The following is a 121,896-nucleotide window of genomic DNA, read 5'->3' on the forward strand; positions in this document are numbered from 1 at the left end:
GCTTGGCATGCCTGCTGACACCTTGATTTCAGCCCAGTGAAACCCATTTTCGACTTCTGGCCTTGAGAACTCTCAGTTTGTGTTGTTTCAAGCCACTCCGTTTGTGGTCATTTGCTTCAGCAGCAATAGGAAACCAAGACAGTGTGAACCTGTGCGTTTGCGCAGGGCCCCATGCTTAGAAGAGCTCCAAGCTTGGTTTAATGTTCTGCCGGAACTGTCTTGAAATTCTTGGTAATTTTTGTAAAGGAAGCTCTTTTATTTTCATTTTGCTCGAGGTTCTGCACTAGCTGGTTTATTCCCACCATGCCGTCTAACACATCACCTGGAGCCTCAGGGTTACTCCACACTTGGGGCAGAAAGCCCTTATTTTTATATTAAAACAAATCTACATGTTACATAAGAGAGTGCAAAATTCACATCAATTTAAAAGGTAAAACACGAGACTCCCGAGCTTGTTTTCTTGACATCAGCAAGGTAGCGCCACCCACGAAGAGTTGCACTGTGTCTTCCTTGCTGTGAGGGGTGCAGTGGTGGCCACTCTGGAGCAGCCATAGTATTTCTTTCTCAATCTAATGCACTCTACCATGCCACCACCTCCAGGAAGCTTCCGAGGATTGATCTCAGTGGATCAGCGGCTCCATCCTCCCTGGACAGAAAGCTCCCTGAACTCTCCTGTCTCATTGACTGCTTCTGTCCCTAATGCCCACTTCTTCCTCAGCATATTTGTGCCACAGGGTCTTGTGTGTCAGCAAGACCTGGGCTCTTGGGTCAAGTCTGTCGCTTCTTCAGCTGATGTTTGAATGGGGCTCCATGAGCTTTAGAGGCAGACGGTTGAGGGTTCCAATCTTCACCCAGTCAAGGACCAAGGACATAGTTTTTCGGTCATTCAACTACTTCTTAAGGATCTGCTATGTGCAAGTACCAGTCTAGATGCTGGTGACACAGCACCTTGCCGGATTGGGTATTTTCAGTTCACCATCACTACCACCTCCTTCTCTCATCTCCTCTGCGGAGAGAAAGCCGAGGATCACATTTCCCAGAACCTCCTTCCCAGTATGGCACAGGGCCAGAGGCTGTCAACGAAAGGCATTCAAATGAGGTTTGGAAGACAAAAGAGGAGAAGCCATTTTTCCCTGGAGTCCTAGCAGTGGCAGGCCCATTCACCAGCAGATGGTGGGCCCACAAATTACCACTTGAATTTTATAGGCAAGGGAGCTATCTGGCAGTGGTTTCCTGGAAATTCTTTAAGATTCGCAGCAGCTTCTGGGCAGGCTCTTGAGAATTTCTTTTCTTGTTGCTAGAGACTGAGAGTTGACAACAAATTCCAGAGTTTCTCTAAATTCACAGTAACCTCCAGGTGAGCCTTTGAAAACCACTTGCTTCATTGTGGCAGGCTGCGACCACCAATGGCTCCCCTGAGCTCACTCCCCGAGCCCTTCCAACCATCGTGTAAGCCTCTGATTCCATGGATTAAAGCCCTTGATACTTGGAGTCCATAGAGAGGTTTCTGTTTTCTTGACCAAACAATGACTGGAACCATCAGGGCACCAAGCAAAGTCCCTGTCCTCCTAGAGCTTATCTTTCTGGTGGGCAAGTAGATAATAAACAGTTAAGTGACTAAATAAAGGCCACTTTGACTAGGGTGGTGAGAGGGGGCTCTCCCTGACTGCTGGATGTTTCTGTTTGATGAATGAACCAACAAATGAATAGAGTGTGATAAATACTACGGTGGAAGTCTACACAAGGGGTAATGGAAACTCAAAGGAGGGCCATTAGCGAGGCAGCCTGGGAAGGGTTTTCTCAGGAATGGTGTTCATGGGCTACTCATAAGAGAGAAGAAGCACCAGAGTCTTTGCTTTGCACTTCCAGTGCTTTGCACTTCCAGCTGTGTTTATCCAAGGACCCTGCTCAATTTGGCTCAGTCTGATGCAGTCACTCTCCTGGGCATTAGGTGGGAAAGGAGTTTGGGGACCTAATTATTGCTTGTGATCCATCACATAACATATTCCTCCTCTGGATAGAAACCAGCTAAGCTTCAAAATCAGAAATGCCATAGGGTATGCAGGGAGGAGTTTGATGGGAAGACATTTGTATGTGCATCGACACATTCGGCATGGATGGCAGTTGATGGATAGATTCATGTTGTTTTTTTCAAACCTGAAACATTTGGCCAGGGATTGCCATGATGACACCACCATCCAGGATGGGACCAAAAGATGTAGCTGCTGAAACAGGCCACAGTCAGGGTGCTAAGGTCTCATCTTCCATCACGGTCCTGCCCTTGTCCCCACCCCCCAACCTTGGTTCCCCATAATAGAGAAGCGGGGAGAAGAGGACATGGTTGGCAGCCAAAGTGACCTTTTCTTTTTTTTTTAAAAGATTATTTATTTATTTATTTAATTTCCCCCCCTCCCCTGGTTGTCTGTTCTTGGTGTCTATTTGCTGCGTCTTGTTTCTTTGTCCGCTTCTGTTGTCGTCAGCGGCACGGGAAGTGTGGGCGGTGCCATTCCTGGGCAGGCTGCTCTTTCTTTTCACGCTGGGCGGCTTTCCTCAAGGGCGCACTCCTTGCGCGTGGGGCTCCCCCACGCCGGGGACACCCTTGTGTGGCACGGCACTCCTTGCGCGCATCAGCGCTGCGCATGGCCAGCTCCACACGGGTCAAGGAGGCCCGGGGTTTGAACCGCGGACCTCCCATATGGTAGACGGACGCCCTAACCACTGGGCCAAAGTCCGTTTCCCCAAAGTGACCTTTTCAAAACAAATCTGATCACCTCCTACCCCTGCTCTAAACCATGCAGGGATTTCTCCACTTTCCACTTAAAATAAAATCCAAACTCCTTATTGTGGCCTGCTAGACCCCTGCTGACCACAACAACTCATCGTCCTCTGGCCTCTGTCAGATGCTTTAACAAACCAAGACCTTGTCCTCCTCAGGACCTTGGCCCTTGCTGTTTGCCAGATGCCTGGCTACTCTTAGGGATCCTGATTTGTCATCTCCTAAGCTAATGTATCACCTTCTAAGAGAGGCCCCCCTGACCACCTTCCGGAAGTACAGCACCCTGTGATACTCCCTCTAGCACTCAGTTATTTTCCTTTCTAACACTGCAGTGTATAATTATGTACATTTGTTTGTTCACCTTCTGCCTTTCCCATTTAGCTGAAAACTCCATAAGGACAAAAGTTGTGTCTGTTTGTTCACTCTGATAACCCATGACCTAGCACATTGCCTGGCAAATATTTGTTAGGGAATTAATTGGCACCCCCACTTTGGGGGATTGAATCATGTCCCCCACAAAAGACACATTCAAGTCCTAACCCCAGGTACGGTGAATCCTAATTTGTAAATAGGACCTGTGCAGATGTTATCAGTTAAGTTGTGGCCAAACTGAATGAAGGAAAGTGTCTTAATCCAATATGGCTGAAGTTCTTATAAGCAAAGGAAATCGGACACAGAAGTAGGAACCAGAGGTGGAGATGGGAAACGGCAGATTGCCACGTGGCAGAGGATTGCTGGAAAGCCATCTCCAGAATGTGGCAGACTCCAGGAGAAAGCATGGCCCTGGCGAGACCTTGATTTTGGACTTCTAGCCTCCAGAATTGTGAGACAATAAATTCCTGTTGCTTAAGCCAACTAGTGGGTGGTATTTGTCATAGAAGTCCTGGCAAATCGACACCTACCTCCACTGTAAAGGAGAGGAAGGGATCAAGTAGCATTACCTGCTAATTGGAACGTGGAGGGAGGGGACAGTTGAGGTGGGGGTACTCAAGGACCTGTAGAGAGACCAGTTCAAGCCAGCAATATTCCCAGCACAGAGCCCCAGCCCCTTGGGAGGTCCTGCTATCAATTTGTGGAGGAGACCTCTCCATGTTGGCTGGTCTCTAGAACTGGGGAACTGCTGCCCATAGTCAGAAATAAAGCAGAACTCACTCTCAGATAAAATGCCCTGGTGCTTGGGGAGCCTGGACGTTCCCCAAGGCATCTTTTTCATCTTACTAATAATAACTAACATTTACCAACACATCCTCTATGCCAGAAATTGTGCTAAGTACTTTACAAGTCTCATCTTGTTTAATTCTCAAAACAGCCCTGTGAAGTTGGGACTATTATAATCCCCATTTTTCAGATGAGGTTACTAAGGCTTGGAGAGGTTGAGAAGTTGCCCCCAAATCACAGTTTCTAAATTTGAAGACCTTGAGCTCTTAACCACTAAATTATACTGCCTCTCCTTAAATATAACTTATTCCCTCTTCTGACCAGCCTCTTGAAAGGCTTGACCTCTTGCATCTCAAGCAGAGAAACGCCTGAGGACCCATCACCAGACACAGGAATTAGTAGGGGTGAAGGGTGGGGCACAGAATGGAAGAAGTTGGTGTTTGACCTCACTGAAAGGAAGTTGCTAATTTCATGGGAGAGTATGAGGATGAATTAGGAAGATTAGAAGAATATTTAAGCAAGCTAGCAAACAATATTTAAAATGTTGAAAGTAGTAAGCGATTAACACTAGATAAACTTGAAATCTCAGTGGCTTAGCTCAAGAAAGATTTAAATCTCATCCACATCACAGGCTGATGCTGGTTGGCAGCTCTCCTCCAAGTGGTGACTCAGGGACCCAGGGTGCTTCCATCTTGCAACTCCACCATCCCAGAGTCCTTTACTCCTTCCCCTAGGTGGGAGAGGCAACGTATGAAGAAGGACTTGGAATGAAAAGTGTCCTATCACTTCCACTTATGTTTCCATTGGCCGGAACTCAGTCACATGCTCCCACCTAAACTGCAAAAAAGGCTGGGAAATGTAGTTTTCCTCTGTGCCCAGGAATAGAAAACAGTGGGGGTGAACACATAACATTGTTCCTACCGTATTATAAAATAAATGAAATATAATCATAGTAGCTGAACGAATGTATGTTAATACTACAAAATGTTACTATCAGACATACACTAAAAAACAGCATGCTGGGTGGCGGACTTGGCCCAGTGGTTAGGGCGTCCGTCTACCACATGGGAGGTCCGTGGTTCAAACCCCGGGCCTCCTTGACCCTTGTGCTGACCCATGCGCAGTGCTGATGCGCGCAAGGAGTGCCCTGCCACTAAGGGGTATCCCTGCGTAGGGGAGCCCCACGCGCAAGGAGTGCGCCCCGTAAGGAGACAGCCCAGTGCGAAAAAAAGTGCAGCCTGCCCAGGAATGGTGCTGCCCACACGTAGAAATGATACAACAAGATGAAGCAGCAAAAAGAAACACAGATTCCCGTGCCGCTGACAACAACAGAAGCGGACAAAAGAAGACACAGCAAATAGACACAGAGAACAGACAACTGGGGTGGGGGGGGAAGGGGAGAGAAATAAATAAATAAATCTTTTTTTTAAAAAATCAACATGCTAAGTGAAAGAAACCAGACACAAAGTACTACATATTGTATGATTCCATTTATATAAAATGTAAATATAAATCAATTTATAAAGATGAAATTAGATTAGTGGTTATGTAGGGCTGGGGAAGGAATGCTAAGGGATGTGGAGTTGGTCTTTTTGGAGCAATGAAATTGTTCTAAAAATTTTTGTGGTGATAAATGCACAACATTGTGATTATCCTAAAAGCCATTGACTATGCACTTTGGATAGATTGTATGGTCTATGAAAATCTCTCAATAAAACTGCTTAATAAATAAATAAATAAGAATAGCCAGAAATAGCAGTTATGTGCAGCAGGGGAAACAGAGAGATTGAGAGGTGAATAATTTTCTTGTTTGTTTTTTGTTTATTATTATTATTATTGAAATAATGAAAATGCTCTAATAATGGCTGAAGTGATAAATGTGCAACTATGTGATTATACCAAATACCATAGATTATACACTTTGGATAATTTTATGCTTTAGTAATATGTATGAATAAAATTGATTTGTTTAAAATACATATATATATATAAAATCATAGCATACCATGTGATTCAGCCATGAACAATATTTACATAGTCAAAATAACATAAACATGGATATTGAATACAATGGAGATGAGAAAGGATTGCCAGGGTTGGGGTAAGAGAGTTAAATCTTTCTTAATAGGTGGTCGGTAAATAATGCTGAAAAGATTTAAATAAAAAAATAGCAGGATAAGCAGGTTATTTAGAAACATGGTGGAAAATGCCTGAAGGACATTTTAAAAGAGTTCAAGGTGGGAAGCAGATATGGCTCAAGCAACTGAGCTCCCGCCTACCACATGGGAGGTACCTGGTTCAGTTCCTAGTTCCTCTTAGAGAAGACAGCAAGCTGGCCTGACAGGCAGGTGTAGCAAGCTGACGCAATAAGAGACACAAGAAAAAAAAACATAATAAGAGACACAGCAAAGCAGGTAGCAGAGGTTCCCAGTGCCTCCTAAAGAAGACAATGAGCTGACGCTACAGACAGGTACAGCAAGCTGACGCAACGAGAGACACAGGGAGGAAAAACATAATGAGAGACACAGCCAAGCAGGGAATGGAGGTGTGGCTCAAGCAATTAGGTGCCTCCATTCCACATCAGAGGTCCTGGATTAGGCTCCTGGTGCTCCTAAAGAAACAAGGAAGATGAACAGACACAGCAAGTACAAACAATGAGGGGGTGGGAAGAAATAAATAAAATAAAATGAATCTAAAAAAAAAGTTTAAGGTGTCCAACTCTGGGGAGTTGGAAACAGAAGTGGGATATAGTACTATACGCTTCTAATTTTTGAACCATGTACTTTTTTTTTTTTTTTAAAGATTTATTTTTATTTATTTAATTCCCCTCCCCTCCCCCGGTTGTCTGTTTTCTGTGTCTTTTTGCGGCGTCTTGTTTCTTTGTCCGCTTCTGTTGTCGTCAGCGGCACGGGAAGTGTGGGCGGCGCCATTCCTCGGCAGGCTGCTCCCTCCTTCACGCTGGGTGGCTCTCCTTATGGGTGCACTCCTTGCGCGTGGGGCTCCCCTACGCGGGGGACACCCCTGTGTGGCAGGGCACTCCTTGCACGCATCAGCACTGCGCATGGGCCAGCTCCACACGGGTCAAGGAGGCCCGGGGCTTGAACCGCGGACCTCCCATGTGGTAGACCGACACCCTAACCACTGGGCCAAAGTCGGTTTCCCCCATGTACTTTTTAAAAAGGGGAAAATAAAGAAAGATAACTTTATTGCTTCCCTATCGAGCAAAGGGCAAGGACCAACACCAGATAGGACACACAGTAGAGGCCCGAAGTGCAGATCTAGCAATGTGCACACGGTACCTCTGACTCTTGCCACCCCTTGGAGAGGCAAGCTTGGACGAGCACAGCTGGACACACCTTGGGTTGTGTTCCAGCTGAGGGGTCCTGTATTGCTTAGGAGAGACCGAGTTATGCTGTGGAAGCAACCCTCAAATCTTAGTGGCATAATGTAACACAAGTTTCTTTCCCACTCTTTTCTTTAAGATTTATTTATTTATTTCTCCTCCCCAACCCCTGTTGTCTGCTCTCTGTGTCCATTCGCTGTGAGTTCTTCTGTGTCTGCTTGTCTTCTCATTAGGTGGCTCCCAGAACTGATCCTGGGTCCTTCTGGAGTGGGGCAGGAATAAGAGTGAGCAAGCGAATGATGGCCTCTTTCTCACTCTTATTTTTGCTACAGGAGGGCTGAGAGTGGCCCGCTCTGCCCCACCCAGGCCCTCAGGGACAGGCTGAAGGAGGCCACACCCTCACAGAGCGGCAGAGCCCCTAACACAGTCTCCTCAGTTGCTCCTGCTGGAGAAGAGGCAGCTGGAGGACTGTGCCCCAACTCTGGTATGCTTCAGCCCAGAGTGACACACACCACTTCTTCTTATAGCCCACCGGCCAGAACCACACGGCCTCATCCAACTGGGTGTCCAGAAGGGAGGAACCCTGGACTTTGGTGCATACTTGTCTATACAGATCCCGATGTCTTGCCACTAGGGGGATTTTAGAGGAGGTGGGTGAAGACAGGGACCCCCTGACTGGATTGGAAGCCTCAAGGCTTTGCAATCAGGGTCCCAGCCATACCATCAGGGTCAACCACTGGACACACTGATGTGTCTGAGTTTGTAACCTGCCATCTGATCCCATCATAACACGGAAAGGGTGATTACTTCAAAGCTTGAGAAAATGGAGGAGAAAGAGCACAGAGATCAAGCATCTGATCCATTCTCCTGCCTCCAAGTAGGACCTCATCAAACGAACTGTGAAGAACACAAGCCAAGGGGTAAGTGAAAATTTGGCAAGCTTTTTAAACCACAGGGCTCCCTCTCAAGACCCACCAGGTCCTTTCAAGGCCAATTTCCCCTCATTTCTTCCAGAGATGATATGCCACTTATGTGACCCAATCACACCTCAGAAAACATTTCGTCACCTTTGAGCTGCTCCGAAGTCATCACTGGCCCAGAGAAACAGTCTCCACTGTCCAGTTTGGAGATTTTATTCTAGATATTTCTCCATGTTCGGATATGCAAAGACTGCTGTTATCAAACTGACCCAAAACTTCTAAGACAAGGAAGCATTCGGTCCTGGGTTGCTTTCCATCAGTGTAAAGATTAGCCCGATGGCCATGTAGAGAGTTAGTCATGTCCTCTAGAGTCATCTTAGAAAGTAGTGATGATGGTGATGATGATGGTGATAGCTCTTATTCATTGAGCCAGGCACGCAGTGTGTTACTTGTTTTAGCCCCCTTTGGTCCTCACAGCAGTCCAGAGAGGCAAGATCATCACCTGCATTTTACCCAGGATGAAAGAAAATCACCAAGAGATTTAGGAACTTCACAAAGTACCTACAGCCAGTAAGTGGAGGAGCCAGGGTACGAACGCAAGCCGTCGGGTGCTGGAGTGCTGGAGCCCAGGGGTGGGAGTCTTACAAAACTTAAGTTCAATCCCGGCTCTGCCACTTCAAGACCTTGGGAAAATCATTTCACCTTTTGAGCCTTAGTTTGTCCCTTTCTAAAATGGGGATAGTAATACCTCCTTCTTTGTGGGTTGTTGAGGATTAAATAGAATTCTTTCTGAAAATTCCTCCTGACTGACCCTGACACTTTTTCCTGTGTGGAGATAGGAAGTGAAGATAGATGGCCAGGGAAGGGGAGGTAGCAGGCTAGGGAAGCTCCCGGAACCTTGGAGGGGACCTCTGCTGTTTGCAAAAGATACGTGCACTTTACAAAGTATTGGTATGCGCACCAAGACTGTGATGCTACTGTGCTGTTCAGTTGGGTTCGCGGGTTGGTTGGTGGGTTTTCAATCCTCATGAGTGTTGTGCCCTGCCAAGCTGGAGGGCATGGGTGGGCCGAAACCCCAACAGCAGGCGAGTCCCCTTCCGGTAAACGTTCTAGCCAAAGCCACCCCGGAACAAGAGTGTTTGGTCTCCTTTGGGACAGGCCCCCTCCCTTGTTCTCCATGGATAAAACCTGCAGGGCTGCAGTGTGATGGCACTAGATAAACTGCAGCAGGACGGAGCCCAGCGTGGGGCGCGGAGCGGTGCAGACGGCTCGTGCCTCCTGTCTCCCCTCTGACCGTGGGCCTTTGGCGCCTTTCCAGTTTCTCACTGTCAGAAGCACTTGGCCGCGCACGTTCTGCCCGGGCCTGTGCCTGGCTCTGCCTCTGGCATTTCTCCCCACTTTCTGAGTCAGACTGGGGTGGGGAAAAACTCCTTCCGTGGCGCCCGAGCGTGACTGGCGGAGAAGCCCCTCCCGGCGCAGCCCTGGCCCTGGAGCTGGGAGGGGCAGAGAAGACCCAGCTGTCCCCCGCCGCCCAGCGCCGGCCCGGGCCCGGGGCCGCCTGTGCCTGCACAACATCACCCTGCCCTGGAAGCTGCCTGGCAAAAAGCGTTCCAAGCAAAGTTCCCTTTTACTTACCCACGTCCACTTGAATATTAGTCACCGCCCGGCCTCCGCGCCCCTCCCCGCCCGCTATCGGAGTGGACCCCGGCCAGCCCCCTCCCGAGCCAAGGGCCGGAGCCAGAGCGCGCCGCCTTCGGATGCTGAAGCACGTCACCCCGCCTTTATGGCTTTTAACTTACTCAGTATTTATGAAGAACCGGAGACTCCCACGGCCAAGGACTCAAACTGACACGTGAACCCCCAATGAGAAAGAACAAAGCTGAATTTCTGAACCCTGAAATGAAAATTCTAAGATTTTTTTTTTCCCAAAACATGAATCAAAACAGAGTGTTCCCAGGAAAGACCCCGTGGACTATTTTGACCTGGATTGTAGAAGTCAGAGTCAGTCAAACTGAGCCTCAGTTCCCCCATCCGTAGCGTAGTGACCGAGTCCCTACCGTTCTAGCATAACTATAGTTACCTCATCAGTGGCTGTGAAAGTTAAAATGAAACGAACGGCTTCTGGACCGTCCCCAGCGGGTCCCTGACACAGACTTAGTTATGGAGTTCTCCTCCTCCAGAGCACTCCTGTTTTACATGGGTCCTTCAGAAAGAGGAGGGCATGGCTTTGGGTTTAAGGAGACTCCCCTCCCTGCTGAGCCGCTTCCCTCGCCTGAACTCGGTTCTCGCGCCTGTCAGAGAATCATAAATACTTCCTCGACGCGCGCCGTCAGGGTCTGGGTGGTGGCCGAGGGTCTGGGCCCGCGCTCCTGCTCCAGGGGCCCCCTCGCAGCGCCCCCCTCCGCTGCCGCAGCCCGCCCAGCCCTGCGCCCCTGGCAGACCACGCGCCCGTCCCTTCCAGGGATGCTCTGCTACAGGGCTTGTGCCCCAGCATCATCAAGAGTTTGGGTAGTTTTCACTCAAAATGGGCCTCAGCCAGGAGACAGTCAGAGTGACGGTAACACACTCTTCTCAGGATCACCCCTCCTTCCGGGCACCAAGAGGCGTGGCGACCGATCAAGCTGTCGAGGCTCGTCCCGTCTCCCTCTGTGAGTCCTCTGCCCGGAGGCCTCTCCGCCAGTTCACCAGACGCACCCGAGCCCCATCCAGGGGCAAGGGGGGACCAGAGCTACCAGCGCTGCCCCCACCACCAATGGCGAAAATCCCAGGCCGAGTGAACGGATGAAAAATGGGACACCTAAATGTCCTTAAGCTGAACTTGAAGTGGTCTCTACACGGGCATGACGATTTGGGGAGATGAAAGAAACTTTGTAAAATCACTAAAATTATGAGCCAATTAAAAAGTCTGGCTCTGCCCCAGAATCTTCTGCTTCCAACAAAACCACTTCTTCAAAGTGACTCATATTCCATTGGCAAGAGCAAACGCACAACATTTGGGTGCAAGGAGGAAGCGTCACCCCTGGCTTCTCCCTATGGAACGGGTGCCCACATTTCTTGCGGACAATCGGCCATCTCTGCCATCCCTGAGCTGAACCCTGCCCAGCCCCCCAGCCCAGGCATCCCTCCCTTCTCTGGGTTCCTGCTGTGCTTCATTTGTTCTTAGACTGTAGCACGTGCCATTCATCTCTGCATCTCTCCCAGCACGTGGGAGGGTGTGTGACACACGTGTGGCGCATCATTGGTGCTTGTTGCATTAAATTATTCTTTCTACATTCCAGGGTTGTTTCTCTCTAGGTAGTCAGTACTAATCATTGTTATCTAGTTGCCTCTGCCTTGCACAGGGCTGGAAGCACTGGTCAATTCACCTTGCCCTGTACCTTGTAACAGGACGGGGGACGGGACTTTTCCTGCTGTCTTGGATTCTCAGTTAAAAGACTCAAAGCTGAAAATGAGAGGTAACATATATTCCCGCCTTTTAAAGAATGGTGCTGAACATATCCATGCAGAACTTGCTAAAAGACACCAAAACCAATCAAGCCACCATCCTTCAACAGCTGTATCAGTAGAAGACTAGAAATGTGAGGCCATTCACTGAAAGGAAGGAAAACAAAGAAGTAAACTACCAACGGGAAGGAAGGCGGTACTACATGCCAAGTGTGAATTTTTAATATTTGAAAGAGAATCACAATTCCCAAAAAGTAGAGGCCATTAATAAACTAAAAATAACCAAGAAGCAAAAACATTAGTACACAAATGCAAAGAAAAAGAAAGCAGAAATTGAGATCATAATATCAAAAAGTTTGGATTTAGGATAAAATAAATAAATGAATGAGTAAAGGGAGGGCATTTTATAGTGACAAAGAGTACAATCACAAAAAGATATTTATGCACCAAATAACAAATCATGCACATCATGAATATGAGTAAAAAACTCATGGAAATACAGGGAGAATGTAGCAGTTTGATATAGTTATGAATTATAAAAATAGATACTGGATTATGTTTATAATCTGGTCTGTTACTGGGCATGACTGAGTTATGATTAGGGCTTTGATTGGGCCACATCATTAGGGCGTTGAGTCCCCACCCATCACAGATAAAAGGCATGACAAAGGACAGAGCTGGAGCTTTTGATGGAAGGGTTTTTGATATTGGAGTTTGATGCTGAAGCCTTAAGCTGGAGCCCTGAGAAGTAAGCACACAGAGAAAAAAGAAGCAAGCCTGGGAAGAAAGGAACATTGAACCCAGAGAGAAGCAAGACCATGGAAGGGAGGAACCCAGGACACTAGAACCCTTGCAGACATTGGCAGCCATCTTGCTCCTACATGTGAAAATAGACTTTGATGAGGGAAGTAACTTATGCTTTATGGCCTGGTATCTGTAAGCTCCTACCCCAAATAAATACACTTTATAAAAACCAACCAATTTCTGGTATTTTGCATCAGCACCCCTTTGGCTGACTAATACAGAGAAAAACAGAAACACATTTATGTTGAAATTTAACTGACCTCTCTCAATACATGACACAGCAAGTAGATAAAAAGTAAGTAAAGGGAAGCGGACTTGGCTCAATGGATAGGGTGTCTATGGGAGGTCCATGTTCAAAACCCGGGCCTCCTTGACCCGTGTGGAGCTGGCCCATGCGCATCAGGGAGTACCGTGCCACGTAGGGGTGTCCCCCGCATAGGGGAGCCTGACGCACAAGGAGTGTGCCCTGTAAGGAGAACCACCCAGCGCGAAAGAAAGTGCAGCCTGCCCAAGAATGGTGCCACACACACACAGAGCTGACACAACAAGGTGACACAACAAAAAGAAACACAGATTCCCGGTGCCACTGATAAGAATGGAAGTGGTCACAGAAGAACACGCAGCGAAAGGACACAGAGAGCAGACAACTGAGGGGGGCGCGGAGAAGGGGAGAAAAATAAATAAAAAATAAATCTTAAAAAAAAAAAAGTAAGGACAGAGAAGAGTCAAACAACATAAGTAATAAAGAGTATCTGATATGCTTCAAACCCCATATTCTAAAATGAAAACATACTTTTTAAAATTCAGATCTCAAAAGGTGACCACATATTAGGCCTCAAATTATACCTTTTAAAATCTCAAAAAGTTGAAATAGAATAGACAACATTCTGTAGTCACAATGCAACAATAATAAAATTAAAATTAAAAAGAGAAAACAAAAGGATGTTGTCGTGTTGGAATTTGAAAACACTTTCTTAAATAATTTCTAGATTAAAAAAAAAATGAAACAGGACTTTTACGTCCAGTCAAGATGGAATAATAGAGACCAGATTTATACTCCCACTGAAAAACAGATAAAATATCTGAAACATGAGTTTTCAAAAACACTGGACATCAATTAATAAAGGGCAATGATCCCTGGGTGTTGGGAAACCAACAAGGTGAACCCCACGATCGCCCCCTCTTACTGCTGGAGAGACTTCCCTGCAGTCCAGGGAGGTGGGACCAGGCAGAGCCAGGACAACCCCCGAGTTGAGGAGACAGAGCTGAGAATCGGGGAGACCAAGGCAGCGGGATGTCACAAGACAGAGTACCAGAGAGGAGAGAGCTGTATAGGAAGAGAACTCTGGAGATCCTATCTCTTCACTGCACCTGCTTCTCTCCACCCCCATTGCTACTGCCAGAGCTCAGGCTACCATAATCTCTCGCGAGGATCCCTGCAACATGCTTCAGTCTAATCGCATTGCACCAATGCACACAGGTCTGATAGGCATCCCCCTCCTTCAAAACCCTTCAGTCGCTCCCCACTGCCATTCAGGATACAGACTCCTTAACTCAGCTAAGGCCTCTTATGATCTGTCCATTTTTTCAGCTTCTCTTTTTTATCCCTTCCCCATATCACATTTTAAACTTCAGCAAGTGTGAATCTCAAGGATTCCCTGAATAGCCCCTACTCACTCTTGCCTCCAGGCCTTTGCACTTGCCCCTGTTTCTACCTCTTTCCTCCACCTGTTTGCCAAGCCAGTTCTTTCAGATCTTTCCTTAGAGGTCGTTTCCTCTGGGAAACTCCCCCTAAGCCTACAAGACTGCACTAGGCACCCTCCTGTGGGCTGCCCTGGCCACCCTTAGCACTGCCTTAAAAATGTGCATCCATCCTTCTGCCCTGCTGGCAAGGAGCTCGCTGAGAGCAAGGGCTTGACCATATTCACTGCTGGGTTTCCAGAATCTAGCACATAGTAGGCATTCAATAAATACTTGTTGAATTATCAACCACCCGAACGAATGAACACTGGCCACACAGCTGTCTTACAGCCGAGGCAGCACCCGGGCCTAGACCTGTCTCCCTCCAGGGCCCGCATTCATTCATTCCTCCAGAACCCTCGGGAAGGGCTAGAGCAGTTCAGATGGACTGGCAGCGTGAGGAAGGTACCTTCAGTGCTGTGCTAATTCTTGCTGTTGTTGTTATCTTAGGAGATTTCTACTACCATTCCCCTAATACATGGTCTCCAACACTGGCTGCACTTTGGAATCACCTGAGGAGTTTTAAAAAATACCAGTGCCTGGGCCTCACCCCTAGAGGTTCTCATTTAATGTGGGGCATGGCCTAGCCTCCCCCCCCCCCCCCAAGGGAATGCTAATGAGCCAGCAAGGCTGAGAAACACTGCCCTTAAGATCATGCACATTCATACTTCCATGCCATGATGAGCAGCCCCCTCATCCTTTTTCAGCCAGGCTCCTATTCACCCTTCAAAACCCAGGGCAAATGTCACTTCCATACAGAAAGCTTTCCAAGTTACCCTTCCTTCTGGAATTAATTGCTTACTTCTCAGTTCTCCTTTAGGTGTTTTGCACGTATCTCTAAAGTGGCATTTGTCACACTTGACCTCCAACCGCAGGTACAGTGCCTAGCATACAGACAGGGCCCAACAGAACTTCATTGAATGAACAAATGCATGAATGAATGGACTCTCAAGTCTGACGTTCTGGCTGAGGTCCCAAGACCCAGGTAGAGGCTGGACATTAGCATGCAGTAAGCAACAGCCCCAGAGAGAGGAAAAGGGAGAATGATGTTCCTTCTAAACCAACTGGAAGGATGGTGCACTCCGAGGAAGAACATGGAGATACAAGGTAATTGTTGTCCTTCCTGAAATTATAGGAACAAAGCCAAAGTTATACACGATCATTAAACAGAGTTTTCTCCTTGGCACTTTTACAGTTGGGCTGATGGATCAGTTATGGAAATACTGAATAAGTAATGAAATGATGGTCTAGAGAGAGCCTCTGCCCAGGAGGGCTCATGCAGCCATTTTTAAAAGCAGAAGCACGGATTTATTGAGCCTGGCAGGTGTGCTAAATTCTGGCTCTTAGAACAGGGATGGTGCAAAATGCAATTCTTCCACATGTCACTGGAGGTTTGTGAATAGATAAAACCTCACGCCTGGCTACTTACTAGAAACACCTAGGAAGCTTTTTAAAAATAATGTAGTGGGGGAGGGGAAGTACATTTTTGATGTTTATTTATGTAATCTAAAGCGCCTTTAAAAATAAAGAAAAAATACATATATAAATAATGTGGCCCAGGCTCTTCACTCCCCATCCCCGTGTGGGCACTGCCTTAATTGACCTGGGCAGGGACTTAGGTCCTAGGAGTTTCAAAAGGTCCCCCAGATGACTCTAATGTACGGCGAGGTTTGAGAGCCACTGACCCACATATGTGACTTCAGGGGATCTGAAAATTCCACCTGGGATAAAAAATTAAAAAAAAAAAAAAAAACTAGTAGCCAGAGAAGCCACAATCAGAGGACCTCACAGTGGTTCTCTGCCCAAAGTACATACCTGAATTATCTGCAGAGCTTCTAAAAAGACTTCTACAGAGGCCCCATCCCCCGGCCATTTTGAAGCTCCTCAGGCAGTTCTAATGAGCAGCCAGCATTAGGACCACTGGGCTAAAAGCAATGTGTCCCCCAACTTGCCTGATGGTGAGCCTCATCTGGGGAGCTGGTTAAACATAAAAGACCTGCCCCTAGGTGGGGCTCAGGAATGTGTATGTTTAATAGCATCCTAGGTAGTTCTTACTTTCCTGTTAATTGCAGTCTCCCAACCTTACTTGATCTTACTTGATCATAACGATCTCCTTAGGACACTTGTTAAGCACAGAGATTCTGGGTGCCACCTAGACCCACTGAATCTGAATTTCTAGGAGAGAGACCCAAGAACCTCATGTGTAACAACAGTCGTTTAAAATTAACCAAGAGGTAAATTAATCCACTAGGGTTCCCCACCCTCAGAGAGCTCTGAGTTCATTCATTCAGTCACTCAGTCGTCAAACCTGTGCTGCACAAACTGTACCGCAGCATGATTGCTAATGTCTGCCACACAGGTTGATGAGACACAAGCCCTGCCTTTTCTCCAACCATCTGGGCTGCTCCACCTCACCCTCATTTATAGTCTGTCATGGAAGAAAGTAAAGAGATGCACAGAGCAAGAAGTGCAATAATAAACAACAACAACAAAAGAAGTGCAATAATAGAGGTAAACATTCACAAAGAAATTACAGGCATCAGGGCCAGATACTGGCTTGACCCTGGAGGAGAGGAGAGAGAATAAAGCTCAGTCCCATGCCCAGAAGTCCCCACATCTAGGAAAGGTGGAGAGCAACAGCCATTATACAAGGCCAAGGGCAGACACTATGTCCTTAATCAGGGAACCTAGGAGATAGAACATTTCAACTTGACCTTAAAGGGAGGACTTACATATTTGAATGAGCAGACACGGGATGTGAAGCCATCCCAGGAAGAAAGAACGCTGTGAGAAGGTATGGAAGTAGGAAAAAGAAGGCCTCTTTTGGGGATTGTCTTCATTCCCCAAGGCTACTGTAGCTCCAGGTCTGAAATGAAGGTGTCATCAGGGCCATAAGCTCTGAAGACTCTAGGAGAGAATCCTTCCCAGCCTCCTCCTGGCCTCTTACGGGCAATCCTTAACTATTCTTTGGCTTGTGGCAATGTCACTCCAATCTGCTTCTGTCATCACCAGGCCATTTTCCCTCTATGTCTGTCTGTCTCCATGTCCAAATTTCCCTCTTCTAAGGACACTAGTCATATTGGATTAGGGTCCATCCTAATCCATTATGACCTCATCTTAACTAATTACATCTGCAGAGACCCTATTTCCAAATAAGGCCACAGGTACCAGGGTTAGGACTGCAATATATCATTTTGGGAGACACAATTCAACCCACAACAGGAGACTCTAGAGGAGAGAGAGAGCATGGTCCAGGACCTAAGAGCAAAGAGTCTATGAGCTAGAAAATCGCAGGTGGGAATCTAAAGGATTCATCTTCATGGCTCCCCAGAATGGCCACCAGAAGAGTTTGGAATTCCTTTGCCTATTTCCACATTTTCTAGATGCATTTTTAATTCTATTTTCTCAATTCACACATTACCAGTATTTGTAACCTTCCCCCCAGGCTACAGAAATTTATCATACGTAAGTTGAGTTATCTGTGTTAAACATCCACTTGTCAGAGCTATAGACGCATGGTCAAGAGGAGGATAAATAGAATCTAGTTGGGAAGCTGGATCCCACATCTGTTTGTTTATGGGATTAGTTCAAAATAGATCCTAGGTTCCTTCAAGGAAAGAGGCTTCTTATCCTGGTTTTCTCTCCCAATCACAAGGGTTGTGGGCAACGTCTTATATCCTAAATAGACCTCAGTGAGCACCAGGCGAGCTGGGTCCAGACCCCAGGGACTGGGCAAAGTCCAGTGGAGACAGAGGGGCAGGGCCAGGGGTGTGTTGTGCAGCCCTGGGCCTGGGGAGAAGGAATCAGAAGTCTCTTCTTTAGAATCCCCAAGTCAAGAGACAAGAGCCAGACCATGGAAATGGAATGGGTTTCAGAGCTCTGAGAGTAGCTAATGGTTACAGCAATGAGAAAGGTCAAAACTACAAACAGGCAAGGGCAGAGGTCGGGAGCTGTCATTAGATGAGGACAAGGTACAAGTGGGTGAGAGCTGGGCATTTCAGAGTATCCCTTCAACAGGGTGTGGAGACTTAGTTGCCCATTAAGAGCAAGGACAAGTCTTACCTCTACGCCATGCCTGAGCATATTGTGACTCCTGTGAAACACAGGAGAGCTGGCCAGTAGCTGGGCGACTGGGTCGATGCACTCTTTATAGCAGCACCATGCAACAGAAATACATTGTGAGCCACCTATGTAATCTTAATTTTCCCAGTAATCACATTAAAAAAGCACAAACTTTAATTTAACTTTAAAGATAAATTTCATTTAACCCAATACATTCAAAATATTATATTATCATTTCCATGTGTAATCGACATAAGTTATTAATATGATTTTTCTTCATCTGTCTTTAAGTCTGCTGTATATTTTATATAATAAATCTCAACTTGGACAACCACATTTCAAGTGCTCAGTTGCCCCCTATGGCTAGAGGCTACCATATTGGGCAATCCAGCATTAGAGTGTCTGACTTGTGATGTGTCTTGCAAATGTAAAAGAGAGAAATGTGTTTTACCCATATCTGGTCAGCTCCAATGGCGTCCCCTTCTATTTTCGCCATCCCTTCATGTCCTCCTGAAGCTACACATTTGATGAAGATGCCTTCCTCAGAGAGAGAATAGGCACTGAGGTAGCCGTGCTCCCTTTTAGACTCTCCCAACAGGTCCTCAAGGCCTATTCACAGGAGAGCATATGGCAGGTCGGTCCCAAGGCTTACACAGTATTTGACCAGGGAAAGACTTCTTGCAAAGGCTGCTGAAGGGGAGGGGAAGCATGGGACACCGAGATTAAACATGAACTAAAAATTCTTCCCAAGATCCTTGAAACCTCCAGGAAAGGCAGAAGCTGGGAGTGGGAGGGAGCCTGTATTTTCAAAGCTTCGAGTAGGTCTCCATTTTACAAAAGAGTTTAATTCACCACCAGGAGAAGATAGCCTTTCACTTTAGGAGAAATCCGCTCGGTGTGTCACTAGTTGTAAAGATGTAAAGCGAATGCTCCTGTAGCTGTGGAGATAATGGAGATGGCCATGGTTCCCAGGACCCAAAGGGGTCCAGGAGATGCCGGGGAAGGTTATCCGTGTAAACAGAGCAGTTCTCTGCAGACCGCATAGCCTTTCGAGAAATGTTTCTTTGGCTAATCATGGACATGGGTGTCCTGTGCCAGAAAAGCCTTTTCTCATGTTTGGGAAGACGCCTGGTCTTCTGCAGGCACCACTCACAGGAGGGGAGAACTGAGGCTCTGAAGGCAGGAGGACTGGTCTTCAACTACAGCCAGAGAAGGGGCTCTGAAAAAGAACCAGGGCTGGACTTCGGTGGAGTGCTTCTGCAGCAGACTGTGAATGTGCCACCTGGGGTCTTTTCGAGACTGAGGGTGCTTGGGGCTGAGGCTGGGGTACTGGGTTTTGAGGAGTCTCCAGGCTGTGCTCTTGATGCAGAACACACCGAGGAGTTGGGGGGAGGGGCTGCTCCCTTTCCGGAAGGAGACATTTTCACTGTCAGACATCCTGGCAAGAGGTCATCCTGCAAAAGGAAATAAAGACAGACCAGGTCTGCAGGGTCCACCTAAAAGCTAAAGAAACTCATTCTCCTGCATGAATCTGCAGGAGCAGGGGACGGGTCAGCTGGGTGGAAGTCCACCGGGCTCTGACATGCCCACTGCTCAGTGTTCTGTCCAGGATGGCTGGGGTGGCAAGTGACAACCAGCACAGAACTATTGAACATGCAGAGAGGAAAGCTGAGGCAGGAGGGTGATTAGGCCTCCATAGTCAGAATGGATCCCTGGGAATTCTGGATGATGTTTTCTTTCTGGACCTCCTGAAAGAGAGAGGCAGACTGCTCCCATCCTCAGATATGCTTCTCAACAGAATTTGCTTCCAAGAGAAACAATATAGAAAAACAGTAGAAATTTTTAACAGAAAATGAAGGGGGGCAAGTGGATGTGGCTCAATTGATAGAGCGTCCACCTACCATATGGAGGGCCCAGGGTTCAAACCCAGGGCCTCCTGACCCATGTGGAGCTGGCCCACGTGCAGTGCTGCTGTGCACAGGGAGTGCCCTGCCACGCAGGGGCGTCCCCCGTGCAGAGGTGCCCCATGCACAAGGAATGCATCCCGCAAGGAGAGCCACCCCACGTGAAAAAAGCACAGCTCACCCAGGAGTGGTCCCGCACACACGGAGAACTGGCATAGCAAGATGACGCAATCAAAAAGAGTTTCCCAGTGCCACCGGATAATGCAAGCAGATGCAGAAGAACACACAGTGAGCAGACAATGGGGGGAAGGGCAGAGAAATAAATAAAATAAATCTTTAAAAAAGAGAGAGAGAGAGAATGTTCTTTAAAAAAAAAAAAGAAAGAAAGGAAATGAAAGAGTGATTAGCAGTAAGTCTCTGTGGCCAGGCAAACATTCTGTGAATGAAAAAGAAAAATAGTCAGGAGAAAAGCCCTAGACAGGGCCAGACCTCCAGGGTCTCCCTTTCCTGACAGGACCTGACAATTGCATCCCAGAGACCTCCCTGCCTGGATTGAAGTCAGGGAGACTGTGAGGAAAGAAGAGCTGGGTCCACTCAGACACGAGAAGGGAGATCAAGAATGAGGTAGCTCTGCCAAAAGAATTCAAAAGCAAGGGAAATCGGGGAAACCTCGGTCTCCCCATTCCCTGCAGGGCTTCTGATGAAAAGGACTAGCGTGGTTTTAGCGCTGGTTGGTGTAAGCAAATAAGAAATAAATTCAGTAAATGAATGTATTTATGCAGACTTGAGACAAAACGTCTAGAAGTACCGTAACACCAAAAACCATGGTCTGATAAGGAAACCGCCAGCAATGACAAGCTCTAAATGCCAAAAACCCAACCTTATTGCGTTCGCTACTACACCCAGCAGTGCTTTCACTGTTATGTCAGGACTTGACCTTGCTGCTACTCAGAGCCGCCACCACTGTGGCCGCCGCCACCAAAAAGCTAGATGCTTCTGCTGCCATACACACCAGCAGACATGGTCGCGTCACCCAGAACCTGTTTCTTTGTGTGGCTCCCACTCTCTTGTGCAGATGCAATGATTGATGGAACCAAGGTCACAGGCCTGTGCCCAAACATGGTGGTGGTGGGGGGGGGCGAGGGGCCCAGGAATTTGAGTTCTGACTTCCTCATTTGGAAAGACATAGGAGGAATTTCCCCAGATACCAAAAAACAATTTGAAAGACATTGAGAAGCTATGAATATGACAAAGGGCCACCACAAATCTGAATGTTTGATGGATATGTAAATAAAGGTATTAGGTGGGGAGGCTAGATGCCCAGACATACAGTAGTGGTGACCAGTAACCGATTAGAATTTCAGTTTACCAGCATTCTCAATGTACTTTGTACTTCCTGCCATCATAGCTCCTACTGCACAGGATGACTGTTACTTGTTTATGTAATTAAAGCTAATTTGTAGACATATTTACAATGTGTCTGGTACTTACACACATTATCTCAATTACTCTTCACAATAACTTATGAGCTAGTGTTGGGTGATGGTATTGCTCAGAAGGGGCAATTTATTATACTGGAGGAGGGGAGGGTATCAGAATACATCAGCAGAAATAAAAAAAGTTTGTGGAGTGGCTGTGGCTCAAGCAGTTGGGTGCCTGCCTACCACACAGGAGGTCCCAGATTCAGTTCCCGGTGCTTTCTAAAGATGAGTAAGACAATGAATTGACACGATGGGCTGGCACAGCGAGATGACATAATGAGGAGACACAACAAGCAAGGAGTGGATGTGGCTCAAGCGATTGGGCGCTTCCCTCCCACATGGGAGGTCCCAGGTTTGGTTTCCAGTGCCTCCTAAAAGGAATAAGAGGAGACACAAAGAGCAGACAGTGAGCGCAAACAATGAAGGGGGGCATAAATAAATAAATAAATCTTTGAAAAAAGAAAAGAAAAGAAAAGTTTGTGAATTCAGAGCAAGGTAAAGACCAAGAAGACCTGTTGGAGAAACAGAGAAAACAAAAAGAGGGAAACTTCAGCATGTTTGTTTCTGTGACCCCAAAAGTGAGGTGAGCCCAGAACAGCCTGGAACATAGGGCAAGTGGAACTAAGTAGAGTCAGGATGCAGTAAAAGTGAAAGCGGCCTATGTCCCACATGCAGTAGTCCTGGCAACAACCTCCCTCCTTACGGTATGATGTTATAATGAGAAAAACCACATGCAAATAAATACTCATTGGAGACTGGGCCACAGAGAGTCCAGTTAGGACTACCTTAGGGAAAGTTCTGGGGAGGAGTCTGAGGGATGTTTGTGCCACAATGTAAACTGAGGTCATGAGAAGAGTTCTCTGAATTAGGTCTGATAAAGTATTTACTTGAACCTGCTCACTCAGGGAAACACCTGGGTTCAGCCCCTACCTGCTGCTTCTCCCACCGAGGTTGATCAAAGTCTGTGTGACTAGTTAGTCCTGGAGCTGTGCATCCAGATTGTCTCACCTGTTCTCCCATCTGCCTTGTCGGCCTGAAGTTGACCCCGGACTGGAAAAGGGTGGAAGTTCTCTCTCCTGCCTTGGAATCGGAAGTTCTCTCTCCTGCCTTGGAATCAGGCAGTCACTGCTCCCAGCGCTCCCCGACACCTGCCAGTGCCCATCAGGAGCCAGTCCAAAAGAAGGGAGCAGAACAGAGCCTGAACAGCAGGCACTGCTGAGCCCAGTTTATAACTAAGGAAAATGACCATCGGAAAGACTAAGTACCTCGCCCAAGATTACCCAGCTGGTGCAAGGTGGGGCCAGGACTTGGACCTAAGCCTCCCAGTTCCAAGGCCACCCCCTTAAACACCAAGTGCAGCTGCAGAGCTCTGTTCAGTTACCAGGCGTGTGACTGTCAGGTTCCTTTAGATCACTGAGTCTGTTTCCCTGTCCATAAAGAGGCACCAAAAAGGTCTCCCTAGTAGGGTTGTCGGGAGATTAGAAATGATAAATGTTAAGTCTTTAGCACAGTGCCAAGCTGGCATTTAAAGGAAGGCCAATGAATAGAAGTACTATTCCCATTTTCAGATGGAGAAACTCAGCCTCGTAAGAGTTAAGGAACAGAACTGGATTCGACGGCTGTTTGCTATCAAAGACAGATCTTGGGAAGCAGATGTGGCTCACATGATAAGACCTCTGCCTACCATATGAGAGGACCCAGGTCCAATCCCTGGGGCCTCCTGGTGAAAAATAAGAGAAAGCATGCCTACTCAGCGAGCCACTGCCCAGGCGGTGAGCCAAGTGCCCGTGCAGCAAGCCCAGTGCTCATGTGGGTGCCTGTGTGGCGAGCTGAGTGACCGCGTGGTGAGCCGAGTGCCCATGTGAGTCCCCATGTGGTGAGCCAGTGCCCACATGGCAACCCAGTCCCCGCACGGCAAGCCAGTGCCTGTGCAAGTGAGTCACGCACCAAGATGATGAAGCAACCAAAGAGAGACAAGGGAAGAGTCAAGGTGGAGTGCGGCAGAGACCAGGAACTGAGGTGACGCAATTGACGGGGAACCTCTCTCTACATCAGAGGTTTCCAGGATCGAATCCTGGTGAATCCTAGAGGAGAAAGACGAGAAGAGAAGACAAAAAGAGAAACAGATGCAGAAGATCACAAGCAAATGGGCACAGGCAGCAAAAACAGCAGGCCGGGGAAGGGGGACGGGGAGGAGGTGGGGGAGGGGTACAGTGCAATACAATACAGATACAATAAAGCTGTAATCTAATCTTAAAAAAAAAAAAAGACAGATCTTGATCCTGGGCCTTTGATCCCAACTTCCATGCTCCTGGCTCATTTGAGGGTTTGGGTATGAACGTAGGGAGGGCTGAATCTAAGGGCCCTACATAAGAAGTTGAATTCTATTTTATTTAAAACAATACCATGTGCATCTGTGATGTATAAAGAATTATGGCAGGTGCTGCAGAGTAGGGCAAGATGCGGATGACCCACGGCTATCCCCAAGGGCACTGGTGGAGCCAGTACAACGGGCCTGATGCAAAGAGCTCCTTTCCTTTCTCCTTCCCTCGGGAATGGGATTTGGCTGAGCCAGTGACTCGCAGCCTTGGCTGGCTAACATGATCCCCCAGCAGCTTTGAAAACACCAGTGCTCAGGGATTCAGCGATAAGGCGGGTAGCGCAGCTTGAGCATTAGTCATGGGCAGCCAGGGTTGCGATGAAGTTCTAGGGCCACCTGGGATGCGGGATGAGGAGGGAGTGTGCTTGGGATGTTGTGTGTCAGGGAAGTTTATGAACCAGTGAGGCGAAGTCTCGGGACGGTGGTCTCAGTGGCCCGGACACTCACGGCCAGAGCAGCTGGAGCTCCTGCCTCCCGGTGGGCAGCTGCTTAGGCAGGACCTCAGCCCCGCAGGCTGCTGTCAGGATGAAAACACTCCCCTCAATCTCTGCACCGTCCTTCCTGCTAGCACTGCTCAGAGGGCTACCTGGAAAGGAGGACTCCGGCGGCCCACACACCTGAGAACAGCTGCAGGTGGGCACTGACTGTGGGACGGGAGGTGCATGGCCACCTGGACATGGTAAGTTGCATTTTCAAACATGAGGCCAGATACTTAAAATGCTTTATCATGTTTTAGCAACACTTAAAAGCTCCTGCAGTGGTGTAAGTTACAGCACACCCAACTAGCTGCATATATTTATTTTATGTGTTTAGCACTTAATTCACACTAGCTTGCATTGCAAGACACTCAGCTATAACACACTTTTACTATGTTATGTTCTCCCACATTAATCAGATTTCATTAATTACTTAAAACCGGTACTTCTAGAGAGCAGTCATCTTGTTACCAATAAATCTCCCTTTTCAACGTCCTCGGTCCATTTTTGTCATCGCAGAGTTTGGTTCCCAATTTGCATTCTCTTTCATCTCCAGTCTTTAGTGTGTCTTCTATGGTTTCTCTAGTTCCTACATACTATTCTACCATTTTTGCACTTCTTAAAACATTTTGCACTTTTGATTAAGTAAATAAACCCTCAAGAAACATAAAATTATTTGATTACATAAAATACTATAAAAGCACAGAATTCTTAGAAACACTTTTATGTTCTGTATAAAGTTCAAAATCGGTATTTGGCATTACCTGATGTCAAAATTCTAACCTTAACTTTTCAAAGATTAAATGAACACTCAGAAATATGCTCTACCTATGTCATTTTGGGGCCTCCAGGAAACAGATGCTGAGATGAGTTAGAAGTGAAAGATTTATTGGGGTGGGGACATGGTAACTGTGAAAGATAAAGGGGGAGGAAGCAGGGCCAGGCGGGGAAAGCCTTCACAGCGAGATGCAGCTCTGAAAAGAAAAGAGGGGAGGACAAAAAATAGGGCAGGAAACTTCTCAGACCACAGTGCAGATCTTTCAAAGTCTCGGTCAACCAACAGAGTGAAGATTGCCCATTAGAAGGATCCCGTACTGGGCAGAGACAGCAGGACCACATGCCTCCACCATGCCCCGTCACCAGCTTGGGAGCTGCCTGGGAAGGGTACGCCCTCAGCACAAATGCTGCCAAGGTTCCCAAAGGCCCTGCAGCTGCAGGCTACTGGCCAACTGCAAGTTTTTTCTTGAAGGGAGATCTGAGCAAAGCTCCTCCAGGCTGCCATGCTCCCGCCTATCTCCTGCCCATGTGAACCTTTCTAAATTCAAAGGCACGGGTCTGTAAGGCTACCGATTGCTAGTCTGTTCCCGGCCTGGAGGGATCAAACACACGCCTTACCCAGCTGAACTGTGGGGAGATGCACCTAACATTTTATAGAGAGATGTAATTGTTTGGCAGTGAGTGGCAGAACCATGGGTAACTTATTTTCATTCTACTCTTCTCTATATTTCAAATTTTAGACAATGATCATTTATTTTCTTCTTGATTAGAAAAATATATCATGAATATAGTAGAACTCAATCTCCATAGTCATACCTTTTTGACCCAATGTAGCTTTGAGTTCAGATGGACCTGAGTTTGAATCCTCGCCTTGTTACTACCGCTCTGCACACTGGATAGGCCTTCGGCCCTCTCAGCCTCAGTTCCCTGGTCTAGAAAGACACGTGTCCTCACGTCTCAGCATTGCTCAAGCACCGTAATGACACATAGTCAGAAACCCATTGATTTTGCCCCTTCCTCTCATCCCCTAAAAAACATGGTTGGAAGTTTCTAAAACTCAAATCCACATTCAAAGGATAGAGAGTGGCCATAGCTAAGGAAATCCAAAGATTTGTCCTGAGCAAGTCAAAAAAAAACAAGTTCTAAAAACCTCCTTGACTATGTGGTATTACTGTTTGAAACTCTGCTTTGCAAAAAGTAAAACTGAACCACCACCAGCTGTTTCTCACACAGAGAAGCAACACACAGCTGATGCACTTCTTTGCATTTTTCATAAATTTTAGTTACAAAAATAAGAAAGCCACATTAGAGAAAATGTTGAAAATAAAGGGGAAGGACTCTCAATCCTATTTTTTTCTCTTTTTTTTAACAAATATTTTTTCTTCAACCCAGTTGTAACTATAGTATATGAATACTATGTATGGGTTCTGAAGACAAGTCCAAAAAAGTGTTCCAGAAACCTCCTTGGCAATGCACAGGAGCAGGGTGGGCACTATGATTTTGCTCCTGACATTCTAGAATTTCTGGCATGGGGTACATGCTCACTAAATAGAGGTTTTATCAGACACAGCTCTCCTAAGACCCTGAAAGCAACTTCACTGATGCAACCAAAGAAATAGTGGACACATTTCCACTGTGGACCTGGTTGTAAAGCCATGTGAAGAATTCAAAAAAAGTACTTTTAGCATTAGGAAGAGACACTGGAAATATTTAGTAAAAGGTTTACATAAGTATTTTCACAAACCGGATTGGCATTTCATTCCTTAACAAATAAAGCGAACTGGTCAGTACAACAGATTCTGGAAATTGCTTCAGATGACTTGAAAAATTTATTGATCAAAAATCATATATATAATTCTGATTAGAAATTTGTTTTTAGTTTCCACCCTCTCAAAGAACGTATCATAGTTAAGAGAACACTAGTTGCTTTAATGTCTAAATAAGAGAATGTCACTGACTTAACACGATAGAAATGTATTTCTGGCTCACACCTAACTTGAGTGCTCCTAGTGGACCAGCAGCTCTTCTCTACATGGTGACTCGGGGACCCAGACTCCCTCCGCCTGTGGTTCCAGCATTCCCGAGGGCCTCTTTACAGTTAGCGGGAAAATAGTGAAAAAGTAGAGAAGACTCACTCATTACTTCTTAAAAGTTGCCCCACAACTGACACATATCACTTCCATTCACATGTCATTTATAAGAACTAATCACAGGTCCACAGCAGAGGAAAACTTGGGAGGAAATATCTGCAAATATATATATTAGACAAAGTCTTTGTGTCTAAATTACATAAAGAACTCTTATGACTCAATAACAAGACAAACAACTGTATTTTAAAATGGGCAAGAGATCTGAACAGAAACTTCACCAAAAAAGATACACAGATGGTAAATCAGCACATGAAAAGGTGTTTAATCTTATGAGCATTGGTCATTAGGAAATTCAAATTAAAAATACAAAAAAAAAAACAAAAAAAAACCCTACATTGAGATACCACTACACACCCACTGGAATGGTTAAAATTTAAAAATTAAAATTAAGGGAAACGGACTTTGGCCCAGTGGTTAGGGCGTCCGTCTACCATATGGGAGGTCCGCGGTTCAAACCCCGGGCCTCCTTGACCCGTGTGGAGCTGGCCATGCGCAGTGCTGATGCGCGCAAGGAGTGCCGTGCCACGCAAGGGTGTCCCCCGCGTAGGGGAGCCCCATGCGCAAGGAGTGCGCCCGTGAGGAAAGCCGCCCAGCATGAAAAGAAAGAGCAGCCTGCCCAGGAATGGCGCCGCCCACACTTCCCGTGCCGCTGACGACAACAGAAGCGGACAAAGAAACAAGACGCAGCAAATAGACACCAAGAACAGACAACCGGGGGGGGGGGGATTAAATAAATAAATAAATCTTAAAAAAAAAATTAAAATTAAAAAGAATGATGAAGGATATGAAGCAACTGGAACTCTCATTCAATGCTGGTGGGAATCCAAGAAACTTTAACCTCTTTTGAAGACAGTTTGGCAGTTCCTTAGAAAGTTAACATACTTCTAAAATACAACCTAGCCATTCTACACATATGTATTCATTCAAGAGAAAAGAAAGTATATGTCCATACAAAGAATCTATACAAATATTAATAGCAGATTTCTTTGTAATAACCCAAAACTGGAAATAACCCAAATGTCCATCAACAGGTGACTGGATAAGCAAATTGTGGTATATACATACAATGCAATACTACTCAACAATAAAAAGTGATGAACTAATGATATACCCAACAACATGGATGAATTGCAAAATAATTATTCCAAGTAAAGGAAGTCAGACAAAAACAAGTACATACTGAATGATTCCATTTATATACAAGTCTAGAAAATGCAAACTAATCTTACCTGGGGACAGAGGTGGGGATGGGGAGGGATAGAAGGAAGGGGTTAGAAAGGGACATGAAGAAATTTTAGGGGAGGGGTAATAGATACATATGTTCATTATCTTGTTTGTGATGATTTCACAGGACATAAAACATACATCAAAATTTATCACATTGTACACTTTAAATATATGCAATTTATTGTCAGTCAATTATACCTTAATATATGTTAAATTTAAAATAAGATAAATTTTGACATACACACACACACACTGTACCAAACAATTTTAGAAATCATTTCTCAGAAATACATGAAATATTTCAGAAATTTGATTTGAGTCAGATCTCAACAAATTTCACAAGATTAGTATCCTATATACCACTTTTTCTAACCTCAGTACAATTAAATTAGAAGTCAATTGCAAACAGAAAACTAGGGGAAAAAACACGTGTTTGGAAAATAGGAAACACTTAAATGTCAGGGTTAAATATAAACTCTTAGTGGAAATTTAAAAACATTTAGAATTTTACAGTAACAAAAATACCACAGGGAAACGGACTTTGGCCCAGTGGTTAGGGCGTCCGTCTACCACATGGGAGGTCCGCGGTTCAAACCCCGGGCCTCCTTGACCCGTGTGGAGCTGGCCATGCGCAGTGCTGATGCGCGCAAGGAGTGCCGTGCCACGCAAGGGTGTCCCCGCGTGGGGGAGCCCCACGCGCAAGGAGTGCGCCCGTGAGGAAAGCCGCCCAGCGTGAAAAGAAAGAGCAGCCTGTCCAGGAATGGCGCCGCCCACACTTCCCGTGCCGCTGACAACAACAGACGCGGACAAAGAAACAAGACGCAGCAAATAGACACCAAGAACAGACAACCAAGGGAGGGGGGGAAATTAAATAAATAAATAAATCTTTAAAAAAAAAAAATACCACAGGGAGTAGGTGTGGCTCAAGCGGTGAGTGCCCACCTCCCACATGGGAAGTACCTGGTTTGGTTCCTGGTGCCTCCTGAGAAAACAAAAAAACAAACAAACTAAACTAAAAGCTAGACATAGGAATTCTTAATCTCCCAAAGTGTGTCTCTACAATACAAATTCCATTTAGTGGTGAAACAATGAATGCCTTTCCTTTTTTTTTTTTTTATTTATTTATTTTTTTAAAATATTACATTCAAAAAATATGAGGTCCCATTCAACCCCACTGCCCCCACCCCCCACTCCCCCCACAGCAACACTCTCTCCCATCATCATGACACATCCATTGCACCTGGTAAGTACATCTCTGAGCATCACTGCACCCCATAGTCAATGGTCCACATCATAGCCCACACTCTCCCACATTCCATCCAGTGGGCCCTGGGGGGATCTACAATGTCCCTTGCCTTTCCTTTGAGATACAAAAAAGGAATGGTTATTGGTAACATATGCACTCAACATTGTATCAGAAGAAGAGAGAAATAAAGGTATAAGGACTGGAAAAAAAGAAATTAAACACCAATTTTTTGTACATATATTACTGACTATATAGAAAACACAAAAATCCATAGAAATTATTAGTTTTAAAAAGAGAGTTTAGCAATGTTACTGAATTTTTTAAAATTAATGCATAAAAGTCAAGGGGGGAGCAGAGGTAACTCTGTGCTTGAGTACCTGCTTCCCATATACAGGGCCCTGGGTTCCATCCCCAGAACCACCTAAAAAAAAAAACTCAATGAACTTTAATAATCAGCAACAAATTAAAGAAAAAGTAATTTTTAAAAAGATAATCATGCTAAAACCTTAAGCTGAAATGAATAAATCTCCCAAAAAATACGTAAGGGCTTTATGGAGAAAACTGTAAAAATCTTTTGGAAGACATTAAAGAAGATGCCAATAAATGGGAGGTTCATGGATACATTTTAACTTTAATATATTTTTCTTCTAAAATATTCAAAATTAATTTTTTGAAAAACACACATAGAATAATTTTAACTTTTGATTTTTATGTTTTTATACTCAAACATTACTGGTCTACCAATAGAGCATCTAGACAGACACAATTATGATTCAATACCATCATATTTCTCAGATACTGGTACATCAGTGTTCAGAGTAGAGTTAGTCATAATAGACAAAAGGTGGAAACAACCCAAGCATCCATCAATAGGTAAATAGAAAAAGGAAATATGATATATACAAATAATGGAACATTATTTAGCCATTAAAAGAAATGAAGTTCTGATACATACTTCAACATGGATGAATCTTGAAAACGATATGCTAAGTGACAAATATCGCATGATTCCACTTTTACAAAATATCTAGACTAAGCATGGTATATCAAAGATAACGGGGAGTTAATGGGTACAGAGTTTCTGTCTGGGGTGATGATCATACTTTGTTAGCTTGATTCTTGCTCTAAGATATTCGGACATGTACTATGTGGGGTTCTTTTATACTCTTGTCCTAGGCTCCTCAGCTGTTGGTCCTGGGGGGGTGGGGCTGGGGGCTTCCCAGCATGGTCAGGAAACCTATTTCTGGCTCCTCAGGCGCCCTCAGAAGGCACCAGCCCAGGTGAGTCAGGATGTCCTATTTGGAAAGGTCAATCAAACCCCAGTGAGGCAGGTTCCGGGGAGGAAGGCGCTGGGCCCTGAGAACAAGTCTGCTCAAGCTGCCAGAGGAGGCCGTAACCCTCTGACAGCTGGCGAGTCCGTGTTGACTGAGGGACGCAGGAAGGGCACGTTTGGCCGGAGGTTCTAAAGAGGAGGCTGTGGATCAGGAAAGGAAGAAAGGAAAACTATTGCTTCTTTCTGTCCGCGCATGAGCAAAGTCTAAAGGTGATTCAACGAGCATTTCCCGGGCGCTAATCATGAACATGGTCATAAAAAGCACTATTTATTAAGCACTCATATTCTGGGCCCTGGCGAGGTGATTTTTACATAGAACGACACACAATGCATGTTGAACGCAATATGAATTAGGTTCCCTCTTACGATTATCCCCATTTTACAGATGAGAAAACTGAGGCTTGCTGTCAACCGGCATGTCAGGATTTGAACCTGGACAACTTGGGTGGGTCTCGGTCCACAGTTGACTGTGTGCCAGCACCTAAGTCATGCAAGTGAGTCGGTCATAACCGCTGTCTTCAAGGGCCTCAAGCCCAGTAGGAAAGTCAAAAATGCACATAAATACATTTTTTTTTTCTCTCCCCTTCCTCCCCCCCAGTTATCTGTTCTCTGTGTCTATTTGCTCTGTGTATTTCTTAGTCCGCTTCCATTGTTGTCAGCAGCACGGGAATCTGTGTTTTTGTTGCGTCATCTTGTTGTGTCAGCTCTCCATGTGTGCGGCACCATTCCTGGGCAGGCTGCACTTTCTTTCATGCTGGGCAGCTCTCCTTACGGGGCACGCTCCTTGCACGTGGGGCTCCCCTACGCGGGGGACACTCCTGTGTTGCACAGCACTCCTTGCGCACATCAGCACTGCACATGGGCCAGCTGCACACGGGTCAAGGAGGCCTGGGGTTTGAACCGTGGACCTCCCATGTGGAAGACGGACGCCCTAACCACTGGGCCAAGTCCGCTTCCCCATAAATACATTTTGAAAACCCCACCTGGATAAAACTAGATCATCAAAATGGGCATCTAGATGAAGGAAAGCTAATGAGTCGGGAACGGGGAGGGGCCTACCGGACTCTAGAAAAAGTTCATAAAGAAGTAGAAAGGGGAGAGGGGAGGGTGTGTGTGTAACCAAGTAAGGTCAGTACTGGCTTGTGGAAGACCTCTGGTGTCTAGCTGAGGAGTTTGGCTTTCATCGTTCAATTCAGGTTAAGGTAGAGGAATGATGTGAAAAATTCAGCCCTAAGATTCATTCGCTCCTCTGTGTAGCGTGAATGGTGTGGGTGCAACAATGGCAGCACAACCAGGGGACCAGCGGGGAGGCCCCCGGGCATGCGGTGAGCCAGTCTTAAGCCAGGATGCTGGCGGTAGGGAGGGCGGGTAGAAATGAATGGTTACCAGAGCTTTGCAAAGGAGGAAATGATTCAACCTGCAACCGACTGAATACCAGACGGAAGCTAGTTACGATAAAGACTAGGAACAATACCAACCACAGGAATGCAATATAACCCCTAAAAATCATAATTATGACGACTACAGCAATTCAGGAAAATGCTTATGATATCATAAGTGAAAAAAACACAATGTTTAAACCACATGTACCTATGATTACAAATTAATTTTTTTTAAAACCAAACAAATCAAATCAATCATCCTACCCCTAAAACTTATTTCCACTTGGTTAGCCAGTCAATCACCAAGTCCTATGGATTGTTCCATTTCATCATTCCTACAGCCAACCTGCCAAAATCATCTCATGCCCAGTGAATGCAATAGACCTGATCATTTTCTGTGGCTTTGTACTTCATTTCCTGACCTGCTTCTACTATTCCCAGCAACTAATTCTAACCTTGCCTTATCCTGACTATCATCTCAAATATCTGAGATGTTTGAATCGACAACTGATACTTTTTTTTTTTAGATTTATTTTTTATTTGCTTCTCTCCCTGTCCCCCCGACACCAGTTGTCTGTTCTCTGTGTCTATTTGCTGAGTCTTCTTCTTTGGCTGCTTCTGTTGGTTGTCAGTGGCACAGGAATCTGTGTTTCTTTTTGTTGCGTCATCTTTTGTTGTGTCAGCTCTCCGTGTGTGCGGGACCTTTCCTGGGCAGGCTGCACTTTCTTTCACGCTGAGCGGCTCTCCTTATGGGGTGAACTCCTTGCGCATGGGGCTCCCCTACGCAGGGACACCCCTGCGTGGCAGGGCACCCCTTGCGCGCATCAGCACTACGTATGGGCCAGCTCCACACGGGTCAAGGAAGCCAGGGGTTTGAACCGCGGACCTCCCATGTGGTAGACGGACGCCCTAACCACTGGGCCAAGTCCGCTCCCCGACAACTGATACTTTCTTCTAGTACCAACCCTTGGCTCCCTCTTTCTATGACTGCCCATCTTTGAAATGGAGGTTCCCTGGCCTCTCCAGGCGAGCTAGGTTTTTCCCATTGTAAGTGACAGAAATCCAGTTCAGCAAAGCTCTCATCTCTGCAGGTCCTTCCTTAGCTCCATGTTCCCAGCTTTTTCCACACGGAGCGGAAGAGGGCAACCAGCAACCTTGAGTCTGAATCACTCCAGCTTTGCTAGCTTTGTGGGCAAAGTTTCTTTCTCCCATCAAATGACTGTGATTGTCCTTCTTGGGTCAAGTGCCCGTGCATGAGCAGATTTTACTAGACCAACGCCAGGCCATGATACGGTTGTTTGCGAGGGAAAAGGAAGCCCCTGTTACCGGAAAAGGAAAGTGATGTTAAGCAGATAAAAACAAACATCTGCTCTTCCAGGTAGCCCCTGCTCTAGTGCAGCGCAGCCTGCAGGACGCTGTCTACAGGACCGCCCTCCCTGCCTTTGCCATAGCGCCGTGAGCGACTCAGACAGCCCCTCCCTCGGCAGGGCTGACAGCCTCACACCTGTGTGGCCAGGGGAATCCGCCCGGATTAGTGATCGAGGAGAAGCATTTGAGCACTTCTAGCAACAACGACGTTGTTTTTCTTCTATAATGATTCATACAGACTTGGCTGTGGGGTTTTACAAAGAAAGGAAAACAGATATTGACGTCTCTGATGCAGGAACTCTCAGGCCTTCCAGAACAAAATTGGGCCTCAATTTGACAGGAAGGATCTGGTTAGCTATACAAAGAGGGTAAATCTCCTGGCTTTAAAGGTTAGGTTAACATTGGATTAGAGCACAAAATAAACCTACAGAATCTGCATCCTGGAAGATTTTTAAAGAAGAGTAAGCCAATGCTGGCCGTGGGAAAGTAACTGGGCCACATTTGTGCGTTGTCGGTGGGGTTATAAACCCGTATGAGCCTTTCCAAGAGCAATTTGGCAATCATGTCTTTAAAATGTCAATATCCTTTGACCCACAAATCTCATCTCCAAGAAACTATTCTATGAAAACAACCCAAAATACTGAAGAGGCTTTATGCAAAAAGATGTTCTCTGTGGTATTGTTTATAACAGTGAAAATTTAGAAACAACAAAGGGGAATGGTTAGATACATTATAGTAAATCCTCTCCATAGGATATTTTTCAACCTGTCAAACATGATACCTATTCAGGTCTCAGAAAACAAAATGCAAGAGGCTTTGAAATATTATTCAGCCTTTCTTATAAGAAAATTTTAAATTCAAGCTGGAATACTAATTTCAGTTTGGCAAAGAGCAAAGACTTCGTTAACACTCTGCATTGGTGATGGTATAGGGAAACAGATACTTTTATGTATTATTGGGTAGCATTTACATCAGCACAACTTCTATGAGAGGAAATCTGGTAATGCCTATCAAACTTTGAAGGGTACATTTTAAAAGGCACCCATTTACCTAGTAAAATTTCACTGCTAGGAATTTTTTCTACCAATATTACTCACATATATGCAAGAAGGGCAAAACCATTGCTTGCAACATTTTTTATAGGAACAAAAGAAAGGAACAATCTTCAGTAGGAGACTGGATAATACATTATGGTACACCCATGCAATACATTCTATTGGCTGTTAAAAAGAAAGCAGCAAATCCATACATACATGCTGCTGTGGAATGATTTCCAAGATACATAAAGTGAAAAAGACAAGAAAGCAAAGTGCTTTCTAATATTAATGTAGAAAATTCATTTATATTTTTGTATTCACAGTTCTCTGGATACACAAGAAAACGATGACAATGGTTCTTCTGGGGAGAATGGCTACAGTCAAGGGTTAGAAAGAAAAGTTTCAATGGAGTGGATGTAGCTTAGTGGTTGAGTGCCTGCTTCACACATATGAGATCCTGGGTTCAATCCTTGGTACCTCCTAGGGAAAAAAGAAAGAAGAAGAAAGAGAAGTTTCATTGTAGACCCCATATTATTTGAGTTTTTTTTTAAATCATGGGCATGTATTTCCTTTTCAAAAAAGAAAAAGGCAGTAAAGATAAAATACATGGGCTATAAAAAAGATTCTATAAATGTTTATATAGATAAGTGCCTATATTATAATTTAAGTGACCAAAGAGAAATTAAAAATTGTTAATATTGTATAGTCACAGTTATGTGGAAAGAGAAAAATATTTAAAGGAAAAAAAGATTGGAATGAAATGAGGAAATGTACCAAATTGCTAACCTTAGAATTATGGATGATTTTGTATCTTTCAACTTTTCCTATAGTTTACAAAATGTCCTTGGTTATCACATTTTACTCCAATAATAGGAAAAAAATAAGCTTTTTAAAATTGTATTAAAATATAATATCCAGGAAGCAGATGTGGTTCAAGCAATTGAGCTTCCGCTTACCACATGGGAGGTCCCTGGTTCGGTTCCCTGTACCTCCTAAAGAAGACAGCGAGCTGGCACGATGGGCAGGCATGGCAAGCTGACACAACAAGATGACGTAACAAGAGACACAAGAAGAACAAACATAATGAGAGACGCTGATGTGACAAGATGACACAGCAAGAGACACAAAAGGAAAAATATAATGAGAGACACAACAAAGCAGGGAATGGAGATGGCTTAAGCGATTAGGTACTTCCCTCTCACATCGGAGGTCCCGGGTTCAGTTTCTAATGCCTCCTAAAGAAACAAAGAAGACAAACAGACACGGCAAGTGCAAACAAATGAGGGAGTGGGGAGAGATAAATAAATAAAATAAATCTTTAAAATATATATATTTTTCTCTTTAAGTATATATATTATCTTTAAAATATAAATATATATAAAATATTTAAAATATATATATTATCCATCATCTTTATGGTACAAATGCTGAAAGTAAAATCAGGGGAGACAAGAAATTAATACAGAGTTCACTCATTCAACTCTATGATTCTACATTGCTGAAATTTGTTGTAGTATCTTTTTTTTTTTTAACTTTCTATTTTGAAATAATTCTAATATACAGGACAGTTTCAAAAACAATACAAACCCCATTCGGAGAACTTCGACAGACCGCCAACCCTCCAGATACTCCAATCCACTGTTTTAACACTTTGCTACCTTTGTCATATCATTCTATTTCTCTATCTATCAATCTGTTTTCTTTTCTTTTCTTTTCTTTTTTTTTCCTCTCCCCTTCCCCCCAACCCCGGTTGTCTGTTCTCTGTGTCTATTTGCTGCGTCTTCTTCTTTGTCCCCACTTCTGTTGTTGTCAGGGGCATGGGAATCTGTGTTTCTTTTTGTTGTGTCATCTTGTTGTGTCAGCTCTCTCTGTGGGCAGTGCCATTCTTAGGCAGGCTGCACTTTCTTTTGCGCTGGGCGGCTCTCCTTACGGGGCGCACTCCTTGTGCGTGGGGCTTCCCTACGTGGGGGACACCCCTGAGTGGCACGGCACTCCTTGCGTGCAACAGCACTGCACATGGGCCAGCTCCACACGGGTCAAGGAGGCTTGGGGTTTGAACTGCAGACCTCCCATGTGGTAGACGGACGCCCTAACCACTGGGCCAAGTCCACTTCCCCAATCTGTTTTCTTAACATTTGAGAGCAGGTTGCACACATCATACTTCTTGAACAAATAATACTTCCACGTACATTTCCCACAAACAAGGATATTCCCTTATGTAATCAACTTAAGTGCAGTTTTCAAGTTCAAAAATTTAGTATTGATATAAACCTTACATTCTATATTTCAGTTTTTTCTTATGTCCCAATAATGTCCTTTGCACCTTTCTCCTCCGTTCTTAGACTCCATCCAGTATCATGAATTGTATTTAGTCGTTATTCTCTCTTTAGTTTCTCTTTCTTTCTTTTTTCAGTGGTGGAAACATATATACAGCATAAGTCTCCCCATCCTAACCCCTCCAAGCTTACCATTCAGTCGGATTAATCACATTCACCGTGTCCCAGTACCCTTACCACCATCCCTTGCTAGAACTCTCCCTTCACCCCAAACAGCAACCTTGCATTCATGCAGCATTAACTTCCCATGTCTCTGCCCCCACCCACTGGTAACCTGTGTTCTCCTCTCTGTCTCTTTGAGCTTGCATATTCTCTGATATTTTCTTTGTGGTTCCCAGGGGGCTTGAATTTAATATCCTGAATCTCATTCACTTTGATACCAACTTAACTTCAATAGCACACATAAACTATGTTTGTTGTGGTTTCTTAACTCCTTTTTACTTTTTCCAGCTTGGCAATTGCTGCTGATAAAATGAGACATAGCTCATAAATCAGTCAAAAGAAAGCTATTTATAATACCCAGTACCAACGCATATGCAGTTGGGTAAGCATTATCAGACATTACTGCAATGTAAATTGATACCACCCTTTTGGAAAGCAATTTGGCCACATGAATCTGAAACTATAAAATGTGTTTACATTCTATGACCCAGTAATTTGACTTCTGGAATCTATCATAAAGAAGAAAAAAATGAAATACTGGAGAACTTTATATATAAAGTTCTTAATTAAGAATGGCATGCAGCAACCATAAAAAAAATTACAATTAAGTCTAATGTGTAGAAAAGTGTCTACGATACAGCTTTAAGTAAAAGAAAAAGAATATAAAACTGTGTGTATCCTGTAATTATGACCATTTAATAAGATGAATGTTAAAAAGCCTTGGAAGGCAGTGCACCAGCGTGATCACGGTGCTTGTGTTCAGGTGGCAGCTTTGTGGGGGAATTTGCTCCTTCTTGTCTCTTTTCCAAAATGTTTATAATGTGCTCTTTTTCAAAAAAAGCATATTTATAAATGATTGAAAAATTGACCTCTGGATTATTGTACAGGAAATGGTTAGTCTCTATGTTACTACCTCTATTTTCCTTCAGAGAAAATAAAGTCCTTGATCTCATATAACAGCCACTGATATTTATTGAGCAACGACTTTGTACGAAACCCTTTACATATTTTAGGTCAATGATTGCAATGAGGTAGAAATTCTTATTATCATTTGCAGGTGGGGAAATTGAGGCTCAGGTAGGTTGAAGGATTTCACTAAGAGGTGGCAGCACTAACCCTGGCCCCAAACCTCAGCTCTTTCCACCACGTCGCAATGACTACCCAAAAGGTTTTGTTGTCCAGGATGTGCCAGGGAGAGCACTAACACTCGACACGCATTTTCTCATTTAATAATCCTGTAGATGTTGGTGGTGTCCTCATTTTACAGAGGAGGAAAACAGCAGCTGAAGGAGGTTAAGTCACCCGAACAAGACACCACAGTTGGTAACCCAAATTGGTTTGTGTTGGTAACCATTATGCTGTTGTACCTCCTTGTGACAAGGACAACCCAGAAACTCAGCCGGGGACACAGGGCACTGTCACGGGTACAGCCATTATCAAATCAGGAGCATCTGGCAGAAAGAGGAAGGCAACAGGAGTGGCCCCTGCGGGGGGGGCTGGCCCTGTGCGCTCACACACACCTGAGCCTACGGGACCGAGACGCTGGCGGTGTGCACAGAGACACCCCTGTGCCTGGCCTGGGGCCAGCGCAGATGCCATGTGCTCTCTCCAGCGCTGACAGTGCTGAGGCTAACCTGCCAAAAGGCCTCAAGAAAAGCCAATAAAACTTGCTTTAAGGATTCCCGATTCAGGGGGAGAGAGATGACACTGCCTCCCTCCTCTGTGGTGGAAAATTCCAGTACCACCTGGTTGGCAAGGGAAAGTGACATCTAACATCCTTGATCCCTGGGAACCACAGCCCTACCGGGACCCAGCATCCAGGTCCAAGACTGCAGCTCTGTGCCTGGACCCAGAGCAATGATGAGTCAACAATACAAGCAAGAGTTTAAACTCTTAGGGAGGCAGGAATCCTCCTGAAGGTTATAGGAAATGTACCGGATCAGCCTGACCAAACCAGAGGTACCCAGGCCAGAGGCCACGTGAAACCCGATTCTGAGATGTGGACAGAACTGAGATGAAAGACTGACCAGCACCAGGGGCAATGCCAAAGAGAACTCCAAGACTGTGGAGTGTTGAGAAACCTCATGCACTGCTGGCAGGAGTGTAAATGGACCCAAACCTTTGGGAAACAGTTTGGTATTACCCAGTATGCATATATTCTATGACCCAGTGCTTCTACTGTGGGTGATATACCTAGAAAAGCTCTTCCACCACATGGGCCCCAGAATGTTCAGAGCAGCACTGTTTGTACAATCAAAAACTGTAAGCAGCTCAAAAGCCCATGAACATGAGAATGAATTTAAAGACCAGCAACATAGTATATTTGTGCCATGGAATATTACATAGCAGTGAAAATGAATAGACATTTTATACATAAATAAATCACATAAACACACTGTTGAATGGAAAAAACAAATCTTAAAATAACAAACAGTCCAATTTCATTTCATAGAAGTCTAAAAACATGTTCAGACTAAACAGTATATTAATTAGGTACATATGCCTATGTGGTAAAACTATAAAAAAGGTGAAAAAATGACAAACACAAAATTCAGGATGTTGGTTCTGTACAAGAGAGGAGATGAAAGAGATCTGAAGGGAGCATATAGGGGATTTTAAAAGTACTGGATAGCAACTAAAAGATCAAATACTTATGTATAAATGCAACCAAGGACATAAGGAGTTATATATAGAAAACTCAAAACATTACTGAAAGAAATTAAAGAAGACCTAAATAAATGGGAGGACAATGCACATTTATGGATTGGAATACTCAATATTAAGATGTCAATTTTACCAAAGCAATTTACAGATTCAACACAATCCAATAAAAATTCCAATAGCCTTCTTTGCAGAAATGGAGAAGCAAATCAACAAATTCATATGGAAAGGTAAGGGACCCAGAATTGTCTAAACCATCTTGAAAAAAGGATAACAAAGTTGGAGGACTCACACACATCGCAATTTCAAAACTTTCTACAAAGCTACAATAATCAAAACAGTGACACAAGGATAGGCATAAAAACAAATGGAATCTAACTGAGAATATAAAAATAAACCTTCACATCTATGGCCAAATGATTTTTCACAAGACTGCCAAACCCACTCAACGGGGAAAGAATAATCTCTTCAACAAATGGTGCTGGGATAACAATATCCATATGCAAAAGAATGAAGGTAGACCCCTACTCACACCACATACAAAAATTAGCTCAAAATGGATCAAACAGCTAAATATAAGAATCAAAACTATAAAACTCCTAGAAGAAAACATTAGGAAACATCTTTAGAACCTTCTGTTAGGCAATGGTTTCTTAGACTTATACCAAAAACACAAGCAACAAAAGAAAAAAAAAAATAGATGAGACCTGCAAAATATCAAAGAAGTAAAAAGATAACCTAAAGAATCACAGAAAATATTTGGAAACCAGTATCTGATAAGGGTTTACTATCTTGAATATATAAAGAACTCCTACAACTCAACAACAAAAAGATAAACAACTCTATTTAAAAATTGGACAAAAGGTTTGAACAGACATTTCTCCAGAGAAGATATACAAAAGCCCAAAAAGCACATGAAAAGAAGTTCAATATCATTAGACATTAGGGAAATGCAAATCAAAACCACAATGAGATACTATTTCATACCCAACAGAATGGCTACTACTTTAAAAAAAAAAAAAACATGGACAATAACAAGTTTTGGAGAGGATGTGAAGAAATAGGAACACCTGTACATTGTTGATGGGAATGTAAAATGGAGCAGCCACTGTGGAAGACAATTTGGTGGTTCCTCAGATAATTATAGAATTACCACATGACCTGGCAATCCCGCTTCTAGGTTTATTCCCAAAAGAACTGACAACAGGGACTTGAACATATTTGCCCACCCACGTTCCTAGTGGCATTATTCCCCATAGCCAAAAAGTAGAATGGATAAACAAAATGTGGTATATACATACAATCAAGTACTAGCTGGCCACTAAAAAAATTATTTTTTTAACTAAAAGAAATAAAAGGGGAACACTGGCCAAAGCTTTATGGCCAGACCCTAAGTCTCTGTCTTTAGGATTTCTTTTCAGGGGACCCCAGGTTACAAGGACCCCTACCCAATGGCAGATTCTCACCCATGGACTTAACATGCTCATATGTTTGTCCCCAAGTGTGTGGGGACTCAGAAACGTGGCCTTTGCCTGGTGTGGGATGTCCGTCTCTTCTCTGTTCCCCATGAAATACTTTAGGAATTGATTAATTTTTCTTTATTTCACATTTCTTACCATTGACATGCTACACCGGCATCTCTCCTGAACCAGACCCCGGCCCACAGGTCACTGATTGAAGACAGAAAGGTCATCAGAATGGGGCGCCTTTGTCGCACACAAGATCCTGAGCTTCATCAAAACAAAGAGTCTTTCAGCCACATGGAATCACCAGATCTTCAAGGCACCCTATCCCCAAGCTTTCATTTTACTAAACAAGGAACTGTGGTCCAGAAGGTACACCTGACTTGTCTAAGATTAATCACAGCTAGTTAAAGGGAGAGATGGGATCTGGACCAAAGATTCTGCTCTGCTACAACATGCTACCTTACTAAAGCTGATATTTAGTAAACTTCAGTTCCTGTCAATGGAGCAGACTTGACAATCAACTACTTCCTGCAGAAAATATTAAAAATGTAGGATAAAAAAATTTTTAATCCTTTAAATACATCAAATGGTAAAAGGATTAAGAATAGCCATTTTCTGAAAAAAGGTGTATTAGTCAGTCAAAGGGGTGCTGATGCAAAATATCAGAAATCCGTTGGCTTTTATAAAGGGTATTTATTTGAGATAGGAGCTTACAGTTACTAGGCCATAAAGCATAAGTCACTTCCCTCACCAAAGTCTTTTGCCATGTGTTGGAGCAAGAAGGCTGCCGACGTCTGCAAGGGTTCAGGGTTCCTGGGTTCCTCCCTTCCACGGTCTTGCTTCTCTCTGGGTCCAATGTTCCTTTCTTCCCAGGCTTGCTTCTTTTTCCTCTGTGTTTTCTGCTCTCTGTGTCCACTCACTGTGTGTTCTTCTGTGTCTGTTGTATTCTCATTAAGTGGCTCCGGGAACCCATCCTGGGACCTTCCAGAGTGGGAGAGAGGCGACAATTCTCTTGCTCTACCTCAGCGCCCTAGTTCACTGAGTCTCATATTGTCTCTTCTCTGTGTCTCTTTCCTTGCATCATCTTGCTGCGTCAGCTCTCCATGTGGGCTGCACCACTCCTGGGCGTTCTGCCCTCCTGTGCGGGGGCCGCACATCTTGTGTGGGGTCAACCCCGTGTGCGGGGGCACCCCTGTGCAGGGCGACACTCCTTGTTGCATGGCAGCACCTCCACGGGGGCCAGCTCGCTACACAGGCCAGGAGGCCCTGGGTATTGAACCCTGGACCTCCTATATGGTAGGCGGAAGCCTCTAGCCATTGAGCCATATTCGCTTCCCTGAGCAAGGCCTTAGCCATAAGAAATATCTGGAGGAAGAACATTCCAGACAGGCAGACGCAATAGCCAATGTGAAAGCCCTAAGGCAAGATCATGCCTGGCTTTTTCCAGGAAAATCAGAAGGCCAAAGTGGCTGGAGTGGGGGAGGGCCAAGGAGAAATAGGAAAGGCAGGAGACGCACCAGGAGACCAGCTTGTCCCACGGTAAACACTCGGACTCTTCCCCTGAAATGAAGGGTCATTGGAATATTTGAGCAGAATAAGATGACCTAACCTACATTATTAACATATCTGCTGTGTTAGGAAGGTGCGGAATGGAGGCAGGATGGCCAGTAGGAAGATATTCACATAATCCAGATGAGAAATTATGGTGTCTCCAGCAAGGATGATTCCAGGAGAAAGGATGAGGTCACATTTTGGATGTGTTTGAAAGTAGAGCCAAAGGGGTTCCTGACAACCGTAAGGTACAGAAAAAGGGAAGATCATGGTAACTCCATGGTTTTTGGCCTGAACAATTGGAAAGTGAGAGTTTGCTATCAACTGAGACAGGGAACAGGTTTGGAGGAGAAAATAAGGTAAATCTTGGACATGATGAACTTGAAATGTCTATTAAACATTCACATGGAAATGTCAAGTAGGCAGTTAGGTATAAGGAATGCAAGAGAAAATTCCAGGTTAGTGATAGAAATGTGGGAGTTGTCAGCATATAAATAGTATTTTAAGCCATGAGGCTGGATGAGATCAGCAAAGGAGTGAGTGTAGAGAGAGAAGAGAATCAAGGACTGACCTCTGAAGCATACCCAACAGTCAGAGAAAAGACGAGAAACCAGGGGAAAGCCAAGAAGGAGCAGCCAGTGTGGTGGAAGGAAATCAGGAGAGTGTGGAGGCCCTGGAAGGCAAATAATGGAAGTATATCAAGGAGGAGGTGTGCAGATTTCTCGATGCCTGGTTGGTCAAGTGAGATAAGGACTGAGGACTGACCACTGGCAAGATAAGTTTTGGTGGAGTGGAAGAGGGAGAGCTTGACTTAAGTTAAGAATACAATACCATATATAGGAAGGAAGGGGAGGGAGGGTGGGGGGGGAGAGAAAGAGCGAGAGAGAAGAAAGAGAGAGAAAAAGAAAGAGAAAAAAGAAAGAGAAAGAAAGAAAGAAAGAAAGAAAGAAAGAAGAAAGAAAGAAAGAAAGAAAAGAAAGAAAGAAAGAAAGAAGAAAGAGAAAGAAAGAAAGAAGAAAGAAAGAGAAAAAGGGGAGAGAGAAAAAGGGGAGAGAGAAAAGGGGGAGAGAGAAAAAAAAAGGGGGAGAGAGAGAGGGAGGGAGGAAGGAAAGAAAAGAAAAGAAAAAAGAAAGACTGAAATGTTACATGTTGGCAAAAGGCACGAAGCGAATGAAAATTTCACACATTCTTAGTGGGAATGAAAATTGACACACCACTTTGGAAAAAGTTTCAGCAGTATCTACTGAAGTGGAACATGTGAATGATCTGTGACTCAGCAATTTCATTCCTTGGTATACATATAATAGCAACTGGTATACACATTCACCAAAAGAGTGAGAACATTCATAGTAGCATTCTCATAATAATCTCCAAACTGGAAACCAACCCAAATGTCCATTAACAATAGACTAGAAAAATGGTGATATATTCACATAATGACATATTATCCAGTCATCAAAATGAGCAGACCACTGCTCTGGGCAATAACATGGATGACTATCACAAACATTATGTAGATTATAAAGTCAGACCGGAAAAAAGAATACAAATCATATGACTCATTTATGTAAAGTTAAAAAACAGATAAAATTAATTTATGGTATTAGAAGTCAGGAAAGGGGTCACCTTGGGAAGTAGACAGGACTACTCTTGGGAGAGGGGCATAAGCAGAGTCATGTGGAAGAGTAGGTAAATGGATTAGGTGGCGAGGACACAAAGTTTTGTAAGGGGCTATATCCAGTAGGAAACAAAGAAATTACAGTGCTTTATAATAAGTACTCCAATTATTAGTGTCCTAAGTACAGAGGTACCAAAGTTGAAGAAGTGATTAATTGTGGCCAGGTGGAGAGGGCCAGGGAAGACTTCCTGGAGGGAGAGCCATCTGAACTGGGTATTGAAGTATAGAGAGGAAGAGCTCATTCAGCACTTAGGGAGAGACATACCAGGCAGAGGGGGAAGCAGGTGAAGAAAGCAGGGAAGCATTTGAAAGAGAATGAGCTTAGGAAACTATCAACAATTTTCAAATTTAATTTTGTTTACATATACATTGCTTTGTTTCTAAAAAAGAATTTGGGGTAGCTGACAGAAAAAACATAAGACAAAGGATGTTCAGATAAGGAAATGGAGAAAAGGGGAAAATAAGTAGGAGTATGGGGGGTAATATGATGCAAAATAATGCATTAAGGTACAATCAATAATTAAAAGAGGGTTGGGGGACTCGAAGTACAGAGTACAGATTCTGGGGGCAGACAGAGGGTTTTGAGATATAGTCCTGCCATTTACTAGCTGTATGGCCTTGGGGTAAATAACTTACCTTCTTTGTGCCTCCATTTCCTAGAGTGGGGAGGATCATGATAGCTACTTTATTAGTCAGCCAAAGGGGTGCTGATGCAAAGAACGAAGGATCTGTTGGCTTTATTTTTTTTAAGTTTTTTTTTATTTAATTCTCTCCCCTTCCCCCCCACCCCCACACCCCGTTGTCTGCTCTCTGTGTCCATTCACTGTGTGTTCTTCTGTGTCTGCTCGCATTCTTGTCAGGTGGCACTGGGAACCTGTGTCTCTTTTGTTGCATCATCTTGCTGCATCAGCTCTCTGTGTGTGTGGTGCCACTCCTGGGCAGGCTGCGCTTTTATTTTGTGCAGGGCAGCTCTCCTTGCAGGGTGCACTCCTTGCACATGGGGCACCATACACGGGGGGCACCATGCGTGACACAGCACTCCTTGCACACGTCAGCACTGCATGTGGGCCAGCTCACCACACAGGCCAGGAGGCCCTGGGTACTGAACCCTGGACGTCCTATGGTAGGCGGACGCTCTATCAGTTGAGCCACAATCCGCTTCCCTCTGCTGGCTTTTATAAAGGGTATTTATTTGGGGTAGAAGCGTACAGTTACAAGGCCCTAGAGAGTCCAACTACTCAAGCCACCATAACTGATACTTCCTCACCAAAATCTGGTACCCACGTGTTGAAGCAAAGATAACAGGCTATGTCTGCGAGGGTTCAGCCTTCCTCTTCCCTCTTAAGGCTCCGTGGGTCCAGCTTCTTTCAATCTCAGCTCTAGGCTTGTATAGGGCTCATCTCTCTTCCCAGGGCTCGTTTCTTTCCAGGCTCAGCAACTCAGTTCTCTTCACAAGGTCAGCTATAAAACTGTCAAACAAATGGCTCATCTCTATTCCTGAAACCATAGGATCCTCTTCCATGTCTATGGAACTGTCTCTTCCTCTGTGTATCTACTTCTGTGTGTCTCCTTGATTGAGTGTCCATTTATCTAGCCCACTAAAGGGGCGGGGGAGTCAAACTGAGTTACACTCTACTGATATGGTCAAATCAAAGCCCTAATCTTAACATAATTTAATCAAAGACATCTCAACTGAATCTAATACAATCAAAGGGTATCATGCCCAGAGGAACAGACTAGTTTACAAACATAATCTCTCTTTTTGGAATCCATAAGTAATCTCAAACTGCCACACTACCCCATTGGGGTGATGTGAGGATTCACCAGAACAGGGCCAGGTGCCATGTAAATGTTTTGGGTCATTGTTTCATTGTTTGAGCCTGGGGGGCTGGGGGCAAGAGGACAAGAACCATGAGTGAGGGAGGGAGGTGGTAGACCTACTAAGGTCAAACCTGGCAAAGGTCCTCCAACCTATCAAACCCCATCGTGGACTTGTCAACCCATCAAAATCCCATCATAGGCCTGTCATTTGCGAAGTATTTCAGGCCTTCTGGAATCTAGCTGTATTTCCTGTCTGTCCTACCTCTTAGGGTAAATATAATTCCTTGTGCTTAAAGGTAGCAGTTTGGGAACTGGATTTGGCTCAATGGATAGAGCACCCGCATACCACATGGGAGGTCCAAGGTTCAAACTCAGGACCTCCTGACCCATGTGATGAGCTGGCCCACATGCAGTGCTGATGCTCACAAGGAGTGCCCTGCCACGCAGGGGCATCCCCCATGTAGGGGAGCCCCATGTGCAAGGAGTGTGCCCCATAAAGAGAGCCATCCAGCGTGAAAAAAGCATAGCCTGCCCATGAGTGCCCACACACACAGAGCCGATGAGGGAAAATGACGCAACAAAAAGAGACACAGATTCCCAGTGCCACTGACGAGAATATAAGCGGACACAGAAGAACACATAGCGAATGGACGCAGAAAGCAGACAACTTTGGGGGGGGGGGGCGGGGCAGGGGAGAGAAATAAATAAAAAATAAATACTCTCTTTAAAAAATTAATTAAAAATAAATAAATAAAGGTAGCAGCTTCACAAAATGGAAAAGCCTGGAAGACGTCGGCCCTGCCACCCCATTCAGGTCTGTGACTATATCTGTAAAGTGATAGGATAATGAGCCCAGCCTTGCAAGGCTGCCATCAAACCACAGCGAGGGGTAGACACCAGGTCTGATGTCTCAAAACAGATTCTCACCCAGCTGCCTATCTAACTCCCCCTGCCACTGATAAGCTCAAAAATAGTCAGGCCCATTGGGTCCAGTGAATCTCAAGGAAAGATTTGGTGGAGGTTTCAAGGAAAAAAGAAACCACAAGAGCCCAAGTTCCTCTCTTTGTCCAAGAGCAAGGGCCAGGGGTTTGCTTATCGCAGGCTGCCTGCTACCCACCATGAAGAGACACAGCCTTAGGACGGCACGGTGCTGTGGACAGCAGAACAGAGGGGACAGAAAGAACCGCAGCCCAGGATGGTGCAGTTGAGCTGCTGGAACACCCTGACGCCCACCTGATCCCCGGACTTCCTCTTAGGTGAGAGAACACATTGCCCTATTGTTTGAAGCCCACTTGAGCTGGGTATGTTCACTGCAGCTAAAGGCCTTCTAACTGATGCTGGGAACATACCTAAAGCACTACGACAATGCTTAACACACAGCAGGAACTGAATAAGCATTGTTCCTAGGCACTTCCGTGCTCATTGGTCACTTGCATGAGGAGGGCAGGGCAGAGTGAAAACTGATTGCGCATTCCTCTCTCACGGAAGAACCACGAGCTAATCATCTCCACTCGACTCCTAGACTATTACATCTCTCCTGACAGGCAGGTGCCATAATAATAAGGATAAAAGAAAGGAATGCTTCTATAGCCCTTTCCAGTGTAGGCACAACCAGTGATGGAGGCAGGGCAGAATACATGGGCAAGCAGTCTGAGACTCAGGGAGAAAGGGGTTTGCACCCAGGCAGGCCCCTGGAGCCAGGGGGAGGTCTCCTCCACTCCACATTCACAACGCCCCGTTGTCCGGGGTCCAGTTCACTTCACCACTGCGTGAAATGACACTTCGTATTGTCTGCCCTGAAACAGCTGCTGAGACTTCTAGGCGTTCCCCTGGGCTCATGAGGAGTCCCGGCTTTGAGGAACAGGTCTGCTGCGCCTGGTCCAGATGCGTCATCACGTAGAGGACTTCAGTGGCCTCCTCTCCCCAGCCCCGGCCTCTCCAGGCTGAGGAATTCTAACTGTGGGACTTGCCCTTGTGCTAAGCGCCCTCATCACGCCGTGGCCTGGCCCTTTCCAGCTCTATTACATCTTTCTTGGAATGCAGAGACATAACAACGGAAACCACAGTGACTTCCATTTTGAAGAGCCTTTGGTAGTTCTGCAGTGACAAGGGCCCCATTTATACTTTCAAAACGATGGTCGGTGAGGCTGCGGCTTGCTCGAGGTCACACAGTGTCACACACGGAGCCTAAATGAGAAGAATTCTAGTTTCCGTGAGGTTTCCACCACACCCACCTGCCTGGGCGTGTGCGTCGTCAGGGTGAATTCAGTCTCAGGTGCCAGGGAAAGTCACAAACTGGCTTAAAGCAATTCGGGCTTCCAGGTTGGTTGATGGGGATTCAGCAATGCCATATGGTCCCAATTTCATTCATACGTAGAGTAGATTGAATGGTGGACCCTAAAAGATATGTCTACCTTTGAATCCCTGGAACCTATGAATAAGTCCTCATTTGGAAAAGGGGTCTTTGCAGATGTAAGTTAAAGATCTTTTTTTTATTTTATTTATTCCCCCCTTGCCGCTTGTGATTGCTGTCTGCTCTCTGAGTCCATTTGCTGCACGTTCTCCTGTGTCTCCTTGTCTTTTCTTCCCATCTTCTCTTCAGGAACCGATCCCGGGATCTTCCAATGTGGAAGAGAGGCGCTCAATCACTTGAGTCACCTCAGCTCCTTCGTTTGTTGTGTCTCTCATTGTCTTTTCCTCTGTGCCTCCTTTTTGTTCCGTCAGCTCACCGCACTGGCCAGCTCTCCACGCAGGCCAGCTCTGCCACATAGGTTAGCTCGCCTTCACCAGGAGGCCCCAGGAGTCAAACCCAGGACTTCCCATATGGCAGACAGAGCCCAAACACTTGAGTCACATCCACCTCCTAAATTAAGGATATTGAGATGGGATCAGCCTGGATTACCCAGGTGGGCCGAAATCCAATGACAGGTGTCCTTTTAAAAGACAGAAGAGAAGACACAGAGGGGAAGTCTATGTGCAGACAAGAAGCAGATCGGAGGGAAGCAGACTTGGCCCAATGGATAGGGTGTCCGCCTACCACATGGGAGGTCCGCAGTTCAAACCCCGGGCCTCCTTGACCCGTGTGGAGCTGGCCCATGCACAGTGCTGATGCGCGCAAGGAGTGCCCTGCCACAAAGGGGTGTCCCCGCGTAGGGGAGCCCCACGCACAAGGAGTGCGCCCCGTAAGACGAGCCGCCCAGCGCGAAAGAAAGTGCAGCCTGCCCAGGAATGGCGCCGCACACACGAGAGCTGACGCGGCAAGATGACACAACAAAAAGAAACACAGATTCCCATGCCGCTGATAAGGATAGAAGCAGTCACAGAAGAGCACACAGTGAATGGACACAGAGAGCAGACAACTGGGAGGGGAAAGAAGGGGAGAGAAATAAATAAAAATAAATAAATAAATCTTTAAAAAAAAAAAAAAAGGAGATTGGAGTGATGCAGCCATAGCAGCCGCCAGCAGGCAGAAGAGGCAAGGAATGGAATCTCCCCTAGGCCTCTGGAGGGAGCACAGCTCTGCCACAACCCGGATTTTGGACTTCTGACCTCTAGAACTGTGAGAAAATAAATCTCCGTTATTTTAAACCACCCAGTTTGTGGCACTTTGTGAAGGCCATCCTAGGAAACGAATACATCCTTCAAGCGTGCCTCAAACCCCTCGGCCTAGCCCCTTGCTTACCTGACTAGCTTCATCACCACTGGGAATGACACAGTTTCCCAAATACACCAATTGCTCACACACCTGGGGCCTCTGCACACGGCCTCTCTACCTGGACAAGGCACCGACCACTGCTGGCCTGGCCAAGCCCTCAAGCACTCGGCTTAGAGGCTGTCTCCTTTGGGAAGTCTCTCCCACCCCTCTTCTGGGTTCCCACTGCACCCTATGCCCTCTCTTATTGCAGTTCTTCTATGGCGTTGTAGTGGTCTATTTGTGTGCCATCACCTTCCCCTAGACTCTGAGCTCCCTGAAAGCAGGAACTGGATCTCCACCTCTCCATCCTGAGTGCATAGTACATAGGTATTCGGAAATAAATGAATGAATCAGGATCAAACTTACACTACATTCCCTTGTGGGTTTTTTCCAAACAAAATTCCTCCTAGCCTTTTGCTAAATCCAGATGTTCACCATCTCAGTAGAGCAAGCTCACAAGCTCAAAAGTTTAGAGTCAGACTGATGTGGGCTATGGGTGGAAGGCTCTTTGTCTCTTCAGAGATAACTAAGTTGTTTGACTTCTGGATGTGGAACGGTAAGAGGCTGCAGTCCTGCGCTTAGGGACTGGCAGCGGCTCCAGTCCGAGGAAATGTTTAACAATGCAAGGGCTATAAACTTTAAGTATTTAGGGGAAATGCAAAAACCAAATAGCTAAAGGCTTATCTAGAATGTCTGGAGTCCATGCTAAAAGCTTACCTAAGATGTGGAAAATATATGCTAATTGAAGCCTATTGAGAACCGAAACAAAGGGACCATTTGGCCTTTCCTCTCTGTATAAAAGACGTTTAAAAATCTTGTTCAGGGCTCGAAATTCAAACTGAAAGCTCCCGAGTCCGGCCGGCTGTCAATAAACCATTTTTCCTTCTCAAAATCATTCCTGAGTCCTGGCCTCTCTATACTCAAATAATTGAACTTCTCTTAAATTCCACAACAAGACGAGGTGGGTCACAGACTTTTCTGAACTTTGGCCAGTTATTTCACCTCCCTGAGCCTCAGTTTCTCTTAGCATATAATCTGGCAGAGGGATATAGCACAATAAATTTTACCTTCCTTTGCACACACACAGACTTCAGTTGACGTCAACAAGCATTTATTAACCCCTTACTATGTGCTAGACATTGTGGTGGGCATTGGGGTTAACAGTGATGAGAATGACCCCAGATTTCACAGTAACTTTTCCTGAGAAAACTCATCTATAAAATAAAGAGCAAATCCTGCCCATGCACAGTTCTGAAAAGGTAAAGAAATAGATCCTCCCTCACTGCCCAGAAGGAGTGCTGGCTTGTGAAACCGATTTAGGAATTCTGGACTCCAGAGCAGTGAAAGAATAAATTTGAATTGTTTTAAGTCACCAATTAAAAACAAACAAGTCCTGCCTTTGAATTCAGTAGTGAGCACAGGGAGGCGGCTAGCCGGAAAGGTGACACTCACCCAGCCTCCGCATCTCCGCCAGAATCCCTCAACCTCCCCCGGTTCCCACGGAAGAGAGCAGCGTCCATGAGTCTTTAGTGCCACCTGCTGGCGGAATAGAATACGGCCGCAGGCTGCAGCCAGGAGGAACTCAAGTGCCTTGTCTGGAGTTTTTAAACACAGGGCTCCGACTTATAATCCGCCACATTTGTTCAACAGCTAATGAGAAGTTGTCAAAGGAAACTGCTTTCTAAATCATAACCACGTCACCACATTAAGAGAAGGATAAAAAGGAAAACCGACTGTACCTTGCAATGGTCAGAAAATGGAAGCCTGCCTCCTGGTTCTATCCCTTTGACTCACCAGGAAACTGTGAGATGGAGAAAAATATTTTCTTCAAAACCTATAGCCATGTTTTGCTCCCCAAGCCGTCATTAAATACAAATCCCGGTGGAATTCTCCAAGCCTTGTGCCCATAAACACCTGCAGTCTCCAGTTCAATCCCGGAACCAGCTCAATAGAAGCTGCCGGAAGCAGGGAGGCCATTCTTTCCAGAGACCTTGGCTTTGCAGCCAGACTTGCTAAGTCAACACAATGAGAGCCAGACCTGCCTCTTGCCTTCCTGTTACACCCTCCAACTTTTCCTCCCTCCAACTCAGTGGTTCTTTTCCCTGGCCTGCCACGCTCACACACACACACACACGCACACAAGCACACTTTCCTCCAGGTACGTCATTCTCAGTGATGAGGGTTCTTTGCATGGGGAATCTGCTCTGGGAGCACAGGAAGGCAGAATCCAGATGAGCTGCAGCCAGGAATATTTTTCTTTCTCCATATTCCAACCATCTTGTGAAAAGTTGAGCCCCAGAATGCAAACTCCGGAAACCAAGGGCAGTGCGACTCTAAGATGTTTACTTGGCATGTGTGCTTCCGTCTCCCTGGAAGGCAGCCTCGGATTTCCTCAAGGCAGCAGGGCTTTGCTGAATCCAGCCAGAGCTTCTGTGCCTAAAGAGGTGGTGTTTGTGGCTTCTACAACCAAACTCTGAGAGGGCTTAGGAAAGTCGCTCTCTGGGCGGTGGCACAAAGGCAACTGGGAGGAAAGCTTGGGGATGTACTGCCCACCAGCCCCTCCTGGGGTCTCATTATGAGCAAAGTGAACCCCACTGTAAACACAGCACCACACTGAGTGCTGAGTTAGGGGGTGGGGTAAAGGGATACATTCCCCCAGAATTTCCCAAAGGGGAAAAAAACCAAAATGGGCAGAAACATGGTACAGCTATCAAAAATACACGACATCACCCACGTAAGTGGTGAGTGGCACAATTCTATTTGCTCCACCACAGGACAAAATTTGAGCGCTCTTCCTCAAGATAGAAAATAAAAACAAAGAAAAAATGATCAGTGCTCTGGTATTAATCAATGGCGATGATATTTAAATATGCAGCCTCTGCCTAGCTGCCAATCTGCCCTAGCAGTAACTTGTTCCCACCCAGGCTTGCATATCTGTGCACCTCCTGCATCTTGCGGGTTCAGGAAACAAAGCTGTTGTTTCTCTAACCAGCCTAATTTCCGATGCTGAGCTTCCACTCCAATGTCCTGGGGCTTTCCTCATCTCCTCAGCATTGTTTCAGGGCCTCATGCAAAGTCAAGGCAAAGGGCCAGGCAGCAAGTCACTGGGTTGTCCATCCACAGCGTCCTCTATCCCATGGCCCCTCCCGGCCCCTCAGGCCCTCTGCCATGCTCGCTGCTGCTCTGGGCAGGGCGTCTTTTGCAAGATGATCTTGACAGCCCACAAGCACTTACACCTACCCCTCTTAGACCTAACTCCCCAGGGACACTTCAGGAAGCAGGGCTCTTGTGCCTGCTCTTAGCATCCCCGAATCACTCCTCCACCCACCCTTCTCACACAACCCAGGAAAATATTTTTAGGGATGGAGGGCAAGCGGAGGTGGTCAGGGAAATGCTTTCCATTCAGCTTTCTTCAAGATACCCATTTCATTGACCCAAAATCTCCTTCCCTTCTACAAAAAAAAAAAAAAAAAAAAAAAAAAAAAAATCCCTTTTGTAAAGCAAAAGCCAGAAAGATCTGTGGCTGTTTTCAATCCTCCTGGAGGCAATGCGCACAGAGCCAGCCAGCTGCCCGCCTGCACAGGCGAGGGAGGAGTGAAGGCAGACTCGGGTCTCCAGTGTTACCTGGCCACACTTGACAAACACAAGTACTGTCCTTTCCATCAGCCAAGGCTCTGGCTATGGTCAGTTGTGGTTTCTTTACTGGGACACAAAGTTTCTCTTTTTTCCCCTCCTAACAATCCCTCAGTACCCGTGTCTCGTCGGCAGTCTCTGCGTACTTTCGCTCCTCCTCTCTCCATTCCCTCCTTCTCTCCCACCACTGCCTCATCCCAGCCAGGTTCACGGATTCTGCGAAGCCAGCCAGAAGTCACCATTGTCCAGAGAAACCAGCGTACCAAAAGCAGCTGCCCAGGTGGCCGCCTGCCCCCACTCAAAGCTGGCAAAGCCCACGAGCCCAAACCCTACAGCTGCCCCAAATCATTACATCCCGTGAGCACGTCCTAATTCCCAGATCCAAAAAGCATCCTTTTTAACCTTCATCTTACTGGGCCTTTCTGTATAAAAGATGGCCACTTCCTCTTCCTTAAAACACGCTTCTCCTTGTTAGATTTGGCATGCGTTTTCCTCCTCATGGCTCCAGCCGTCCTTGGGATCGCCAATCCTTGCCCGTGTTAAGTTTGGTGTCCTTGGCCCTCTTCTCACTCTAGATGCCCTCACTGAGCAATCTCAGCCTCTGCCGATGCTGTAACTCCCACCAAAACCTCAACATTCCCAAAATTTGCATCCCCAGCACAGATTATCTCCCTCCCTCTCTTAATTTCAGCCTTACATACACAACTGTGGGTCAACTGCTTAGCCTATGAAACAGCCAGAGAAGATGAGGTTGCTAATTTCTATTGTTTGAATGTCAAAACCACAGAGGAGACCAAGACAATCAAACGACAGATTTCAACTCAATATAATAAAGAGTTTTCTAGCAACGAGCACTGACTGGCCAGCAGTGGAACAGGCTCTTCATGAGGTAATGAGCTTCCTGTAACCGTAAACAGACAGAGAGGATTTCTGTAGCTAGTTCAAGGCCAAAAAAACTAAGCAATAATATCTATGTTTTCCTATTCCGAGATTAACTTCTCAGTTCAACATTCAGAGATTCAGAAATATAGAAGAGGGAAGCAGATGTGGCTCAAGCAACTGGGTACCTGCCCCCCACATGGGAAGTCCCAGGTTTGGTTCCCAGTGCCTCCTAAAGAAGACGAGCAGACAGATGAGGAAACCATTGGGGAGGGATAAAATTTTAAAACAAAAATAAATTTAAGGGAAATGGACTTTGGCCCAGTGGTTAGGGCGTCCGTCTACCATATGGGAGGTCCGTGGTTCAAACCCCGGGCCTCCTTGACCCGTGTGGAGCTGGCCATGCGCAGTGCTGATGCGCGCAAGGAGTGCCTTGCCACGCAAGGGTGTCCCCCGCGTAGGGGAGCCCCCACGCGCAAGGAGTGCGCCCGTGAGGAGAGCCGCCCAGCGTGAAAAAGAAAGTGCAGCCTGCCCAGGAATGGCGCCGCCCACACTTCCCGTGCCGCTGACGGCAACAGAAGCGGACAAAGAAACAAAAGCAGACAAAGAAACAAGACGCAACAAATAGACACCAAGAACAGACAACCAGGGGAGGGGGGGGAAATTAAATAAATAAATAAATCTTTAAAAAAAATAAATAAATAAATAAATAAATTTTAAAAAAAATATAGGAGGGTTTTTTCCATCATTTTGTTGAGTACCTAAAATTACATTTCTGTATTATGACATTGATTAGAAACTATTGTTGTATTTCCTTCTCATTTATTTTTAAATGACCATGATTTCTTGTTTATCAAATAAATCATTTGCACAACAAACTTATTTATCTTGTCATACACACTAGTTTTTAGGGAACAAAATTTAGCTGCTCAATGATTGGAGGTGTTCAGATTAAAGCAAGTTTGCAAAGCTCATAGCTTCTGGACATTTCTCTGTTCTCTTGCCACACATGATTTTAAAAAAGAGTAAATTAAGAGGTAGGGAATCCTAGTTATGTTCTAATCTGATTCAACACAAAGAACTTTTTAGAAGTTCCTCAAGTACCTTGTTCTTTTTTCATCACCAGCCTAAGATGTTACCAGTGAGTCCTAAATTCAGCCAAGTCAAACACTGCACAATTACTGAAGACAACTGAATCTGGGCCAGTATTTACTGAATATCTTCATGCTGGAGCCCATGGTATGAAATGTGTCGAGAAATGTTGAGGAATAAGACATGGTCCTGCCCTCGAAAAGCTCTCAGCCAAAGAAAGAGGCAGATCCAGAAGCCAACGGTTGCAGCAGAGGGAGGTGAGTGCTATGATGTTCGCCAGAGAGAACAGGAAAGGCTCCCAGAGGATGCAGTTCTGCTTTAGAATAACATCTTTTCTTTATTTTAAATATGTAATTGCAAGATCTATATTAAAATAACAAAACTTTGAAATCAAAATTGACTATAATTCCATTGGCTGCTCAAATCATTGCTTCCATTTGTCCAAGTTACCGTCTAAACCTTATCATTTGCATATGCAATTTTTTTCATATTTAGTTTTATCAGAGTAGTTTTAATAGTTTTCATTTTCATTATGCCTCCACTTTTTACCTCTCACTTCACGCTCTTGAGAACTGATGTTCAAAGTCTTGGGAATCATCTGTCTACACCTTTCTCTATGCTTGAATCACCCTATTGGGGGGGTGGGTACCAGAACAATATTTCAATCAAAACTATTGACTCACCCCTTTTCTTGTTCTGACACACCAACTTCCAGCAATAAAAAACATTCTAAAGTCTCATTTTTAACTTTGAGAATGTTGTTTTCTGCCTCCTTGCTCCAGTAGACTCTATTTCCCTCCTACCCACTTTGCTTGAAATAACCAGGAGGAACTTGGATTTTCAAAGTTAATCTTCCTAAAATCACGTGTTCTGTGGATCACAGTAGTAGAAGCTTACGAGTTTTTTTTGCTCAGCCACTCATGCACATTGCTTTCCATACTGTTTTCTCTTGCCCCCCTAACTCATGGCTTCTGCTTTTCTTCATAGTTTTGCTCCCTCCAGTTTAAAAAAGGGGCCAGCATAACTTCTTCTGCCAAGCCCAACATTTCTGCTTTGTTTCTCTAGATCACCTTTTGGTGCCAGGCTCACTTGTGGTTCCATCAGCGATGGCCTTGGGAGGAGAGAAAGCTGCAAGGGCAAAGGGGGAAGGGATGGGACAGTCTCCCTCCACTGGACAGCTGTGGCCATGAGGCCCCGACGGCCACAGCTACTGCCGCTTCCCCTCTCAGCCCTGCCTGCGTGAGTGGCCTTGCTGACACACTTTTACAGGCTTTTGAAAAATAGTCTGGATGGTTAAACACTCAATTAACTGCCACGGCAATTACTTGGATTTCAGACGTGAGACACTTTCTAGATTTCCTTCAACAAGAAAGAAGGGAAGACATTCCCCCAGCCTGCCAAAGGGGCAACAGTAACTTATTCTGATGGATCACAGACCTGCCACGGCACGCCCCCGACCCCACAGCTGTGCTGTCACACTTGCAGAGGGCAACAAGGAGGGCAAACTTGAAGGATGTGGATTCAGGCTCCAGTTCTGCTGTGTGATCAGGAAGAGGTCAAAACATTTGAGTCTTGCTTTCATCATCTCTTAAATGAGGTCAATTAGGGAAGCGGATGTGGCTCAAGCAGTTGAGCGCCTGCTTCATACATGGGAGGTCCCGGGTTCAGATCCCAGCACCTCTTGAAAAAAAACAAAAACAAGCAAAACAAATGAAAAGCCAACTCAAGGAAGCCGATGTGACTAAGTGATTGAGCACCAGCTTCCCACATGAGGTAACAGGTACAATCTCTGGCCCCTGATACCTCAAAAAATAAAATAAATTTTAAAAATATAGTGATTTTACATAATTAATTGTAAGGGTTAAAAGATCAGGTGGAGAATAGAGTTTAAATGCTTTCATATCAGTTAAGGGTTATATGATTGCGGCAGTAATTAATTTCCCATTTAGTTTTCCAGCCTACAGAAAGCCCTTGTTAACTAAATAAATGTTGGGTTTTCTCCATAACAGGAATAGCAATCAGCCACAAAGTCACCAATTTCTCTTAGATTTCTATTCCTGGCCAATAATGCCAGACCTATAGAAGCAAAACTAAGAAGTTATTTTCTTTCACATGTCTCTTGGTACTTCAATCCTTAAAATGTAATTGAGGGACTATAAATGATGGAGTAAGGCCTTGCTCAGAAGCACCTAATTAAGGGGGGGGAGTAAACGAGGCATATTGACATTTTCTACCTTTATTTATAAAGAACACAACTCCTCCTGACACAAACACTGGCACGTTCCAAGGAGGAACTCACAAAATTTTACAATAAAATAATAAAAAAAGGGAGGGAGATAAGGGGAAAGAACTGGGGAGACTAGTGGGACCCTACTTAACAGCAGTCTATGCATCCCAAACCCAGGGTTGACCAGGAACCTCTTCCCAGATAGGACATCTCACCTCAAAAGGGAAGAAGAGCCTCAGCCCGGCGGTGCCCACCCCACCCACAGAGCGGGAAGGCCCCACACTCAATCTTCAGCATCGTCAAACTGTCCTGTTTCAAAGACCATCTTGGAATAATGGGGGATCAGTGGAGGCGGATGGTGCCAGCTGGGGTCATAGATCATGTCTCCTTGGGGGGCACAGCACACCCAAGGTTTGACCTCTTGGGAAAAGCTCCCTTGGATGTCATCAGCGTCTGCAGGCAATTTTAAAAAAGAGGTTGAAGGAAGGAGGGCAGGTGGAAACAGAGAAACATTTACATTTCAGGGAACAAACACCAGCACTTATTTTCTTTGTTGAAAACACACATGCTTGGAAACTCTGCTCTCCTTTCCTGATAAACTGCAAACATGTTCACAGTGAAGTACCCACAGTGAGCCTCCCAGACAAGGGGTCTTGGCAGTGCAGAGGAAGCAACTGGTTAATACAGTACTTCTGGCTGCTGCAGCAGCTCAACTCATGCAGAGATTTTTAAAGAGAGTAACACTGTTTTAAAAGTTAAAACAAACTGCTAAATTATGGAGTCAGAGGCAAACTTTGCGTGTATTTTTGTCAGTAGGATTTGCAGTTGCCAAAAAATTTCAGATTTTCAACAGATACCAGGTTAACTTTGTAGATGTGGATCCCTCTTCCAAATTGTCTTCAGGGGTAAGTTTGGCAGGAGGGTCTGAGAAACCGTGGCCTAGGACTTGAGAAATGCCACACTTACCGTATGGATTCTCTTGGTCCGTTTTCAACTCCAAGTCCCAATCCTCGTTAAAAAGATCAGCAGTCTGGGCCTTGGACACAGGGTCAGAAGCTCCTTCTGGCGGCTCCCAGGGATTCGACTCCCCATCAGAATCCTCATCGTCCAAAGGAAAGCCGTGCTCTTCAGAAGGGCCCTCGCCGTGTGTGGGAATATCAGTTGGGATGCTCTGCGCTCCACTGGCTACAAAAACCCATAAAAGGCAGGCCTTCAAACAACTGACAAGCCAGGCTTCTTTGTAGCCAGCGGAGCACAGAGCACCTGTGCTCACAGGCTTGGATGGAGTAGGGAAAGCACAAAATTGGGGTGGGCAGCCTCTGAAAAAATCACTCGTATTTAGCATTTCGAAGTATGTTGGGCAGACTTACAGGGTTGTGAAACTAGTGTGCAGAGTTCTTAGGCATCTGAGACTAAAATTAATGTTTTTGTTCTGTTTACATTCTTAGAAGTGGGGCTGGTTATTTATTTCAAGCAAGATGCTTTGCCTTAAACAACGCCACTAATTGCCAAGTCCTGTAGTCCACCACGAGCCAGGCACAATTTATCTTTTTAGGTAGTTGACACGTCCCAGAGGCAACGCGCCTCTGGCAAATAAGCTTTCGCAATACCAGCCTGACGTGAATGTCTGCCCTTCTGTTCCTCCTTCAGCCTCCTGCTGGAGGGCAGCAGGGACACAAGGGGACAGGGGAAGAAGGCAGCTGAGGAGCAGATGCCGCCCTGTCACAAAGGGAGCCACCATGTCTCCACCTGACCTCAGGGAGGGCTGGAAGGCTCATGTTCAAAAGCTCCCAAAATAACAGAAGAAAGTTTGGGGAAGGATAATGGACCTCCACGTATATGGCAGCATGGTGATGCCAGTTTAGAGAAAGGAATCAGCCTAAAATGAGTCTTGCTAGGGACAGTGTAATAATAACAACTATAATCAACAAAGTTAACAGCTCAGGGCAGGGGTTCTAAAGCCAGCCTGGGAGTTCAAATCCCAGATCTGACAATGATTAAATGTGTGACTGAGTTAAAATGCACTTAACTACTTTGTGCCTCAGTTTCCTCATCTGTAAAATGGAGATAAGGTTGTTACGAGAATTAAAAAAAAGGAAATAACAAAAACCTTTAGAACTATGCCTGGCACACAATGAGTAATCAATAAGTGTTAGTAGCTGTGAGTATACCTACTACGTGCTCGGTGCTCTATCTGGAGCAGCATTTTCCAATAGAACTATAGGTGATGACCAAAATGTTCTATGATCTGTTGTCCAACAGGGGGGTGCGAGCCACACGTGAGCACCTGGAATGTGGCTAGGGCAAGTAAGGAACTGAACTTCTCATTTTATTTAATTTTAATTAATTTTAATTTAAATAGCATCAGTTGCTAATGGCTATCGTATCGGTCAGAGCATCTCTGGACCCTCTCCTCCAATCTTCCAAACAACCCTCCAAGGTAAGTATTATAACTCCCATTTTCAAGATGCACAAAGGCTAAGTGTCTTATCTAAGGCCACAAAGCTTGAGCCCAGGACTCTGACCCAGAGCTAAAATTTGACATGATCTTGCCTGGCTCCAAAGCCTATACTGATTCCACTGTCTCCTGACATTTCCCTGGAAGGGAAGGGTATGGACATAAGGAAAATCCAAGACTTCCCTTAAAGAAGCTCCAGGAGAACTTCCAGCCTAGGGCCCTGCTGAAACACTGGCAGAGAAAGCAACTTGGCAGTAAAGGGAGGGACTGGCTAGAAAGAGATGGTAGCAGGTGTACAGGAACTGCCCTTCTCGCCACTTCATCATCTCCACCCCAGTCCTGCCATCTACTTGCCTAGTCGATCCGTGGCCTTCTCAGTCTCTGACTCCTTCAGATGGGAGTGGTCAGATGTGGCAAAGCCAACCTGCAGGAAGAAGAAAGACTTACCTGGGGATCTGGATACCTGGGGCATGCCCATTATAAAGCCATTGTCTCTCAACTCCAAACCCATGCTCCTACCCTCTGCTTCGTGAAATGAGAGCTGGGACTCTACAACCCACATTTCTACTTTGCCCTGTTAGACTCAGCAAGGTTGGAAGAAGGGACTTGCTCCTTTCTATCCCTGTAACATCACCCCAGCAACACTTCTTCACCCCAAGAAACAAGAGTTCCTATAGCAGTGGCTGAATCCAGTTTACAGTTTTCTAACACTCGCAGAATCAGCCTCATCCCGGGGGGCCCCTCTTTAGAGGACAGAGTCTCAGGACCTCAAGACCTCCACTCCAAGCTCAGGAACCCCAAGACCAGCTGGGGCAGCTCCCCCTTCTTGAAGATGAGAATTTCAGTTCTGCAGGGCCTTTCCTCTAAGCTGTTAAACTTTAATAATTCCAGCCTCATGCCTTTGTTCCCTCAGTCCTAGGGCTGTAGCAGGTTCCTGCAGTAGCTACTTCCATGTTCACATTTTCCCTTTCAGTTACTTAGTTAACAACTTTATACTTAATTAACAATTCTATTAAGTTCTCTGTTGAAATAACTGGTGTGGTTTCTGCTTCCTGACTGATACACGATGGGGGGGGGGGGTCTTGGTTGCTCTGCAATGCTGAACACAGATGGGAATCTTTCTAACCTAACACAGAATTGTGTAAGAGAATCCCAGTAAATGGAAATCTTCCCCCATAGCCAACCAGATACATTTGTTTCATCACCTGAAAGTTCCTAAAAGAATCTCATCTCCAAGACCTCTTTCTAGACGGAACAAAAAATGTTCCCAGCCTGCCTGATTTCAATCCCAGCCCTGCCATTTAGAGTGTGACCTTGGTCACATCATTTCAACAATGGCGCTTAGGTTTCTTTCCTTCTCTAGAAATTGGGGATAATTAATTGTTCTACCCGTCACAGAAGGCATAAGAGGAAAACACCTAGCATATGACAAGAATGTAACACTTGTTGAATTTAAATCCACTTTTCTTTTTTCCAACCACATCTAAACTGCACTTGGCACCTGCCCAAGACCTTAGCATGCAAGGCATTGCCGTTAGCGATCTAGTCGTGCTGCACCTCGGTTTAATGATTCAATTCGACCTCCTGTGCTCAGGGACAACCCTGGATCACTGCTACTCACTAAGTGCACTCACCTGGGCTACCGCAATACGCAACAGCCGCCTAACCACCCCTCCTTGCCAGCCTTACAGCCCTTACAGCGTTAATCACCACTCTGCTCAAAAACCTACCACAGCCCTCCACTGCCTGAGCACACTGGCCATGGCATCCGAGTCTTACTAAGCCTGTCCCCATTGACCTGCTGCTCTCTCCCTGACGCAAGCGCCAAGCCATTTGCCCCGCAGTTTCTCATCTCCATCCTTTGCAGGCACAGCTTACCTTGGAGAGGAAGCGCATCTCCCTTCCTGCTATGCCCCGTCAAAATTAGTTTCACCCCAGTCTGCGTTCCCAAGCAGTCTTCTTTATAAGTGTCACTGCCTTTTTCACATCCTACTTTAACATTCCATCCATCCAATTATTATCTCCGTTTCTATTACGGGCCAGGCACACTGAGCCAGGCGCTGGGTAAATTTAAAGAGCTCACGGTCCACCAGGGATTACAGACCATAACTAGGGTAGGTGATGAATGTGTAACGGCCTTTGAAAAGCCAAGAGTTGTCTGGCGCGCGAATGAAAACAAGTTTCTGGAAACCCTGCGTCAAGCCGGGCCTTTTGCCCGCATGTGACATCATCTGGTTTGATGATGAGTATCCCCTGCAATGGGCATAAGTGGTTAAGGTAAATTCCCTCTCCTCGCCGCCTTCACCCGGCCCCTGCCCCAGCCCCCCGCAGCAGCCGGTTCCCGCAGCAGCCGGTTTCCGCAGCGCTCGGTCAGGAAGCACCTCCGCTTTACCAAGCACCTACGCCAGGAGCCGCCCGCCTCCCCGCCTGGCCGGCGCGCCCACCCACGCCCTCGGGAGTCCCGGCCGCGCGGGCCTGCGGCCCCTCGCCCGGCCGTTTCCAGCTCGAGCGCGCGCCCCAACGGCGCTCTGCGTTCGCCGAGCGGCCGGAGGCGCCTCCCCGGCTCCGCGGCCCCCGCCCGGGCCGCCCCGGGGAGCAGGTAGCGGCTGCCCGCGGCCCCCGGCGCGGCGCTCACCCCCGGGCTGGGGGGCGCCTCCCGCGCGCTCGGCAGCGGCGGGCCCCGAGGCGGCTCCGCGGCCCCCAGCGCCCGGGCCCCGGCGGCCTGAGCGTCCATGCTGGGAGGCCCGCGGCCGGCGCCCGGGACGCTCCTCGGCCACGTGACGCGCCGGCCTGGCTGCAGCCCAAGGATACGCCGCGCGGGGGCCAATCAGCCGCGGGCGCTCCCGGCCGAGGGGCGGGGCGCGGGGTCACGAGGCAGCGGGGCGGGGCGGCGCCGGGGGGCGGGGCGGCGCCGGGGGGCGGGGCGGCGCCGGGGGGCGGGGCGGCGCCGGGGGGCGGGGCGGCGCCGGGGGGCGGGGCGGCGCCGGGGGGCGGGGCGGCGCCGGGGGGCGGGGCGGCGCCGGGGGGCGGGGCGGCGCCGGGGGGCGGGGCGGCGCCGGGGGGCGGGGCGGCGCCGGGGGGCGGGGCGGCGCCGGGGGGCGGGGCGGCGCCGGGGGGCGGGGCGGCGCCGGGGGGGCGGGGCGCGCCGCGGCGGCGAGGAGCCCGACCTGCGGGCCCGGCGGCCGAGCCCGCGGTACCGAGGGTGCTCGTGAGCGACCTTCCGGCAGTCTGCAGGAACACTGTTAGGGCCTTTTCCTTCATCCCTCAAAAAATGTGCTGTCAACTAAATAAGGCATTCGAAAAAGTTTAGCCTAACAGTTGACACATAGTAGTCACTGCTAGCGTCTTCCCTCCATGCATTTTCCTACCGGGAAAATGTGACCAATTAATGCGTCTCGAGTCGGACTGGTTCTGTCTAGGTCAGTGTAGTCCAACACAACCTCTGCAATTTTGAAAATAAGTGCTCCGTTACCTGTGCTGCCCAGTATGGCAGCCACTAGACACGTGTGGCCAACTGAGCAACTGAAATGTGGCCAGTGTAACTATGAAACTAAATATTTCATTTCAATTAAAATTTAAATTGCCATGGACGGCTAGGGGTTACTGTACCTAACTGCAGCTCAGCTCGAGGTGAACTAGCTAGGATGCTTTTCATAACCTGCAATGGTGGGAAGCAGAGGGAAGGTTGTGATGACCGCAGGGTGACACACCTTCTGAAGCCTTGCCTGAAGGAGCCAACCATCACCCTCCGCTCTTTTCTCTTATGGACAACAAGTATCTCTTTCCTAAATAAAAATCCTTGGTAGGATTTCGAATGTGTTAAACTTCCCAGGACTTAAGGAAAGGGAAAGAGGAAAGTTCTCTTAATTTTAAAACACATAACAAGTAAACAACAGTTATAGTATAGAAACCCAAAATAAAAATGCCCCAAATCAGACTAATATTCATAGGAATTTAATACATAATAAATGTATTTGTGTAGCATCACAAAGCCGAGAGAAACATGATTGGCCATAAATGGTGCTGGAAAACTGCTTGGGGTAAAAACTGAGTTGTCCTCTGCAAGACGTGGGGCTTTCAAAGCATTTTAAAAACAACAGAAATAATATAAAAGCCACTGGACATCAAAAAAAAAAACACCACAAAAAGAGCTGGAGGTAAATTTTTTGCAATAAATGAAAGATGAACAAAAGATTAATATTCTAAATATATGAAGAACTAGAAATTAGTAAGAAAAAAGAACAGTTCAAAAAAATGGTGAAAGAGCAAAAAAAGACCAAAACATGGAGGGAAAAGGAATGTAAACTTCACTAATATCAAAGAAATGTACATTAAAACAATGACATATCACTTTTCTCCTATTAAAAGTGGTAAAAAATTTAAAAAAAATAATACCCAGTACAGGTAAAGATGTTGGCACTCTCATACACTGCTTGAGTGAAGGAACAAATTGGTAATACAAAGCAAAGTTCTTTACAATTGTTACATCCTTTAATCTAGTAATTCCACTGGAATTGGATATTAATCTCCTAAGGAAATAACCAGGCATATAAACAAAGATTTACAAGAATCTTCATCAACAGCATATATAAAAAGAAAAAAATTACAAATGACAAGGTCCAACCAGAGAGGATTAGTAAAATTAGTAATAACTCATTTATACAATGGAATGCTATGAATCTATTAAATGTTAAGAGTTTTCGGTAACATGGGAAAATAACGTAATAGTAAGTGAAACATCGGTATAAAAGTACACTGAATGCTTCACCCAGTAACATCAGATTTAAGTTAAAAGGTAAAAAATTCTAGTAATTGCCTCCCCTGCTCTCACAATGCTCCTCTCTGTTCCAAGCCATGCTCCCCACTCTGAAGCCCTTCTCTGCTATTCTCTTCTACTCCCTACCCACTTTCCTTTCCTCTGTTGCTGGGGCCTCCAATGCAAACACTTCTTTGCTGATTAGTTCCAGAGAGAGAGAGAGAGAGGACACTTTTATATTGCCTTAAACTCTTAAAGGATACCTTTTCCCCAATATCCAGCACTTCCTCTTCTGCTGCTTTTACCAGCTCTCTTAGGACATCAAGCTCTGTTCCTCCAATCCCTACCTCCATCCCAAAAAGCCACTTCCTTTCCTGCACATGATGAGCACTCAAAAAAATTTTTTTTTGAGATACTGGGGGCCGGGGATTGAACCTGGGACCTTGTATATGGGAAGCTGGTGCTCAACCACTGAGCCTCATCAGATCCCAAGTTAATTTTTTGTTTGTTTTGCTTATTGTTCGCTTTGTTTTTTTTAGGAGGTGCCAAAAACTAAACCCAGGACTTCCCATGTGGGAAGCAAGCACTCAATTGCTTGAGCCACATCCACTCCCCTCAAATATTTCTTGAAGTAATAAATTAGTAAATAATCTAATTTATTTAGATTACACTAAATTATACTAAAACATATAAGTACAATTCTGATAAAGAAGATCAAATTACTGAGTTTAACCTCATATGATGGCATTATAGTATGCATTAATTTTCTCCTCCATAGTACTGTTCTATTTCCTCCATATTTTCTACAAGTACATACCACATACTTTTTTATAATAAGGAGAGCATAAATAAACAGAACTGTACTTTCTCCTTCATTTTACTGGCCCCTAGGTCTAGATTAGAGATATTCATGCTTGACATGGGAAATGAAACTCAATTGTAGGATTTCCATATATTTTGGAAAACATTAAGGTACCTTTGCCCCTAATCAGCAGTTCTCTTTTCTAAAATTAAAGATTAACATACTAACACAAAATTAAAGCATGTCTCAAAATCAGACCACCATCTTGTCAGCCACCTCTAAACAAGTACAGATTGACTCATAAAATAAATCTGCCCAAAGGGCTTACAATACTCTTTCACAAAGGTGGCTGTGTTCTTCCTCTTCACAAATGGCCAGCCTGGTGCATAGCATGTTTAGCTACAAACACTTCTGCTAACTCTCCCTGCAACATCTTCATGGCTCGCCAATAGATCTGTCCACAGTTCTCAGGTCTACCAAGGGGGTGGTTCAATTCTTCTTTGATGTAATCCATCCAAAGATCTTTAAAAGGCACCAAAAAAAAAAAATCACTGTAAACAAACATACAATTAAATATCTGACAAGGTTTTAAGAGGTAAATTTAGTTATTTCCTATCAATTCAACCCAAGATTTCTAAGAAACTTAACCTCTTGCTGTTATTCCCCAAGATCCTATCTGAAACAATACTCCTCTCACTTGCATTCTAAGGTATATCAAAACAAACCTTTGAAAAGGACAAAAACTTTACTTAATCATGAAAGTCTGTTACTTTGTGAAGCCAAAAATACTAAATATCTTAGATGATTTTGCTGAGTCTTATTCAAGGTGAAATTGACCTCAGTGAGTTCACTGTAACCTTGCCAGCATCCCAATAAAATTCACTCATGGTTAACAAATATTTCATATAATTCAAGGTGGTGGCGGTAGGGAAATATATACAAGCCTGTATGAGGATATGCATGTTTGTTTTGTAAATTTACAATTTTTACTATACACTTGTTTATATATGTTGATGTATGAATGATATACTTCAGTAAAATTTTAAAAAAAAAACTTGCTCAAGATAGCAAAAATGCAGCTTTCATTCATTTCACCAGAAAAGTTCTGCTAAAACCACGTAGGAGTTTAAGTTTTCTTTTTTTTTTTAATATATTTTTTATTTTTTTAAAAGATACTTAGATTACACAAAATGTTACACAAAAAAATATAAGGGATTCCCTTATGCCCTACTCCCCACACCTCCCACCCTTCCCCACATTAACAACTTCTTCCATTAGCGTGGTACATTCACTGCATTTGAGGAACACATTTTGGAGCATTGTCACAAAATATGGATTATAGTTTACATTGTAGTTTACACTCTTCCATTCAACTCTGTAGGTTATGGCAGGATATATAATGGTCTATACCTGTCATTGCAATATTCAGGACAACTCCAAGTCCTGAAAATGCTCCCATATTATACCTCTTTTTCCCTCTCCCTACCTTTATAGCACCTCCAGTGGCCACTGTCTCCACATCAGTGATATAATTTCTTCCATTGCTAGAAGCCCAATAAGTCTATAGTAGAATACCAGTAAGTCTACTCTAGTCCCAATCCTGAGGATTCTGGGATGGTGATGCCCACTCCACCTCTAATGGAAAGGGAGTAAAGTATTTTTTAAATATTTTCAAAAGTATTTTAAGTTTAATAACTATACATGTTACTGTTTTTGAGTTTGTAAACAAAGCCCCAGTCTTTATATGAAATATCTATACCTAGAGGTCTGTTTCCCAAGTCCTATAAATGAAGGTAATAAGGTGATGGCCAATGACAACTAATGCCAGTCTGCATCCTACACTTACCTCTTTGCTGTAATTCCCACTTTGGTTCTGACCTACTTTATTAACCTTTCCCCTATAAATATTACACTTTTTTTTAGAGAACCAAACCAAGCAAATCTTTCTCTAATCAAGAGTTCTTAAGAGAAGACCCACAGAACCTCAGGTTTGTGAACGCAAAATTATAAGCAAAATTATGTGTGCAAGTATTTATGCGCAAAGTGAGAGAGGAAGTATGGGAAGGATATATATGTTTATTCTCAAAGAGGGCTGTGACCCCAAAAAAGGTTAATGAACATTGTTCTAATGACACTGACAGGTCACAGACAGCACATGCAAAGAGACCCATGTGTGTATACCTCAAGTTTACTTACCAGAATCTACAGATCCAAACTCTCTCAAAGCCCTCTCATAATACTCTCTTAAGTTCACCATCTTGCAGGATTCCTAAAAAATAAAATAATCAAACAATCTTGCCTCAAAAGTTTAATTATAATGTCTCAAATTCATTTCAACAACATTAGGTAGCTACCACTTGTTAGTTAATTGAACAAGGGGTGGGGGAAGTAGGTTGAGAGGAACAAAACCTGGCTCTCAACTTATCCTAAGAAAAGTCAAATGCAAAAACAACTGCTATTACTACTCACCAAGGCAAAGTAAATGCTAAGCAGTGGTAAAAACACTTTGCTTCGGAGGCATGGAGAAAAATATCTTTAGTTCACAGTAGGGGAACATGGGCAGCTTCTCAGACAACTGAAAGTTTGGGAGCTTTGAGGAATAAGTAGGATTGAAATAAAGAAATAAATGGGGAAGATTCTACTCTCTATAGCCAAGGATTTTTTTCCTTTTGAGTATCTGGGCTCTGACAAATACTAGTTATTTCTACCTTAAAACTTTTTTTATAAAAGTAAAGTATAAATAAATACTTGTTATATGGTCTTCAGCAAGTTTGTTAAACCCTCTGGCCTTGAAAGTTTCCTCACATGTAAAACACGAATAATACCTCTTAGAGCAACTATGGAGAGTAAATTAAAATGCTGCTAAATTAAGCACCAAGAAGAGCAGCTCCTTTTAGCTCTACTTCTGTTTAAGTACATCTCCATTTGTTTCATTTTCAAAGTAGATGAACATCTTTATTTTTAAAATCCTCTCGTACAAATAACTATTTCTTCATTCAAATGTCTCTTCACTAGGACTATAATATTTTATAAGACATTTAATCTGGTATTTTACACATGAACAACAGAATCACATTTTATTGAGGGCTTATAATGTGCATTGCACTATGCAAAATTCTCTGCATCCATATGTCATTTGGTCTTATAACTCTCACATTCCTGAGACAATATATTAGCACCTCCTCTTTAGGGCACTAAGGATTAAAATCAAGTGACTTGTGCAAGGCATACAAACTACGACGTTATGACTCCAAAGCCTGGCTATTACCCATTATGCTATGCTATCTCTTTTACTGTAGGACATAAAAAAAAAATTTTTTTAAAGGGATCAAAGGACAAGAACTGAAAATAATTCAAAGGAAAAAGAAAACTATGTAAAGAAAATGCTTGTAGCAGTCTGTTTTAAGTTCAAAAAACCTAACAACTTATAGTTAATGGAATAGTTAAGAAAATGGCAATTTAAAAATATTACAATCATTAAAAAAAAAACACGTAACATACTTACAAAATAATGTTTAATAAAAAAAGATGTGAGTGGGTATAGTTCAGTGGTTCAACACCTGCTTCACACATACAAAGTCCTGGGTTCAATACCCAGTACCTTCTTTAAAAAAAAAAAAAGAGAAACACTCCCCTACCCCCCCAATGTGGCACATAAGCTAGAAGCCAGAAATACAACAATGCAAAATTATGACCATATATAAACAATTGAAGAAAACAAAAATAAAAATAAATATGGTTGGCTGTGTTAATAAGATGAGATTACAGATACATTTGGACTTTTATCTTTTTTAGGCAGCACCGGGAACCAATTCTGGGGCCTCCTAGAGTGAAAGAGAGGTGCTCAATCTCTTGTGCCACCTCAGCTCCCTGGTCTGCTGTGTCTCTTATTGTCTCCCCTCTGGGTCTCTTTCTGTTATATCATCCTGCTGTGCCAGTTCTCTGCTCAGGCCAGCTTGGCACACGGGCTAGCACTCTGCGTGGGCCAGCTCACCACACAGGCCAGCTTGCCTTCACCAGGAGGCCCCAGGAATGGAATCCTGGACCTTCCATATTTTAGACGGAGTCCAATTGCCTGAGCCACATCTGCTTCCCTTATAATGACAGCTTTTAAAATAGCAAAATGCTACCAGATATCATCAGTAGACTAACTCATTTTCACAAACAAGAAATGCACAGAATACTTACTTGCTCCTTTTCAAACTGGATCATTTTCCTGAAAAAATCAACTGAAAATGGTCGGCTTTCCTGTAAACTAAAACAGAGGAAGGAAATGTTATCTTCCACAATGGCAGAAAACCTCTTACATCTCGTAAATATAAAATACTTAGACCAGTACCCACAACATAATTCAACTCAGGGACTTGACTTGACCGCCAGACACTCTCAATGCCTTCAATCTGTAATGACTTACACTTAACAACTACTAAACTCTTTCTCTGACCAGTTTTCTTTCTGTTCTCTTCTTTCTCATTTTCAGAGTTTAGGGTTCTCTCTACTACATTTCAAGGTCTTTCAGAAGACAACCAATAATTTCCTTTCTAAGAATATATTCTAAGGAAATGATTCCCAATGTGGAAAAATAATAGTTGTGCAGAATGTTCACCACAGTAGTATTACTGTGGCTACATACTTTATGGAGCATCCGTGTGGTACGCCACACACTATTTTTAATAAATGATGTTTATGAAATGTTTACTAATGGGGGAATGTCCAGTTCAATGTTCATTAAAAAAATTGGTATAAAAAAGTGTGATTCGGGAAGCAGATGTTGCTCAAGCAATTGGGCTTCTGCCTACCATATGAGAGGTCCCAGGTTCGGTCCCTGGTGCCTCCTAAAGAAGGCAAGTTGGTGCAGCAGGCAGGCATAGCAAGCTGACACAACAAGATGATGCAACAAAAGAGACACAAAGAAGAAAGACAATCAGAGACACAATAAACCAGAGAGCTAAAGTGGCTCAAGCAATTGAGTGCCTCTCTCCCACATGGGAGGTCCCAGGTTCGGTTCCCAGTGCCTCCTAAAGAGAAGACAAGCAGACACAGAGAGCACACAGCAAATGGACAGAGAGAGGAGACAGCAATTAGACACAGAGAGCAGAAAGCAACTGCAAACAAGGTGTGGGGGGCAGGGTAAATAAATAAATCTTGAAGTAAAAAAAGTATGATTGTAATATAATCTCAACTATATAAAAAGTAGATTTTAAAATAACAGAAGTTTTTTCTTTTGATGAAAGAACTATAACGAATGATTACAGTGATCTTTTTTTCCCCCCACAATGGGTATGAATTGTTTTTATTGTTCAAAAAAAGAAAAACAAAACTTTCTGGGGGAAAAAAACACACACACACACACCTGGATTAGTTTCTCAGATACTATTTGTACTGTCTGAGAATGAGGGGTTGGGTTAAGGGTGGGGAGACTAGTAACAGCCATAAAATTTGTAAGTACCTTCTAAACACTGCTCTGGCCTTTTTGTAGCCACCACTTCGATAAGCCCAGTCTAGGTATTTATCCTTTAGAGCTACTGAATCGACACCCATGACAGCCAGGATAGCTTTCTACAATTTAAAAGAGAAAAGAAATAAGCAACATAAGGAAATGTATAGATATCAAAACAAGTTTTCACAGAACCACCTGAAACCACACAATTACTAATACTTTCGGAGTACCTGCTGAAGAAATATCCCTAAACCTGTCAGTTAATAAACCTATTTACTCAATTCTCAAACACCATAAGACCTATTGGGGCCTATACCTTAAAGATTGCTTCCGTGTCTTCTTGGCTTTGAGCACCTTCACTCCACTCTGCCCAAGAGATCCACAACGGCAGACAAACCTGCTCAAAATAAAAGTGTTAGAAAATGACAGCTTAGCACTATGCTCTGAAAACTAATCACTATAGGACACAGACAGATTCTTCCTAAGATAATCGATGTGTAAATTATGGATTCATTCTCAGTGTGTCCTCAGTCAGAGCACAGACAGCCTTTCTACCTCTACCAAGTCCCTCATAACAATACTTTCCTGTTAATTCTAGTTCCCTTCTGTAGGGAGATGTTGCCTATAGTTATTATCATTAATTATCTCTTAATTAAGCAATAAACAACTCACAGCTAACAGACCCACAGCTATAATGTCTCTGTTATCTAGGACCCACAATAAAAGTACTAACTAATCTAGGCTGAAGTCTCTATGTGATCTTCACTCATGTACCAGAGGCACAAACAAAAGAGCAGTAAAATAGTTAACATTTTTCCTACTTTACCTTCCAGTATACTTTTCCCCTACCAGTATAAAAGATTAATTGCAAAGCTGTAACTTTAAGGTTTAGAAATATGTGTTTTTAAAACATCGGGCCATGTTTAGCTTTGAAGGCAAGCAAGAATAATGTTCTATTAGTAACAGTACAATATAGCGCAATAATACTATTACATATACAATATTATAATAGAGCATAGTAGTACATTATTATAATATTCTTTTGATTGCAACGCAAGTACCACACTAATGATGCAGTATTAATAATAGGGAAGGTATATGGGAATGTTGTATTTTTTACCATTTTTCTGTAAACCAGCAACTTCTCTAATTAAAAAAATTGTTAAAGAAGATAAAATAAAATATCTAAAAATAGGAAATTTTATAGAAATAATCAATTTTCAAATAAAAGATTAGAAACAGACTATTAAATGGAAGTAAATTCTTCTACTCTTAGTCCTTCAACCTTTACCAGTTCATAACAAACACAACATTAGCTTGAGCTCTCATGAAACAAATATATTCCAAACGAGCTTTGGCTCAAGTCTTAACAGTTTCCCTAAATAGAATGAAATAGGAAAAGCCCAACTCACATACCTGGGGTTTCAGGTGAAAAAAGGCTTCTTCAAAAAGCACGGCTATTTCAGTGCTCTTTGATTCAATTAGTACCTGCAGCTTCATCTGCCACATTGTCACAGAGTCTCTAAACAATTCAGTTCCAGCTACTGCCACCTCCAGAGCCTCCTTAAAGAAGTCATGGCGCAGCAACAACTCAATCTAGATAAGACAAAAGGTCATTAGAAATCTCAATTATCTACATAAACGGGGGAAAAAAATCTCATTTTAGCAATAATTTCAACTGCCTTTCCACTAAACTTTTTACTGTGGCTATTAGACCCAAAGTGAGTAATCTGGAATTCTTTTTCCTCCTTTCCCTGTTCTATCTCCAAGAACTATCAAAATACAAGGATGAGGAAGCTGATGTAGCTCAAGTGGTTGAGCACTTGCTTCCCATGTATGAAGTTCTGGGTTCGATCTCCAGTACCTCCTAAAAACAAATAGACAGGGAATCAGATGTGGCTCAAGTGATTGGCCTTCCGCCTACCATAGGGGAGGACCCAGGTTGGAACCCTGGGGCCTCCTGATAAAAAAAAAAGTGTGTCTGCATGGCAAGCAAGTGCCTGCATTGCGAGCCAAGGGTCTGCACGGCGAGCCAGTACCTGCGCAAATGAGTCATGCAGCAAGATGATGATGCAACTAAAGAGAGATGTAGGGGAGGGTCAAGGTGAAGCACAACAGAAAACAGAAAACAGAAACAGACCCCACATCGGAGGTCCCTAGGATTGAATTCCAGTGAATCCTAGAGGAGAAAAATGAGAAGACAAAAAGAGAAATAGGTACAGAAGATCACACAGCGAATGGACAGACAGCAAAATACAGCAGGGCAGGGGAGAGGGGAGGGGGAAAAAAAACCAATAGACAAATGAAAAAAACAACTCTCATTGGGGAGCAGATGTAGCTCAGTGGTTGAGCCCCTGCTTCTCATGTACCAGGACCTCCTAAAAATTAAAAAAAAAATTTTTTTAAATACAAGGATGATGTGAAAATCAGAAAGCCTAAATAATTTAGGCTGAAAGTTAAGTTAGTAATAAAACACTATGCTAGAACCCACATCTATTAAACTATAAAAACCAGTAAAGATAAAACCAGTATTTGAGAGATGGTAAGGAAACAGGTATATTCATCCAAATGGAGCTGGAGACATTATACACTGGCACCAATTTTTCTGAAATGTAATTTGGAACTGTATAACAAGAGTGCTCATATCCTAACTTGGGAAATTTACTTGAACAAATGTGCCAAGAAATAAATGAATGGAAGGAAATCTTATCTGTTCAAAATCACCTCTATCCACACTATTCTAACTGGGAGTGTGGGAGAGGTGGTGGGGGGAGCTAAAAATCAATCCAATTTTACAAAACTGTGGAAAAGCATGTAAATGAGAGTATATAATCCATTCATTCAACAAACATTTTTATTACACACCATATACAGTAGATACTAGATTATATAATAAGCAAATTATAGGCTCCACCTATGTAGCCTCCAATCCAGAGACCAAGTTTGGTAAGTGTCATGACAGATACAGAATTATATGCTACTGGAGAGTACAAAGCAGGAGGACCCAACAGAGTCTATGCAAGGGCTGAAAAAGAACTCCCAGAAAGGAAGCACCATTTAAGCTAAGATCTAAGAAGCAGGCATTAGCCAGGTGAAAGCAGGTACCACAAGAAAAAAAGAAGCTCTCCCAACCAGCAAGTGCAAGAGACTGAAAATGAGAGCAACGGCAATGAAAGAAAACCCAAGTTCAGAATGGCTGGAGGGTTGGATATAGACAACCGATTAAGAAAAGATGAAACTGGATGGACAGATAGGGACCAAGTCAAGGAGTATGGCTTTATCTAAAGGACAATCACAAGCCACAACATAATCAGATAATTTATTTTTTAAAAGACCATTCTGTGGAGAATAATCTGGAGAAAGAATGGGTACAGAATCAGCTCAGCATTTTAAGGTTAGAGGTAGCATGTTGTGGGTCTTCAATTAAGAACAAAATCAACGAGTGATATGGTAGATTTAGGAAGGAAAGCATCAGAGATTTGGGGAGTACAGGGTGTCTGAAATACCCAGTGGTGAATGGCAAAAGAAAGATGATATTGGAAAGATAGAAGGACTGCCAGGCAGCACGCAAAACCAAGTTGAATGTACAAGGTCTTGCCAGCATTCAGCAGCTCAAGTGAGGTCCTTTGTATTCATCCAGGCCTAGGATCTTCCCAGACAGATGAAATAATGGGAGAAATGTGGCCTCCGTCAATATAATAATACAACAGGTTACAATAAAGCATATGCACTAAGTATGTATCTACATTTGACTTTGACAGTATGAGAATATAAAAATAGAATACAACACAAAATAGCAAAACATTGCAAATATGTAAAAATTATGTAATGAAATGGATCAAAAGATGTAAGGATTACAAAAATAGAAGGCACTCAACAAATATCAAGATTTTTGTGCTTTTTCTACCATAAAGCTATTTAAATATTTACATTAACACATTCATTATCTCATGTAATCCTCTCAACAAATTTGTTAGTGGTCAAAGGATCATTATCACTATATGAAAATCAAGTAAACTCAGAGAAGTGGTTTGCCCATGTCATCTAGCTATTAACTGACAAAACCTGGTCCAGAACTGTGAATTCCCACAGTATTACAGTATTATTCTAACAGTCCTTACCCATGCCACAGAATAATGAAGGTTTAACATGTCTTTCTTTTTTTTTTTTCAGAAGGAACTGGGAAATTGAACATGGGACCTCGTACATAGGAAGCAGGCGATCAACCACTGAGCTACACCTCCTCCCCTAATACGTTTCTTACTATGGGATGTCAGCTTCTGAAACAAAGAAACTCTAATTTGTCTTTACTGTACCAATGGTTATCTGGGCCTGTCCTATATGTTTAGGAATTGGACACTCAGTCAAAGATGAAAAAAAATTTTTTCTGAATGTTTTCCACTATATTATATTCTTCCCTTTAGTAGCACACATTTCACTTCTTGCAAGCACCAAATACTGAGAGTCAAATGTAAATACACTCTACATCAACCACACCAAACTTCCAAACTGACTAAGTTGTATAACAACGTACATTTAATACACATGACACCAGAACAGAACAACTGGAACAAACTGTATTTAACTGATAGTGAACGTGTTCTCCATGTTCTTACCCACTGCTTGTACTGAAATTCTGACAGAAGTTTGAGTTCATGTGCCTTCCTGAATGCATCCATGGTTCTTTCCAGCCTCTGGAATTAGAAAAGCATCACAGTTCATTACAAAGACCCACAGTGGGGGCCTCTGGCCTGTCAATAAATAAAAGTAGTCTCACATATTTCTGAGAATTCAGAAGGAATTGCTGAGTTGCCCCCCATGGACGACTGCCTTATGATCAGATGAGTTAGGCAGCTGTACCAAGCACAACCCGGTAAAGAAGAAAGCACCTTTAACCTAGTTGCCAGTATAAATGCAAACCAGACACAGAAATTCTGAATGAGAAGTGACCCATAAGGAGAAAAAATGGCTGGCATGAAAACCCAGACCGCGAAAGAGCTGTATTTCTATTCTTCCTTCAGAAGACAGTCATTCTCTACTCGGGCCTTGTATTCAGGCAACATAAGTCCTTACCTTCCCTCTGAGGAGCTCACTATTTGTCTTCTTAGTAAATCTTTCCAAGCAAAAGTTGATATAACACTTCCACATGGCCTCTGAAAAAGTCAAAGATTATAATGATCAGATTATCAATAATCTCAAATCTGAAGAAGAGTTTACGTTAGCCTCATGAAAATAAGTTATTCTGATTGTAGTCAATCAAACATTTCAAGTATTGAGGAAAGGCAACTGAAAAATGACATAATACAAAAATTAAAGCCTTATCCACGCTATATATCCACTTTGCTTTTAGTTCCACTATTACAAAATAAAAGACATCTATATCAAAATATAACTAAGGAATAATTAAGGAATTGTCTTGTTATTTCCTAAATATCATTTCCCAAAATGATTGAACATACACACCACTACTATCAAGGAATGTCATAAAAGTTCCATCTTTCACTATCAGAGAAAGAAAGAACACCTTGGAAAGTAAGACATATTGCAAACTGTACTAGAGAGATTCCTAATAATGATGTTGGTATTGGGAATGGGAGCATCAGTTTCATACTCATGAATATAATTACTTCTACACCACACCACAAATTGGTGAATTTCGGGGGAAGTGGATTTGGCCCAACAGATAGGGTGTCCGCCTACCACATGGGAGGTCCAAGGTTCAAACCCAGGGCCTCCTGACCCGTGTGGAGCTGGCCCACATGCAGTGCTGATGCGTGCAAGGAGTGCTGTGCCATACAGGGGTGGCCCCCACATAGGGGAACCCCACGCACAAGGAGTGTGCCCTGTAAGGAGAGCTGCCCAGCGCAAAAAAGTGCAGCCTGCGCAGGAATGGTGCCGCACACACAGAGAGCTGACACAGCAAGATGACGCAACAAAACAAGACACAGATTCCAGGTGCCACTGACAAGAATACAAGCGGACACAGAAGAGCACACACAGCGAATGGACACAGAAAGCAGACAACTGGGGGTGGGGGAAAGGGTAGAGAAATAAATACAAAATAAAAATTTTAAAAATTGGTGAAGTTCACCTGTAGGCAGAACCTTCACTGCCTCTTCATATACAGCACAGCACCTCTCCTCCTTCCGGCCCACTTCCACTGCTTTGGCGCGTTTGGTGGTAGGCTGTTCTGCTTCGGGCTGGGACTCGATCTCTAATTCTCGCCGTGCCACATAATCCCAAGTGAGAGGGTCATCTGTGTGTAGAGCCTGAAGGCTGAAAAATACAGCTTACTAGGAGTGGATGTGGCTCAAGCAGTTGAGCGCCTGCATCCCACATGAGAGGTCCCGGGTTCTGTTCCCAGTGCCTCCTAAAAAAACAAAAACAAACAAACAAAACAAACAAAAAAACCAACTCAGGGAAGCAAATGTGGCTCAGCTCAGTAGTCGAGTGCCAGCTTCCCATATAATGAGGTCCCAGGTTCAATCCCTGGTCCCTGGTACCTTAAGAGGAAAAAAAAAAAAAATACAGCTTACTGACACTGACCCTAAGACAAAAGACTCAAAATATCAGAGACTCACTATCTAACCTCTAAAAATGTATTTAAGACAACCCTTTAACAATTTCAGTACCATCAAAGCTATTTCCCAAAAGGCCTTCCAGATACCTTCATGCTCTCTATATGATTTTTGTCAACGAATCAGAGTTGTACATTTATTGAGTTTCAGAATGTTTCAGACATAATGGACAAGTGTTAACTTTCAAATGGTCAAAGTCAAATCATCAGGTATCTGTGACAAGATGAGCCTCCATAAACCCTAGAGAACCTTTTTATAATATCCAGGCTCTTCATTTTCTACAATAGAGGCAAAGAAAGATGAAGCACAGGTATCAACTTAATCCTCTACTTAAACCCTGAAGATAAATAAAGAAAAAACTGATCCAAGTTCTATTCATCTCATATGAAAGTGAGAAGTGCTACCCAGGAGTGGAAGTACACACAAGGAAGGCTGCAAATAATTTCTAAACCATACAACTCAAATCTTCAAGAATAAGTATTCAAGTATTCATACCCGTAAGTACAACTCATTTTACAGACAAAAGGCATGCAAACAAAATAGGATGTGGTTTTTATATAAGCCTTAGAATTATATGTTATTGAATAAGAGACAAATTGTTTTCCAGTGGAAGCCAATGACTGAGTCAAACAACTTCTCAGGAACATTATTTTCTTAGATACAACAGACCTAAAATTTAACTTTTCTTCCAAGAATTTAGTGTGACATGCTATTTTTCTCCTTCTAAATATTCAACCTCAAGCCTCTAAAGAAAATCCATCAGAAAGGACTAGAGATGTGAGAAAATAGAGGAGGAAGATCCAGGAATCAGTCCCTCCACCAAAACAACTGAAGCAGTAGGAACTAGAGGCATACCTCGTTTTATTACCCTTCACTTTATTGCACTTTGCATATACATACGACTTTGACAAACTAAAGAATTGTGGCACTCCTACATCAAAGCAAGTCTACTCAGATCCATTTTTCCAACAGCATGTGGTCACTTCAAGTCCCTGAGTCACATTTCAAGGTATATACATTATTTTTTAAGACATAATGCTATTGCACACTTACTAGATGACAGAATAGTATAAAAAGAACTTTATTGCATTGAAAAACCAAAAAATTCATGTAACTTGCTTAACTGCAATATGCACTTTACTGTATTAGGAAGCTCTGGGGTCTAGTGGAACAATGTGTAGCATCTAGGAAAGAGCTGGAGGAAGAAGCTGGTAAACTGCAGTAAATACCAGTCAATTTCACCCCCCCTTAAAGACTACCATTTCCCATCTCCCAACTGAGCGACAGACAGTGAGCGAGGAAACTGCAGCCCGGGCTCCAAGCGCAGCTTGCTGATACAAGAATGGGCTATAAGGCCTAGCCTTTCAAAATCTGGGGATGTGTGGCTGATCTCTGAACACTGCTTTTGATCAGCTACTTCAGATCGCTGGGGGATCAACTCAGAGGGCAGCCATTGTTCCAAGACCCCTCTTGCAAAAGCAGTAGAGCAGGGGTTCTTAACAAGGGGTCCGTGAGCTTGACTTTAAATTTAAAAAAAACCAAAAAACATTATTCTTGTGGGAACGTGTTGGTGCAGGTGTGATATATTTATTAAATAAAACACAGTATAGTGTAGACTTCGAAAGGGGTCTGTGATTTTCCACCTGACTGACAAAGGGGTCCATGGAACAAAAAAGGTTAAGAACCCCTGCAGTAGAGTCTTTAAGAGGCAATGCTTTTTTCTTCTTTTCTCTTTCCATTCTCTGTTTGGGAGGAAGAATAATTTGGAAAAGCCACAAATTAATGGTTCCAGCTCTCAACAACAACGGGAGGTGGGGGGGAACCTAGTGGGAGGGGATTGTGGGAAGACAGAGGAAGAGGAAGCTTCAGGAATCAGCCCCTCCACCAAACAACTATTAAACAGGCAGAAACTGCCTGAATCAATTATCTCAAAACTCCAGAGTCCAGCAAATACTGTACAGCAACTAAAGAAGAGCAGAGAAGCTGGTAAATAATGGCAAATACCAGTAAGCGCTTTATCAGCCAGCAATTACCAGCATCCATTCCCCACTCTCATGAGGTCAGGTCCCTGGTATGGCTTGCTGGTACCAGAAAGGGACATAAAAATCTACTTCACAGGATCCAGGGTGGGCACAGGCCAATTGCTGATCACAGCTTTTGATGAGGAACTTTGGAGTGCTGGGGGGCCTGGCTCTGAAGGCATCCATTGTTTCAACCCACCTCAGAGAAAGGCAGAGAAGAGACTTAAAAGAGGCCATGCTTCCTCAGAGCTGCAGAGGACAGGTGAAGGGCTGCATTTGCTGGACAGCTTTAGAGAGCTATGGAAGACGCTCATGTGCCCTTCCTGGTCTATCCTCCATCCTCTCTCCAGGGCAATTTGGAGGCAGTCTGCACTCCCTTTGTGGGTCCCTGGCTTGTTCCAGCTGGGAAAGACTGACTTGGAAAATTCCTCTCGGCTATACCTTCCTTTCCAGAATTTGTCCTCCAGGCAAAAGCAGCTTGAACCAATTGAGGTGGATAGCCTGGAGCAAAGGCTTACAGGCTTTAAATCCACCTGTGACGTACCAGGGAAAGGGAGAAGGTCTGTCTCCTAGGAAAGACTGGGCATTCAAATTCCTATAAACACAGGAACTGCTAAACAACTAGGAAGCCCAAGGACAAGACACAGATCCAGATAAGACAGGGAGGACCCACACTGTGCATTCGCTTTGGCCAGACCTTCCTATTAAGAGGAATAACACTCAAGAAAATCTCAGTCATATCACCAGCGGGTTACAAATTCAGAAAACTGTCATCTCAAGGACTAATTCCCAGAGTTAACATTTTTAAATATTAAAATGCACAGTATGCACAAAAGATAACAAGACCAACAAAGAAATAGGAAATGATGGCACATTCAAAGAAGAGGATAAAAATCCAGAAAGCACCAATGAAGAAGACCAGACTATAAACATTCCAGACAAAGACTCAAAAAATGATATGAAAAATGCTCAAAGAGATGGAGGAAAAGACAGAGAAAAAACTAAAGGATAGCAAGAAAACAATGAATGAACAATATAAGAATCATAATAAAGACAAAAAAAATTTTTAAAGGAAACCAAACAGAACTACTGAAGCTGAAGCCCACAATAACTGAAACGAAAAATTCCCAGAAGGCTTTCAACAGCAGACTGGAGCTAGCAGAAGAAAAAACCAGGGACTATGAAGACACGACAACTGAAATGAGTCAGACCGGTGAGCAGGAAGGAAAAAGAATAACAACAAGCAAAACTAGCCTGAGACCTCTGGGATACCATCAAGCATACCAACATGCGCACTACCAGAATCCCAGAGAAAGGGGCATTCAAAGAAGAAATGTCAGAAAACTTCCCAAACTTAGCAAAAGACGTGAATATGCACATCCAAGAAGCCCAGAGAACACCAAACAGAATAAACTTAAAAAAAAATACACCCAGTCAAATTGATCAAACTGTCAAATGCAAAGGACAAGGAGAGAGTTTTGAAAGCTGCAAGAGAAAAACAGTGGGGAAACGGACTTTGGCCCAGTGGTTAGGGCGTCCGTCTACCATATGGGAGGTCCGCGGTTCAAACCCCGGACCTCCTTGACCCGTGTGGAGCTGGCCATGCGCAGTGCTGATGCGCGCAAGGAGTGCCGTGCCACGCAAGGGTGTCCCCCGCGTGGGGGAGCCCCACGCGCAAGGAGTGCGCCCGTGAGGAAAACCGCCCAGCGTGAAAAAGAAAGTGCAGCCTGCCCAGGAATGGCGCCGCCCACACTTCCCGTGCCGCTGACGACAACAGAAGTGGACAAAGAAACAAGACGCAGCAAATAGACACCAAGAACAGACAACCAGGGGAGGGGGGGAAATTAAATAAATAAATAAATCTTTAAAAAAAAAAAAAAAAAAAGAGAAAAACAATGTATTTCATTCAAGGGAGTCTTAATTAGATTGAATGTCAATTTTTCATCAGAAACCATGGAGGTGAGAAGGCAGTGGGTTGAAATACAAGTGCTGAAAGAAAACAACTGCCAACTAAGAATTTTACATCTGATGAGACTTTTAAAAATGAGGGACAGAGAAAGAAAAAAAAAAGAGGGGGAGATTAAGAAATTCCCAGATAATCAACAGCTGAGGGCGTTCATCACCACTAGCCCTGCTCTAAAAGCAATGCTTAAGGGAGTTCTTCAGCTTGAAAGGACAAGACATCCGGCAGTGATTCAAAGCAGCATAAAGAAATAAAGACCATTTGGGTAATTATAAATGCCAGCACTATTGCACAGTATCATATTTTTTGATATATTACTCCACTTCTTACTTCCTATAGGTGCTAAAATGCAAATGCATAGAAAGCAATGATAAATCCACAGTTCTGGACATACGATATACAGATATAATTGGTAGCAAGTACAAAAAAGGTGGAGTAACAGAGGGGTATGCTATTGAAGTCAAGACGATATCAAATCAAATATGACTGCTATATATTTAAGATGTAAAATTTTAACCCTATGATAACCACAGGAAAATACAAGAAAAATACACCCAGATAGAAATAAGACACTCAACATGGTACAGCACAAAAAAGTCAAATAAATATAAAAGTAGGTATTAACAGAAGAATTGAGGGACAAAAAAGGTGTAAGATTTAAAAAGACTAAATAGCAAAATGGCAGAAGAAAAGTCCTGTATCATCAGAAGTGGCTTTAAATGTGGCTTTAATATACCACTTTCAATAATGGATAGAACATCTAGTCAGAAGATCAATAAGGAAATACAAGACTTGAACAACACTGTAAAACTAGACTTAACAGACTTATACAGACAGCTTCACTCAATAACAACAGAATACCCATTCTTCTCATGTGCACATGGATCATTCTCCAGAATAGACCATATGTTTGGTCACAAAATAAATCTCAATAAACACAAAAATATTGAATCATATGAAATATCTTGTATTATACTCCTAGGTGTATCTTTAAAAGAACTGAAAGCAGGGACTTGAAGAGATATTTGTATACCAATGACCACTGCGGCATTATTCACAATAGCCAAAATGTGGAAGCAACCCAAGTATCCGTCAACAGATGAATGGATAAACAAAATGTGGCACATCCATGTAATGAAATATTATTCAGCCATAAAAGGAAGTGAAGTGCTACTACATGCAACAACATGGATGAATCTTCAAGACATCATGTTGAGTGAAAAAAGTAAAGATACAAAAGGACAAACACTGTAGAATATCTCTTACAGGAAATAATTTAAAATAAGCAAATTCATAGAGCAGAATAATCATTACCAGGGGTGAGGGGAGGGGGAAATGTGGAGTTTTGGTTTGGGACATTGGAAATAGTGATAAAAGTGACTCAGTATTCAATGTACTTAATGTCAAAGGATTCATCTGCTTAAAATGGTTTAAATGATTTTATATGCTTTTTTGGGTTGGTCTTTTGTTTTTCAGGTACTGGGGCCAGGGACTGAACCCAGGACTTTGTATATGGGGAGCCAGTGCTCAGCCACTGAGCCACATCAGGTCCCTCTTATATATTTTTTACAATTAAAAAGAAAGTATTTTAAAAAATCAATATTAAGACCAGAAATGTGTTCGCCTTTCTATTATTTTACTTACTCATCATAAATTTCTTTTTGCAGATCTTTAGCAAAGTCAAATAGCTGTGCAATTGAAAGCAACGACACATGAAATTCTGCACCTAAAATTTAAAAAACAGGAGGGGAGTTCATTGCCAGCGAGACACCAAAGAATCACCTTATTCAATAAGCACTTAATGTATTTGGAGGTAGAAGTTTGACTCTTTTTAATTGGTAACTAGAACAATATAGAAAAAGTCACCCATAGTTTCACACACAAACAAAACCATTTTTAATATTTTGGAGTTTTCGTAACTGTTTCTAATTTTTTTTTCACTAAAGTTCTTAAAGCTATAAAGGCACTGATTGAATGATCTACTTCTTTTCAACTCCCCAGATGAATTAAGTACTCAACAAAACCTTACTGAAATATCCAACTATATCCTAATGAGAAATAAGCCTTTTATAAAAGAAATAGGACACTATTCCTCCATTCAGAGTTTTATACTCATTCAAATGGAAAATATCAAAATCAGCTATTAAGTCTTCCTCATTATAAACAGAATGTTTCACTTTCCCACAAGTATCAAAAGATATACCTACCTTTAATAATGCTCACAGAGTTTTTGTAGATGATCCGTGCCAACTCGCCTCTAAGGATTTCTTCAGGATAATCAAGATTCCCCTTAAGAGCAATATATTGAATAACTATTAATGGGATATGCCATTAAGTAGAAAGAACACTAGCGTGACAATTAACAGTCCAGAATACATGTACCATATGACCTCTGGCAAACCAAATCTCCTCTTTGGGTCAGTATGCTCACTTATGAAATGTGTAGCATCAACAAAGTGAAGCATCTTCAAACTGTTCTCCTAGGCTCCTGGCATGGTGGCAAGTCACAAGCTTTAAGGCCTCACTCCTCATTTAGACCATAATAGGTTTTATATGCCATGTTTACTCTCCAATGAAAAATTGTATTTTGGGAAAAAAGGTTCTGAGCAGAAAACTAGTCTAAAAGATGATATCGAGGAAAGCGGATATGACTCAATGGATAGAACGTCCGCCTACCACATGGAAGGTCCAGGGTTCAAACCCAGGGCCTCCTGACCCGTGTGATGAGCTGGCCCACACACAGTGCTGCCACACGCAAGGAGTGCCATGCAGGTGTGTCCCCCGCGTAGGGGAACCCCACACACAAGGAGCGGGCCCTGTGCTAAAAAAGTGCAGCCCACCCAAGAGTTGTATGCGCCACGCACACGGAGAGCTAATGCAGCAAGATGACGCAACAAAAAGAGACACAGATTCCCGATGCCGCTGACAAGAATATAAGTGGACACAGAAGAACTCACAGCAAATGGACACAAAGAGCAGACAACTGGGGGGATGGGGGAAAGGGGAGAGAAAGAAATAAAAAATAAATCTTTAAAAAAAAAATGATACCGAAGTTTCTTTTTAGCTCCAACATTCTAAAACTTTTTTTAAAAATTACTCTCTTTTGTAGAAGGGTAGGGAACCATACACTTCACTCCCTATCTCAAGCTCTTTCAACCCATTAATGTACAACTTACATATAGTGATTTTCGTACAGTATTAAAAAATAACATTTAGCCAGTCCATCAGTAATAGTTCTGAACTAGTTCAAATGTCTATATATTTAAAGCACATTAACTTCATCCACTCTGGACTCATCTTATTTTTTCAAAAAACGACAACATTAAATTGGAAAGAAAAGTACATCCCAATGATTTTTTATTTCTCCTACTAAGGTTCAAACCAATACATTTTATTAACAAATGACAGTACATTAGCATCTTACCACATCCATCTTGGCTTTTTCAAATTCTTGCTTTTCTTTCCTCAGTTTCTCAGTATGCATCAGCTCCATTCTAAAGTACTAGAGAAGAGAAATAATGAACTGAGAATCTTTGGAGAGTATTTCTTTTTTTATTAGAAATATATAAAACACCATTATTTTACCCATATCAGATCTGCAGGAGTTTGGGAGAAGTTACATTTTACTTTTTTTTGAAACTAGCCAACACTAACAAGGTGTGGTAAAAAAGATATTATGATTCTCTTTTGGGTAAGCAATTTGAAGATATGAATCAAAAACCTTAAAAATGTTTCTATTGTTTAAAGTAGTAATTCTGGGGCGGGGAACTTGGCCCAGTGGTTAGGGTGTCAGTCTACCACATGGGAGGTCTGCGGTTCAAACCCCAGGCATCCTTGACCCGTGTGGAGCTGGCCCATGTGCAGTGCTCATGCGCGCAAAGAGTGCCATGCCATGCAGGGGTGCTCCCCGCATAGGGGAGCCCCACACACAAGGAGTGCACCCCATAAGGAGAGCCACCCAGCACGAAAGAAGGTGCAGCCTGCCCAGGAATGGCACCACACACACAGAGAGCTGACACAAGATGACGCAACAAAAAAGAAACACAGATTCCCGAGCCGCTGACAACAACAGAAGTAGACAAAGACAATGCAGTGAAAAGACACAGAGAACAGACAACCGGGGTGGAGGGGAAGGGGGAGAAATAAATAAATCTTTAAAAAAAAAAAAGTAGTAATTCTGCTTACAGGAATCTATCATAAGGAAATAATCCTAAATACCTTAAAGTACACAAAGGTAAGAGCAAATATTTGAAACAATCTAAATGACTAACAATAGGGAAAACTGAATAGATTACAAAAGAAGCAAACTATTAATGCAGTCATAAAATAGTCATTTAGTAAAGGTCCACCACAATTCTAATACTATTATTCTACCTGGTTTTTAAGAGTTATCTACAGGGGGAAGCAGACTTGGCCCAGTGGATAGGGCGTCTGTCTACCATATGGGAGGTCCGCGGTTCAAATCCTGGGCCTCCTTGACTCGTGTGGAGCTGGCCCACATGCAGTGCTGATGCGCACAAGGAGTGCCGTGCCACATAGGGGTCTCTCCATGTAGGGGAGCCCCACGCGCAAGGAGTGCGCCCTGTAAGGAGAGCCACCAACCAGCGCGAAAGAAAGTTCAGCCTGCCCAGGAATGGTGCCACACACACGGAGAGCTGACACACAAAATGATGCAACAAAAAGAAACACAGATTCCCGTGCCACTGACAGGAAACAACAGAAGCGGACAAAGAAGAACATGCAGCAGATGGACACAGAGAACAGACAACAGGTGGGGTTGAGGGGGGGTAGGGAAGAGAAATAAATAAAAAATTTAAAAAGTTACCTACAAAACTGTACATATAACACAAAATCACCATGTGAAAAATGTGCATAGAAAAATATAAGGAAGTAGACAATATTGTTAATACCATTTGTCTGTAGTCAGATATACTTTTTTCCTTCCGTGCTTCACTTTTCTGATTTTGTTTCCCAGATTTTCTACAAGCATTTATTATTTAGTGTAAAGTAAAAAAAAACAATCTTTAGTTTTTTAAGAAATGCACCCATTAGAACAGATAATGAAGCTCAAATTTCAAAATGTGGTCTGGGGATATCTAGGGGATCCCAACACTCTCCCAGGGGATTTCCAAGGACAAAACTATTTTCATAATAATATTAACAAGTTATTTCCCTTTTTCACTTTCAGTCTGTCAGGAGTTAGCATACACACTCACTTCTTGATAAAGTTTCGGACACTCTGGATGAAAGCGCAGAGCCCGAAGAAATAGTTGTCTAGCACTTTCTGAAGACAAGCGATCTTCCATTTCCCATTTGGCTGCCATAATCCACAAAGCTATGAATGAAGGAAAAACATCAAACTTCATTTCAATCAGTATAATCAAGTCAAGAGAAGAAAAGACTAATACTCCAATTTTAATACTCAAAACTTTTTTTAAAAATCTTACTGAAAGGAGAAGAGGATAGACAGAATGGGCTTATAATGCCTATCTGTAAAGTTTTGTTGCTTTAACCAAAATTAAAGCACTCTGAAGCACAGATAAATGTTAACATCTGTTCAATCAAGATAATGGGTTCCTTGGTTACCTGTTACTATATTTCATCAAATCTAAGGATGCCATCATTGTAAGTCCTGTACAAATTTTTAAGTTAAAATGAGAAGGAAAAAAGGTATCTTAGAACCAATGAAATCAATTATTTTTTTGTTTTCTCCATATTTGAAATAATTTATAATTTAACAAGTAAAATTTAATCGTACCTTCTGGGAGAAAAAGGCTTAAAAATAAAAATAAAAACAAAAACCTTTTTTCCTTCTACACAGGAAAATAACCCTGAGTTAGCAGTTGAGTTGTGTCCCAACAAACTTAATAAAGGTTAACAACATTATCAGGCAAGATTGCTTATGGTAAAAATGACATGGTTGTTTACTACATCTGGACTGTAAAGGCTGCGAATGATGGAGAGGCACTGCTTTGGGCTTTCTTGAGCATGTGACTCCTAAAAGTGAACGTGGCCCTTACTAAGACCACTGGAAGCTAAGCCAGAGTGGCTCTCCTACCCACTCATGTGGTCTCATCCCCTCCCACATGCTCTTCACTTTGGAAGGCAGAGTTGTTACAGTTCATGAGACAACATTCCCATATTTGTTCTATTAATCACAGTCCATCTTCCACCACAGGTTTCACTGTGTTATACAGTCCCATGCTTTGTACAATTCATCCAAAGTTACCACTCAGTGGCTCTCATTTTCATCAGAGTTGTCTGTCATCACCACAGTCAATTTTAGAACATTCTCCTTATTCCAAAAGGAAAATTCCCATACCCCTATTGTTGATCCTTAGAATTGATGTATCTTCTTTGCCACTGCTGTAAAAATATTATATTACTGTTAACTATCATCCATAACTTATATTAGTTATAATTTTTCCCAAAGTTTCTTTTGCCATCAACTAAAAAGAAATGTAGTCTTTTTGCCCACAGATACAATACCCAGCAGAGTAACTAACAAACAATAGGCAAGAATAGGCCTCTGAGAGGCCAACTGCATAAGGACAATTCTTTAAAATAATTTCTCTAAGGTTTATAAAGCAAAATAAATTCAAAATGTCTTAAACCTAAATATAATGTTAAAAAGGAAAAAAAGGCAAGGATTTCACCATACCTGGCTTATTTGAATGAATGGCCAACATAGCGGAGAATACTTTACTAAGTTGAGTTTTGGTAGCCTGTAAAAGAGGAAGAAAAACTCCTACTTTCTGCAGTGAAATCACTGTTCTATCTAGTTGATCTGTACTGTACCCTCTACCACTGTAAAATCCAATAAGGCAATATCTGCTATTGCCAGGGGCTCATCAACATATATAGACACAATCAGTTTTCTTTTCCTAAACCACTAAACATAAACATTCTAAATATAACCCTACCAAACAAATACAAATAAATACCATTTTCTTTTCAACCGACTTGGAAATCACTTATTTAAATAGTCATTCAGATATACAAATGCTATTTCATTGAAGTTCAGCCTTCCTGAATTCTTTGCCCATTCGTTATCCCTACATATTCGGAGAAAACATGGAGTTTCAGTCATCAAATATAAGACTGAAGCTTAAAAGGCAGATTAACTGAAAGAACATGGTTTCCCAATACTCACCCATTTCTTACAAAAGACTACATAGGACAGCCAAAGTTGAACATCATCCTGCAAGAAAAGCAATATAGTAAACTGCCTGAATTTGAACTTTATATATAATATACCTTTGCACTAATTAATTTTGTTAGAAACAGAAGTGTATTTCAGAGGATTCAATTTTTACCATAACCCTTAGTGATTTATCATGCTTCTCCTGAGTCCTTGGCTCTCTAAGCTAACTCAATCCATCCCCTCCCATGCTCACCCACTATACTCAAAGACAAACATCTATACAATTGTTAAATGCAGTCTTTTTTAAAAAAAAATATTTATTTCTATTTATTTATTTCTCCCCCCTTGTTGTTTGTACTCTTTCTGCTCATCTTCATTAGGAACTGAACCTGGGATCTCCCATATGGGAGACACCTAATCGCTTGAGCCATATTTATTCCTTGCCCCGGCCCCTCACCATTCCCCCCATTATCTGCTCTATATCCATTCGCTGTGTATTCTTCTGTATCTGCTTATATTCTCATTAGGCGGCTCTGGGAACCAATCCTGGGAGCTTCCAGAGTAGGAAAGAGGCGATTATTGTCTTGCGTCACCTCAACTCCCCTATTCTGCTACGTCTTATTTTCTCTTCTCTGTGTCTCTTCTTGCATCATCTTGCAGTGTCAGCTCTCTGCTGAGTGTTGGCTGGCACTCCATTGTGGGGCAGCTTTTCCCGCACAAGGCGGCATTCCCACACAAGGCTGCTCCCCTGCATGGGGCCGCATTCCCACATGGGCAGCACTCCACGTGGGCCGGTACTCTGCGTGGGCCAGCTTGCCTTCACCAGGAGGCCCTGGGCATGGAACCCTGGACCTCCTATATGGCAGATGGGAGCCCAATTGGTTGAGCCACATCCGTTTCCCCCAAATACAGTTCTCAAATGATCTCAATCAGGGGTAGCAACACAGAAAATTTGCCCTTTTCAAGAACCCAAAGCACTTCTCTTATAACATGCAGCCTAAGGGCCAAACTTGAAGGAAATCACGTTACTGAAGTGCTGCCCCTACCCTAGCCATTTATTTCTCACCCCCAAGTTCCAACTTGATAGTTTTCAGTATACTTTACTTAGAGATATATCTAAACATCTCCCATACAATTCTCTGATTCTGTTTTTTCTTTTTTTAAGATTTATTCATTTATTTTCCCCCCCTTCCCCTCATCCCGCCCTGTTTTTGCTGTGTTGTCTTCTCTTCTCATTTTCTCTCCTCTAGGATTCACCGGGATTCAATCCTGGAGACCTCTGATGGGGAGAGAGGTTCCCTGACAATTGTGCCACCTCAGTTCCTGGTTTCTGCTGCGCTTCACCTTAACTCTTCCCTTGTCTCTCTTTTGATGCGTCGTCATCTTACTGCGTGACTCACTTGTGTGGGGCACTGGCTCACCACTCGCTTGCCGCACGGGCACACTTTTCTTTTTCGCCAGGAGGCCCCAGGATCAAACCCAGATCCTCCCATAGGGTAAGTGAAACCTCTATCAGTTAAGCCACATGCGCTTCCCTCTCATTCTTAATTATCTACCAAATACATTGTTTTCAACACTGTCCTCACAGAATAACTCTAAGGTACAGAGATAATTAACCTTACTCGTTTGTTAACTGGCTCAAAAAATGTTTCAAGCAATAATACCATTATTAAAATACATATTTAGATGCCCAAGATAATAGAGAACAATGCATTTGAATATTCAAGTCATAATACGTGTAATACACACTATCACATCTGTGACATTAAGGGTGTTCTGATCACTTACTTTCCACTTTGCTGAAGCACGTCGGAAGACACCTTGCACCCGATGTACAATAGAATTTTCAATCTCATCCTTTTTAAATGAATACCCAATACGCTAAAATGTAATATGAAAAAACAAAGCTTCAGTTTAATCACATTTATCCAAAGCAACAGTCATTTGATCATTAAACAGAACTGACAGAAAAAGCAAAAATTACCAAATACCAATTATAGGCATGTTACCACACAATTTATTTATTTATAAATATCAAAGCCAATTGTCAACCAAATCCAAGTTCTAGTTATAGAGCCATTCTGCTTAACTCTGTTTTTTTTCCCAACTACTACTTACTGTTCTTCTTCTCTGGATCAGCTCCAAAAGATTAATTTCATACTATAGAAAAAAAACACACACAAATAAGGAAAAAAAATAAAAATTATAACCTTTTAAATAAAGGCAACACATTTAGTTAAATCTCAAACTAAAAATCAAGAACATAAAATAGACTATTTTGCTATCGAAAAGCATATTATACAGTAAATGTCCAGCTTTCACTTGAAAATTCACCGTACATTTGTAAAACTTAGAGACATACAATAATTAGCAAGATTATAATCACCTTAGATACAAAGAAACCATGTTACTAAAATCATAAGACTTACAAGATATAATATTAATCTAACTTCCAAAGAACAGTCTACTCTACAACAGTGTACATTTATTTAAAAAAAGCACTATTCAAACAAAATCTTAGTTGATGCATAAACAAAGCAGTTACAGTTGTTCCAGCTGAAACAGGACAAGCTTGATTGGCTCCCGCTACCCTCACTCTCTGCCACTTAGAACCCCTAAAGCTATCTAAAATCCACTGCTAAATACTTCCTCTTTAGCCACCACTTACTTGAAGATTACTAGAGACAAAAAGCTCAGGAAGGAAGCAGATTTGGATCTACAGATAGGATAGAGTCTCCCGCTATCAAACCCAGGGCCTCCTGACTCGTGTTGTGAGCAGGCCCACGTGCAATGCTAATGCGCCCAAGGAGTGCCATGCCACGCAGGGGTGTCCCTTGCAAAGAGGAGCCCCACGAGCAAAGAGTGCACCCCGTAAGGAAAGCCACTCCGCATGAAAAAAGTACAGCCTGCCCAGGAGTGGTGCCGCACATACATAGTGCTGATGCAGCATGATGAAACAATAAAGACAGATTTCAAGTGCTGCTGATAAGAATACAACTGGACACAGAAGAACACATAGCAATGGACAGAGAGCAGACAACTGGGGGCGGGGGGAGAGAAAGGGGAGAAAAATAAATAAAATTAAATTAAGTTAAATTAAATTTTAAAAAGCTCAGGACCTCACAAGACTGTATGCTTCATTTTAAAACTTATATTAAAAAAAAAACTTTTATGGAATATTTCAAGCACTACCACATAGCTACAGGAAAGCCTACATTTTGCCATATTTGCTTCATATCTTTAATAAAAATAAACATTTCAAAATAAGGTGAAGCCCTCTATGGATCCATCTTTGATTCCATCCCTCCAATGAAGTAATGGCTATCTTTAATTTAGTGTTTATCATTTTCAAGCATGACTTTATACTTTATTACGTTGTCTTAAATGTCTTTAAACTTTATGTAAATGGCGTCATACTATACCCATCATTCCATGCTTTCACTCAACATTGACTCTATGTATATCCCTGTTAAACACACAGAATTTGAGTTCATTCTTTTTAATTGCTGTATAGTAGTCCATTGTATGAAATGTTCAATTTACTTATCCTTTGTCCTACTGATGCATATTTATTTCCAATTTTTCTCTACTGCAAAATTCTGCAATTAATATTCTTACACATTCTTCCTTTTTTTAGGATTTGCCAGGGATTGAACCCAGGATCTCGTACATGGAAGCAGGCGCTCATCCTCTGAGCTACATTCACTCCCCAACAAGAGTTGGTTTTTTTCATTTGTTTGTTTGTTTAGGAGGCACCAGGGATCAAACCCAGGACCTCGTACATGAGAAACAGGCAGCCTCGACCACTCAAGCTACCTCCCCTCTCTCCTATCTTCATTTGAACATAGCAGGAATTTATGCAGGATATATACCCACTTCCAACTCTAATATGTTAGCTCTACAAGGCAATGATTTTTATCTGCTTATTTACTGCCATACCTATCATCTACATCAGTGGCATGCACACAGTGGATGCTTAATATTTACTGTATGAATGAATGAATAAAATTGTTGGGTCACAGGGTATATGCATTTTCAACTTTATGTGACAACACCAAATTGCTATCCAAGGTTATTTTACCAATTATACTACCACCAGTCATATGAGTTTTCACTGTTCTAAAATCTCTACGTGTCAATCTTGAAAACGTTTGTCAATATCCGATATAAAATGCTACTGCACTCTGGTTCTAACCCTTATTTATGTGATTACTAAGGAGGCTGATATCTTTTCCCAAGTATAACTGCAAATTATGTTTCCCCTTTGTAAATCTCATGGTCATAGTTTGTCAATTTTTCTTTCTGATTGTCATTTTCTTAATTTATTGTTCTTTAGACATTCTAAATTCCAAATATATGTCCATCTTGCAACTATATTCTCCCACTTTGTGGTCTGTCTTTTCATATTACTTATGGTGTCATTTTTTTGCACAAAAAAATTTCTTTTAACATAGTCAAGTAGGGAAACGGACTTTGGCCCAGTGGTTAGGGCGTCCGTCTACCACATGGGAGGTCCGCGGTTCAAGCCCCGGGCCTCCTTGACCTGTGTGGAGCTGGCCCATGCACAGTGCTGATGCGCGCAAGGAGTACCGTGCTACACAGGGGTGTCCCCCGCGTAGGGGAGCCCCACGCGCAAGGAGTGCACCCATAAGGAGAGCCGCCCAGCGCGAAGGAGGGAGCAGCCTGCCGAGGAATGGCGCCGCCCACACTTCCCGTGCCGCTGACGACAACAGAAGCGGACAAAGAAACAAGAAGCAGACAAAGAAACAAGACGCAGCAAAAAGACACAGAAAACAGACAACCGGGGGAGGGGAGGGGAATTAAATAAATTAAAAAAATAAATCTTTAAAAAAAAAAAAAAAAAAAAAAAAAAACATAGTCAAGTAAATCCAGCTTTTCTTTCACAGTTTGAGCTTTTAGAGTCCCATTTATTTTAATAAATCTTTCTCTACCTGAAGTCATTCTTTCATATTTTGTCTAGAAGATTTAAAGTTATTTTTCCCACACTGAGCTCTCTGATTCATCAGGGGTTCATTTTATTTTTTTAATGTAGATAACTAGTTCTCCCCCAGAAGCCTATTCATTTATAATGCCACTTCATAGCAAGTTTATATGGTGTATGTAGGCAGGAAACAATATATGTGTGTATGTGTATATGTAAGAGTATATATATATAGGTGTGAACACCTATGTATATTTTTTAATCTACTTATTTCAGCTATGTTCTCTAAAACTAATCAATCTAATCCACAGGTAATTCTTCAGATATACGAAGAGTGAAATCATTTGCCACTTCTTAAGTCTTCTTAAGGTTAAACATCTCTACTTCCTTCACTGATTCCTTGCAAGACAAGGTTTCTATCTTGACTGCCTTCCAACCTCTTAAAGTCATTCTTAAAATGTAACCTTGAGGGAAGTGACTGTGGTTCAATCAGTTGGGCTCCCGTCCACCATATGGGAGGCCCTGGGTTCACATCCCGGGGCCTCCTTGTGAAGGCAGGCTTGCCCGGTTGCCACGGAGAGCCACCAGCCCACAAGCGCAATGGAGTGCCGACTCAGCAAGGTGACGCAACAAAAAGGGAGACAAGTAAAAACACAGAAGAGCGCACAGCAAATGGACAGAGAGAGCAGACAACAAACAAGCCATGAGGAGTGGGGAATAAATAAAAATAAATACAGACACAGAAGAATGCACAGAGAATGAACAGAGAGCAGATAGCAAGCAAGCCATGGGGGGGGGTATAAATAAATAAATAAAATGTAATCTTGAGCCTAAGCAATGCTCTAGACGTGGCCTGATAAGTACAAAACACTTTTGTAAAGCCAATATTTTGGGGGTCGGGAGTGAGGTATATGGGACCCTCTTAGGTTTCTTAACTAACATTTTGTGTAATCTATTTATCTTTTTTTAAAAAGCGAATAATAAAAATAATTTTTTTAAAAAGCCAGTATTTTCTGAATACCTGTTTGCAGTGTCCTCTGCTCAGTTCACCTGACATTCTACTTTTGTTAATGTAGCCAAATGAGTATATTTTTTGACATAATATGCCCTTAGTTCATTTTGAGTTGGCAATGAACTATAAAATCTACAACTTCTTTTAATAACAATGTTTCTTGACCAGGTTTCATATATCAATTGTTCATTTGGTTTTTATTACTCTAACCACAGAACCTTTAGATTTTTGGGTGTTTTTTTTTAAAGATTTATTTTATTTATTTCTCTCCCTTCCCCCCCCACCCCAGCTGTCTCTTCTCTGTGTCCATTTGCTGTTCTTCGTGTGCTTCTGTTGTTGTCAGCAGCACAGGAATCTGTGTCTTTTTTTGTTGCGTCATCTTGCTGTGTCAGCTCTCTGTGTGTGCAACACCATTCCTGGCAGGCTGAACTTTCGCGCTGCGCGGCTCTCCCTATGGGGCGGCACTCCTTGCATGTGGGGCTCCCCTATGCGGGGGGCACCCGTATGGCACGGCACTCCTTGCGTGCATCAGCACTGCACGTGGGCCAGCTCCACACGGGTCAAGGAGGCCCGGGGTTTGAACCACGGACCTCCCATGTGGTAGGCAGACACCCTATCCATTGGGCCAAGTCCGCTTCCCAGAACCTTTAGTTTTATAGCATTTCTTCTTGTCATTGGTTTTTTCCTGAATCTATCATCCAACATATTCATTTATTAATTAATTTTTTCCTGATTCTATCATCCAACATATTAATTTTAGCTGTTTTCCCCCCATCTGAAAACTGCTCTGGCATATATGCTTCTCTTCACTCAAAATCTTCCATCCATTTTAAGGATGGAAGGACTCTGCAACATGCCTTTATCCAGTTTGACTTACTGACACAAAAGTGTTAATTTTACCACCATTTACTGTAATGGAACCACACTGCCCTATCACACAAGAGACAATCTATCAGATCTCTTGCTCTTGCTAAATTCCTGATACACTGTGTCTCTGGCAGTCTCTCAGATAACCTTATAGAAGGAAAAAAGGGGGGGAGGCGAAGTTCAATTTAGCAAGGACTTAAGCCTTAATGGAGCAGTGCTACTCCCAGCAAATACCTCTACTTCTTACTTGTTCAAAAATGACCTGTTTAATAATTGGAAAAAGCACGAAATTTTATAGAAAATTATTGTCAAGCTGATCATTCTATAACGATTTAAAATGTGTGAGACGACTAAAAAATAATGAAAGTATTCACTTACTTGAACATAATTGATAAAGTCTTCCTTAAAAAGAGTTCTTCGCTGTATTTTGTATTCTAGATCTGAAGCCTTTTTAATGATAGCCCTGAGGAGAAAAGCATTTAAAATATACACTTAAAAAGAGCAAAAGTTAAATATCTTTGTTTGGTTTTAAGTTTGTTTTGAATATATTTTAAAAGATACATTTACCAAAACATATAATTCCCTAATATAATATCTCAAATATAAATACATAATATTTATATTATAGGGTAACTCCCCTATGTACATTTTCTAAGGCATAATGTGCAGCTTCTTACATAATGATTTTTCGCATTCATTACACTCGTAGGGTTTCACCCTTATTTGAGTTCTCTGATGTACAATGAAGGGTAACTGGGAGCTAAAGATTTCCCTACACACATTATCATGAGTTTTCTGTTGTGTGAAGTCTCTGAAAGACTCTAAGGGCTGAATCGTAGCTGACGTTTTTTCCACATACAGATGATTCCATCCCTCTGTGAGCTGTCTCATGCTCTCTTAAGTATGACTTCTGGTTAGAAGTTTTCACTGCTGTGTCAGATTTCAGAAATTGAGTTAAAAAATCGTGCCCTGATATAATTATAATGTAAGCAAGCATTCTTTGACCATTTCAGTGGCACTTAGTACATTCACAATGTTGTGCAATTACCACATCTAGTTCCAAAGTATTTTCATTGCCCCAAAAGGAAACTCATTATACTCATGAAGCAGTTGTTCCCCATCTCTCCCTCCCCTCACCCCTAGTGCCAATCCATCTGCGTCTGTCTATATGAATTCACCTATTGTGGATATTTCATATAAATGGAATCATGCAATACATGACTTTCTAGTCTGGCTTCTTTCACTTAAGCATAATGTTTCAAGGGTCATCCATGTTGTAACATATATCAGTACTCCATTTCTTTTTACGGCTGAATAATATTTCATTGCATGTATACACCACAATTTGTTTCTTCATTCATCCATTGACAGGTACTTGGGCTGTTTCCACTTTTTGGCCATTGTGAACAGTGCATGTACATGTATCTGTTTGAAGAACAAGCCTTCTTTTATACAATTACTTGTGTGTTCTTATCAGTGTTTATGAAAATCATCTTAATCTACTGCTAGAACCATCTATATTCCCATCAGAAAGCAAATAATATTAAGTATTTTACATTACTAATGTGTGGTATTAGCAAACATTTCTTTTCCTCCAAATTCAGTTCCCTTAGGTTTTAATAATAATAAAATCTCTTTACTAAATTTTTTTTTTAAAGGAGGTACTAGGGATTGAACGCAGGACCTCATATGTGGATAGCAGGCACTCAACCACTGAGCTATACCCACTCCCCTGCTAAATTACTCGTGTTTTTGAATTTTCAACAATTAAAAAAAAAAAAAGAACACAACAAGAGAATATACATTCTTCTTGAGTGCACATGGACCATTCTCCAAGACAGGTCATATCTTGGGTCACAAAACAAGTCTCAATAAAATCAAATATTGAAATCACACAATGTTATCGTCTCTAACTACAACAGAATGAAGCCAGAAATCAATTACAGAGGGGAAAATAGAATATTCACAAAAATGTGGAAATTAAACAATGTACTCTTAAACAACCAATGGGTTAAAGAGAAAATAACAAGGAAAATTAGAATATATCTTGAGGCTAATGAAAATGAAAATAACATACCAAAATATATGGGATGCAGCAAAGGCAGTGCTGACAGGGAAACTTATAGCTCTAAATGTTTATATTTAAAAAGAGGAAAGATTTCAAATCAGAGACCAAACCTCAAAACCGTAAGAACTATAAAAAGAATAGCAAACTAAACCCAAAGTGAACAGAAGGGAGAAAATAACAGAGTAGAGCAAAGGTAAATGAAATAGAGAACAGAAAAATAATAGAATCAACAAAATCAAAAGTTTGTTCTTTAAAAAGAACAGAAAACTTTTAGCTAGATTGAGGAAGAAAAAAAAAAAAGAAACACAAATTACTAAAATTAGACATATGAAGGGGGACATTACTACTGGCCCCACTAAAATAAGGACTATAAGGATACTATGAACTGCATCCAACCTAGATGACATGGAAAAATTCCTAGAAACACACAAACTTATCTACATTGATTCATGAAGAAATAGAAGATCTCAACAAACCAGTAACTAGCAAGAGACTGAATTAGTAACCAAAACTTACCAACAAAGAAAAATCCAGCACCAGATGAACTTCATAAGGGAATTTTACCAAACTGTCCAAGAATTAACACCTATTCTGCTCAGTCTTCCAAAAAATTGAAGAGGAAGGCGCTCTCCCTAATCATTCCATGAGGTTAAAGCCACCTTCATACCAAAACCAGATAAAGATACCACAAGAAAATTACAAACTAATATCCCTTATGAATATAAATGCAAAATTCCTCAACAAAATACTAGCAAACTTAATCCAATACCACATTAAAAGAATTATTCACGATGACCAAGTGGGATTAACCCAGGTATACAAGTGTGTTTCAACGTAAGAAAATCAGGAACTGTAATACATTAAGAGAACAAAGGAAAAAAAACGCATGATCATCTCAGTTGAGGTTTGTGAAAACACATTTTTAAAAATCCAGGATCCCTTCTTCATAAAAAAAAAAAAAAAGAAACACTTAGAAAACCAGGAAGAGAAGGAAACTTTGACATGATAAAGGGCATATATGAAAAACCCACAGTTAACATCACAGTCATGATGAAATGCTAAAACCTTTCCTTCTAAAATCAGGAACAAGGCAAGAATGCCCACCGTCCACACTGTTACACAACACTGCACTGGAAGTTCTAGCTAGATAATTAGTAAAAGAAAAAAATTAAATGTATCCGAATTGGAAAGGAAGAAATAAACTCCTTATTTGCAGATGACATGATCCTATATACAGAAAATCCTGAAAAATCAACAAAGCTCCTGAAACTAATAAACGAATTCAGCAAAGTTGTGGGGCACAAGATCAACATATAAAAATCAGTAGTTTCTGTATGCTAGTAGTGAGCACTCTAAAGAAGAAATCAAGAAAAAAATGCCATTTGCAATAGCAACTAAAAGAATCAAATATCTAAGAATAAACCTTACCAAGGATGTGAAGGACTTGTACACAGAAAACCACAAAACATTATTAAAAGAAATTTAAAAAAACCTAAATAAATCAGCAGATACTCCATGTTCACAGATTGGAAGAATAAATATTGTTAAGATGTCGATTCTACCCAAAACAATTTACAGATTCAGTGCAATACCAATCAAAATTCCAACAGCATTCTTAGCAGAAATGGAAAAGCCAATCATCACATTTATATGGAAGGGTAAAGGACTCCAAATAGCTAAAGCCACCCCGAAAAAAAACAAAGTTGGAGGACTCATACTGATACAAGGATAAATATATACACGGAATATATATGGAATTATATATTGAGATATATGGAATTGAATTGAGAGTTCAGAAACAGACCCTCATTTTAATGACCCCTTTCCTTCCCTCTCTTCCCTCCCTTCCCCTCCCCTCCCCTTCTCTTCTCAGCTGTGACTTCAGACAAATCCAAAGAGGATCTCCTCTCCAGGTTTTATGGAGGCTTACTTTACCATTCTGTGTGGGCCTCTTAAAATACAGAATCAACCTTAAAAGGGCACAGGAAAGGGTGTGATAAGGGATTTGGGGGTTGTTTCTTTTAAAGAAGATTTAGATTACATAAATGTTACATAAAAAATATAGGGGGAAGCAGATATGGCTCAGGCGACTGGGATCAATCCTGGTGCCTCGTAAAGAAGACAGTGAGTTGGAAAGATGGGCAAGCACGGCAAGCTGACACAACAAGAGACACAGGAAGAAAAAACATAATGAGAGATACAACAAAGCAGGGAGCAGAGGTAGCCTAAGTGATTAGGCACCTCCCTCCCACATCAGAGATCCCAGGTTTGGCTCCCAGTGCCTCCTAAAGAAACAAGGAAGACAAACAGACTCAGCATGTGCAAACAACAAAGGGATGGGGAAAATAAATAAATAAAATAAATCTTTAAAAATATATGTGCGTGTATGTATATATATATATATAGGAGATTCCCATATGCCCCACTCCTCCCCACACACACACACTTTCCCACATTAACAACATCTTTCATTAGTGTGGTACATTTGTTACAATTAATGAACACATTGAAGCACTGCTACTAACCATGGACTATAGTTTACATTGCAGTTTACACTCTGCCCCCCACAATTTTATAGGTTATGACAAAATGTATAATGGCTTGTATCCATCATTGCAATGTCATGCAGGACAATTCCAATGCCCCCATTGTACACCTATTCTTCCCTCTCCCTCCCCTCAGAACCTCTGGTAACCACTGCCTTTATATCAATGATAAAAGCTCCTCCATTGCTAAAATAAAAATAAGTCTATAATACAATAATAAGTCTACCATTACCACTGTTCATTCCCTCAGTCTTGAGGATCTGGAGATGGTGATGCCCACTATGTTTCTAATTGAGAGGGGTCTTAGACCCCATGATGCACATAGATCAAACTATCTCACTTGGAGTTGCAGACACCCTCTGTTCTCTGACAAGGGTTTAATATTCCGAAAATATAAAGGAATCCTTCAACTCAAGAACAAAAAGGCAAACAACCCAATTTAAAAACGGGCAAAAGACTTGAACAGACATTTCTCCTAAGATGATATAAATGCCTTGTGTACATGAGAATTTACTGCCTTTATTAACGGTAACAATAACTATTTACTGAGCACTTACCTAGAGTCCACACTGCTTTGTACTGTGTTTCATTAACAAGTGTTTACTTTACGCCTCATTGTCACATTGCTAAACTTCAGAGTCATTGAAAAATGAAGAAAATCAGAGGTTTTTTTTTGAACTATTAAATTAGTTGGTTTTAAGAAATAAATTACTGAATGCCAACTAAGTGCCAAGCTTTGGGGTAGAATACAAAATTGAATTAAACAGTCCCCAAGTACAGGAAGTCTTATTCACTCTTCCTGGGCTGCCAAGGCACTCTCACATCTCTGCAGCAGTTCGCTCTACAGCAATCAACTTAAAGCACACCGCTCACAGTGCACTATGAAACTCCTGATAGGCTGGGGTCCTAGTTTTATCACTTTAAACCGAGACCTGGTTCCCTAATGAACGGACAGACGGGCGGATGGGTCACCTTGCAGTGTATGACAAATAATGGGCATCATCAGAAATGGGCTTCCATCCCTGCCCCGCCACACACACCCACCTCCAACCTCCCCCTTCCAGCCCCAGCTTTTCCTCCTCCCCCAGCCTCTCTCACTTAATTTCGGCATGACTGAACAGTCCAATGCGCTCCAGCTGTTCCAATTCGGGGAGTCGATCTTCTATACGTTCCTGGATTATCTCTGCCATGAGGTCCGAACTCTACAGCCGAACAAGCAAATTCTCAACGGCCAACTCGCGCAGGACAGGCCCACCTCCTCGCCCGGCGACCCAGCCTTTATGCTCGCAGGTACGATGTACCACGCGCCCTAGGTCCCGCCTCTTCCGCATCCGTCACTTCCGACTGGGGGGGAGGGCCTTTCGGCTCCGGGACTGCTGTCACCTCTCTGTGGCTGACTGTGAGATTGCAGCGGGAACCCTCTGGGCGGCAGGAAGGAAGACCCACCCCGACGCGAGTAGAGGGGCGGGGCTGGGATAAAGCCGGGCTGGAAGAGCGCGAGGCGGGACGTGGGCGGAGGTCGGAAAAAGCAGCCTGAGATCCGGAGATTTACCTGAAGGAGGCATGAAATGCATTTTCCGCAACACCAAGGGCAAGACAAAAACAAAAACAAAAAAGGAAAAAGGGAAGGATATCGTTTAATTATAGAAAATATTTCAGCTAGTCTGTAATGAAAACGGTTGGAGGTGCTAAAACTGACTGGGCTACCCCAAACACAATTTCTTTGCTTTAGGCTAGATTAAATAAGCCAGTATAGTAACACTAGTTTTCATAAGCTGTTTAGAATTTCTCTAATTGGCTGCTTTTTTTTTTCTTTTCTAATTTTTTTTAAATGGGGAGAAGTATTTATTATTTAAACAATTCACCTGGCTTTGTAGATGAGATCTTTCAAAACACGTGACCCTGGGTGGATAGCAGCAATATATATATTTTGGAAAAGGTGATCTTATTACTGACAAATTTGTAAGTTACTGAAATAAATCAATCAATAAAATATAAATCCTTCTTGAGCCATTTCCCAACAAGTTAGCATTTCTAAGAAAAACATCAGGCAACCCAGCTTGGGAGTAGTATTGGTGGTGTAATGACTAAACCTAAAATAATAACTGTGGTACATGGCTCGGTTCTTGTAAATTCTGGAATCTGACAAAAAGCTAAAGCAGGAGTTCTTGCTAGACCTGTTTATTTCAACATTTGCATTAGTACCCTGAGCCTCTGTGTGATTTATGAAAAGAGAATAGGCTCAGCAATTAACCATGTTCCACCTTGTACCTTTCCTTTTTTTCCCTTTCATATTTTACCTGCTGGTCTCAGAACTGAGGCAAAGGTTGGCTTGGGTTTCATCATTTTTTCATTCTCTCAGCTATAAGATATGAAGGAAATGGAATAAAATCATGGATGTAATAGGGAAATCTCTGTGGGCCACATTAACAGTAAGGGTGGAGATGGCACTAGATAGTTTCAAAAGGGCAGATTTTTTTTTCCTATTTTTATCACTAGATGTCTATAAGCCAGAACAGTGCCTAGAATATGCTAGGTGCTTTATAAATACAGGGAAGAACAAGAAAATGTACTTGCTAAACTTCTTTATTTAGGTACAAGGAAGTCAGCAAACATTGTAATCTTTCATTCCAAGGCAAATTTAATAGACCCTTTACAAAGACAATTACAATTTTTTTAAGTAACCTAATCTGCAAGTAGTCTCCCTCCTTATTTTGAAATTTAGCTTCTATCTTTATCTTATTCTAAGAATTATCCAAAAGGAAATGATACAGCCTTCTTTTGTCACTGTCACTTCTGCATTTCACAGTAATAGCTATTGCACAGCTAGGATTTACTACACGTACTGCTATTACGTGCTTTGTTCTAAGTACTCTATATGTTAATTCAACTAATCACATCACATAAATATTTTAAATAGTAACCCAAAGGAAATCTTCAATAGATAAAAAGCACCTACTAGGGAAGCTGACTTGGCCGAGTGGTTAGGGCATCCACCTACCACATGGGAGGTCCATGGTTCAAACCCCAAGCCTCCTTGACGCGTGTGGAACTGGCCCACGCTCAGTGCTCATGTGCACAAGGAGTGCCATGCCACGCAGGGGTGTGCCCACATAGGGGAGCCCCACGCGCGCAAGGAATGCGCGCCCCGTAAGGAGAGCCACCCAGCAGGAAAGAAAGTTCAGCCTGCCCCAAGAATGGAGCTGCACACATGGAGAGCTGACACAACAAGATGACACAACAAAAATAAACACAGATTCCTGTGCTGCTGACAACAGAAGTGGACAAAGAACATGCAACGAATAGACACAGAGAACAGACAATGGAGTGGGGGGGGAGGAGAAAGGGAGAGAAATAAATAAATATATACATATGTATATACATAACTGGAAGTATGAGTAGCTTTAAAAAAAAAAAAAAAAACACCTACTAGAGAAAACCCAGTACAGCAGAAGAAACTGTATTTGCATAGTACCCACTATGTCTCAGAATCCTTAGCTGAGGACACCTTTCTAGTTAAGGACCTCCTAAGAGTAGAGAAAAAGTGCTTTTTCATTCTGGTGCTCTGAAGTGCTCCTTGGAAAGCAATTTTTTTATCTTGTATTTTATCTTTAAAATTCACTATAGATATCAGATTAGTAAGAAAGTACTCACCGGGTAGGGACATAAAGGAGCCTTCTCTGGACTGGAAATGTTCTTACACTTGATGTGGGTGGTCCTTTCATGGGTGTATACATATGTCAAAATTCATCCAGGACTACACTTAAGACTTGTGCATTTATGTAAGTTAGACTTTAATTAATTTTTTTAAAAAAGTAGTCACCAGACAATCTCCTTGAGGATATCATTCTCTTCAAGAGCTTCAACTATTAATTTTACATGTGTGGCAGGGTCAGAAATACAAAAATACAAATAATCAAAGCCTGCCCCTTCTCCAAAAGAATTTATGCAAATTTTAACCGATATATTAGTATTGCTTTAGTATAAATTGTTGTGTTTTTTACAGATTTTCAGGTAAGACTGATCCCAGAAAGAATTACCCTGCTCACTCCATGACTTTGAGAAAGCCTGGACCTTCATTGCTATGCTCATGAGCAAGTTTGGAAAACAGGGAAGAGGAGAGAGGTTTCAGTTAGGGTCCCAAGACAATCTCTTATAGAGATGAAGAGTAGCCAGATGTTTGCAAATCAAAACAAAAAAGCTTCTATTCTTGCCTTCAAAGTACTTTAACATAAACTTCATAATAACTTGAACTTTCTGTTGAAATATTCACATTATCACAGCTAATGATTCTGAATTCACAGACAACTTAGTGGTTAAAAACAGCAGAAAAAAAGAACACTTTTTTTTTCTCCATTATTATTATTCGGTAAAAGAAGTACGTAATTTCAGCGATAATGAAAAGCGAGGCACCTGGAATCCCATCCCCCTACCTCATTTGGAGTCCCCTGCCTGCCTCACTCACAGAGAGCTCTCCTAGACTTCAAAGTCAGAGCAGAAGTGGTAGACACTGACTGGTCTTTGATGCCTAAGAACATCGAGAGCCTTCAGTTTGATGTGAATGCAAAGCATGTGCACTTTTCAAACCTTTCATGTTATCTCACATTTCTAACAACAAAAGATGAAAAGTTTGAGGTGACACATATTAGACATGTTAAAATATTTGGAACCAGTAACTTTTCATTTCTTCTTCTATTATTTATAGTTCTTTTACTTTGCAAACCACACTGGATAGTAAATTACTTCTGGCATGCAGCCTTGTCAGCTTGCCAAATTTCAACTGGAGCAAGTTTTTACAGCCGAGCTAATAAGCCCTGAAAATTAGGAGGTAAGTATAATGGAAATAATGGCATGGTCTTTAACTGCAGAAGCATGGAATGACGTGAAATTCTAATAGATTCTACTTTTTAAAGTTTTTTATTCTAATGGATTTTTTAACTTAGGTTATTCTAGTTTAGAACATGTAAATGGAAAGGGTTTCTTTTAATTGGTTAAAAGCAATTTTGTGGGTTTTTTCCTCCTGTGGCTTAAGATATTGCTTTCTGCAAACTCAAAAAGTACAAAAAGAAAACCAAGAATATGGTAGTTTTGGGATAACAACCTATTAAAGCAAACTGACATTTTGAAAAAATATGTTCTAAAATGATTGCCTTTCACGATAGGGTCTGGTGATTGTTTATATGTGAATACATTTCATCAAAGCCATAGCTGATTAGCTACATCAACTTTTTTTTCAGTTTGTCCGAATCCAGATAGAAACCCAGCTCCAGCTTAAGTAACTTTCAGGTCTTTTTGCACAGACCTTCAAATAATTGGAAATTAATATCATACTTAATATATATCATTGAAAGAAATTTGCTGGGAAGTAATATCCATTTCTCTAAACTTAATTCTTCTATTCCCATTCACAGTATACAACAACATGGAAAATTCTTTTTCCCCTTCTTAGTCTGCCCTCCAATTAGACATGGACTGATTAGCCTCAGTGCCACATGCTCAGTCCCAAATTGTTTAAACAAAGAATAGATTTGGAGTTTGTTTTGTTTTTGTTTTTGTTTTTAATTATATTAAAATAATATGGCCTTGCTCCAGAAATACCAGCTTTCTTATATTTCTCCAACCATACCATACTATTTTATATCTCTATTAACACATGCTCTCCCTGTGCCTGGGATGTCTTTTTGCTCATTTATCCAGTTAGCAAACTTAGTTCATAGAAAAATAAAATAAAGGAAGCTTGTTATTAACACTCCACCATTACTACTGATTTGTTTACATATATACATTTATATTAAGAGCTCAATTATTGAATCTCTTTTTTTCTCTCTTATTAATTCTGTAGATGATTTCATGTAGGCCCATGGTTTCAAACATCTACATTAGTATTGTTCTATAGCACATTCTCTGATGGAAATGCTCTATCTAATACAGTAACCACTAGCCACATGTGTCTATGGAGTACTTGAAATGTATTTAGAATAACTGAATTTTTTATTTAACTAGTTTAAATTTTTTTAATTCTCCCCCACCCTTGTAGCTTTTTGCTTGCTGTCTGCTCTCTCTGTCCATTCATTGTGCATTCTTCTGTGTGTCTGTATTTATTTTTATTTATTCCACCCCTCTCCCTTTGCGGCTTGCTTGTTGTTTTGCTCTCTGTGTCCATTCACTGCACACTCCTCTGTGTTTTTACTTGTCTCCCTTTTTCGTTGTTGTGTCACCGTGCTAAGTCGGCACTCTGTGGTGCTTGCAGGCCAGGCGGCACTCCACAGCGCTTGCAGGTGAGCCTGCCTTCACAAGGAGGCCCCGTAATGCAAACCCAGGGCCTCCCGTATGGTACACAGGAGCCCAACTGATTGAGCCACAGCCGCTTCCCTACTAATTTAAATTTAAATTGCCACGTGTAGCCAGTGGCTACCATATTGAACAGTGCAGCTCTATATACTCACGACTCCCAAATTTACGGACAAGTCCATAACTATCCCTGAACTCCAGACTCATGCCAGCATATCCAACTGCTTGCTCAACATCTCTTCTTGTATGTCTTATAGGCATTTCAAAATTAGTATGCTCAAAGCCAATCTCCTGATATTCTCCCCACAAAGCTATTCTTGCCATAATCTTCCATATTTGTTTAAGGTAACTGCTTGTCCTCAAACTCCACATCTAATTTATCAGCAAGCATATCTGCTCTACAAAATATATCCAGAATATGATAATTTCTCATTACCACTACTGTTATTACCCTACTCAAAGCCACCATTATCATTTTTCTGTTAAAGATTTTATTTTATTTTATTTCTCTCCCCCCCCCCCCGCCATTGTCTGCTCTCTGTGTCCACCAGCTATGTGTTCTTCTGTATCCGCTTGCATTCTTGTCAGTGGCACCAGAAATCTGTGTTTCTTTTTGTTGCATCATCTTGTTGTGTCAGTTCTCTGTGTGTGCAGTGCCACTCCTGGGCAGGGTGCACTTTTTTTGCGTGGGGTGGCTCTCCTTGAGGGGTACACTCCTTGCACATGGGGCTCCCTTATGCAGGGCCATCCCCGCGTGGCATGGCACTCCTTGCGCTATCAGTGCTGCACATGGGCCAGCTCACCACATGGGTCAGGAGGCCCTGGGTTTGAATCCTGGACCTCTGTGGTTGGCAGATGCTCTAACAGTTGAGCCAAATCCGCTTCCCAGCCATCATTGTCTTTTGCCTGGATTGTTGCAATAGCCTCCAACTGGGCTCCCTGTTTTCACCCTGGCCCCCTTGAGTCTATTCTTTCTTTTTTTTTAAGATTTATATATCTATTTATTTATTTCTCACCCCTTCCCCACCCCACCCCGGTTGTATGTTCTCTGTGTCTATTTCCTGCGTCGTCTTTGTCCGCTTTTTTGTTGTCAGCGGCACGAGAATCTGTGTTTCTGTTGCATCATCTTGTTGTGTCAGCTCTCCGTGTGTGCAGCACCATTCCCGGACAGGGTGCACTTTCTTTCGCGCTGGGCGGCTCTCCTTACGGGGCGCACTCCTTGCGCGTGGGGCTCCCCTATGCGGGAGACACCCCTGCGTGGCACGGCACTCCTTGTGCACATCAGCACTGCGCATGGGCCAGCTCCACACAGGTCAAGGAGGCCCAGGGTTTGAACCGCGGGCCTCCCATGTGGTAGACGGACGCCCTAACCACTGGCTCAAGTCCACTTCCCCTAAGCTGATTGGAAGACTAAATATCATTAAGATGTCAATTTTATCCAAACTGATTTACAGATTCAATTCATTCCCAATAAAAATCCCAACAGCCTTTTTTTACAGATGTGGAAAAACCAATTATCAAATTTATTTGGAAGGGTAAGGGGCCCCGAATAGTCAAAAAGATCTTTAAAAAGAAGAACAAACTTGGAGGGCTCTTACTTCTGGACTTTAAAGCTTATTCTTTAGCTACAGTAGTAAAATACATCATGGTACTGGTACTGGCATAAAGACAGACATATTGACAAATGGAACCAAATCAAGAACTCAGAAATAGACCCTCACATCTACAGTCAAGTGTTTTTTGACAAGGGGGTCAAGCCCTCCCACCTGGGCCAGAACAATCTATTCAACAAATGGTGCTGGGAAAACTGGATATCCATATCCAAAGAAAGAAAGAAGACATCTATATCACACACCATATACAAAACTTAACTCAAAATGGATCGAGGGGGAAACGGACTTGGCCCAGTGGTTAGGGCGTCCGTCTACCACATGGGAGGTCCGCGGTTCAAACCCCGGGCCTCCTTGACCCGTGTGGACCTGGCCCATGCGCAGTGCTGATGTGCACAAGGAGTGCCATGCCACGCAGGGGTGTCTCCCGCATAGGGGAGCCCCACGCGCAAGGAGTGCGCCCCGTAAGGAGAGCCGCCCAGCACGAAAGAAAGTGCAGCCTGCCCAGGAATGGCGCCGCCCACACTTCCCGTGCTGTTGACAACAACAGAAGCGGACAAAGAAACAAGATGCAGCAAATAGACACAGAGAACAGACAACCGGGGGAGGGGGAAATTAAATAAATAAATAAATCTTAAAAAAAAAAAAATGGATCGAGGACCTAAATATAAAAGCAACAGCCATAAAACTCCTAGAAGAAAATGTAGGAAAACATCTTCAAGAGCTTGTGGTAGGCGGTAGTTTCTTAAACCTTATACCCAAAGCTGAGCAACAAAAGGAAAAATAGATAAATGGGACCTCCTCAAAATTCAACACTTTTGCTCCTCAAAAGACTTTGTCAAAAGGGTGAAAAGGCATCTGACTCAATGGGAAAAGTATTTGGCAATCACATATTCAATAAGGGTTTAACATCCATGATGTACAAAAAGATCATACAACTCAACACAATAAAAAGGCAAACAACCTAATTTAAAAATGGGCAAAAGACAATTGTCCAAAAAAGAAATACAAATGACGAAGAAACACATGAAAAAATGTTCAACATCACTAGAGATGAGGGGAATGCAAATCAAAACTACAATGCAATATCATTTCACACCTATTAGGCTGGCCGCTATTAAAAAATTGGAAAACTGTAAATGTTGGAGAGGATATATAGAAATAGGAATGCTTATTCCCTGTTGGTGGGAATGTAGACTGGTACAGCCACTGTGGCAGACTGTTTGGCATTTCCTAGGGAAGTTGACTATAGACTTGCCATGTGACCCAGTGATACCATTACTAAATATATATCCAAAAGAACTGATAGCAGAGACACAGACATCTGTACACCGATGTTCATAGCAACATTATTCATGATTGCCAAACTAGAAAATAACTCAGGTGTCTGTCAACTGATGAAGGAATAAACAAATTGTGGTATATACACGCAATGGAATATTATGCAACAATAAGAAGAAATGAAGTTGTGAAGCATATGACAACATGGATGAACCTGGAGGACATTATATTGAGTGAAACAAGCCAGACACAAAAGGATGAATAGTGTATGATTGCACTATTATAAACTAAATATATTGTGTAAACGCATGGAGTTAATAATTAGAATATACATCACCAGAAAATAGAATGTAGTTGGAGAACGGAAAGCTGAGGTTTAATCTGTGCAGAATTGGTAAAAAGGTTATTTGTAAACCTTTGGAAATGAATAGAAACGGTGAAAGCTTGGGAACTGGATGTGGCTCAAGTGATAGGGCTTCTACCTGTCATATGGGAGGACCAGGTTGATTCCTGGGGCCTCCTGGTGAAAAAAAAAGAAGAGAAAGTGTGCCTGTACGATGAGCCAGTGCCCACGTTGTGAGCAAGTGCCTGCGTGGCAAGCCAGTGCCCACACGAGTGAGTCACGCAGCAAGATAATGATGCAACAAAAGAGAGACGAGGGGGAGAGTCAAGGTGAAGTGCAACAGAAACCAGGAACTGAGGTAGTACAGCTAACAGGGAACCTCTGTCCACATCAGAGGTCCCCAGGATCAAATCCCGGTGAATCCTAGAGGGGAAAAATGAGAAGAGAAGACCAAAAAGAGAAATAGATACAGAAGATCACATAGCGAATGGATACACACAGCAAAAACAGCAGGGTGGGGGGAGAGGGAGGGGAAGGGGGGAAATTAAATAAATAAATAAATAAATAGATCTTTTTATAAAAAAAGAAAGCTTATCTTGATGTTTGTAACTATCAGTGCTATTGTTTGTGTATGAGAGTGGTTGAAAGGGAAAGTCTAAGCTCATGTATAGTAATAGAAGGAAAGCTAAAAACTGGAACATGGTACTGTATTTGACAGTAAAACCTCATGTAAAACGTGACTATGGGTGATATTATATATATAAGACTATTTTTACAAAATATAAATACAAATATACTAGAAAGAAGGAAAAAGAATAGCAATGTATGGCAGGGGAAGCATAGATTGAGAGGTGATGAGTTTTGTTTTTTTATCATTATGATTATTATTAGAATAATGAAAGTACTCTAAGAATGATTGAAGTAATGAATGCAGAAATATGTGATTACACCGAATACCACTGATTGTACACTTTGGATGTATGTATGCTTTATTAATATGTACCAATAAAATTGATTTGCTTAAAAAAAAAAAAACCCACAGTGGCCTCTCATGTCACTCAGACCCAAACCTAAAATCTTTTCACTTGTCTGCAAGGCCCCCTATGATTTGGCCCCCTGCTCCTCTTTTTCCTGATCTTATTTCCCACTCTTCCCCTAGTCCGTTCTACCCTAGAATGCTAGACTCTTTACTATCCTTTAACATGACAATGCAGGGCCTTTGCATTGGCTGTTCTCTCTGCCTGGAATGTTCTTCCCCAGATAAAAGCATGGCTCATTTTCTCACCTTCAGATCTTTCTCAGATGTCATTCTTTCAAGGAAGCCTTCCCTATTTAAAATTGCAACCCCTACCCTCAATACTACTTATTCCACATTCTTGTTTGTTTGTTTTTTCCCTCTGTATCACTGGTCATCAACTAATATATCGGATTTATTATTTGAGCTTACACTTGCACTAAAATGTAAGCTCCATGAGAGCTGAAATTTTTTAATAGTTTGTTAACTGCTCAAGCTCCAGAGCTAAGCACATGGTAAATACTTGTCACATACTTGTTGAATAAATGAATGAAGATTTGTAGTTGTACTACTTATCCATTTGTGTTGTAATTTATTTCTTTAATCTATGTTTATCCCCACAAAACACCGTGACTTCTATGAGAGAGAGAGAGCAAGCTAGAATTTTATTTATCTCTGAATTCCTCAGAACCAAGCATAGTGCTTAGAAACATTAGGTACTTGATAAACATTCACTGACAAGAAACTACTCTAGATTATGCATGCATCTGTTCTAAGAATCACTCAGAGTATCTAATATGCTCGAAACCTCTTCTAAAGGAAGTTTATCTGCCCACAACTACTTTTTTCTTACCACTTGACCCTGGCCACTCCTCACCATTTATTGCACCACAGCTAAGCTCCCAACCCGAAGGCATCCAATCCATTGGCTCGTCCAAAACCTATAAAGTGCCCAGCCAAGAAAAGATGACTGATCTCATTCTCCTTTTTTGGACTTTGAACTAAGAAGTAAAAGAGAATTAGGGTGCACAGCTGACGGGTTAGACTGTGATGATTCAGTTCATGTGTCAACTAGACTAGGCTATGGTGTCCAGTTGTTGGTCAAACAAGCACTGGACTGATGGTTTCTGTGAGGGAATTTCATACATGGATTCAAATCTATAGCTAGGTGATTGCATCTGTGACTGATTGCATCCACAATCAACAAAGGAGATTGCCCTCAGCAATAGATATCTTATATTTCTATGTCCTCAAGTTCACTATTTTTTTAAATTTAGTGACTATGCTTTAAACTTTTAGTTTTTCATTTCAAATATTATATTTTTTCAACTTTAGAAATCCCATTGGTTTTCTTTATAGCTTACATTTCTCTCATTATTATATTCATGTATTTTATGTCCCTGAGTATATTCATAAGTTGCTATTTTAAAGTTTAAAGTTCTTGTCTGCTAATTCTATCCTGTCTATCATTGCTTTATCTATTTTATTGACTGATTGATTTTTCTCCTGATTGTATGTCACATTTTCTCATGTATAAGAAATTTTCGTTGGATGCTTTCAAAAAAGGAGAGAGGCTTTCTGGTAGTGACAACCTCCTCACAAGAACATGCCTCTCTCAAAGGACCTCCTTCATCCCTGTCCAGAAGAGGTAAAGAGGAAACACAAGAAGCACTTGGTGCAGGGCCCCATTCCAAATTCATGGGTGTAAAATGCCCAGGATACTATAAAATCACCAGTCTTTAGCCATGCGCAAACAGTAGTTTGTGTGTTGATTGCTCCACTGTCCTCTGCCAACCTACTGGAGGAAAAGCAAGGCTTGCAGAAGGATGCTCCTCCAGAGGGATGCAGCACTAAAAGCACCCTGAAGGAAGATGAGTGGGATACCATCCCAATAAACATTTTGGATAAAAACAAAACAAAACAAAACAGGAGAGAAAATCTAGTTGGTACACATGAGTTAAAATCAAAGAGAATCTGTAGGAGCTTGGGAGTTTGGCAAGCCAAAATTGTAAGGAAGCAGAAATTATGATTAACTAGAAACCATGCAGTATAGAAAAGACATAGAGGGTAAAGGGAAAGAAAAAGTAATACAGTACCCAAGAGAAAATGGAGAGTTCCCAAATCACATTAATAAGAGCACCCTGGAGCGAGAATCCACAGACTCCTGCAACTGATGTCCCTAATTTGAATCCAGTTCTCTTGAAGCTCAGTGCCTCTAGTTGGTCTCTGTGTGAACTTACAATAATGACCAATTGCTTGAGGTCCCTCAAAGGAGTATCTCTGTTTCTTTTATTTTATTTATTTATTTATTTATTTATTTATTTATTTATTTATTTATTTTTTATTTAATTCCCCTACCCTCCCCCGGTTGTCTGTTTTTTTTGTGTGTGTGTGTCTTTTTGCTGCGTCTTGTTTCTTTGTCCGCTTCTGTTGTCGTCAGCGGCACGGGAAGTGTGGGCGGCGCCATTCCTGGGCAGGCTGCTCCCTCCTTCGCGCTGGGCGGCTCTCCTTATGGGTGCACTCCTTGCGCGTGGGGCTCCCCTACGCGGGGGACACCCCTGCGTGGCACGGCACTCCTTGCGCGCATCAGCACTGCGCATGGGCCAGCTCCACACGGGTCAAGGAGGCCCGGGGGCTTGAACCGCGGGCCTCCCATGTGGTAGACGGACGCCCTAACCACTGGGCCAAAGTCCGTTTCCCTATTTATTTATTTTTAAGATTTATTTTTTCATTTTTTCTTTCCCCTTCTCCCCCCGCTGCCCCCCCCCCCCACCCAGTTGTCTGCTCTCTGTGTCCATTCACTGTGTGTTCTTCTGTGACCACTTCTATCCTTATCAGCGGCACCGGGAATCTTAGTTTCTTTTTGTTGCGTCATATTGTTGTGTCAGCTCTCCGTATGTGTGGCACCATTCTTGGGCAGGTTGCACTTCCTTTTGCACTCCTTGTGCGTGGGGCTCCCCTATGCGGGGGACACCACTGTATGGCAGGGCACTCCTTGCACACATCAGCACTGCACATGGGCCAGCTCCACACAGGTCAAGGAGGCCTGGAGTTTGAACAGCGGACCTCCCATGTGGTAGGTGGACGCCCTATTCATGGGGCCAAGTCCGCTTCCCTCTGTTTTTTTTTTTTAAACACTCAAACCCTAGTTAAAATACCATTCTTGGTTTATTTAGTGGCTGTCACACGTGGAAGAGTAGGTGTATTTCATTTTCATATTTCTGCCAAATGATACATTTGAGGTGTTCTTCAAAGCCCTGGGCAATTGGTCCTTGTATCTTTGAACATTTATTAGGCAGCACACAGGAGGAATGTTCTCTTGGGAGCCATTTGGTTTCTCTTTAAGATCACACTCCTATGGCAGAGTAGAATCCACCTACAGTGTGAATGTACCATTACATAAATAAATTTGGAACTGGATTTACAGTCATTTTTAACTATCTTTATTCCTTTTTATTACCAAGTAATAAACTTTTTGTCAAAAATTCAAATGCCATATTCTTTTAAATAGTAAACATTTTTGAACCACAAGAGAGTCATTGCTAAATTGCAAAGTTCTGCTGTTAAGTTTCAATAATACCATTAACTCGGGTTAAAAACAAAGCACCTGAAGAAAGAGGCTTTCTGCTTCAAAGATTTAGTCACAATCTTTTTCTTTCTCCGTTAGTAGCCCTCCCCTCTGGGTCCACACAGCTGCCACTACCACAGAGGAAGCCAGTTATCTTAAAATGCATCTCCTACTTTGCTGGAGGGCAATGGGGCATAACAGTTAAGACCGCAAGCTTTATTTTAAAGTACAATTTTGCAGTATCAACTATAATTTAAACATGCATGCTCTAAAATCCAGTGATTCCCACATCTACAAATATATTCTACAGAAATACTAACAGAAGTCCAAAAATATGCATGTGTAAGGATGGTCACTGAAGTAATATTTGTAATAACAAAAAAAAAGAGAGATCCTAGGTAGTCTATCAGAGAAGTGGTTAAATAAATTATAGTACATCCATACAATGGTATACTATGCAACTATGAAAGTGAAGGAGGAGTGTTGTATATAATGAAATGGAATCGGTCTTTTATACACTATTAAATGAAAAAAGGCAAATTGCAGAACAGTAGCTACTGTAATGTGGTCTATATAGAAAAAGCTTGGAGTATTGCCAACCAAACCATTCACATTGGCCACCTCTGGGAAGTGGAATGGGAACTTTCTATCTTGCTATGTTATTGAGTAATACAACAAAAATATATTATTGTTGCAATTTCTATTTACAAAAGACATTTTAGTAGAACAGAAAAACGAAAAAATAGACTTCAGAATCAAATTCTGGTGCAAATATCCACTCCATCATCTTTTTAGGATGAGTAGATATACAATGTTAATATGAAAATTTGCTGTACCCTTAACTTCTAATTGATAACGTTACAGCAATTGCTTAAAATACCTTTGCTTTTATTTTCTATGGTGTTGTTAGTAAACAACATCAGAAAAGATTCTTCCTTAAGGGACTTGTGATCTATTTTTCATGTGAGGAACGCTCTTTGTAACGTGAATAATTTCACTCTGTAACGTGTCTGTTTGCTACTAAGACCATAATAAACAGCATATTCTCTTCTCTCACAAATCTTGCCTTCCTTTTTCTCCAACTCACCCCAACCCTTCACAACCTGGGAGCTATCCAGGTACAAATTAACATTTAAAAAGGCCTCAAGTTGTTCACAGAAGCAGCTCTATTATATTGCTCTTTCTGTTACAGCCTTGGTCTGCTGAAAAACCCACATTCAAATTGCACCTCATCCACTCCAGCCCTTCAGCACACAGGTATTGTGGGCTTGAGGATGCTTTTGGCTACAAACTCCTCTATTAATTTAAAATAACTTCTTTCATAAGGTTCATTGAACAAATAGTGTGTTCCAGTCACAAGCCTTGACAAAGCACTTTTGCCTACCTTGTTACTAATCCTTACAGCAGCCTTGTGGATGGGTGTTACCAGCTCTAATTAGGGGATGAGCCAACCACAGTTCCAAAGGGTGAAGTGACTTGCCCAAGATTATACTTCTAGTAAGTGCTGGATCTTGCTGGGGAATCTAGGCAATGGGTTTGCAAGAGATCACTAGTGTTTCTTTTTTTAAAACACTTTTTTAAAATGAAAGTGTGGATAATGTGTTCCCCACTGAAGTATTTTAAGGTGGCAAAACCTCAAGTACAAAGTGGCAGCCATCCATTAAGACTGAGGAGGTTCTATTCTTAAAATGATTTGGCCACTGATCTTGGTGTAATTGGGAATTCATTTGGGCTGTGGGTTTGAAGGGGATCTGGTTTATTCGTAGATTCCAGCTGTATGACTAGACACTTAAATAGCCCTGAGCCTCAGCTTCCTCATCTGTGAAATGGGGGAGGAAAACACTTCACAGCTCTTTCTGAACATTTCAGGAAATTAAATGTGTGAAGATGTCTAACACATGGTCTATTTGACTATTGGTTATACACACTTTTTTTCCTTTCTTTTTCTTCTTGCCTTGCAGTGATTTTCATGGTGGTCCCATATCCATTTATGTACTACAAGGTAAATCTCAAGGTATGTTACAGAACAGGGAAGAGGATGGGAGGTCCAGGATTCAAACCCAGAGCCTCCTGACCTGTGTGGTGACCTGGCCCATGCGCAGTGCTGATGCGCGCAATGAGTGCCGTGCCACGCAGGGGTGTCCCCTGCGTAGGGGAGCCCCACGCGCAAGGAGTGCGCCCCATAAGGAGAGTCGCCCAGCACAAAAGAAAGTGCAGCCTGCCCAGGAATGGTGCCACACACACAGAGAGATGACACAACAAGATGACGCAACAAAAAGAAACACAGATTCCCGTGCCGCTGACAACAGAAGCGGACAAAGAAGACACAGCAAATGGACACTGAGAACAGACAACCAGGGTGGGGAGGGGGAAGGGGAAAGAAATAAGTAAATAAATAAATCTTTTTAAAAAATGTATAGCAATGCATCATATGCATTTCAAAATGTATTTTCTATTATTGCCATCCCCCCTTTTTTTTTTTGAGATAAGCATTTCTTTCAAGTTTATTAGAAAATTTAATATTGCCTCTGATTGCATGTGTGGACTTGGAAGGATATTCACATCAGTATTCACAGGTTTTTTGTAGTTCCCAAGCCTTTCCCTTGCAGTATTTTAGGGGAGCCAGGATGGTTTCCTTGAAAGAGGTTAGAGTTCAGAGTCATAACCAGCACTAGTTTCTGTGCCGTGGTAGAGTACACCCATTACTTACCCTCTGCGTCTTGGCTTCCTCCTTTGCAATGCACGAACGCCTATAGGCAGGATTCAGTGTGATGGTGTATACTGAGGTGCTTTGTGTAGGTAAAGTGCTCTGGACCAGAGGTAGAGAGTAAATATGTCAGGCTTTGCCCCAGGTGCGCAGGCTGTTTCAGCTGCTTCTCAGCTCTGCTGGGGCAGCACCATAGTAGACGCAGACAATATGTAAACAAACGGGGTGGCAGGATGTGGCCCATGGAGACTAGGGGTTTTAGAAACTACCTGTTGGGGTTTCTTAGAAGTCATTTAAAAATTGGAATTGAAGAATGCTCGAGGTAGTTATTCCTGGGTTCCTAGTTAGCTTCGTGATGGTTCCTGTCTGATCTTGGGCAAATTATTTAAGCTTTCTGTGTCTTGATCTTGTCACCTCCAATTGAAGGTAATCATATATGAATTATTGAGGTGCATGGAGGATTAGAAAAGACACTTGAAGTACTCAGCACAGTTCCTGACACACATAGCACTTGGAAAGTGTTAACTGTGATTACCATCAGTCCCTTTTACAGAGGGAAGAGCTGAGGTAACCATTGAGGGACTTGCCCAAGGCTACAGTAGTAGTGGCAGGACTAGCTTTTTTTGTGCAGTCCCGCTGTGAGCCTCTGTCGCTTGCACTGCAGAAGGAGGGGGTTGGGCAAAATTGTCCCTAGGGTTTAAAGAGCTTCTGCCCCCGTGTTCCTTCCAGACAAGAAATGACTTAATGCACAGCAGAGTAACACAGAGGGAGAATCTGATGATTAAAAAACAGGTACTTTTAAAAATTGTCACTTGTTTTTGGATATCAGGGAGAAAAGCCAAGTCTTTGGTAACTAGTATGGGGGAATGATCGCATTAAATACGTTCTAAGTCATTCTTGGCTATGTCTCCAGGACTTCTTTTATGCTATAGAACAATCGAGTATTTATGTACATATGTTCAGATTATTCTGACAAAATGATTAAAGTAATGAGATGGAAAATGAAAAACATACTTTTTTTCTCTTAAATTTTATTGTGGTTACATATATGCAACACAACATTTCCCATTTTAACCACTTTCAAGTATACGATTCAGTGGTGTAGTGTTAATTACATTCATAATATTGTCCTGCCATCACCACCTCCCATTACTAAAACTTTTTCATCACCCCAGACAGAAACCTGTACCGATTAAGCAATAATGCTCCATTGCCAACTTTATCGTAGCCCCCTATACCCACTCTGTCATCTACTCTATGAGTTTTCATATTCTAATTATTTCATATAAGTGAGATGATACAATATTTGTCCTTTGTGCCTGGCTTACTTCATTCACCATGATATCTTCAATGTTAATTCATACTGTAGCATGTAACAAAACTTCATTCCTTTTTACAACCTAATATTCCACTGTATGGATATACCACATTTGTTTATCCATTCACCCAATGATGGACACTTGGGTTGCTTCCACCCCTCTTTTTTGTCCATTATTAATTATGCTGCTGTAAGCTTTGGTGTACAAATATCTGTCCAAGTCCCTGCTTTCAATTCTTTAGGGCACATACCTTGAAGTAAGATTGTCTAATTATATGATAATTCTCTACTTAACTTTCTGAGGATATTTAGTCTTCCAATCCATGAACACAAAATGTCTTTCCATTTATTTAAGTCTTCTTTAACTTCTTTCAGCAATGTTTTATGGTTTTATGCATATAAGTCGTTTACATTCTTTTTTTTTTTTTTAAAGATTTATTTTTATTTATTTAATTCCCCTCCCCTCCCCCGGTTGTCTGTTTTCTGTGTCTATTTGCTGCGTCTTGTTTCTTTGTCCGCTTCTGTTGTCGTCAGCGGCACGAGAAGTGTGGGCGGCACCATTCCTGGGCAGGCTGCACTTTCTTTCGCGCTGGGTGGCTCTCCTTATGGGTGCACTCCTTGCGCGTGGGGCTCCCCTACGCGGGGGACACCCCTGCGTGGCAGGGCACTCCTTGCACGCATCAGCACTGCGCATGGGCCAGCTCCACACGGGTCAAAGAGGCCCGGGGTTTGAACCGTGGGCCTCCCATGTGGTAGACCGAGGCCCTAACCACTGGGCCAAAGTCCGTTTCCCAGTTTACATTCTTGATTAAATTTTTCCTTAAATATTTGATTCTTTTAGTTGCTATTGTGAATGGAATTGTTTTCTTGTTTTCCTTTTTGGATTGTTCATTCCTGGTGTATAGAAACACCATCGATTTTGTGAGTTGATCTTATACCTGGCCACTTTGCTGAATTCATTTATTAACTCTATTAGCTTTCTTGTAGATTTCTCAGGATTTTCTATATATAGGCTAGTGTCATCTACAAATAGGGAAAGTTTTACTTCTTCCTTTCCAACTTGGATGCTTTTTATATCTTTTTCTTGCTTAATTGCAACTTCTAGTATAATGTTGAATAAAAGTGGTGAGAATTGGCACCCTTGTCTTTCAAGGTTAAGTATGACGTTAGCTGTGGGTTTTTCATATAATATATCCATTATCATGAGAAAGTTTCCTTCTATTTCCCCTTTTTTGAATGTTTTGATCAAGAAGGGATGTAGGATTTTCTTTTTTTAAATTTTTATTTTAATTAACTAGTTTTAAAAGGCAAATAGTACTGGAAGACCTGTAAAGTAAAAAAAATATTTGGGAAGCAGAGTTGTCTCAAGCAACTGGTCTCCGTCTACCATATGGGAGGCCCCAGGTTCCATTCCCAGGGCCTCCTGGTGAAGGCAGGCTGGCCCATGCTGCAGAGAGCTGGGGCAACAAGATGACTCAACAATGGAAGACAAGCAGACACAGAAGAACATGCAGGGAATGGACACAGAGGACAGCAAGCCAAGCGTCAGGGGGAGAGGGGAATAAATAAATTAATCTTTAAAAAAAAAAGGGAAATATTATGCTCTTACCCCACCTATCCCATCCCCTCTCTGGAATTATAAATCTCCTATGCAGCCATGTGGAATTTTAAGCTATTTCTATCAGATTAACGACCATATTCCTAAATAACATGGAAATCTGTTGTGTTGCACAGACTTAACACGTGATGTAACCAAAACACCAGTTGATCATTAACTCCCTCTGTTCCTTTATTTCATACACAGGAATCTACCTCTCTGCCCGGGTTGAAAGCTCCGTCAGATCCCCTCTTTAGGTAGAGAAGAGAAGAGGCCTTTGCTCACTCTGAGTCGTCAGCACTAGCCTGGACAGGCCGAGGAGAATCAGCACCGGGGACTCTTGCAGGCTGCGGGCCGGCCCCGAGGCCGCGGGCGAGGAGGGCGAGCGGCGGGAAGGTGGAGCACATCCTCCTGTAGCCGAAAGGCCCGGCTCTGGGGCTGCAGAGGGTGGGAGGGGATGCTCCCGTCCGGCCCAGCCGGGGCCCTTGGGAGGTTTCTGCGGGCCTCTGTGCAGCGCGGCAGCAGCTCCGCGCAGCCCAGTCTGGCCTCGGCGCCCCGGTGAGCCCCCGCTTGCCGCAGCGACGAGGCGGCCTGGCCGCAGCCCAGTTCTACAGCCTTCCCTGTCCTCAAGCTGGAGTCGGACTCTCTCCCTGGGCTCGGATTTCCCGCGGGAGGTAGGCGGCCTCTAGCTTTCTCTAGCTTGCGGCACCGGACCTGCGCCAGGGTTTCAGGTTTCCCAGTTCAGTCAACAAGATTCAAAGCCCCCTCCTCTTGGGTTGAGGGTATCACCGCCTGCCCCTCCTCCAATGCGGGGGCTCAGGTGAAGGCTCACAATATAACAACTGCGCTCCAAAGAGACCCCTCCAGCAATCCCCTCTTGCCTTCTGACCCATTTTTTATGTCCTTTGTTGGTGTGAGCTGTTCAAGAAGTATCAAGCAGCTTCTGAGGGAGATTTCCTTTGCATATCATAACATGGGGGGACAGGGATATGTTTCCCACAAACTGTGGTCTCCTTATTGGCCCCTCACCAACTATCTGTCCCCTGCTCTCTCACCCCTTCCACATGTACACTCATCCTCTCCCATCTTCCCGATGCTGTTATCCCAACTACGGATTAAATCAATTTTAAAATTTTCATTATTATGATTATGAAAATACTTTTCACAGTTAATATACTATGATTGTACTTCCATTCTTATCAGATAATTTTTCTTTTCCCTGGGGTTTATTGGTCATCATTCCCTCAAAATTTTTTAAAGCTAAGTACCCATCGTGAGTTATTTTCCCAAATGCTCTGCCAGAATTATAAATCTCTTCTTGATTCCTTCAAATTCATAAGGTAATACATTCTTTTACTTGG

General features: G+C 42.8%; 2 protein-coding genes and 1 pseudogene across 5 annotated transcripts; all 3 read right to left on the reverse strand.

Moving 5' to 3' along the window:
• Positions 1-33,252: 33,252 nt before the first annotated feature.
• COPRS (coordinator of PRMT5 and differentiation stimulator) lies at positions 33,253-63,432 on the reverse strand. 3 transcript variants are annotated; one of them, XM_058283839.2, is made up of 4 exons: positions 63,302-63,432; positions 61,017-61,090; positions 59,175-59,389; positions 58,202-58,661 (listed from the first exon to the last, which is right to left on the reverse strand). In XM_058283839.2, the coding sequence occupies exons 1-4, from the start codon at positions 63,398-63,400 to the stop codon at positions 58,492-58,494; spliced, it is 558 nt and encodes a 185-aa protein (XP_058139822.1). In that variant the 5' UTR covers positions 63,401-63,432; the 3' UTR covers positions 58,202-58,491. The 3 variants fall into 3 exon arrangements, 2 of the variants coding, with proteins under 2 accessions (XP_058139822.1, XP_071066583.1); XM_071210482.1 differs by lacking the exon at positions 63,302-63,432 and adding an exon at positions 62,545-63,046 and having other exon boundaries at positions 59,175-59,393; positions 61,021-61,090; XR_011646827.1 differs by lacking the exons at positions 58,202-58,661; positions 63,302-63,432 and adding an exon at positions 33,253-35,488 and having other exon boundaries at positions 59,175-59,393; positions 61,021-63,118.
• A 1,172-nt stretch (positions 63,433-64,604) lies between these two features.
• UTP6 (UTP6 small subunit processome component) lies at positions 64,605-121,410 on the reverse strand. 2 transcript variants are annotated; one of them, XM_058283842.1, is made up of 20 exons: positions 120,751-121,410; positions 101,904-102,357; positions 96,570-96,654; positions 91,489-91,530; positions 91,159-91,251; positions 89,380-89,427; positions 88,888-88,951; positions 87,443-87,561; positions 85,651-85,728; positions 84,434-84,515; positions 83,871-83,952; positions 77,756-77,940; positions 76,738-76,817; positions 76,281-76,358; positions 73,081-73,260; positions 71,981-72,061; positions 71,674-71,783; positions 70,413-70,479; positions 68,421-68,493; positions 64,605-66,746 (listed from the first exon to the last, which is right to left on the reverse strand). In XM_058283842.1, the coding sequence occupies exons 2-20, from the start codon at positions 101,993-101,995 to the stop codon at positions 66,589-66,591; spliced, it is 1,797 nt and encodes a 598-aa protein (XP_058139825.1). In that variant the 5' UTR covers positions 101,996-102,357; positions 120,751-121,410; the 3' UTR covers positions 64,605-66,588. The 2 variants fall into 2 exon arrangements, with proteins under 2 accessions (XP_058139825.1, XP_004454933.2); XM_004454876.3 differs by having other exon boundaries at positions 120,821-121,313.
• Positions 100,131-100,242, reverse strand: LOC111763298 (small nucleolar RNA SNORA26; annotated as a pseudogene).
• Positions 121,411-121,896: the final 486 nt, after the last annotated feature.

This window comes from Dasypus novemcinctus, chromosome 21 (assembly GCF_030445035.2).
Source record: "Dasypus novemcinctus isolate mDasNov1 chromosome 21, mDasNov1.1.hap2, whole genome shotgun sequence".
Lineage (NCBI taxonomy): Eukaryota > Metazoa > Chordata > Mammalia > Cingulata > Dasypodidae > Dasypus > Dasypus novemcinctus.

Coding starts and splice junctions, on each gene's coding strand:
- COPRS (XM_058283839.2), bottom strand. CDS start 63,400: ATGGACGCTCAGGCCGCCGGGGCCCGGGCGCTGGGGGCCGCGGAGCCG. Junction 61,091..63,301: donor AGGCGCCCCCCAGCCCGGGG/GTGAGCGCCGCG, acceptor TTCTTCCTGCAG/GTTGGCTTTGCCACATCTGA. Junction 59,390..61,016: donor GCCACGGATCGACTAGGCAA/GTAGATGGCAGG, acceptor TTTTGTAGCCAG/TGGAGCGCAGAGCATCCCAA.
- UTP6 (XM_058283842.1), bottom strand. CDS start 101,995: ATGGCAGAGATAATCCAGGAACGTATAGAAGATCGACTCCCCGAATTG. Junction 83,953..84,433: donor CTCTGTGAGCATTATTAAAG/GTAGGTATATCT, acceptor TTTAAATTTTAG/GTGCAGAATTTCATGTGTCG. Junction 71,784..71,980: donor ACACGGAAGCAATCTTTAAG/GTATAGGCCCCA, acceptor TTTAAATTGTAG/AAAGCTATCCTGGCTGTCAT.